Below are 144179 nucleotides of genomic sequence, written 5' to 3' on the forward strand. Positions count from 1 at the left end.
TACTGGAGCCCTTGGCCCCAGCCCTGGCACTGCATTGAACGCCAGCTAGGAAAAAGCGACTTGTCTGTGGCCCCCTCGAATGCGTGGCACATCTTCCTTGATGTCCTATGGGAGATGCTCGCGAACGCTGCACAAGGTTGTGTGCACTCCCTCCCGGGTTCCCCTCAAAGTTCAGCTCACCAGGTGCACGCCTTTTAAAGGCAGTCATGAAGTACACCGTCCTGATGTCACGCTGACATGGGTGGGTGGTATATTTGACGTGGCGGGGGGTTGATTCCAGCGAATGGGACTTATAATTAGATGCAAAAGTATTAAAATGACATTCCTGATGTGTGGGGGCAGGAAACGTGGCCCACCATTGACGGGTGGAGCGGACGATCGCAAACTAATTTCAGGGCGGCGTGAAACCGTGTTTTGGTCTTCTCGCCATTTTGTCCCTGCCCACCTGCCATGACGTCCAACGCCAACGGGGCCAGAAAATTCCAGCCTATAATTCAGGCTTCCTGAAATTTCACACTTTGACAATGTGTTGCTGTGAAACTTAACATTTCCACGTTAAGATTCCTAGACAGTATCCAGTGGCTAACTTCATTGTAAGTCTGTAACATGTTAAAGCCTCTGGATGCTCTGAGCTGTGAGTATTCTCTTGGAGTCCTGTCCAAGAATAATCTGGTGAAAATGTGGACAGAGAACTGAAGACCTCTGCTTTCCCTGAACATATGCAGCTCTGATCAGTCTGGTATTTCAAGAAAACAAGGTCCTGAACCCTAATCCTCAGACACATAACAAAGCACACTTCACAGCTGTGATGCACAGCAACTATCAGCTACGAGACCTGAGTGTGTCCCACGACAATGCCTCCTTTATCACCCTGAGGACAAATAACTAGACAGCAATATTTTCTGCTTGAATGCACCAAGCTTCTCTCACAACTCATGACTGAAAGAAAAACTGGACTGAGAGAGAATGTTTGTTAAGTGATTATTCTAATTTACTAGCTGATGTAAATTTAAATGAACTGACGCCAGTGCAGACATGAACAGAACCACCGTCAGAGGAAAGCAGAAAGCTAAACACACCAATATTGTCTCAGGCAGCCACTTGGAGAGCATGGGGAATGTCAAGGGGGCCATATGCACAAAGCATCACCAGTATGACAAATGCTTCCAATGAGTAAATATTTTGTTATATTGTCAGAACTAAAATGTGTCTTTCTCATGCATTCAAATTGTATGATTTTATTATACAGTAAAAATAGAAACAACATAGCTTATACATCACAGTCTATTGATTTCACACATTCTGCTGCCTTTATACATTTGAATTTCTTAACCGGGAAGTTTGTTGGTTTTTAAGTTTTTTGAATTTATAATTAGCCTTTGTTCAACACAAATAGGCCAACTTCCTTCCAAATCAGGCAAGGGATGGAGAGAGTGTCTGCTACACCCGTCTGATGACATTGTCACAAGGCACGAACCATTATCGAATTCATGCCTCATTACAATATTCATGGCGAGCTGCCAGTTCTACCGCACTTATTATTAGCAGCTAACCCTTGGGGGAGGGTGGGAAATTGAATGGGGCCACCATGATTTAAAGGCAGCCTGAATCTCTTAAAGGCGAGTTGCACTTTTCCCTTGCAAAGAGTGGCTCTGACAATGCATTTGGCCAACCCTCTTAATATCTCCTTATTTGGTTCAGTGCCAACTTCTGTGAAATGTCTAGGGGCTTTTTTTAAAAATGGAAGTTCTTATTGTTGTATAGGATCATTGGGGTAGAACTTCATCTGGATCTATTATCAGATCCAGACTTGACAATGCACAGGCAGGTAAGAGGCCCAGGGCCAGCCTGAAATTGGACCCTGTACATCATTACATTTTAGGCATATGCTGACACCACCTTTTGTATCTCCACAGGCAGCTTGTGCATTTGAGGAGCATGAACGTCAAATTGTTTGCCTCTCCAGAGCAGTTTGATGGTGCAGGGAGTGGGTGGGTAGGAGGGGGACAGTGGGGGTGTGTGGTTAGAGCAGGCAACAATGTTGGTTACTGGACAAGCCTGTTGCTCACCCCTCTCATTGTTGCTTACCTTTAAAGATCCTAAGGCAAGCACCAGGACCTTCAGTTACACACTAAGGTGACTGACTTGGATGCCTAAAATGTGCCTGGCCCAATTTTGGGTCAGACTTTTTTCAGACAGCCTGAAAGTGCAGGTCGAAGGTACCAGAATTTGACTCTTGTTACGCCTATTTTACCATGACCCCTGCGTCCCCCCCCCACCTGCCCCACCCCACCACCCTCAAATCTTGCACCACAAGGTTCAACTTCTACCCCACTGTTCCAACTTGAAATGACATTTGGCTTATGAAGTAGGTGCAGGACTCTTATTAGAATATGTATAAAGTTTTCATTGGTTTCTGGTCTGCATGCTGGGTGTCTAAAAGAAGGTCTAGTTTAAAATGGCATCAGGTGGTCTGCGTGCACAAACTGGGTGGGTGAACTTGGGATTCACTTTTTGGAGGTCTAGCACCTCAAATTATGGCATGAACAAGGCAATTGAAAGTACGTAAACCACTGTAAATGACAATATTTTGCACCAAAATTCAACATAGGTGAAGGTTTCTGATGTCCCAACACAATGGTGCCATGGGGCATGGGCATAGGTTTGAATCATGATTCCTCACACAGTGAATATTTACTCTCAACTGTGCCAATGGAGGGAAGATGTCTATTCGAGGCTTTTTGATGGCAAATTCATCGCTCATCCCCTTTCCCCTTGGCAGGGCACAACAGACAGTCATTTGTATGTGGAGTACAGGGAATTCTGAAAAAAGGAAGGGGACAAAATGCCAAACAGCACTCCCCCCCCCCAAAAAAATGAATGAAATGTATACAGGATTTCGTATTTTTGAAAAATGTACTACCTTCTGATGTTTTGTGCACATATGTAACACATGTATAATGATTAGAACTGAGGAAAAGGAGAGCCACACTATTCATTACTGACAATATAAAGTATACAATTTGTGAAACTATATTAAATTTTAATTCTTCTCTGCTCATATGTGTCAGAAGCCTTGAACTACTCTTGAATTGTGGCTGATGAATTTGAACACTGCTGATCTCAAACTCATTACCTCACTATGTTAGCATGGATTTCCTTCATTCACTTTATGATTTGAATGAGTTGGGCACTTGCACCGACATCAGATAACACAAACGTTCCAAATTTCTACCCACAAAGTCATCACTATAATCAATCAACAGATCAGTGATGCCTGCATCTCTGCCTGCTTTCCCCCCATCCCTCTTCCTTTCTCAGGTCTTACATTCATTGGCTCCGCAATTATTTCTCCTTTGTTTCATTCCATTGTGTGACATTTTCTCCCTCATGGATGTAGACACTGCAATCTAAGATCAATTGTTCCTAAAATGTATTGCAAGTTTTAAAACGTTCAGCACAATCATCCAATCCTTTAATGCCCATTCCCAATTCTTTAGTAATTCCGCCCTCTTTTTTTATATGCCTCTTTAGTGCAGAGGCATATCCAGATTATGGATAAAAGCAGTCCAGACTAGTTCACCCCACAGATTTTATTTGCTTCCTTTGGAGGCTCCTCACCTCCATTTGACACTTCCCATCATGCACTGCTTGAGGTTGTAAAGCAACAGCTAAATCGCCTCAGCACTACAGTGCACTACTGAGCCATTTTCATACACTCGATTTAATTTCATTAGATACAGCAGCAAAAATATAGAGATAAATCGTCTTTGCAGATGTGGTAGGAAACAGGTGACTAGGTAGGAATAGCATAAATGGCCAAGGTTTTAATTCCTTGGGTGAAATTTTGCCACTTACCTGGAAGTCCTGCCTCTGGGGCTGAAAGTGGGAGGCGACCCCTCTCCAGCGGGCAACAGGACACGGGGCTGCACATCTCCAGAAACGGCCAATTGAAAAGCCACCGCCAGAGCTGCTGACCAATTAAGGATGGTGGCCAGCTCCCAAGTGCTGCTGGCCCACCAGCAGCTCAGCAGTGCCAGTGTTAGCGGTGGCTGCAGCTCCCGGGGGTAGGCACCTCAACAGTGAGGTGACTTCAAAGAGAGGTCAGGGAAGTTGGGGGAAGCAGGGCCCAGGCCCTAACGATCATGGGAAGGGGAGAATTCATGGAACACCAGCAGCACTGTTGCAGTGGGGGACATCCCGGGCAAAATACCCTCAGAGTTGTGAAGTGGTCCTTAATTGGCCACTTAAGTGGCTCACTTGACTGTCTAGAAGGCTGCCAAGTCACCAAGTTTCTCTTTGCTGGCAATGTGGCATGGCAATGGGAAACCATCAGGCTCCTCTTTCAATGGGTTTGGCCACAATTTAGCAGGCCCTCCTGCCTCCCAAATCATTATTAGTGGGCTTGGAAAATTCAGTCCCTTGAATTCAAATTGAATTACTTCATTCATCAAGGCTCCTTAGACAGCACTTTCTAAACCCATGACCACTACTGCCTAGAAGGTCAAGGGCAGCAGATAGATAGGAACACCACCACCTGGAAGTTCCCCTCAAAGTCACTCACCATTCTGATTTGGAAATATATCACCGTTCCTTTACTGTCGCTGGGTCAAAATCCTGGAACTCCCTTCCTAACAGCACTGTGGGTGTACCTACACCATAGGAAGCACAGCTGTTCAAGAAGGAAGCTCACCACCACCTTCTCAAAGGCAACTAGGGATGGGCAATAAATGCTGTCACTTAAACTAATTTGCCTTCATTTGAAAAAGGATACAATTCCTTAGAGAGTTATATACTTATGAAACATAGAGCTAGCATTTTAAATGAAGAATAGAGTCTTGGGTTAGGAACAAGGCTGAACTGAAGTGTAGGCAGAATTGCACTTCTGTTAGCTGATTGCTTTGACATCAGTGGACCAGTCAGCTTTGCACCTCTTTCATATTGAGCTGTGAATGGCATTGTGGTAAACACAGAAAAGTTCAAGTTGGTACTTTTATTAATGGGTGAGTGATTAACATTGATAACAAACAAGGTTTCTGTGGGGCATATCATCCTGCTGTCCTACTTCATGGTGAATAGGCAGCTGTTATAGAGCTGCTGGCTTCCCTTTAAGCATTGTTATTTAAAGAAAAGGATATGTTTCAAAACCACAAAGAATCCTTTGAAAAGCTAGCCATTGGAAGCTGGAAAAAACTGGGCTAGTAACAAGGGGATGAGGGCTACAAGAAGGCATTAAATTTAAAGCAAAGTTAAAATTAATTTAGAAATTAACTTCTAAGGATTTTAATTGCACAACCTGCCCAACTACAAGAAATTCTCCACTTCAGCGTGTAAGTTTCTTGCCAGTATTCAAAAGTGCCTGGCAGTGGCCAAGTTGGGACTGTGTTGTGATGTCTGTTGAGGATTTATGAATTTTAGCCCCTCCACCTGCACCAGCACACCAGCACTTGGAGGATAAAATTCCCTCCTGTTAAGACCACATGAGGAGTAAAAATGACTTCCCTGTTCTACCGCTCCAGGTCTAACCATAACAGCGCTTTTTATGAATTTAGAAAGGATGTGCTTTGCCAATACTGCAGGAGTCCCACTATGTACACTTTCAGATTATAAAGAATTAGTCAGGCAGATTTTCTTAGATTGAGCAAAGAGCAAGATAAGATTATTGAAACTACTTCCCGATTAAAAAAGAACGAGGTAAATCGCAACCACCATTCATACATCACACAGATTCCCTGGGTCCACACACACTAGTACAAATGGTAGAATAAGAGGATAGACTTGAAGATTTTTTTACAGTTCATGAAGAAGATAAAACAAAGCAGAATACGGTTACCTGTCCTTTGGTTGGTGTCAATGTAGTGATTCCACGTTGTGGGCTGTTTTGTTCAGTTGTCTTCCTGGGTGTATTTGTATGGAGCAGATTTCCACATTTTATTTCCAAAAGATATCGGTTTGCAGTAGATTTCTCTTCTCAAGGTGGTTACTTTGCAAACTCAGGCCCAATACTTTCAAGAGAGAGAGAACTTCTTTTCAGCCTTTCAGTATGGCATTCTGATCTCTGATCTCTCTGGCTTGGTAAACAATATTTGAAGTCCGGCCGCCTATATATTCCAGAGGAATTCAATTAATTCATATCTGCTGTAGTCATTGTTTTTTAGGACGAGTAATTTTGGTATCTCGTCTCAGAAATAATGAAAAGTTTCAGGACAATGTAAAAGGCAACAGGAGATGGGCTCTTTCATACCCCCCAGGGAGTTTGAGTGTCTGTTCCTTTTTATCCCACTTGGTGGAATGCAAGTTTGCATATTGTAGCTGGCTGGCAGTCCTCCATTTTTTCAAAGGATTACAATTTATTGTTTCTTAAAATCCAGCCCGAAAAAGAAGAATTAGAAATTATATTTTTTTAAAAACACACTCACCTGTATAGACTTTCTGCAGCTGTTAAGGAAGGTCATACATTGCCAACCTAGAAAACTAACAAACTCTGAACAACAACTTGATAAAAGCGGATGCAGATCAAAACCTGCCTGCTCAAGAGCTGCTTTGATAGATAAAGCCAAACAGTTATACAGACATTTTACCTTAAGCGGCGGGTGTGCACAATATTCCATCAACTATATTGAAGGAATAAAAAACATAAGTGCATGAAAAACTGAAAAGGAAATCCTAAAGTTGAAGACACAATATTGATGCACTTGTCGGAGGATCCATCAAACCATCCAGGAGAAAAATTAATTGTTTAAATTAACATGATATGTTTTAGCTAATTCTAAACATTTGTATATTTCACAAAAATAGATCTTTAATATTGAAAAGAAAAACAATAAAATGACACTTGAGTTTTCAACAGAAGAATCAGATCATCACTTATGCAAAAGCATTTTAACACAATCAACCAATTAGCATTGTAATTCTAGGTTTAGCACCAAAGGTGTGGTCGTGGGCAGCCCAAGCATTTCAGTCATCAATACATACCTGGTGTTGCACTGACCTTACCATCTTCTTCCTCATCTTCCTCTTTCTCATTTGAATTGTCCACAGACTCTCTGTGCTTTGTGCCTTGTTCCTCCTGCAGGTCTAAATCTTGTGCAACCTTGTTCAGAGCGCAGCGCACCATAACCATTTTGTAGACCCTGGCTCACCAGTACTAGTGGGCACTTTCTTATCTGTCTAGGCACCCGAAATAATCTTCATGATGTTGATGGCTTGAATGATCACACATCTGGCATGTGGCTATGTGGCATTCATTATAGCGCTGTTGCTTCAATGGTCTGATTTCTGATGGGTACCATCAGTCAAATTTCAATTGGATATGCCTTGTTTCCTACCAGCAGCCACTTAAATCTGAAGGCCCAAAGAGGTCAGGGACTTGGACTGCAGCAGGATAAAGGCATCATGACTACTGACATCTTGTGTGTATCTGCATAATACCTTTCTGTGCTTGCACACCAGCTGGACATTGATGAAGCAAGTGTCCTTGCAGTTCACAAATACTCCTGGTTGATTTAGGGCTGCGTGGATTGCCATGTGTGTGCAGTCGGTGATGCCATGCACCTGTGGGAAGCCAGCTAGTGCTGCAAACCTTAGTACCTGCTCATTCTAACTGGCACCATCCCTGGCAGAGTTCATATAATTGCTGGTTGTGGCAAAAAAAACAATTACTTGTCTATCTGGGCCACCAACTGGGAGATCCTGGATATATCTCTGGCAAATCCATGGTAGGATGTGCAGGCTAAAATGTTGAAGGCAATGATCACTTTGACAGCTGCTAATAACATGTGGACACCAGTAAGGAATAGGTCTTATTCTAGGAAGCCTCAGATATCTGCCGCCCACTGACATAACAATGAGGCTAAGCACTGCTCTTCTGACAGGTCCAAAAGCTCAGCCTCTGCCTGTAGACCCTATTTTGTGGGTAATGCCATCTGTGAGCTGAAACTTTGTGCTGCTTTCCAGCTGTGTGTCACTCATCAACAGGCTGCTACTGGTGTTGGTCATATTGCTCCTCCTCCAATATTCAATCTAAGACAGCCAATGTACCACCCATCCTGATGTGATTCAGAAAAACTCCAACGCATGGAAAGTAAACTCTCAGTAAAAGAAGTGTAAACAACCCCTTTCCCACAGGTAGGTAAGAAAGCAGCTATGAATACTGAGCACTTATTGTTGTATTCAATGAATCTGCTTCAGCCCCTCAATTGCCGCTGCATTCTTGCCTTGCTTTCAATGCCGAGTTTCAGGAAACCAGGAAACCTGTAGATGGGAGGTTAAATTTAGAATGGTGTTGAAATTTTGTTCCAACTATGTGATTGCCAAATTCTAACTGGCAATCCACCTCTCCCAAGGGGGCTGCACAGAAGCAGTCTAACGGATTACTGCAAGCTGGCGGGTTGGAGCTTGCTTCCCAACATACTTGTATTTTTGCTGGATTTAGCTCCCGCACTTGCACCCAAATTGAAGTGTTTCTTCAGGTTAAAATTCTCACCTCTGCATCCTGTCCAACTCCCATCAGTGTTTCTCCATCTTGCCTAGTTTGTAGTGGCACTCATCACTCCAGCCTGGTTACTTCCACACGAATATCCAGAAAGCCAGCTTTTTACAAATTATGAATGTTAGCCATTATAAAAATAAATAGGTGGATATATAAGAGGATGTGTTTTATTTGTAATAATTTCTAATCAGCCAAAAGCCGTTCTGAGTTTATTTCTTCTCTCTTCTTTGGAAAGCAGTGCCTTGTGTTGGGTTATGGCTCCATTCCCACCAGCAGGATTGTTGTACCCACCAAAGTAACCATTCTTACTTTGGTATGCCTAGGCAGTGAGCCTTTGCACATTATTCAACTAAGTACAGGGCCAGCACAGTTCACCTCAGTCACATCCTCACATGAACTCTCTACAATAGGAGTCACTGGACAGTGATCAGGCACAGGAACAACTCTGTTCTCTGTTCCCCACTCAGAAATACAAGGTCAATTGTAGCGCCCTTGCTGTTGACTTTTATGGTATAATCTAACTCAGCCCAGGCCACACATTGAGTCTGGAGCTCCCCTCAAGGCTGAAGCTGGTCAGGAAAGGATCAAGATGTGAAGATTCCCTGAAATGTTCTTTGCAAGGTGAGGAGCAGCAGGGGGAGTCCTCTTGGCCCCACCTGTAAAATGTAGGCCTTAGTTTAGACCCAGCCTCAGGGCGCTGCTGGGTGGGCAGTGAATTAATCTGCCAAAAAGCTGCTGGAACTTAAAATCCACCCCTTGTTTTGTTACAACAATGGTAGAACATGCATTTTTTTCTTATTATTATCATCTCTTCTATCAGACCTGGTCCATAAGATGAAGGCAGCTGAAATAAACACTGACAGTTTATCACAATGAAAGTTCAAACCACAAAAACCACTTTAAGAAGTGACTTTTTGACTGATTCCTCAGAGTAGAAACAACTGTTTTGCAATAAATTTTGCTGCATAGTTCAAGTAGACTTGAATACTTTCAAAAACATCACAGTCGATACAAATTAATACCACATGAAAAAAACATTGGAATATTATTCTTCATATGCCGTACTTCTCCTGTTCCTTCTTTTCTCAGCAATCAGTGGCGCTTTCTTGTGGCAAAAATGCACACTGTGACCATGAAAAACAGATTTGATGAAGGTTTTTTTTTTACGTAAGATGCTTCAATTTTACTTGAACCATTTTATCAGCGCAGTCTAATTCAAAATATAATGTGATGTCAATCTGTTACATAGAATCAAGTGTGGAGAGGAGTTTAATGAAACCCTTTCATTTGTAACTTGAATGATTGTAACTTGCCTCAAACTTTAAGTTGAACCATTAATTCACATGTGTACCTTTACAAAGTACAAACTGATTAACTACAGAACACTCCAGGCATAGGCATGCAAAGAATTCCTTATTATAGGATCCACACAAAAGAACAAAACTTGATTAATTTTAAGCAGCTGTTCAGAACCAGCGAAAATAAAGTGGGCCTTGTCTTAAATGTTGTGTCTCACTGTGGTAATTTTATATATGTCTGCTGTATTACACATGTGTACTTGCAACTCAAACCCAACTGGCCTCTCATTGATACCACAGAGACCTTTTAAGAATAATATAAATGTAACATAATTAAACTAAATCTGAATTGGATCTACATGCAGCCTGTTTAGAAAACATTGCCCATATGGTGTCATGTTGCTTGTGAGGAAAATTCTGTACTCATATTGATGTAATATTTGTTGTAACATGAACTTTCATAGTACACTTTTCTGACCATCAACCTGGGTTGTAGTTAAATTTGAAATTACACTGACCTTGCAGACATTTATGGCAGATGACAATGGCCTTTTAAGTGTTGGAATTATACTGACCAGAAAAAAATACAGTTTTTTTGTTGCAATCAGGATAGATTAATAGGTTTATAAATATTATACTGGCAAGCAGTTGTAGAGCATGCCAGAGTCATCCCAGCTAGTATTTTCCTGATCACACCTTACCCAACCCCAACAGTGCATGGGATTCAAATCTGCCATTCCGCCCCAACCCGGTTTTCCAGGTATTCATTTGCTCTGCCTGGTTGGCTGCCAGCATCAAGCAACAACCTGTCAATGGCCCAAGTAAATCAATGCACTGTGGCAGTGGAATTGCCACTGCAGCACCTGAAGAGTTAGCAGGTATTGTTAGGTGTCAGTTGTGGCTCAGCAGCACTCTCGGCTTTACATTAAAAGGTTATGTGTTCAAGTTCCACTCCAGACACTTGAGCACAATATCTAGCTTATACTTCAGTGCAATACGAAGAGCAGGTTGCAATGTCAGGGGTGCTGTCTTTCTGATGGATATCAAAGCCAAGCTCTTTTTACTCAGGCATGCAGAGAGTAAGATTCTCCCTGGTGTCCTGACCAATATTTATCCCTCAACTAACATCACTAAAACAGATTATCTTATCATTAAAATATTGATTACACATCAGAAGTATGTCATGGCTATTAAACCCTTTGGGACATCCTCTGGGTACAGGATCTCAAAGACTGGACTAGAACTTAGGTCAGCAATTAGAGGAAGATAAAGAGTCTATTAAGCTCTATTCCTCATTTTACCACATGTGGAATCATTCATGCCACTACCTTGGGTCTACCAATAAGAGCGGGGAGAGGAAATTCAGTTTGGGACGGTGAGCCAGTTGTTCAATTTTCAGTTCAATTTTCTGCTGTCATCCTGCTCAAATTTTGGGAGACTACCCTCTCGTAATAAAAAAAACTTTATGAATGTCATCTCTTGTCAAGCCGAATTATAAGAAATATAATTATAAAGAAAACAGAAAATGTATTCAATTTACTATAGGTTGAATTTATGATGTCCTAATTTGGATTTCAAGATTTGATCTTATAATATCTGATATTAGAGTTAATTGGAATGCCTTTGTAAGTAGAAATATTCTGATCTTGCAAAGTTTCCAAGTTTTATCTTAAACGGGTTTCATTGTAAATTTGAAGATAGTTCCTTGATTAACAACAATTTACAATGAGAAAGTGCCTTTAACTGGAAGAAAATGTCCTAAGATGCTTCACCGAGATGTAAGAACAAAAAATAGGAAATGGACACCAAAGAAAATAAAGAGATGTTTGGAAAAGTAACCAAAAGTTTGGTCAGACATGGGTTTTCACGAGGTCTTTAAGGAGGAAGGAGAAGTGAAAAGGTTGTTGGAGAGAATTCCAGAACATGGGGTTCTAAGCAGCTGAAGCTAGGGTTACCAATAATGAGCAAATGTATGAGATGCTGGAATTAGAAGAATGGAAAGTTCAGGGAAGAAAGTTGTAGCAGTGGAGGTGGTCACAGAGCTAAAGAAGGTTGAGGCCATGGAGGAACGTGAGCGTAAGAATGTGAGGCAGTGAGGGTTGGCAGCCTGTCTACACCAGTGAGAGGAAGGCTGAACAGGGAGTGATGTCCAATTTGATGCATTTTTTAGAGTTGAAATTTACAGAGGGCGGAGGATGGGAGTGGAGCCAGGAGTGCAATGGAAGAGTTGTGTTTGAAGGCAACAAAGACATGGGTGAAGGTTTTAGCAGCAAATAGGCTGAAGTAGGGCTTCAGGTGGGCAATGTGACAGACAAAGAATTAGGAGGTCTTTGATGATGGAGCACATATGAGGCTGAATAGGGCACCAAGGTTTCAAACATCTTTCATAGCGGAGACAGTGGCTGGGGAGGGGAATGGAGTGAGTTGGTAGTGAGACCATAAGACCATAAGACATAGGAGCAGAAATTAGGCCATTTGGCCCATCGAGTCTGCTCCGCCATTCAATCATGGCTGATAAGTTTCTCAACCCCATTCTCCCGCCTTCTCTCCGTAACCTTTGATCCCCTCACCAATCAAGAACCTATCTATCTCGGTCTTAAATACAATCAATGACCTGGCTTCCACAGCCTTCTGTGGCAATGAATTCCATAGATTCACCACTCTCTGGCTAAAGAAGTTTCTCCTCATCTCTGTTCTAAAAGGTCTTCCCTTTACTCTGAGGCTGTGCCCTCGGGTCCTAGTCTCTCCTACTAATGGAAACATCTTCCCCACGTCCACTCTATCCAGGCATTTCAGTATTCTGTAAATTTCAATCAGATCCCCCCTCATTCTTCTAAACTCAATCGAGTATAGACCCAGAGTCCTCAAACGTTCCTCATATGTTAAGCCTTTCATTCCTGGGATCGTTCTCGTGAACCTCCTCTGGACCCTCTCCAGGGCCAGCACATCCTTCCTGAGATATGGGGCCCAAAATTGCTCACAATATTCTAAATGTGGTCTGACCAGAGCCTTATAAAGCCTCAGCAGCACATTCCTGCTTTTATATTCTAGTCCTCTCGAAATAAATGCCAACATTGCATTTGCCATCCTAACTACCGACTCAACCTGCAAGTTAACCTTAACAGAATCCTGGACTAGGACTCACAAGTCCCTTTGCACTCCAGATTTCTGAATTCTCTCCCCATTTACAAAATAGTCTATGCCTCTATTCTTCCTACCAAAGTGCATGACCTCACACTTCCCCACGTTGTATTCCATCTGCCACTTCTTTGCCCATTCTCCTAACCTGTCCAAATCCTTCTGCAGCCTCCCCGCCTCCTCAATACTACCTGTCCCTCCATCTATCTTTGTATCGTCTGCAAACTTAGCCAGAATGCCCTCAGTTCCTTCATCTAGATCGTTAATGTATAAAGTGAAAAGTTGTGGTCCCAACACTGACCCCTGCAGAACTCCACTAGTCACCAGCCGCCATCCTGAGAAGGACCCCCTTATCCCCACTCTCTGCCTCCTGCCAGACAGCCAATCTTCTATCCATGCTAGTACCTTGCCTCTAACACCATGGGCTCTTATCTTACTGAGCAGCCTCCTGTGTGGCACCTTGTCAAAGGCCTTCTGGAAGTCCAAGTAGATAACATCCATTGGCTCTCCTTTGTCTAACCTACTCGTTATCTCCTCAAAGAATTCTAACAGATTTGTCAGGCATGACCTCCCCTTGATGAAACCATGCTGACTTTGCCCTGAGGGTATGGAGCTTATGAAAGGAGCCAATGGTTTTAGTTTCCTCAATGTTTAACTGTACAAAAATTATGGCTCATCTAAAACTGGATGTCGACATCAAAGAAGCATTAGAGGGGTCACACGAGATGCTCAAGCATGTACAGTGACCTGTTGGCAAGATACTGAAGGACGATTGGCATCCATAGGACTAAAATGGTTAAGCTGAATGTCATTAGCATGACCTTGGAAGCTGACTCGTATGGTGCAAGGTCCCAAATGTAATTCAGGAAGCGGGGGACGTGGGGATGGGTGGGGAGGTATCTTTGAAGGATTCCCAAAGCAACAGTGCAGTAGTGGGAAGAAAAGTTACTGTTGCTATCGATCTGTCTATAACATAAGTAAGAATGGAATCATGGTGGTATGGTATTCCCGCCAACCTAAACAATGGAGGAGACCTGTTGAGGGAGATTGACATGGTCAACCATTTCAAAGTTTACTGAGAGGTCATTGAGAGGGATGATGAGGGACAACACATTATAGCCAAAGTTGCAGAGAATATTGTTCATCACTATTATGGTCATCTTGGTGTTGAGGGAAAGGCAGAAACCTAATTGGAGAGATTCTGCCAGGGAGTTGCAGAGACATGAACACAGATATGGAAGGCAACAACATATTTAAGTACCTTGAAGTGGGAAGGGAGAGTGGGTGTGGACAACCCGTTAGCGAGGACAGAAGGGTTGAGGGTAAGTTTTGAGAAGGGACCTTGGGTGGATTGATGAAAGGGATAGAGACAGTACTTGAGCAGAAGGAATTATTTACAAGGTCAATAAGTATGTGGCTCAGGAAGGGAGGATGGATGGTCAGCAGTTTACTGCAAATTTGGTTGAGGGAGTAGGATGTGGATCTCGTGGAAAGCTCATAAATTCAGCATGGGTAGAGGGGACGAAGGAGTTGGAGAAGAAACTATAAAGAAATATGGTTTCAGGGATAGACGAAAATAGGGAGATTTGGAAGGAAAATTGATTTGGTGGTCAAAGGAAGTAGCAGAGATAGCTGCTCAATCTTTGTAACAAGAAGCCTGTGGCCAGGAATTTATGGCCCAGCCGCGGCGTGTCTACCTCTGGCGGATGCAGTGAGCCATTTAAATCACCATGCAGATCTGTGGGACCGCAATATCCCATCGGGCAGGAGGGGCCGTAAAATCCTGGCCTATGAGACCCTTATATTTGTTGTTGGAAGCGAGGGTAAATAGCGTCATGGAGAGGGGTTTAAAACAACAGTTGGTAGTATGGTAAAAGCCATGGGTTATCTATGCTTACGTTGCTCTTAATTGGTGGGCACTTGAGAAGAGGAGAGTGAGACCCATATGAAATTGATGTGGCCCAGCCAGATCTGGTGACAGGTATATAAGCCAATTGTTTGGCAAGCATGTTAACATTGTATGTTTTCAAGAAGGAGTTAGATATAGCTCTTGGGGCGAAAGGGATCGAAGGCTATGGGGAGAAAGCGGGAGCAGGCTATTGAGTTAGATGATCAGCCATGATCATAATGAATGGTGGAGCAGGCTCAAAGGGCTGAATGGCCTACTCCTGCACCTAGTTTCTATGTTTCTATGTACCGTTATATCTGAGGAAGCAAAAATGGTAGCCCTAATGGGAAATCATCAAGAATAGGAGTCAGTGATAGTTTTTCCAGAGAGAAGGGCATATAAGGTGGCGCTCAGAGCAGGGTTGCACAATTCAATAGCTGAGAGGCATCGTGATGACTGGAGGTCCAAAGACTATGCAGCTGGATGTTTGGAGGTGCAGTCCCAAGTGACTTGGGGCAAGGTTTTTCCAGTGGTAGGCACAAAAGGTGTTGTAAGAGTTTCTGGAATATGATTGGTGAGAGATTCAAAGTAGTGGTCAGAGATGGTCTTATCTGTGATTGAGACTATGGGCGTATAGTAAGGTCGAGCGGTTGCTGCGGAAATGGGTGAGAATGTTTTTTTGGAGGGAGATGATTAAGGTGGATAGGAAGTCAGTGAATTCGGAGGAGCAAGGGAAAGAAAAGAGAGATTGAGTTTAAAATCACTGAGAGCAAAGAGTCACTGCAGAGGCTGAGGGTGAAAAAATGCTAGACACCTCAGTGAGAAACTCAAGGTGGTTCATGGGGAGGTAGTAAATAATGGGGAGTTTAAAGGACCGGCAAGAGGAGTGGGTCAGGCTGAAATGATTTACCCAGTTTTACACATCTCCTGAGGTTTTCTTCCATTGAATTTGGGAGACATGTGAAGTGAGCTGCTGATTCAATGCGGGAAATTTTAATGGAGCCCACAAGAGTGGGAAAAATAGTGTGAAGGGTGACTTAATTAGGTGGGATGTGAAATTCCGATTTCCCAATGGCAGGCTGAGATGTAATGATAATGTAGGGACGTGTGAAGTTATTCGCCTTGATCAAAAAAATAGAAGCGCTGAATATTTTTTAAAAGGTGAGGAACTTGAAAGTGTTGATGTTCAAAAAGGCTTGGGTGTGCTCATGCAAAAAGTTAACATACAGGTGCAGCAAGCGAGTAGGAAGGTAAGTGGCATGTTGGCCTATATTGCAAGCGGATTGGAGTACAGGAATAAAGAAGTCTTGCTAGAGTTATACGGGGTTTTGGTGAGACCACATCTGGAGTACTGTGTGCAGTTTTGGTCTCCACATTTAGGAAAGGATATATTTGCATTAGAGGCAGTACAATGAATGTTTACTAAATTGGCCTCTGGAATGAGGGCTTATAGGCTGAGCAAATTGGGTCTTTTTTTCTCTGGCATTTAGAAGAATGAGGGGCGATCTCATTGAAACCTACAAGATTCTGAAGGGGCTTGATATGGTAGATGCTGAGAGATTGTTTTTATTTGTCAGGGAATCTAAAACACAGTGGCAAAGTCTCAGATAAAGGGCTGATCATTTAGGACTAAGATGAGGGGAAATTTCTTCACTCCTAGGGCTGTGAATCTTTGGAATTCTCTACTGCAGAGGGTTGTGGATGCTCCATCATTGAATACAGTTAAGGCTGGGATATTTTGTCTCTGAGGGAATCAAGGGATATGGGGAATGGGGAAAGTGGAGTTGAAGCCCAAGATCAGCAATGATGGTATTGACTGGTGGAGCAGGCTCAATGGGCCATATGGTCTACTCCTGCTCTTATTTCTTGTGTTCCTGTGGTGATAAAGCCAGCAGTCTGTCAAGCATTATACCAGCCTATGGCAGGTTTGTGCTTGCAATATATTTGCATCCCATGAATACTCATTGGCGTGAAAGAGTTTTTAATAAAGACCTACTCTTGGGATAAAGTTATTGGTGCATGAGAACCTCATAGCACCTGGTTCATGTTCGCTTAAAGGTGGTGTGCAACAGTCGGCTTTATGCAGTTGTGTGTCAGGTTAGTGGTTTTCCTTGTTTAACTTTATGGCACAAGGCAGGGGAGAGGGAGAATGGAAGCATGTATGGAAGCTCAGGACTGGCAAGGGTGAGTCAGTGATGAGGAGGGTTTTGGAGTGGGGAGGAGTAGGGAGGGGCATGGAGGAGTGAAAGAGGGATTCAAGGAGGACAGAAGATGGGGTTGGGGAAATGGAGGAGTGAAGTGGGAAGGGCCTGATGTCCTGGGTGTGGTGCGGGAACGGTGGGGACAGTCAGTCAAGGTAAGAAAATAAGAGGTCTAAAGGGCAGTGTCAGTACTGTCCAAATGTGGGTCCATCTCAGGGTGTTGGCTGGCAGAGACCTTAGAGGGCTTTGAGTTCACCGACAACATTTCAATTATCCTTTCTGGGAGTGACCTTGGACAATGCCCTTTACAATGCAGAGAAGGGAGCAACAGCTGAGCCTGCAGGTTCAGCCATGCCCCACACAGTGGCAAATGCAACACTGGACACCAACGTGAATATTCAATAAAGAGTGAACAAAAAAACACAACATTATTTCTTCCACAATAAAAGAAATGTCCCTAACTCCCCTGTAACCATTGATGCGTGCCAATAATGAGGCGTGCCAGTACACTGAGCTCTCTTGCTAAGTTAGTCTCAACAAATAATGGTGATGCGCACATGAATAAACTGAAGCCAATGCAATGTTATATATTTACAACTGCAATTTAAATTTGAAAAATATCCATGCCACCTTTGTGCTCTCAAGTCTTATGTTAATGGCAATGTAGTTGGGCAGTAAAGTTGTGGCTGTGATGTAGAGCCTTCCTGTTTGACCAGGAGGCTCTTTTATAGCCCACCCATACCTGATGTTCCACCAATGAAAAGCTTCCCCTGCCGCTGAATTGCACATGTTTTCCATGCACGCTGCCAGCACATAGAACCTTAATTGTAATCGCATGGGAAGTGGAAAAAGAGAGAGAAAATGGCACACAGCTCTGGTTACAATGTTGGAACGGCAAGCTGTTGACAAAATGCAGCTGCCATCATCCATTTTACACAAGGGCACAAAGTGAAATCACACAGTTAATCGATGAGATGTGAATTCATTTGTAACAAGCATCCTCCATCATTTACACTTAATACTTAATAATAATCCTTTCCAAGATTTGTCACCTTGCTGTGGTGGGGAAGCTTGTGTGTCCCATGAACATGATAGCGATGCTGTCCGGAGCTCAAATTCCTGGTAAGATCTCCCATGGCAGTAAGGTCGAGGGGAAGGTTTCAGACAAAGAACGGTCCTTAACGGCAGAGCAGGCGAAGGAGGGCTGCGACCCCAATAGCTGCAAAGGAGGAAGAAGGCTGCAACGGGGAAGTGGCCTCGGTCATCACGGTCCGTCAAGCCACTGAACCCGGCCACCAACCGCCAAGACCATCTGGAACCCAGCTGCGCACCAGAGTCTCCACGCTAAACTACACTACGTGCAGACCTCCATCAGGTGAGGTGTAAGGACACGCTCAAGGTCGTCCTAAAGCACGGAGGCATTAACACCACTGATTGGGAGGAAAATGCTGCTGGTCGCTCAGCATGGCACCACCTGGTCCATCAGGGCGCAAGCCACTTCGAGGCTCAGCGACTCGACAGCGAGACGGAACAGCGGCGCCAGAGGAAGGAGAAGGAAGCCAACCCCAGACTGCAATTTCAACTCCCCTGTGCAACAACATGCTCCCACTGCAGAAGAACATGTGGACCCAGAATTGAGTTCCTCAGTCACCTGAAGTCTCACCAAGCCTGACGGACGCCATCCTCGATTCCGGGGACTGCTGACGACGACATAATGATATTTTGATACCAGAACAAAAGATTGACTTTCCAATTATTGGAAGGCTACCATCAGTAGTTTCAAAACGTCCTTGTTAACCCATGAAGTTTGTTCCACTTTCATACCTGCAGCTGCTGGATGTAACTGCTCAGGAAGTAAGTTTCAGGATTCCAGTAGCCTTGATTTACCAGTGTTATGAATGAAAATTGCATATTTTATTCTGGCTTTTAGGCACACTATGATGAAAAAAATATTTAGCTAAATCTTTGTTTCTGTGCAATTTTATCTTCAGACGCCTGGCCTGTTATGAGCGGGCAGGAGAGCAGAGCAGCTCTACATTCTGTAAGCACAGGACCTGGCATGAGTTCAGGTCCCGAATGTAAATGAGGCTAATGATGCATACTCCATTGAACTTAGCTACTCAAATTTATATAATCATTACTTTCCTATAAAAAGCCTGCTACTACACACTCTAATTGTTCATTTGGATCTCTGTGAATTGTAACTTCCTTGTTTCTTCCACCTTTAGCATTGGAATGCTTGGAATTTATATTATATTTGAATTTTCAATGTTCTGGAGCCTTCCTCCAGGAGTCATTTTTTCACTTAATGCATCGCTCCAAATCTAATATCACTTGCATCATTTACGCAGTTATTTTGTCTGCAAAGCTAGCTGGGGATGCAATTTCCTAGCCAGCCTCTGAAATTCGCGCCAGCTACTTCTGGTAAGTAGGCAGATTGCTGGAAGAAAACAAGGAAATGTGTGACATGGTGGAGTATCTGTCAGTTGGTCACAGGTAGATACATACAATTGCACTCCTGAGTGAGAAAGTCATTGAATTATGCATTGCATCTATATAATGCCTGCCAGTTGAGGTGTTATTTGGGTAAAATAAGGCTCACTCAACTCTGTCTAAACTATACATCTCAAGCTTCAGCTCATCGGCAGTATTCATCAGCATATGTGACAAAAATCCATTCTTCCTATCTACAACTACTTCTCTAACACCATATGGGAGCTTCATTTCTGCAGTCTGCAGATGATCTCAGATTATTTTTCCCTGCTTCTCTATTATTGAAATATTTAGTTTTGCTATCCAGGGTGCCATGAATGTTTGCAGCCTCTAAGGGCTGAATTTCCACAAAGCCGAGGAGGACATTAAAAATGTTTGGGCTCTTAAACAAGGATGCATAATGAGGTTTGGTTGAGAGCCCAGACATCCATTACTCTGTTGAAACAGCTGCATCCAAGGGAAAACATAGCTGAACTGACAGTGTTTTCTCTTAGATCTATTTCTCAATTCCTCAATGTTTATTTACATAAGGTAAGGAGGTGGCAAGTGCTTGCAGTTTCTGTTGTTGATGCTGCAAAAGTCTGGTCGATTGACACTTTTATAGGGCTATAGTAAAAGCAAGTTTTTTTGAAAGAAAGTTATGAATTAATTACTGTTTTTTAAAGGTTTTTCACACATGCAATTGTGGCTATAGGGTTTATTGGTTCTGTACAGAGTGTATACTGGATGAATAGGCATGGAGTACAATAGGTTGGCATGGAGGGTATGAGGGGCAATTGAGGGTGGGTGAAAGGGCATAGGTGGCATGAAGGGTATGAGGGGCAATGGGAGTGGGTGGAAGGGCATAGATTGGCATAGAGAGTATGAGGAGCCAAGGGGTGGGTGGAGGGGCATAAGTTGGCATGGAGGGGGCATTGGGAGTATGTAGGGGGTGAGAGGGTGTGGAGGGTGAGAGATACATGGCTGTTTTCCATTTTATTGCTTTGATTACAACTGGGTTAAAGTCCCAGAGCACCAAGGCAGGCCTTTTAACCAGCCTGCCTCCACACCCAGCGGTGGCTGCACCTGAACTCATACCGGGAGCAACAGGCCTGACTCCAGTTAGCAACACCCCTCACCCGCACCCCAGGAGGAAAATCACATCTTTGCCAGGCCCTTCCTACCAAGGCTGGTGGAACAAGCCAGGAAAGTTCCCAACTCCTGCCCCCACCTCCTTCTAGCCTTCTAGGACGAAAATCCAGTCTTACACATTTTAAGAACCTCCACCCTTTTAAATGCATTCAGAAGGTCAAAGGATTGCAATGACCTTTCCATTCGGCTTTCCCATATTCTGAATTATCATGCATGAGGAGGAAGAAGAGGACAAGCAATACTTCTCCCCCCGGGAGTCGATGGTGAAGTGGTGTCATAACAGCAGCTATCAGAGGAATTGTGTGTGCAAGAATTGGGCTTCACCAGTAAAACAATTAGCTGCCTGCATGAACAGCTATAGGAAAACCCAAAGCTGGTGTCTACTTACTGCGAGGCCTAATGAGCCAAAATAAAAGTCACTGTGCTCTCAGTTTTCACAGCTCCAGTTCCTTCTACCCATCCACTGGAGATCTCTGCAATATCAGCCAGGGAGCTGTAAGAACCTGCACGAAAAAGTGTGAAACAATCAAAAAGTAGCCAGTATAATGGGTGCTGTGTACATGCTGGACGTGCACCTGGTAGCTGGCACTGGACTGGCGACATTCAGGATAATCAAGTCCACTCATGGTCTAAACTAGTTGTCCTTAATGGGACTACTGGAGGCCTTCATCAAAAATGTTAGGCATCTGGTTGACACAGCAGATATCCCGACTATTACCAACCCAGAAGATACATATTCAAAGTCAAGATATCTTTAACTGGCAGTGCTGCATAGTTGTTCATTTTTGCCTGCAGGCCACCCCAAAGGAAGTGGCAAACTCTGTTACAGCCTTTTTATGCAAATCTCCACTGTCATTGCCAGATTGCTGTGCGTTGTATGGTAGACCACTTTGTGATGTAGCTGTGGGACCTGATGACCTTGTTTGCCATCCGTCATCACAAATACCTTCACATGCAATTCCTGTCCTCCTCTGCTCACCTAGTACAAGTGAAGTACTGAGGCTGCAAAATTGGGCTCCTTAGTGCCGCTGGTGTCAGTGTTATTGGAACCCGGAGGTGCTGAAAATGGTGGCTAATCAATTTCTGACATGCTTTATTCAGCGCACATGCATCTACGGCAATAGCACAAGTGTGCTTACAACAGAAGCATGCAGATTGGGAAGATCTATACATCGCTCAGTATCTAACATTGATTTGACACACAAGCAACCATTTTGTCCTCTTTGCATCCTCATTTAGACATTCTCTTCTGCTGCTATAGAGTGAGTGGAAGAACTCTGTTCAGTGTTGGTGGGAGGAGTTCTTGCATGTTGTTAGAGTCAGAAGCGAGTGATGCTGGACTTTTCCAAATAGTTCACGTGATTGCATGTGTTTCACAACAGCATATATAAGGCGTGCACTTGGCCAACTGCAGTTTGAGGGGAACTCGGAGGTAAGTACACTGTAATGTTGCGGAGCGCTCGCGAAGGACGCCTTTTGGATTTCAAGGTGAGGTGCATTGTGGGTGGGGGCAAAAATTGCCCTGCAGTTGAGGCAACTTCGGGGCGGGGGGTGAGGGTGCTGGCAAAGGCTGCCCTGTGGCTGAGGTGACTTTGGGGGTTATCTTTACAGTGCAGAAGGGGGCCATTTGGCCCATCGAGTCTGCACTGACTCTCTGAAAGAGCATTCCATCTAGTCCAACTCTCTTGCCTTATCCCCATAACATTGCACGTTGTCTCTTTTCAGGTAGCAATCCAATTCCCTTTGGAATATCTCAATCAAACCTGCCTCCACCATGCTTTCATGAAGTTCGTTCCAGACTCCAACCACCCTCTGGGTGAAAAGATTTTTCCTCACATCACATTTAGTCCTATTGCTAATTATTTTGAATCTGTGCCCTTTAGTTCTTGATGTTCTCTTGAGTGGCAACAGTTTCTCATTATTTATCCTGTCTATACCCCTCAGGATCTTGAATATTTCTATCAAGTCTCCCCTCAGCCTTCTTTTCTCCAAGGAAAACAGTCCCAATCTCTCCAATCTATCCTCATATCTACAGTTCTTCATCCCGGGAATCATTCTTGTGAATCTCCTCTGTACTCTCTCCAATGCCTTCACATCCTTCCTCAAATATGGCGCCAAAGCTGGGCATAGTTCTCCAGAAGAGGCCTAACTAGTGTCTTATACAACATGACCTCCTTACTCTTGCACTCATTGACCCTATTAATAAAGCCTATGCTTTATTCTTCCAATTTGAAGTCTAAATTCGGTGGCGGGCACAGAAATGGGAGTGAGTCCTGCTGGAGGGGCGGTCGGGTGACCATGCTGTTCAATTAATTAAACATGCACCCTCGAGGAGCTTGCTAATTCTCATGGCGGGGGAAAGCAGGACGTTGACAACACTGCCGTTACCTCATGGGGTTGAAGGTCCGGGAGCCATATTTAAAGGGTGTATGGACAGCCTGCGCTATCCCTTCCACCTTTGCACAGCCACTGCCCCACCCTTCTTCGGTAACCCTTTCTCTCTTCCTTGGTCAGCCTCCACACAACTTGTACTGGCACCAACTGGCCTCAATCTTAGGCTGGCATTTACAGACACTCCCCAAAGATGACAATGCAGCGCCAACTCAATGTTAATCATGGAAGGAATCTACCTCACCCGGTGCACGCCACTTAATTGCAGGAAAACTGAACATTCCAATTTCTGACTGGTGGGAAGCTTAATTTGGAGGGGGGAACTTCATTCTGGCGGTGTGGCCTTTTCATGAGCAGGCATGACATGTTCATGCATGGAAAAGGACTTCCCGACGTTGTTCACCAGGAAACCCAGCCTGCCTTTACCCTATGTTTAAAGTTCTGAGAACAGAATTCAAAAGTTCACCCCAAGGTGGGAAACTGATTTTTCGCCTCACACCAAATGAAGTTCCCCCACCTGCCAGGTTTCCTGCTGTTGGCAGGACCGGAAGATTCTGCCCCGAATCACATCTTGGAATCCTGCATTTAACACAAATCCAAAGCTCCCCTCTATTCCTTTCTACCAAATTTTTCCTACCAATTGCATAATAATAATTTAGTTGCCGATATAAGGTATCTCATCAACATTAGCCTAATTATAAATTGAACAAGAATTGGAAATAACTTTTATATAGACTATTTTTCTGCTTTCCAGCTATGTAATTCCTGAAATACTTCTGATTCAACAGCATGAGCATTGGTGATGTGGGAAAAATTACATTGTTAATGTTGTGACTTTGTGCTTTCAATGAAGTGTCTTACTCACAGGACATGATCAATGGAAATTTGAGGATGTGCTATGCCAACCATTAATTTATATTTTATTTATTCTCTGAATGTTGGCAACACTAGCATTGAACATCGTCACTGAACAGGCCCATTCCTGACCTTCTGATGGGCAAAGGGCATGGATGAAAGAGCGGAAGATGGCTGGGCTGAAGCTGATTTATGTGGACACTTGCAGTGATGATTAACCAATGCTGACCACAGCTATCATCCTTTGTGACAGGAAACACTTCAGTCACGAAAGGCTCTTTAACTCCTTATTCCCACCCTGTTATTTGTAGATTAATTGTATTTAGTTGTATCCAGGTGGTGGGCATTAAAAGGGAATTCAATTATGCCCCTATAAATAGACGTAGGCCTGGCAAGTCGGCAGGCTCAGAAGCAGACGTGAAATGCGCTTCCACCCGCGATTGGCCCCTGAATGCAATTTACGGCCAATAACGGCCAACCAGCGTGAAACGCGCAATGAGAAAGCCTCAGCTCTGCCGAGGGAGGCAGGAAGAGGGTGGGCGTCAACAAAACTGAGGGTGTGGGTGGGGTCTTCTAGCGGGCTCCCTGATAGCAGAAAGCTGCTGTGGAGCTGCCTCATGGAGCTGCAGACCTGTACAGATTAAATGTCAAGAAAAACTGCACCAAACTGTGTCTATGCAACACATTCAAGCACCTGACAGCAGAACTGAGGAAACATCAGTCCCCAGATATAATTTTTTACTATATTTCACCCCGGACATTTCATCCCACCCTTGGATGAGGTTTCATTAAAAATGGGCGTGAAATCATATGGCCAAAGTAAAATCATGGACAATAGGGTTTTTAATGGCCTTATTTGGCCCTTTAATTGATGGCTGGTGCAGCTCCGACTCACGCACACTCTCGCCTACCTCAATATTACTCACGTGTGCAATGATGTTGGGACACATGCCCGATGTCATTTCGCACAATTTCAAATGCTTTCGGGTCGGGCACATCCCTGCCCAATAAACGTAAGATTCTAGCCATTAAATGAAATTGTGATTTTTGGGTTAGAAGTGATGCATATAATGTGCATCAGTCTAAATAAATGCTAGTATAAAAGTACATAAGCATTGACTCCAGTTATATCCTTTACCAACCAGCTTTCCGGGGTATAACATGGCAGATCATGTCTGTTTAAAGGTGAAAGGAAGGTTGGAAACTAAGAGAAGAAAATACAGAGAGAAACGTAAAATCAGAGTGGCCATTGTGAAAAATGGAAGAAAGCAAGTGTAAATTATCAGGGTATGATTATCCTTCAATGTTCTTGGAGTCTGAACCATGGCCAGGATTTTACGGCCTCTCTCGCCCAGCCAAACTGAATGGAGATTTAAATTGCTTGCTGCATCCGCCAGTGGGGGAGACATGCCGTGGCGGACTGTAAAATCCTGGCCCACATGTCCAGTAGAAGAATGAAGTGGATATGTGGATACAGGTTAGGTCCATACCAAAGAGAAAACAAGGTATGATCATGGTATTGTTGCGTCCTACAAGAAGCAAAATCAGAAGTATAGTATCTTGCGAGTTGAATGCCCGTCATTTGGATAGCGATGAAGGTTTGGACATTTCGTTAGAGTTCTTGGATGAAATCTACAAGAAAGATGGTCTGTTAAATGGCTTATATGAGGCATGTTCAGAATTTGATAGATTTCAGAAAACAGATGGCCATTCCATGGAAGAATATAACACAGACTTCAACAGATGCACAAAAGTTTGAGAAAATTCAATTTGGGGATCCCTGGATCAGCACTAGCATGTAAATTGCTCGACAGTGCTAAGGTCTCTCATTTGGATAGGCTGCTGGTACTAAGTGGTGTTCAGTTCTCGGAGAAGGAGATCTTGTTTGATCAGATGTCTGCTGCCTTGAAAAAATCCTTGGGGAATAGTCATTTCCTTCAGCCTTCATGGAACAAATGGGACATTCGGCGGTGACACAAAGAATATAGCAGACTCAATGATTGCCAGATTTCAGAATGATCCACATACTCAATGCAGGCATCAATTCAACGGAAAGGTTAAAGACAGGCACAATGAAGATGAAAGCACCTTTAGCAGATCTATCTATTAAAGCAGAAAACAAAATTGGACAGCAATAATAGGCAAACAAATCCCAGGAATACCTGAGGAACAATTAATAGGTACGGCAGGTATGACCTAAAATATCATTATGCAATGAACTGCCTAAAAAGAGAGAAATGGTCCACAAAATGACACATGACAAAAATAATTCTGAGGCAGCAGACAAAGGTAACAATGAAGCCGAACAAATTATCTTGGTCACAAAGAGTTTTAATTCTGTGATGAATGTGTTAGTTGTTGACTCCTTTGATGGTGCAGTGCTAGATCGTATTTACACTTTAACAGTAGCTGGAACATATTGGCTAATATGTTATCTTGATTCACTAAGTGATGAAGATCAATGCAAGGTTAGGAAATATAAAGTACTGTTTATTTTAGGTATGATGATGACAACACATTAACACCACTAAAGAGAGTTGTAATTCCATGTAAAATAGCTGAAGTAAGCAATTTTATAAATACTGATGTAGTTTCTAGTGAGATACCTATGCTCTTCAGCAAATCATTTCAAAGGTTAAAAATTCTGCTAAAGAATGCAGATGTGGTTGACGAAGAGTATTAAAGGCGAATAGAAAAGATTAGTGAGAATTGTGAAATCTGTAATAACTATCAGTGGACTTCTCTACATCCAATTGTAAGCCTTCTATTGACACGTAACTTTAATGAGGTAGCAATGGATCGAAAAGCATGGGACAAAGAAAGAAATATTGTAATTTTACATTTTGTAGACCTGGCGATTGGATTTAGTCTTTCCATGATAATAATAAGGGCAAAAGGCTAATATAGACAACATTATGGAGAAATAGATGGGGAACGGACTTCGAAACCAATAGAGCTTCTGACCAATAATAGAGAGGAATCTGCCAATCACGAGTTCAGGGACAATGTGAAAACATGAACATAATGGCCATGAATGCCACAACTGTGAACTTTGTGAAAGGAATCATGCAGTGATCGATGAAATGCTGCATAAAATTTTAGCTGATCAACCAGACTGCATGTTGATCATCACCCTGGCATAGGTGGTTCATGCAAACAATTCACACCAGATGGTTGGAGAATATAGTCTCTATCAATTAGTCATGGGCAAAATCCTAAATTGCCTTCTGTGCTGTGCAATAGTCCTCCTGCTCTAGAAGTTATGACAATTAGTTTAATTTTTTCTTTTGAATGATTAATATGCAGGATGATGGTCCTTCATCAGGGCTGAAGTCTCAGAGAAATTTCAAAGAACACAGGCATTGTATAAGAACATTTGAGGCAGAATTTATTACAGGAGATTGGTGTATGATAAAAGAGAGGGTCACAGAGAATAAAAAAGCCCTGGTAAGGTAATAGGCCATGATGGTAAGACTTTACTTATCAAACGTGGCAATCAAACTATTAGGCCAGAATTTTGAGGTTGGCGTGCGGGGGCGGGCCGGATGCACCGACGTGTAAAATGATGCACGGTGACGTCGGGTGTGGGTCCCGATGTCACCGTGCGTCGTTTAGTTCTTTTGTTCGGCGGGCGCGCGACAGAGGCAGCTGAGCACCCGCTTAGCTGTCAAAGGCCTGTTAAGGCCATTAAAAAACCAATTACAGTAATTATCAACACTGCCTGTCCAACTTTAAGGCTGCTGGGTAGGCGAAAAGCCCAGGCAACCTTCGCGTTTTTCAGGAAATTTCATCCGCGGGCAGGATGAGGTTCCTTAAGGTTTCATTAAATAAATAAATATTTTTTGCACAATTCATAAACATGTCCCAGCTCGTGTGACACTGTCAAATGAGTGGACATGTGTAAATAATTTTTATGTTTCCTTATTAAAAAATCTTAATATGTACTTAATCTCCCTGAGGCATGGAGCTGCCTCAGGGAGATTTCTGCGCTCTTTCGCATGCATGAATGCAGGCTCCGACTCTCCCTTTTTCCCCCACCTGCACAGATAGCGCTGAGTGCTACCGGCTGTGCGTCACGCTGGGCAGGCCTTAATTGGCCCGCACACGTAAAATGGCAGCGCGGAGCCGATGGAGGGAGGCGATTGGCTCCGTGCCCGCTTGCGTCCGTTCCCGACCGGCCCGCCTGTTATTCAGAAAATCCTCCCCTTAAGGTTCATTCCTCATGATCAATCAAAGTGAATTACAAAATCTCAAAATATGAGAAGTCGATAGAAGTAAACAAGGCATTTTGCAGCTCAAATGCTCATTTGTTTTGAGATGATAAGGCCTGGAGAAACAGAATATGGTAGATCAAGGGCTGGATGGGAATAATGTGAGTTATCTCTTGCGCTTTTATGCTAGTCTGTGCTATGGTTGTGGTTGAAGGTGTTCACAGATCAATCTCTTCCTGGTTGTCCATCACTATTCTTGATTGGATGTGTTGAGGCTGTAAACCTCTTCTGTGATCCATTGCTGGAACATTTAGCTCTGATTATAGGCTGCTGTTTTAGTGTTTAGCATGCAGGTAGCCTCATGTGGTAGCTTCACTAGGTTTGTACCTTATTCCAAGTCATGCTGCTCCTGGCATACCTTTCTAACATCCCTATTGAACCTGAGTTGATAGTAATTAAGGAGTGAGGATGTGTTAGGACATGAGTTTTCAGATTGTGGCCTCTGATTTTGCTGCTGCAAGTGACCCACAGCAGCTTACGGATACCTAGCTTTTTGGCTGCAAGATCTGTCCTGAGTTTGTCCCACTTTTCAAGGTGTTAGTGTCACACCAGATACTTCACAGCCTTTTGTTTACAAGATCTGTGTGGTGGTTACTTCTAGGATGTTATCAAGGACAAATGGGTCTGCTTGGAAGAGTCATTTGGGCTTGAAACGCTAAATATATTTCTCTCTCCACAGATGCTACCAGACCTGCTGAGTTTTTCCAGCATTTTCTGTTTTTATTCCTGTTTCATATTAGTTTGTTTATCAGCTGATGCAGGCCCAGTCTGGCAGCTATGTCTGGCAGGATACAAACAGCTCAGCTAATGGTGGTATCTATCAAGTCAATTGGATGGTGGACTTTGAAGTCTCCCACTCAGAGTACATTTTGTGCTTAGCATCATAAATGATCAGAAAACCATGCATGTCTTGTACCCAAAGTCACAATGCTCAAGAAGCTAAACACTGCTGTCAGGTGAAGCTTCCTATTGGAAGCATGAAGTCAGAAAATTATCTCAACAGAAACAACAAGAAAATCAAATTAATATTAGTTTGACTGTCCTTTCATGTTACTTTTCTCATGTGTCATTTTCTCCGGTGATCCACCAGTCCTGATTGCTGGATTTTCCAGCAGACATCAGGACCTTGATGTCGGGTCCAAATCGGAATCTCGAGCCCATTAATGTTGTCAGCGCCTGCCGGTGCAACCTCCTAATTGGCACTCTGTATTTGGTTGGCTCCTCCGGGAGAGATGGGCGTGGGACTATTCCCGGACGGTGCTGTGTGCCATCCACATAGCCCCATTAACAGGGCATGAAGCTTCTGACTCCAATGGGACCTTGGCCTGCCACCGAGAGATACCTCAATTGAGTTGGTGATCTCCGTACATGATGGAGGCCGCTTTGACATCAGTAAAATACCAGTGCTGGTGCAAGTGGTCCCTCAGTGGGTTCTTATTTGGGCTAATTGACTGCTCACTTCTGTGGAACAGGTAGCCATACAGGTTCTCAGTACACCCTTGGAAAAGCCCCTGGAAGCAGGAAGAGACATGGGTGGGCAAAGTTTGCGTGTATCACCTCCCTAGGCAGCCTGAGGCAGTGTGGTCTGGTTAGAAGGCCCGCCTCTGTTCTTGGGGACATCAACCCAGCTTTCCAGAATGATCTTTTGCCTCCTAACCTTCATTCCTCATTCACTCACCTTCCACCCATCCCCATGGCCCCGTTATGCACACTCATATCCCTCATTTCCTCCATGTCCCCTCCAAATCTCCTCATATCCCCATGCCACCTACATAGTCCCCATGTGTGCAGTTTTGGCCTTCTTATTTAAGGAAGGATGTAAATGTATTGGAGGCGGTTCAGAGGAGGTTTACCAGATTGATACCTGGAATGAGCGGGTTGTCTTATGAGGAAAGATTGGACAGACTGGGCTTGTTTCCATTGGAGTTTAGAAGGGTGAGAGGTGACTTGATTGAAGTATATAAGATCCTGAACAGTCTTGACAAGGTGGGCATGGAAAGGATGTTTCCTCTTATGGGTGAGTCCAGAACTATGGGGCACTGTTTTAAAATTCGGGGTCACCCTTTGTTACGCCTGGACCCCAGGTGAGGCCCTCTCCCAGTTTGTTATGATCCTGGATGAGGAGGGATGAACTTCTTTATTTAACCTGCTTAGTTGGTTGCAACGAGGTTAATTTAAAAAAGGATCCCTTCCCTTGTGGATACATTTTCCCAGTCCAAATGTATTTATGTTTGAAAAGGACCCAATGTAACCAGGCTGTCTTGAGTCAAAAAAAGAGCAAATTTATTAGTTATTAAAACATAAGAAAAATAATAAAACACAACACCCATACAGACAGATTAGAAATGAGAAGTGAGTCCAGAAATAAAAGTTTAAAAGATATACGAATCGGTCTTTGGCTGGTCCTTGAGGAGTAGATGGTGAAACGTTCCAGCCGTTAAGTTGAATGATTCCGGTAGAGCTGACTTTGGCAGTTGAGTAGTTGCTTTGACGATTCTTGGTTCTGCAGGCTAGCTGAAAGGAGTTGGCCCATTTCCTTTTCAACTGTGGCTTTGCTGACTTGTGACTTGCTTCCAGCAATCAGAGAGACGCTTTTTATCTGTAAGCACAAGGATGCCTAGTTGATGTTCTTCAGCTGTGACATTAACATCCCGCACAAGCATACCAGGCCTGGAACACCAAAATTAGCACACAGAGACCAGGGTTACAGTTGGTTTTTAACCCCTTTTCTTGTGTATTCCTGGAAGGGAAAAAACAAACATGTCTTTCACCCAGAAACTGCTTTCTTTCAACTCAGTTCATGTCCACAACCTGGAATATAACTCAACAGAAGATGGTTTCTTTTGAGATGGTAATCAGTTTTTTGCATTGCATCTCTTCCTTTGAAGTGTCTCTTTCTGATGGAGGTCTTGACACCTTTTTAAGCGTGACATTCCATTCTCTCTGAACTAGTTGGTCAAGTGTAATCCACATAGGAATTTTCCAGCAAGTAGTTACTTTATACACTTAGCCAGCTTTTGCTTGTATGTTCTTTGAAAAAAAAACACAGGCCTTACTTGAACAATTCAATATGTCCATAAATAATTCGGGGCTATGATCCAAGGTCATGACACCTTTTAGGACAGAGATGAAGAGAATTTTTTTCTCTCAGAGTGCTGTGCAACTTTGGAACTCTCTGGCTCAGAAGGCAGTGGAAGTGGGGTCACTGAATATTTTTAAGGCAGAGGTAGATAGATGCTTGGTAGGCAAGGGAATCAAAGGTCATTGGGGGTAGATGGGAATGTGGAATTCAAAAACCAAACAGATCAGCAACAATCTTAATCAATGGCGGAGCAGCTCAAGAAACTGAATGACCTACTTTTGCTCCTATTTCATATGTTTATATGTATGCTCCACAGCCAATCACCCAATATCTATTATGGACTGACCTCAGAAGCCATGTAATAGCAATGGGAAGCCTTTGAAATGGAATGAAAAAAAAACCAAAACTTAACAATCTAATAAAACTGTCCATCAAACATATAGGCATTCGTACTGAATGGAAAGGAAAAAAAATCTCCAGTTCCATTGAAAAGAAAGTTAAATCCCCTTAAGTGGTCATTAAGTAGTGAAAACAAACATATATTGAGAACATCAAAGACAGATAATCCTATTGTAACCTCTTAAAACTGGCAATCAAACCATATCCACAGTCCCCTGAGAAACAATGTAAACAAACACGCTGCTGAGCTCAGTGCTTCACTAACTTCTGAAATTCATCCAAGCATTCATAACTCACTTGGCTGTCAAAACAAACCATTACAGTTCCAGACAATGGACCCTATTGTAACTGAAAAAGCAGGCAGTTTTTGTTCTATTTCAAAGCAGATGACCTTTCACTTAAAGGGATGGATCAGGTGGCTTTTTTTCTAAGTTTAAACAGCAGGCCAATTTTTTTTCTAAGCTGAAGCAATCTGGACATCTAAAACACTGTTCAGATCATAATAGATGAGTTCCCATGTTTTGCTTTCTTCAGTTTCGAATGCATAATAGCACTTTTTCCAATTGGAAAAGTACTCAAATGCACTTCAACACTTATACAATGCTGGTCAATGTAATAGTCAACTTACCTTTGCAGGACAGAGCCCAATGATCAATCACTGTAGTAAAAACACATCTAACTTAGAAGACAGCATCTAAAATTGACAGTTGAGGTTGTCGAAACATTTAATACTTACCTGTCAGAATGTTCCTGACTCCTCAGCAGGCTTCACCCAAGGTTCTCAAACTCTCTTACCTGGTAGGTTTTCCAAAGGCTTAGAAAACCGCCCAACCCAGTGAAAATGCTGTGGAACATGGGGCAGAATGTTTCGCTGAGTGGGCAGGCGTGTGCCTGACCCACTCGAGCATGATGACATTGGGTGAGCATCCCGACGTCATCATGCACTTACGTGATTGTTCAGTGGCGGATGCGAGCAGGAGTCAGGGCCTTGCCTGCCTTTAATTAAAAGGCCAGTTAAAGCCATTAAAAAGGCAATTAATGCTGATTTTATGTTGCCCGTACGATTTTGCACTCGTCGCATGGACAAAACGGGCAGGTGACCAGCTGACAATTTGCAAAACCGCATCCACGGGCGGGATAAAAAGGGTCAGCAGCATTGCCAGTGTGAGCAGTGAGGAGTTTGGCAGATAGTTTGCTGCTGGTGACTTATTGGTATAAGGCAGCTTCTTCCCTGTTCGGGGTTTCATTCTTAGCATTTCCAGGCTTCATTCCAGGACTCATTGGTGTCTGCAAGGCCCCTGGTGGATTCAGACCGTGTGGACCCTTCCAGGTATCAGACAGCCTTCTGTCACCCTCGGAATGGGGATTGTGGTCTCCGCTGGAGTCACCTCCCCTGAGGGGGAAGAGAGGGGCAGAAGGGAGACAAGGCCAGGTGTCCCACTGCAGCTTCCAGGGGAGTGACTGTTGGGAGGAGAGGTGCAGGCACAAGGGGCACAGGGCCAGCAGGTAGCCCAAGGTGGAAGGGGCTGCAGAAGACACCACTATCTCGCTGCCAGGGTTTACAGGCGGCGATGTAGCTACCTCAATATGTATGAGGTGCAAAGCCGAAGAAGGCTCTGCCTCTCAAGGGAGACCGTGACCTCCATTAGTCAGATGATTGGGCCTGAGATCAGCTCCGACTGTGTGGGTGGATACCCAATGCCAGCGGCTCTGAAGGTCACAGTGGCCCTCAATATCTATGCCTCCGGCTCTTTCCAGGGGTCAGTGGGGGATCTGTGTGGAGTCTCCCAATCAGCTGTCCATAGTTGCATCAAGCTGGTGACAGAAGCTCTATTCAGGCAGGTATTGACTTTCATTCTTTTCCATATGGATGAGGCCAGTCAGGCTGAGTGAACTAGAGGCTTTGCCGCGATTGCTGGGTTCCCCTGCATCCAGGGTGCAATCGACTGCACACATCAAGGTGCCAGCAGGTCAGCCGGGTGCCTTCATCAACAGGAAGGGATTTCACTCCATGAACGTGCAGATAGTGTGTGATCACAGGATGCTGATTCTACAAGTCTGTGCAAGGTACCCAGGCAGCTCCCATAACGCTTACACCCTGAGACACTCCCAGGTGTCAAGGCTCTTTAGTGCTCCAGCTGACTGGATGGATGGCTGCTGGGTGACAAGGGCTATCCGTTGAAGAGGTGGCTTGTGATGCCTCTCTGCCATCCAAGAACAGAGGCAGAGAAACATTATAACAGGCACCATGCCTCCACAAGGGTGGTTGTAGAGAGAACCATAGGTCCGATGCCTGGACCATTCAGGGGGAGCACTACAATACCCCCCAGAGCCGGTGTCACTGATTGTGGTCACATGCTGCGCTCTCCCCAATCTGGCACTGACAAGGGGGAACCCACTGGAGGAAGAGGATCTTGACGCAGCTCCACAGGCCACAGAGGATGAACCCAGTAGAGAATCCAAAGAGGAGCACGGTGAGGAGAATGCTGAGGGTTTGGAGGCAGACCTCTGTAACCTCCAGGGAAGCAGGGACACCAGGAATGCCTTGATCCAATGCTCCTTCAGCTAGGCAGCCAAATAAGCACTACCACCTGATGCCAGGGCTGCCGCCCCCATCCCGGATGCCTGTAATGACCCTTTCCTTTGACCCCAAAGTCCATTCAGTGCCTGTGCAATAAAGTTTAGAGCCACCCATGTCCAGCATTACATACTGGCGTACCCTGTACCACATTAAATAAAAAAGGTGAAGCACACCCAGGCCATTAAGACAAAAGAAAATTTATCTCAGTTTGACAGTCCAAATAAATTAACAGAACCTTCTCTGGCCTTCAACCTCAGACCAGTAAACATAAACCAAACATTGTTCAACAGAGGATCACCCATGACCAGTCCCTCTTGTGCTCATGGTGTCTTAAACTTACGCTTGCGAGCGCTAGGTTTTGGTGCTCCCCCTCTCGCTGGCAGCATTATTGGAGACAGCCTGCTGACTCTGCTGTCCTTTTGGACTTGATGACCTTGGTGGTCGTCCTCTGGCCAGTGGAACCTGCGCTGGCCCCGCCTGGGAGGGAGCGGCCAGTGACACGGCTGGCATCTCCCCAGTCACCACAACCTCACCATAGTCACTGGCAGAGGGGTGGAGGAGCTGCTGCCGTCACCCAGAGCGTCTTGAGAGGAACCTGCAGAGATGACAGGCAGCTTATGCGCCAATGTCAGATCGCCCTGGACCTCCCTGCTCGCCATTGATGGATGGGGACTCATCGCCTCCGCCTGCTCCTCAAGCGAGTGCGAAGTGCCATCACTGCTGTGTACCGACTATCTAGCTGCCGATCTATCGTCCACCGAGGCGCTGGTATCTGTGCTGGTGCCTGGTTCAGAGAGTGGGTATTACGCAGGTGCACCTGGAGCCTGGCGGATCTGGCATCAGGGGTGGGTCTCGGGGTCCCGCGATTGGGTGCGTGGTGGAAAATCTAAGGGAGAACAACGATATGTTATTAGTTTAAGTCATCACACTGTCACTGTGCATGCCAGGCACCCTGTGAGACCATGGAGATCTGCATCATGGTGCCATCATCTTTCAATGATCGATGGGGAATCCAGTTTTGAGGTTCCCATCAATCATGAGACTACACAAGAATATTTGCACCATCCGAAACTCTCACCTCTGTGCACTGCCCTCTTACCTTCGTCTGACACCCCAGCCTCTCCGCAGCCGGTTTACCGAGGCGTGTGCTGGTTCTCCATCTCCAAGGCGTCCTGCTCATACGTCGTGAAGATTAGGAAGTTTTGGGGGCCTCTGCCGGTCAGTGAACTTTCAATTTTGTTATGGGCCATCTTCTCCTGAAAGGACAGAGGAGCATGGATTAGTCCACTCTCTACCTGCAGCACCTTTGCAGCCTGGCCAACCCGGCCTGACGAGCATCTTGCAGGGCACATCCGAGTTAAGGCCCTCAAGCCGCAAGGCACTCAGTGCAAGCAGCCATGGCTCATCCCCTTGGCCAGCTCCGGCGTTATTGACAGTTGGCACGCAGACTCTAACACCCCTGAGCTCCATTGGGGGGATGGCCAGAACTTAACACCTCAACACCCTGATCCATGCCAACATGGTACTCACCCTTCCTGAGCGCAGCAGGTCATTAAACCTCTTGTGGCACTGGACTCAGGTGCGCCACACAACATCATGGCTGCTAACCAGCGCTGCCACCTCATTCCAAGCTCTTTTTGTAAGGCGCGGTGGCCTCCTCCTTCCATCCCTGGGTGAACCCTCTGGCAGTCACCTCCTCCAGGATGATCGCAAGGCACTGATCATAAAACCAGGGGGGCCGAGGGCCAATCCGACCTGCCCTCCTGTCTGGCGTCTGCAGCCGCACTGGAAGCCATAATTTCCTGTTGACAACACCAAAGATGTCTCCTTTGCTGGCAGCCTTCCAGGGGCTGCCTGGGCTGTTTTCAAACTGGTTGCCGGGTTGCTATTGGATCCAGTGGCCAACAGGCGCCCCCCCCGTCTGCTTGGCCCTTCCCGACCAGTGAGCAGCCGCGTTTCACGCTGGGCGGGCTTTAATTGGCCTGCCAGTGTGAAATCGCGGTCAGGGGCCACTCCCGGGTCCGCCAACCGCGCCCACCCGCCGAACCCAAAATTCTGCCCATGAATACAAATTCCCCCTAGGCCTGTCAACGGCAACCCTGGCATCACAGTTCGTGCGTGAAAGGTTACAATTCAAACCTCTTCCCGCCTATTTTACGTGGGTCTCATTTTGAGGGAGAAATTCAAATTTATGGTTTTGTGGCCTCAATTTTGCTGATTCGCTCACCCACTCCTGACTTCTTTGGGACATGGAAATTCAGCCTTAAGTGGCATAAACAGTAAAAAAGTATTAATTTTAACAATTTGGCTGATTGAATTTTGAAAGGCAGCACTGATGACAAATTTTTTGGATGCAAAATTAGACTATGAACACTTAATTGATTCTTATGAAATTTTCTGCCATTTCTACTTAGAAAATGACTCATTTAAAATTAACACAAATACGGGTATTTCCCCTCTCCTTTTAAATTAGTTTTTAAAATGCTATTATTTTATTGTTCACTTAATCTTTCATTGTTCAACAAAAATCAATATTGCAAAGCTGTGATTTTTATTCATGATTGAAAGGGCCTCTTATTGTGAATGTAAAACATTTTCATAAACAAGTTAGTTTTGATGCAAAAAAGTTTATGGGGTGGGGTGGGGTGGTACCTTACCTCACCTTCCCTATTGTGAATGTTAAGGCACACAGTTAAAAATATCTATGTGAAGATTTCCTATCCTATGCCGTTTGATTCCTACCTGCTTTCTCAGATAGTCAACGAATCCTCCTGAATCAAACTGGAGCCATTTTTATACATGGAAATCAGGATCCTGTCATGCCATCAGGATCATGCTAGCATTTTAACAGCCTACTAATTGTGTGCCCATCATGGATGCCATGTTCAGTAAAAGAGACTGGAAAGAAGTGACCAGATACTGTCGGAAAGGAAAACGACCTGGGAGTTAAAATGCCCAGGCCTCAAACTGATGACATTGGGCAGGTTTGATACTTGCTTTGTGCACACCTCGCACTACCCACTCGACCTCTGTCCTTTGCTTATTTAAAACCTGTTCCCAGTTAAAACTTTCCCTTTTTAACTCTTTCACAGTGCACCTTAAATTAGTTTTTAACAATCACACACTTGTTATCTACTGAGGTAGGGTGTGCACTATACACTAAATAAGTGAACTACTCTGATCAAACTGCAGGCTTCTGGCAGACAACAACCCCTTCTTGCCTAGGAACATTGCTGGCTTCAATCTGCTGAGGATGCTTGAAGGCTAGAGCCTCTCAGTTATGTTGGCAAGATCCAGTGAAGTTTGAAATAAAAGTGAATTACAAATGTTGGACGACTTACTGCACAGGTTAACTCATGTTCCACTCGGCATAAATTTGTAAGAAAAAAAAAATGTCAGTCAGTTTAAATCTACATTGGGGAGCCATAAATTGTTTAATCTCTAGAATAAAAGGTCTGACAGGATGGCGGCTATTTGTTTGAATGAAATCAGAATTAATAAACAATTTAAACAAAACCTTCTCTGTTTCCATGGTGTAAATGCTGTGAATGTGAGACTTGAGTTTAAAGTAACATGCTCCCCCATCCAAAGCACTTGATCTATTTTGAATAATTTCCAAGATGAATATGGATCACTTTGCACGAAATGCCAGCTATGAGGTCATAGCAACAGTGGCACCTCACAATGCACCACATGCAAAAGCAACATATTCATTTACCTCCAGGATGTACAGGGCACACACACAGATGGCACACAGTAGGGTTGAGAACAAACCCAGGCCAGAAATGCTATTTAACATAAATGAAGTTGTTTTGGAGAGATAGCCAAGAATAAAAAAAAAAAATGTTCAACTGAGATTCATTTTCATATGAAAAGGTGGAATTGGTCAATGTTGAATCTAACCAAAAGCCCAACTATCCAAACGGGACACCGCAGAATGTGCTGAAAATTAAACAAATTTCCTGTGTAATAAAAATAAATGTGGGTGAAGTACTGCTGTACTTCCAGTAAATGTCATTAGTGGATTTAATACACAATGGCCCAGATTTTGTGGGAGTGCAGCATCTCGTGGCATGCTCTGTTCGTTAGATATTTTTCCTCAAAAATGCTTTGACCCTCAAGATGCTGGAAGTGTGAGTTTAAAATGGTGCAACAAGGTTAACCATGGTGAATGATGAGACCAACAGTTTATCTCCTTAACCAATAAGATGTGGGAATTGAGAAAGAGGCAGTGGAACAATGGAGAAGGAAATAGGTTGAATTAGAAGAAATTAGCTGCTGAAAGAGAAATAGAGGGAAAGAAAAATTGGACTAAAGAGAGAGGGAAAAAGAGACAAAAAGAAACTTGAAGAGAAAAATGAAAACATCAAGAATTAAAAATTAAAAAGCTCTAAGCACGTTTTACCAGAATTTGTAGTAATAAGGCACCACTGTTTTAATTGTCAACTTTCTAGGCCAGAGAGGGTGAATGGCCGTGTAGGAAGATAAATCTCTTCAATTGTACCAATTGTGAGCAGGAAGCCACAGTGAGTTTCCCATCAGATCAACCCAATGAGGAAGAAGGTTGGAATCAGAAGAGGATGGAAAGTTAAGTGTGGGGCTGCTCCTCCAGGCTGCGCAAGAGAAACTTAAGCCTCCCCTGCTATGGGCTAGTGCCCCCATTCTTAATCAAGTGACCCCTGCGGGATGACTCTGGCAGCCGATCCTGCTGCACAACTAGGCTCCAGGCCATAGGATTTTCCATTGCTTCCTGGTGACTTGTTGTCGGGAATGACTGGGAAGTCAGCCAGTGGGTTTCCGGAGCAGCAGGTGAGTTCCACATCACATCATCTCATGAGCTGAAGACAGGATGCCTGAAGTTAAAATAGGGCCAAATGTCTCCCAGGCTGCTCATGTGGATCTCTTTGTGGCTAGTTTCATAAAGCATGGGTGGGGTGCTAGGATCATCTGTTTACCAGTTTGCCTTCGTGGCTGCAGGTGGTGCCTGGGATAGGGATAGTCAAGAAAAAAGAGAGAAATTAATTTCAAAACTGGGAGTTTCCTTGTAAAAAGAAAAATAAATAACCCATACATAAAAATGACTGTTTTGTGCAGATTCATAAATAGTTTAGTGGATCACTTTGTTAACTGAATTTGAATTTGATAATTTTGGTCCAGTTCAAATGAGACAATCAGATGCTTTATGTGAAGAGTGGCAGCTCACTTGTTTACCTTCATATGATCATAAGTTCATAAGATAATAAGAATTAGGAGCAGGAGTAGGCCATTTGGCTGCTCGAGTCTGCTCTGCCATTCAATAAGACCATGGCTGATCTGATTGTGGCCTTAACTCCACTTTCTTGTCTGCCCCATAACCCTTGAATCCCTTGTAGCTCAAAAATCTGTCCAACTCAGCTTGAATATATTCAAACTCAGCCTCCACTGCTTGCTGGGGAAGAGAATTCCAAAGACTAAGGACCCTCTGAGAAAATAAATTCCTCATCACCTCAGTTTTAAATGGGAGACCCCTTATTTTTAAATTGTGGCCTTTGGTTCTAGATTCACGCCCAAGGGATAACATCCTCTCAGAGTCTACCTTATCATGCCCCCTCAGAATCTTATATATTTCAATAAGATCTCATCTCATTCTTCTAAACTCCAATGAGTATAGGTCTGACCTGCTCAATCTTTCCTCAAATGATAATGCTTTCATCCCAGGGATCAACCTAGTGAATCGTCTCTGAACTGTTTTCAATGCAAGTATATCCCTTTTTAAGTACACAGTATTCCATGTGCTTCTCACCAATGCCCTGTAGCTAGACTTCCCTACTTGTATACTCCATTCCCCTTGCAATAAAGGCCAATATTCCTTTTGGTTCCTTAATTACTTGCTGTATCTGCACGCTCACATTTTGTGATTCATATACAAGGCACCCAGTTCCATCTGTACCACAGCATTCTGCAGTCTCTCTCCATTTAAATAATATGCTGCCTGACTATTCTTCCTGCCAAAGTGGACAACTTCACAGTTTCCACATTATTCTCCATCTACCAAATTTTTGTCCACTCACTTAATCTTTCTATATACCTTTGCAGACTCGTTGTTTTCTGTTCACAACCTGCTTTCCTAACTATCTTCGTTGCATCTGCAAATTTTGCTACAATACAGTCAGACCCTTCATCCAAGTTATTAAGATAGATTGTAAACAGTTGAGGCCCGAGCACTGATCTGTGGCACTCCACTAATTACAGTTTGCCAAGCTGAAAATGACCCAGTTATCCTGACTCTGTTTCCTGTTAGTTAGCCAATCCTCCATCTAAGTGAATATATCACCCCAAAGCATGAACTCTTAGCGTGTGTAGTATCCTTTTGTCATGAAACTAACATAGTTTTTCATTATATTATTGCGGTTTATTGTAAGTAGATTTATGGGAGTGTGTAGATGGTTCCGTCTGTGTGATTTGATTAAATTAGAGTCAGACTGCAAGCTTGAAATTATCAGAAGTTAGGGGTAAAAGGTATTTGAAACGCTAATGAGTAAACATGAATGAGGTCTTAGCATGGAGGATGTGAAGGAAATTTGCATTTTTAGATAAGTGAAGGAGTTGTTTGGGTTTCAAAGGGATGATAGGATGTTTACAACTAGCCAGATAAGCAAGGCCAAGAAGTATGTTTATTTTTCCCAATATTGGCAACATGAAAGATTTTTATATTATGGAAAAAATACATTTCCAAAGACATATAGAACAAAGGAATTTACAGATTAAAGGGAGAGAAACATATATAAAGAAGGAAGGAAGGTGATTTGTGGGGCTATATAAGAACTAAAAGGAATGTGTAAAACAGCCTCTGAGAAGCCTCTAGCAATGTTTGCAGAAGTCTGCTGTGTCCAGTAACCAAAGGTGGAGGAAAGCCTTTCAGATTCCACTGTCATGTGGGTGCTGTGGTAAACTTGCTGGCTTGCTAATTAAATTTACAATCTACTTTGGACTCTTGCCTTAATGAGGGTGTATAGTTGGGAGTCAGGTTAATTAGGGATTTTGGGATTTGTTACAGTATTAAGTAACTGTAATCTTATGTATATGTTTAAAAACTTTTATTTTGTTAATAAGTGTATTAATTTAGTTTTTAAAATCTCTAAAGGTGTTTCTGGACTCATTACTTCTTAATTCAGTACACAAATCTTCTTGTAATAAATACAAATTGCAAAATCATTGTGATAGCATGACCAAGTTACCCTTGTGGATTTGGTCTGCCTGGTACATATCATCTGCCACATCATAACATATTAATGTAGCACTTTATCTAATGCCTTTTGGAAATCCAAATACACTACATCTACTGCTTCCCCTTTATCCACCCTGCTTGTTACATCCTCAAAGGTGAATTGCTGAATCCCCCACTATCAACACCCTGGGGATTACCATTCGCCAGAAACTGAACTAGACTAGCTATATAAATATTGCAGCCACAAGAGCAGGTCAGAGGCTAGGAATCATGTGGCGAGTAACTCACCTCCTGACTCCCCAAAGCCTGTCCACTATCTGCAAAGCACAAGTCAGGAGTGAGATGGAATACTCTCCATTTGCCTGGATGAGTGCATCTTCAACAACACTCAGTAAGCTTTACACCATCCAGGACAAAGCAACCCGCTTGATTGCCACCCCTTCCACGAGCATTCACTTCCTCTGCCACCAATGCACAGCGGCACCAATGTGTACCATCTACAAGATGCACTGCAGTAGCTCACCAAGTCTCTTTTGACAGCACCTTCCAAACCCACGACCACTAAGGACAAGGCAACAGACACATGAGAAAACCACCACCTGCAATTTCCTCTCCAAACCATCCTGACTTGGAAATATATCAACATTCCTTCACTGTGGATGGGTCAAAATCCTGGAACTCCCTCCCTAACAGCACTGTGGGTGTACCTACACCACGTGGACTGCAATTAGGGATGGGCAATAAATGTTGGCCTAGCCAGGAATGCCCACATCCCATAAACGAATAAAAAAAAAAGCTCTAATAGATTTCCCAAAGTTGATTTCCCTTTCACAAATCCATGTTGACTCTGCCTGATTACATTATGATTTCCTAAATGTCCTGCTGCTACCTCCTTAATAATGATTCCAGCATTTTCCCAATGACATACGTTAGGCTAACGGGATTATAGTTTTCTACTTCCTGTCTCCCTCCGTTCTTGAATAATGGTATTACATTTGTGGTTTCCCAACCTGCTGCGACCCTTCCAGGATCTAGAAAATTTTGGAAGGCAACAACCAATGCATCCACTTGCCAGCCACTTTCTTTAAACACTAGGGGCAGAAGTTTTCCCTTGGCAGCCGGGCGCGCACCCAGTCCAAATGAGAGTAAAATAGTGCGAGATGACATTGGGCAAGGGTCCCGACAACATTGCACACTCACATGATATGTCGCTTGGCGGGCGTGTGCGAGAGGCAGCTGTGCGCCTGCCGACAATTAAAATGCTTATTGAGGCCCTTAATCAATTAATTAAATCGAATTTTTTGCTGCCCGTCCAACCCCTTCAGCTGGTGAGTGGGCGAATAGGCCAAGCTGGCATTTGCATTTTTTGCGAAGCCTCATCCGCGGGAAAGATGAGGTTTTGATCAGTGATTAAAAAACAACTTTTAAAACTAATTTTTAACATGTCCCTGCTCATGCGACAGTCATGTGAACAGACATGTTTTTCCCTATTTTTGAATTCTTTATTTTTAATGTTAAAAACCTTCAGCTCCCTGAGGCAGCTCTTTGTGCCTCAGGGAGCTTTCACTGCGCGCACTCCCGCACATGCGCACACTTCAGCGCTCATGCTCCCCCCGGCAGCGCTGAGGCTCCCAGCGTGCATTTCATGCTGGCTTGCCGTTAATTGGTCAGCGAGCGTGAAATCGCAGTCGGGGCCTGAGCACTGGTGGTTGTCGGCTTCTCAGCCGCCCCCAGGCCCACCCAGCGAGGTAAAAATCCTGCCCCTGGGATTCAGGCCATTAGGTCCACGAGACTTGTTAGCATTTAGTCCAATTAGTTTTCCCCAGGACTTTTTCTCTGGTGACCATGATTGTTTTAATTCCTCCCTCCCTTTGCCTCTTGATTTTTTATTATGAACAAAGATAAAAATTTCTTTGTTCAAAATTTGTGCCGTCTCCTCTTTTCCCATTATTAATTCCCTGTCTCACCCTCTAAGGGACTGAGGAAAGCATAAGGCCTGCTTTCATTGGACTGCATAGCAAATGTTGGGCCTAGATGCTTAGAGTTGAATTCTGCCAGGTATAACACTTCCAGTCTTTTTTCAGGTAGCAGCCTTCCAATCACAGCCAGGAAATCTCCAAAAATCCACAGGAAACACAAAGGGCGGGATTTTCTGGCCCCGCCCACCATCGGAATCGTCTGGTCCCACCGAAAGTCAAGAGACTTACGGCTGGGCTGCTGCACCCCCATGGTGGGCCCTGCAACGACGGGGCTGGGAAATCCCCGGCAAAACGTTTCTGACTCTATTCCCATACAGAAAAGCTTCCTCAGCTGTCCGGCTTAACACGGTTTCTCAGTGGCAGCAAACTTACTATTGGTCTGGGAGAGAGGAATGTTAATCTGGAAGCTGATGCCACGCCCAGCTCTTCAATTTGCCAACTGAGCAAGGAATCTATGAGAAAATGATGGGCCCAACCAGTATGGCTAACCTCAGGGTGAGCGATGTTACAAAACACTCCACTCCATGAACGTGCAGATAGTGTGTGACCATAGGATGCAGATTCTGCAAGTCTGTGCAAGGTACCCAGGCAGCTCCCACGACGCCTACATCCTCAGACACTCCCAGGTGCCAGGGCTCTTCAGTGCTCCAGCCCGGCTGGGTGGATGGCTGCTGGGTGACAAGGGCTAGCCCCTCAGAATGTGGCTCATGTAGCCTCTCCGTCATCCAAGAACAGAGGCTGAGCAGCGGTACAATAGGAGCCACACCTCCATTAGGGCTGCGGAGGAGAGAACCATTGGTCTTCTCAAGATGCGCTTCTGATGCCTGGACCATACGGGGGCGCGCTCCAGTACCCCCCAGATCGTGTGTCACTGATAGTGGTTGCATGCTGCACTCTCCACAATCTAGCACAGGAAAGGGGGGATGCTGTGGAGGAAGAAGATGTCGATGCAGATGCTCTGGCTGCACGCAATGAGTCCAGCAGTGAGTCCGAGGATGAGCACGCTCAGGAGAATGCTGAGGGGATAGACGCTGACCTGGGTAACCTTCAGGGAGGCAGGGACACCCGGGAGGCTTTAGTCAAATGAACCTTCAGCTAGCACACCACAGTTGGACCTCCAACACACGCCAGGGCCGCAGACTCCATACTCGATATCTGAGAGCAACATCTGCCTGGTTAGGAACATTAACTATGTGCCTTGTCAATAAAGCTCAATGACAAACAAGTCACTCATAACATCATGGGTTCCCGTATACCTGCTGAAGTAAGGAATCACCCTGAGCCATGTTCACAACTAAAGCATTTAATAAATTCACAAAACAAAACAGAAAAGAAACTTCATTCACAGGTGTTGAGCTGCACACTGAATTACAATCAACCAATACCAGGGCAACAGAAAACCACCAGTGAGAAGCCCGTGTTGTGCCTAAGGTGCCTTACGCTTACGTTTTTGGGTGCTACGTCTAGGTGCTGCCCCCTTGCTGGCACCAGCATTGGAGGCGACCTGCTGACTCTGCTGTCCTGTTGGCCTTGATGACCTTGGCGGTTGTCCTGAGGCCCGTGGAGCCTGTGATGGCCCCGTCTGGGAGGGGGTGGCCAGTTCCACAGCTGGCATCTCCCCAGTCGCCGCAGACCCATTGGATCCCACAGTCACTGGCAGAGGGACGGAGGAGCTGCTGCCCTCATTCGGAGCACCCTAAGAGGAGACCATAGAGACAGCAGGTAGATCGTGCATCAACGTGAGGTCATTTCAGACCTCCCTGCTCACCACTGATGGATGGGCACCTAGCTGGGATACTGGGTGTCCAAACCTTCTCCCAAACTGACACTGACCAGCTGAGGTCAATGGCGCTCTGAGGGCTTGCAGGTCTGAGCGCAACCCCAGGAAGCCCCGATTGTTCTCCTGGAGGATCCTCTCCATGAGAGTCGCCACTCTCTCCATGGAGGAAGCATTGTGCTCGGCCATGAGGGTCAATGCATTGCTCGTGCTCCACATGGACTCCTCCATCACGGTGACCATGCCACACATTCCCTCATGTATCTCTGCCAGATCCTCCCGCACACCCTGTTGGACTTCCAGCATCTGCTGACTCAAGGATGACTCCAGAGGCCCATCATCAGCCAATGACTGAGCATGTTCCTGACCCCCTGCAGTCCTCCAACTGCCGGCGCTTTGGACACTCTCTGTCTCTGTCTGCACCTCAAGAAAGAGTGAAGTGCCCTCATTAACGTGCCCCAGGACACAAGTCAACGATCTAATCCCCCCCGAGGTGCTAGTATCTGCGCTGGTGCCTGCCTGGCAGAGATGGTGTGATGCTGGTGCTTGTAAGTCGTCAGGGCCCTCAGGTGTTGGTGGTGAGCCCTCTGCCTCCTCATTCCAGGGGGCCCAACCTAACTGTTGTGCTAAGTGACCCATGCCATCACAGTACTCATCATTCCCGATCGCAGCAGGTCTTTGAAGCACTTGCAGTACTGAAGCCAGGTGCATCGCACCACATTGTGCGCGCTGACCCATTCTGCCACCTCCTCTCAGGCAAGTTTCATCATGTGGCGGGGCCTCCTTCTCCCGACCCTCGCTGTGCTGCCACTTCCTCGATGAGGACAGCAAGGCACTCATCTGAGAAGCAAGGGGCACAGTGTCCCGCCGACCTACCCTCCTGCCTGGCTTGCTCACCAGCAGCGCTCTCCGGAGCCCTCCTGCTGGTCATCGTTGCCAGCCATTGGAGGAGGTGGCAGCATGATTAGAGATCCTCATGCCAAGGACGGGAGGAGGAGGCCCCCCCACATGACGGAATGTGCCTGGGAGGAGGTGGAAGAAAGGGTCAGCGTGCACGATGTGGTGCGGCGCACCTGCGCGCTCTTTAAACAGGCCGCCGGGTCGCCATTGGACCTGGTGGTCATTGCAATCCCACTGCTGTCCGCCCCCTCTCGCTGTTCTCTGAAGCCGCGAATTGCGCTGGGTGGGCCTTAATTGGCCCTCCTGTGTAAAGTGGCAGCGCAGAGCTGATTGCGGGCGGCAATCGGCTCCAGGCCCACCACCACCCGCTCCCGACCAGCCCGCTCGACAGGCCAATAATTTTCAGAAAACTATCTTGAAAATAAAACACACAATACAACAAGAAAGGAATAATATGCATACACCATACATCATTATCTTAGAACTTGATGGCCTAGCTTGTGAGGACATTCAATATTCATGTTGCAATCATTAATCCTTCCATGTGAATATTATGATGCATTATTGCCTAAGAACAACTGCTTAAGTTCTAAATGATTGCAAACACTTAGAATTATGTCAAACCACTAACATGATCTTATTGTTCAGACAATACTTACAAAGTACTCAAGCTCTGCTGCTACAATTTATGGCACAATTTATCACCTGAACTTTTTGATCAAATTGTAACCTTGCAATTGCTCCCAAGAAGCCATTACTTTCTTCAGATGATTTCCAAGTTTTCCCTGGTCATCTGTGAGATTGCTACAAGGAGTCTCAACCCACAGGCTTGACTTTTCATCAGTTTCAACCTGCAATTGTTGATGGCTCAAAGCAACCACTCAGGGGAAGTGATCAAGGTAGCTATGTAAGGTGCATGAGTAAAAATCCTTATCCTTCTGTTTGTGTAGCAGGGCATTTAAAAAAATAAGTTCAGAGTCAAATTCAGATTTCAGTTTCTAATGTAAACTTCAGATTGATCTTCGAGTTCAGATTTGAATTTAGAGTAATGCATAAGGTTCAAATTCAGTTGCAAAATCAATCTTTAGATTTAGGCTTCACTTTCCTCTTTAGATCTGAGATGCTGGATCCACTTTCTAAGTCTGAGCAAATTCTGAGTCTAAATTAACAGGAACATTTCAGCACAAAAGTTGGATGGCAAATTGTATGAATATCATTGATGAGGACATCTAGCCTATCATCTCTACCCTGAGAATGGGTTACTGCCTCGCTATTAGTGTTCAAATTTGCTACAGGTCATTATGTATAATAGAATAGAATTCATATTAGAAGCCTTTGCAACATACACAAATTACATTGTAGCTATTAGGTTATTGCAACATTATTTGGACTAGTGAGGTGGGCAGAATCTTGTGGAGATGACAGGGGGTCTCAGCCGCCGGGTGGAGAGCCGGTAAGACCCCCTATGTTGCCTCATTTCAGGAAGGCCCGCTGCATTTTCTGCCAATCAGGAAATTAATGGGCCAGCGGTGAGCCTTCCCCCAGGATCAAGGACCCCAGGGACAGAAGGTCCGCCTTCCAAGGGCTGCCAGCCAATCAGAGGCCAGCAGCTCTTCCATGCTGAGCATCACCACCGAGAAGGCAATGACAGCTGCTGGTATGACACTCACCTGAAGCTTTGGTTTATGGGAGGAAGGTCATGGGGGAGGGAGGTGAGGGGGGTCGGCAGCAAGGGCAAGGGTGTAGCTTTCAGTAGCTCCCACCTTCCCAATGCTGTGTCCCTAAATCAGGTACTGAGTACCTTTGAACAAGGGTTTGCTTGTTGTGCTCCCTGGGTGGCGAGCACCCTAACCCGCCAGTGGGTTAACACCAGAGGTGGTGGGATGAGGCCCTTAAGTGGACTTTAATTGTCCACTTAGGGGTCTCAGTTGGCGTTAGGAAAGCCATCCTTGGGTCTCCCTGCCATGGAGTTAATCAGGGTGGAGGCAGGAAGATGGTGGGGTCTCCACTCACCACCTGCCCACCTGATTAAATGCCTCGCCCCACACTCCCATCACCAAACATGCCACAGGGGAGGGCACAAGATTCCACTCATTATCTACTCTTGACAATGTAAAGCCAGTTTTTGCAATGAATGAGTAGAATTATCCAATAATTTGAATTGAGCATTGTAAATAGCACAGCAATGTGTGAATTTAGTGCTAAAAATTGAATTATTGGATCATTTGCATTAGGCAAATTTGAATTAAGAATATAATGGATCAAGATCTGATTTTTGGAGCTAAATATTTTACACTTTATAAATGGAGCATGTCTTAATTATATCCCTTAACTAGGTGTAACATTGGTGACATGGAACATTGGGAGCCAAGGTTAGTGCTTTTGGTAAAAATAGGATGTTACAACTGAGAGTTTTATAATGTGAGTGAACTGATTTGTAATCTAACAACTGTGGATTTTGGTGTTATAATAAAATCTCTTTGAAGATGCATGTGCGATGTTGAGGTTAAATCTGCTTTACAAAATTCTGCACTCAACAGTTAGTGAAAATGAGGGAAACCTGAGAGCTGGATTGAGGTATACCTGTCTCCTCAAGACATACTTTATCATCATCTTCTGGTTCAATTACACATCCTGTCAGATGACTCTGGAATGCTATTCACCCACTGGTTAACACTCTGAAAATGGCTAGCAATAGTCCTGTCACCAAATACGGAGATGTTACAGAGTTGATTTTTCCAGGAAACATTTCTTTGTGGAAACATGGAACTTTATTTACAGGACAGCAGCAGCAGCTACATGTGCGCATCAAACCCCATAGCTAAAGAAGAGTTCTCCCCTAGAGGTTCCCCGCGCTGCTAACTCATTGGTTTAAACAGATCACGTGATCTTCCTACACAGGATTATTCTTTAAGCTACAGCCCTACATTTACCAGAACTATAATTACTATATTCCTCCCACTTTAACATTTTCGTACATTTCGTACTTACAAGGATATTTATCTCATGACGTTACAATATTTACACAGGTCATGAAATTACAAGTTCAGTCTTTCAGGTGGTTTCCTGACCCATGTGAAATGTTGTAGCTCCACGACTTCTGATTCTTTGACAGGAACCACATTCTCTGGAGCCGCATTAACATCAGGTACTTCATTAGGCACAGGCAGTTCAGTGCCTTCCACTCCGACAGAGACATCGGGCATGTCTACCCTTGGTTGAGCAACTTCAACAGGAACCACAGGTTCAGCAATGGTTACAGATGGAACATCATTTTGTTGGGGAATCTTCTTTCTTCTTAAATGATCTACATGCTTACGGGTGATTCGGCCTTCCAATTTCACGTGGTATGACAATGGTCCGGCCACAGGTAACCACTTTGGTCCTCCACCGAAATTCCTTACATATACTGCTTCTCCAACAGTAAATCATCACTTATGATTATGCAAATATTGAGTCGCTTTTTGGTTTCCTTGACTTTTCTCCACCTTCCCCTCCAAATTGGGAAGTATCAGGCTTAATCTTGCTCGAAGACAGCGTCTCATTAGTAACTCTGCATCCTCTTCCTATGTGTCTTCTTCTTCTTTCTACCACAGAGTTTAGTCTCGGTCTTCTTTTTGACTTCATTGTCGACCAGACTTCTCTCAGGTAAAATCTCAAATTGTCTTCGTTCAGTAGTTGAGCTACCCATGATTCCATTATCTACTTGCATCTTGGAAAGTTCTACAACTTTTGCTTTCAAATCATCTTTAGCTTCATTCAGCTGATTCTTCAGTTCTTCTGTCTCCTTCTTGTATCTGTTGGCTTCTTCTTGGAACCTTGAACATTGCTACGTCTTCTCTGCTAACTGGTTCTTCAGTTTGTTCAGAGTGACGTTAATTTCTTCCTGTTTCCCTTCGTAACTTTCCAGTGGAACAAATGTTGACTTGAGGGATCCTTGTAGTGTGTGAAGTTCTTCCTTTTTCCTTTTCTTTGTGAAGGTCACTCGCTTCATCTTGAATTCTGTCATTCAGCTGAGTCTTCTTGAGTTTCATCAACTGTTCTTCCATGTCATTGTGTAAGACAGTCTTCATTTCCTCAGGTTGCTGAATGGCTACACACTCATTTTTCATTCAGTTGCGGTCCTTGGACTCTCCAGGCTCTTTCTGAAGTACATCGCTTTGCTCCTTTTCCAACTCATGGACTCTTCCTGCTTCGTTTTGAAATCTCACTGGCCAATCAAGGTTCATTTCCCTCAACCAATTTCAAGCAAGGAGGCCTGGTCCTCTGCCTTCTAATACCAACACTGGTAGATGTGCTGTTTGATGTCTGTAAGCCAGTTAGCCTGGTGATAACTTTTTACCTGGATTTCTTCACCTGTGTACGTTTTCAACTTGGCAGATGTTTGTTCCAAATTTTATTGTTGAACACCTTTATTTAAATATCTGAAAGTGTGTTCTCCTATTACAGTGGTAGAAGCACCCGTGTCTATTTCCATTTTTAAGGGTTTACCATTCACTTGCACTATGACAATAATTGGCTCCGTCTTCCCAACTTTCATGTTGAATAATGAATAAATGTCAGAATTGGTTGTTTCTGGCTCTTCCACACTATATACTTCATTGGACTTTGTTTGTTGCCTGGAAGCCTGTTTAAATCTCGCTTTGCAATGTTTCAATATATGCCCACTTTTGTGACAAAAATAACACTCAACCTTTTTAAATCACCAGTTGTTAGGAGTCTGATTGTTTCCATTTGATAAAAATTAGTTTTTGAATTTGCTGCTAAGCTGTTTCCACTACATTTTTGGTTTCCCACTTCACGGTGGAGTCCTGGCTTTTAGTGCCACTTTCGGCTGACCGTTCCCACCCAACTAGGAGAACGGCGTCATTTTGCGCATCTTGAATCGCTTGTGAATCTCTTACAGTGCTTTCCATCGCAAGCGCCATTTCTAACACTTTCTTAAAATCAAGATCCACTTCAGCCAGCAATCTTTGCTGAATAGCATCCTCCTGCATACCACATACCAAACGATCCCTGAGCATGTCATTCAGGGTTTCACTGAAATCACAATATTCTGTTAGTTGTTTTAATTTCACCATGTAGGTAGCAATGGTCTCTCCTGGGGCTCTATTCGGTGAATTGAACCTGAAGCTCTGCAATGTGACTGAGGACTTGGGTTGAAAATGTCGCTTAATGAAGTCTACTAATTCACTGAAGGTCTTTGAATCTGGGGCACTGGGGGCCATCAAGCTTCAAATTAAACTGTGGGTCTTGCTCCCACAAATACTCAGAAGAATCACTCTCCTCTTTTCCTCCTCTGTGATTTCATTGGCTTGAAAGTAGAATGCAAGATGATCTATAGATGAGACCAGTCGTCTGTGGCTGGTTCAAAGGGATCGATTCTGCCAAACTGAGGTATCTTGGATAACTACATCTCCCTTTCCTTTTTAATTATCTTAGATGCTCACAATTGCTGTGCGAGGGACAGTACCAGATCTGATTTATCCCCGTCGGCAGTTTGTTATGGAATTGATTTTTCCAGGCAACTTTTCATGGTAGAAACAATGAACTTTATTTACAAGACAGCAACAGCAACTACATACATGCATCAAACTCTATAACTAAAGAAGTACTCTCCCCTGGAGGTTCCCCACACTGCTAACTCATTGGTTTACACAGATCATGTGATCTTGCAACACAGGATTATTCTTAAAGCTGCTGTCCTACGTTTATCAGACCTATAATTACTGCAGGAGAAAAGTTCTGAAACATAAACAAAATGTAAAAAAGTGATAGCCAAGCATTTTTCCACATGTGTGTTTGGAAATGAACAGAGAAAAATGCATATCTTCCCTTTCTAATTGAAAATAATCACCATAGAGATCACTGTGCTTCTCCAATTCTGGCCTGATTTTCATTGTACCACCATTAGAGGCCTTGTCATCAACGGTCTTGGCCCTAAGCTCTGGAATTTCTAAACCTGTTTGCCTTACAACACTTATCTCCTGTAAGATGCTCCTTCAAACTTACCTCTGTAATCAAGCTTTTGATAATATCTCCTAATCTGGCTTGGTGTCAAATTTAGACTAATAATGCTCCTGTGTAGCACCTGAACGCAATTTACTATATTAAAGATGCTAAATAAATGCCAGTTATTGGTGACATTGATGATGCTGAACACTTCACCTTGACATACCAGTTTAGATTAAAAATCGTAATTCCAGTGCACTCTTTTCACCTAGCAGATATTTATGTGGGGGAAGGGAACTTGAGGAAGTTTCATACAATGTTCACCTTTATTCCATGTCTTTTTACTTCTGCTGCCTTTTTTTGTTACAACTTTGTCTCTTTGACCCTGAATCTATGCGATAGAAATATTAACATTCAAATGCTTAATGTGTAGTATGAAATTTCTTTGTCTTTATTTTAAATAGGTTAATGCCTCTGCTAAAATAACAGATAAAAGAATTTCATATGAAAGAATTAGGAGCAGTTTAAGTTAATATTTCTACAGCATAATTTCAAGGCCATTCTCTTCTCTTATTATTCTGTTCCATTTTCTTCCCTTTTTTCTCTAAGCATATCTGGCGGACCAATTAACTGATCTGGCAATCAAGAAAATTGGTTTTGAATCAAGTGTCTCCATCTGAAGTTCGAGGACATTGAAGACATGCTTGGATTGAACACATTTTCAATGGAATATACACCTCAGCTAAGTTAAATTCTCAACACAAAGGATCCAAATTTGTAAAACATGAAAGTGTGAAAACAAAATTCATGGAGTTTTTGAGTCTATAAAAAATGTAGAATTTGCATTTCCTAGATTTTTTTCCTTTCTCATTGACTAAATGTCCACTTTATAATGTACGCCAACAAATAAACTGATATGCGTGTGTTGAAGGATAGCACTTTGTAAGCTGTGTGACAAACACACACAAAACGTATACATTTCAAACATGCATATCTTGATACAAAAATGTTTACTTGCGTGTCCAAATATTCATAGAATCAGACAAACTTACAATATTGGAGACAATTTGGTATAAATATAGTTAAATAAAGTCATACACTAATACACAGAAATGTGTATTTATTTATATATATATAAATGTGTGTGAGATATAGATATAGATATATATAGATATCCCTTTCTATGCAGACATGTACATTAGAGGTTAAATTAGTCAACATCACTAGTGTGAAACAGCACATCAACAGCCGGTTTTACACTATGCATTGGAAGTTAACGGTATAAAATATTGGGCACAGTGTAAAACAAGCTGATGAATTGCTATGAATTTACTCTGGGAGTCTTGCGCAAATGAAAGGTATATCTGGAAATCAGGTTCATGATCCCACAATTTTCCTTCCATTAATGAATAGCTAAGTTATGGGAACCGTGCGCCTGGATTCCTGATGTGCTGCCAGTAGTAAGTCTCTTTACTGGGAGCATAGCTTTGAGTAATGACCACTTTTGTGCCACTCCCCAACAATGTGCATGAACTCACATCTCAAAAGCGCCTTTTGAGCTCACAAAAATGTTAGGCTTTTACAAACGGTTGTTCTCTCCAGTGATCATTCATTTATTCTTGGAATGTAGAAATAAAAAGAAGTCAATGTTCACTCAAATTTAAATTATTGACTTGTAGGCCCCAATTTTAAATAGAGGGGTGGAAAGGATGCATGAGAGGCTTACTTAACCAATCCTGGGTCAGGGACGCACTGCCAATCTTCAAAGCGGGGTCTCATTAACATAAAAGTTACTGAAATTCCACAAGAACCATGACCTAGCTGGCGTTAGGGGTCTCGCTTGCCAGCTGGAGAGCCGGCAAGAGACCCGCACTGCCTCTTTTCAGGAAGGCCTTGTGACCCACACACCAATCAGACACGGGTGGGGCCAGCAGCAAGCGTTCCCTTTGAATCAAGACCCTGGGGGCAGGAATCCCCCCTACTGAGATCTACCAGCCAATCAAAGGCTAGCAGTTCTTGTGCTCAGCAAAACCACTGAGGAATCCATGGCTGCTGCCAGAAGGACAGGCTGGAATCCCAGGATCGCAGAGTGACCCAAGCCAAGTAATGTGGTGGGGGTCCATGGGGTAGGGGTCATGTGGAAAGGTGTGTAGGGAAGCAGCAGCAAGGGCAGGGAAGTGGCTCTCAGTGGACCACCCTTTCCCAATGTCCAGTCCCTCAATCAGGTACTGAATGCCTTTGACCAATGGACAAGGGCAGCAGATAGATGGGAACACCACCACCTGGAAGTTCCCCTCCAAGTCACTCACCATTCTGACTTGGAAATATATCACTGTTCCTTCACTGTCGCTGAGTCAAAATCCTGGAACTCCCTTCCCAACAGTACTGTGGATGTACCTGCACCACATGGACTGCAGCGGTTCAAGAAGACAGCTCACCACCACCTTCTCAAGGGCAACTAGGGATGGGCAATAAATGCTGGCCCAGCCTGCCAAGCCCACATCCCGTGAATGAATAATAAAAAAAAAACTCCAGCCCTCCAGGAGGTGACGAGCTGGCTACAGTTTCACCTGTTGTGCACACCGCATGGCGACAGGCCTGCCTGCAGCTGGGTTAACACCAGCAGTGGTGGGATGAGGTCCTTAAGTGGTCATTAATTGACAACGTAAGGACCTCAATTGGCGGCAAGGCAGGAAGGTTGATCATGGGCCTTCCCACCCAGAACTTAATTTTGACAGGAGCAGGAAGCCTCCTGGGCTCAGGTATGCCACCATCCTGCCTAATTACATACCCTTCCAATCTCAAAGCTCGCCACCAGAGAGAGCAGAAGATTCTACCCCTAATTTCAGAAGGCTACAAAAGGGAACCCATCAAAACCGCTCCCTATAGTCATTGGCAGCAGAGGCTGGTGGGCACTGGGGAAGGGGTTGCAGCAGGGAGGGAGATTCCACAATGATTGGTAGAAAGGCCAGGGCTGAGGAAGCTCAAGGACTCTTTGCTGGGCTTGGGGAGCACATTTCTGTTCTCCCTCAACTTCTTCTGAGAAAAGTAACTTTCAAATATTTGCCTTGGTGTCCTTTGACCAGTCGGTGCCTCCTGCTGTTGTGTTGCTGCAGGGCTGCAGATAGTGGAGAAACTCTTCTGATTAGAAGTTAAGATGTCATCAGAGGATCAATGATGAGTTTTGAATGTTACACCGGGCCTTGCCTGCCTACAGCTAGACACTGTCAATGCCATGGTGGGTTGAAGTTGCAGGCAGATTTTTGACATTTTAAACCCTCCCATGCACCATCCTCATTGGGTGAGATGGTGTGGGGAGGTTGGTGGGGGATGATGTTGGGTGTTAAAATCCTGCTGTAAGGTCCAAATGAGAAATTGTATTCTCAAGGAATGCAAGCATGAAATTTGGATTTAACTAAAATTTACTACAGATATTCTGCCCAGTGAATTAGATTACAATTGCCCCCAAAGAAGGAGTAGTGAATAAAAGAGAAATAGAACTCATTCAAGCCTTGCCGTAAATCAAATAGTACACACGGATTATGCTCTTGACAATGATTGATACAAAGATATTGATATGAGACATATAAGTGCATTATGTAAGCTCATTAATTCATGTCCATACATGTTGGGTGAGTAGCTGATCATTCTTGGCAATTTGGATCTCAGTTATAGTGCTGGCACTAACATCATTCTGTCTAGGCTTTTAAGGATCATGTTATAAAAGTCCAGTAGTACGTTCTTCCCCACACTCCTATTTCTCCTTGTCTCTGCTCTATCCATTCAAGGTAACAATTATTACTCATGCTCCTTACAAGTTACCAACAAGCAAAATAATAATTGCAACAATTAAAGGAGAAAACAGAAAGACATAGCTTGGAGATAGATAAATACTAGTAGAAGGAAGAAGGAAGGAGTGAGAATAACTTGCTCTGATAAAATAACTCACGTAGCTACTGGCCAGGATTTTCCAGTTGTCCGACGGGCTCAGCAGGCAGACCCAGGAGCGTTCGGGAAGCCAATTGCTGCCCGCGATCGGGCTCCAACTGCGATTCCACGCTGACTGGCCAATTAACGGCTAGCCAGCATCAAATGCATGCTACAGCGCTCAGGGCTGCTGGGGTGGGGGTGGCAGGAGTGCGAGCGCTGAAGTTTGCGCATGCGCGCGGGCTCGTGCAGTAAAAGCTCCTGAGGCACAGAGCTGCCTCAGGGAGCTGAAGATTTTTAATGTTACAAATCAAGAATTTCAAAATAATGAAAATATGTCCCCTCATGTGGCTCAGTCACATGAGCAGGGAAAGGTAAAATATGAGTGCAAAAAGTTTTTTTTAAAATCACTGGATGAAACCTCAACCCATCTGTGGATGAGGTTTCACCAAAAATGCAAAGGCTGCTTGGCCTTTTCGCCCGCCTGCCAACTGAATTGATGGATGGGCAGTGAAAAATTCAGGTCAATTAGTTCCTTAAGGGCCTTAATAGGCCACTTAATTGCCGGCAGGTGGGCTGCTGACTCCCGTGTGCACCCGCCCACTGAAATATTGCACAAGAGCATGATGACGTCAGTACGCTCATCTGACGTCATTACGTTTCAATTTGCGTTTGTTCGGGTCAGGCACGTGCCCGCCCAATAAGCGCAGTATTTTGCCCTATGATTTTTTTTGCTGAGAAGACATTTACCTTGACAAGCAAAAACAGCTATTATCCCTACTTAGAATTACATTTCAATTTGGACATGTGCCATATCCTGGCCAAGATGGACAGTGTAGTTCCCTGTGTCTGGATCATCCCTGTATTATAACTGAAGCCGAATAACTCCAAGAGCATGGATCTCATTTCTGCTGTGAACATATTACATGCAAGACCATGTGCCAAAATATTAGTGATCTTTTCACTTGCATGAAAACAGCAGTCTCCACACAATGCGCCACCAGGTACATTCTGGTGCTTATTCCCTTAACAATATAAGATGAGGAGATCAAATATATGGGACGATGACATTCCACAAGGTCAAGAGGCTTTAGAGCAGCAGTCATTGTAATGATGCAGAGCAACCTGAACTGCTAACAATAGCGGTAGTACTCTCTGATGGTGACTGTTGCTAATTTCAATGCAGGGTGTTCAATGCCACGATTTAAACAGCTTACCTTTACACTTTTTAAAAAACTATTCAGAGATAGCGAGGTTGAAAAGATGCTGACGGACATACTCTGCTGCCATGTCGGGTAGGACCCTGCTGTGTAGGCTTTTTGTTTATGACAGAAATGTTTGGCTTGAGGCCCCTTTAGCTTCACTTGTGAGTCAGACCTGGGTAATGCCCACCAGTTAATGTTGAGTTCTGTGAAGTAAAATAACAATATCAATATTTGACTTCTGATGGTACCTTATGCTGACCCTCCATTCTCTATTTATGTTACTGCCAGATACAAGTACACAGTGTGGAAGAAATGAAAGCTCAAATTTAAAGACTTATGTATTCGCTTTAATAACATTATTGCTCAAATGGCGGAATGATTTTTTTTCAACACTGGGTAATCTGTACATTCACTCTCTCACGTTTTTTAATTGTGCGCTCACTGTGGTCTGTCTTACTTTTATCTTTCAGAATCATTTTTAAAGCATTTACAAGGTCATGTAGCAAAGTCAGTTTCAGTCACTTGAGAGTCTCATCACCAAGAGGGACTCCAGAGTCTTCCACATTAAATGATGCTATAGGCATTTAATAGTGGTGTCTTTTTATAGGGTGAGTGTGACTCTAAACCAAGATTGCCTGTGTAACTGCACCTTTTAGGGACTGAAAAATCAATGTTAAACCAGTACTGCCCTTAAATTTCTTTATAAACTCTAAGAGAGAAAACCACAGCTGCACTTAGGACACTTTAGGTCAATAAGAAATCAATAGCAATGGCTGAGTGTTTGAAAAGAAAGCTTCTCGAGTGGTGCGTGCTTTCAGATACCACAGCGTTCCCTATTGTTTGCTATGTAGGAGGCTCTCCAGTCTATTTTCTAAACTGGATAAAACTTTCTTTGTTGTGGCCCAATGTCTGGGGCCAACGCTTATGTTCTGGGAGCACACCAGAAGCAAAATGAGTTCAGGCTGGAGATCCTAAATTTAGGAAGGGGGAACAGAGCCTTAGCTAAGGAAATAGTTCTCATTTTCTTTACCAGGAATGCAGAAAGGCACAGTCGTCTCATCCCTAGTCAAGTGTGACATTTCATTTGAATTTGACAGCACTGCTGACCTTGTCATTAACTGACAGTGATCATCACGCTCCAACATTTGTAATTCATTTTATTTACAAAGCAATGGTTATGTGGGAAAGGCCACAGTGCTAATTTTAGTTCAATGCTTAATATACAGCGAGTTAGAAAATGACTGCACCAAGATCAGTGTTTAATTAAATTTAATACATCTGAAGTAGCAAATTTGTGTGACATTTTTGAAGATAATTGATGTGAAAAGCTTTGGTGCTTCACTTATTTGTTGCCACTTTATTGACCCTTGTTACATGTGCATTTTTATAACTATTGGTAATGTTGGCTCAATTGCCTTTTATGCAAAATATTAATGTTAATGGTCAGCAGTTCACGTCAGTGTTTTATAGGTGGGGTACATGAGCAGTTGAATGGTTAGGGTATACAGTATCTAGGTTATATTGTAGAATAGCATCAGTAGTGACAAGCGACACTGCCAGTTAGCAAGAAGAAGTCATGCTGCTTTGCCGACAGAATTCAGCTTGTGTAATCAGCAAGACGCCGATATCACTTGTTAACTGGCTATAGCTCCTTCTTAATTTTTATTGCTGGCTCTAGGCATCTGTCTGAGTGCCTTCATTCCAGTACACGCTCCACTAATTCTCCCTTGGCACACATGCAAAGTACTTGGAAGTATTTCTGAGAAATAAGCATTGGGCAGTTTGGGGGATCCCCTGCTCAGATGGGGCAATGCTGAGCAGTTGTGCCGATTCTGTAATTGCTCTGTGTGTTATCTGTGGTAACAGCTGATCAGCTCAGTTCAGTGCAGAACCAATGGCAGCATTCAACTGTAAATGACTGAAAGTTACAAAAAAGAAATAAAAGTCAGGCCAGATAAATCAATCCCACAAACTAAATCAAAGGTAAGAAATTGGTAAGTAAATGAGCAAACTGACAATTAGATCTAAAATAAAATTCCAACGAATTTAAACACAATGGGGATCAATACATCATGTGATGGCAGACACACCCACAGTTTTTGACAGTTCAAAGCAAGGGAATGAGGATAATTTCAACTTGTCTCAGTACTTGTGAATGTTTGCCTCTGTATGGTGATTACTGAGCACTGTAAAACATGTAAAATAACCCTCAACTTCTCTCTCCCCCCCCTGCCCCCCCACCTTAAACCACCTTATATTTCTCCTTTCTCCTAACTATGCTTCAGTTCTGCCGAAGGGCCGTGAAGGCTCGAAACGTTAACTGATTTCTTCTCCACCGATGCTGCCAGACCTGATGAGTTTTTCCAGGTAATTCTGTTTTTGTTTAAAATAACACCAGTCTGAAGGTGATGGGAATACATTCTGCAGACAAACAGGGAATGCAGTACTGCTTGCTGAGAACTACAATACAGAGTGCAGCATTTGGAGCAGGTAATATTAGTCCAAGTCCTGTATTCTTGCCCTGGGCAGTGTTAGCGACTAGATTCCAGAGCACAGCAGAGAAACAAATACAATTAGTCCCAAGGCTGCATTATTAAGTAGCAGACAGAAACATGAGCTAAAATAGTATTGCTAACTTCTGGCTAGGGCCAAACTCCCGAGCATGGGTTACTTAAGTGCCTCTCTCAGGAATGCTGCAAGATGCAATATCACAGTGATTGGACATGGGTCTGTACCCACAATTTCACACGTGGGGGAAGAATTGCTTTGGTTGCTATGCTTAGTGAAATCATAAACGGTTTATTTTTCAATAAATTTGTACTGTTGCTCCACACAACAACCAGAGCATCTCTTTTCCCATGGAGAGATTCTGGTTTTAGTTCTGTGGCAGCAACTGATTGAGTTGAGGCTGGGTGGCCCTTACATTTCTAATACAGATTCCTAAATAGGCCGCTATACCAACAGTACGTCCTGGCATTGTTTCACCAGAGGACAACCAACCATACCCCATAACCAAGTTAGCCACAAACAGAGGAGCAATAATAACGAGGGTGGGGGGTGAAGAGGAGGCTAATTGGTAGTGACCTCTGACCTAAAGCATAGACACAATGGGCCGAATGTCTTCCTTTTGGGTCCTAAAGTTTCTATGTTTCTAAAGGGTACTCTTGAGTACTAAAGAAAGAAGCAATCCACAGGTTATTAAGAACTGAAAATAAACCTGAAGGAATGTAATCCTATCAAATGTAGCAAATACACTAGAGAAACAGACTGGCAGTTTTGCTGATGGTGGATCATTATCATTGCCAACAGTCCAGGATTGACCCAAAGTCTCCAGGAATTAAAGATTAATCTCCAGGACACTGCTGGCGGGGTGGGGTGGGGTGGGGGGTGGGGGGGGGGGGTGCGCGGTGAAATAAAATAGTTTATTTTTCATTCTCTTTGATCACTTCTGTTTATTCTGTTTATTAGTTATGAAAATATTGGGAAATGATAAAAAAAGGCTGTGTCACAGTCAAAGAAGCATCAATTGGTAATGAAAGAGTCATTTTGCTTTGCAATTGGATGGGAGGGCAGTGCGCCATGAGGATTGACATGTTGGACGGCCAACGGTAGGAGCATGGAGGTGGGAGCCAGGTACAGGAAGTCATGTGGTTAAATCTTCAGGAGTACATTCAACCAGAGTTGGCCACTCTAAGGTATGTTTGTACCTCACAGCATAAACACATATTCAAAGCTTACTGATACAGAAATACAGCGTCTGGATTCCTTTAATATTAAGGAGCATTCCGATGATATTCATCAGGGGTTAAAGGGGCCAGTAACACTTCAAGAGAAAAGAAAAATTGAGTGTGGTACAAAACAGGCTGCTGACCATTGACTCATTTCACCCAATAAGAATCTAATTAACTTCTACTCTGAAGGTGCATTAGCACTATCACTATAATTCTGTGTGAAGTGCTTATAGCATAAATACAGACTGAAATTAGAATTTTAACCCGACCTAACAAAGTGGAGTGATACTCCATGGATGATGTTGGTTTCATTGCACTTTGTTTGTCAGCTCTGACCTTAATACCCAACTTCCACACAAAACTAGTGCCAGTGCAAAACTGAAACTGCACTGTGCCAATGTTAAACTAGGACTGTGAATACATCCTGATGTTACATATTTGACAACAGTACAAAGTGTTCATAAAAGCAGAGTATTAAAAATTGTCACTGATTGTTCTATTGAAGCCATCAGGCAAGGTATGTTTCCTTAAAAAGAGGTTTATCTTCAATTTTCTCCTCTTCATATGTGGGCAGTTAATTGCCTGGTATTATAGTCCTGACTGAGATGAACCATAGGCATAACAACTGAGTGCTGTGGTGAGCTTGTCAGTCACTGACAGTGCTATCCCTATGTTGCAAATTGGCTGTCCTTGCTGCAGATGATAAAGATCTACCTTACTGACCTGGAACAAGATGAGGCTGTTATATTGGGTCATTGGCTGGTAAGTGTGCCAAGGCCTGATATGTCTGGCATGCTTTCTTCATCTGGCACCATCTCAATAATGATATACTATGGCTGATGTTAACCCCCTGCAGTTGACAAAATTGGCGCATGCAGAAGGCTAAGATAAAGACAGTGTCCAGGCTTGGCACTGCATTCATGCCACTTGGCATTTTAACTCCCAGATCTTTGTGGGCACAAGACTCCCCCACTGCAAGCTAATCAAGGGTTTCATTCAAATGTAGAAATCAGGATTCGATGATGTAGACCCCTGTTGTAGCTTTCTTCTGGGTTTGCCTGTGACTACCTACTGGCACCACCTCATTGATGTCAGACTCAGGCAGGAGTCAGGCCTAACTTATTTGAATGAGGCCTGGGAAATAAAATGACCTCACATCCCATGGAGAAACAATTCATTGGAATGTTCACCAGAAGAGAGTTAGAATTAGAACAGGTAACACGGGGACACAACTATGCTGGAAGGCTCCTTCACAGTAAAAATAATCATTGGCAACAGCATTACTTTTTTAAAAATGAGCTTGTGAAGTACTAATGAGAAACAGTTCAATAAAATAGAGGCTGCAGGACTGCACCTGAACAGACTTATTACACCTACCATGCACTATTTAGCTTCAGATAGTGTGATGAACCTGATGAATCATTGTATAACTCTAGACACTTTGCAGGTAATACTAACCTCAAGAGTAGTGGGTTTGGATCAAGCAAGAAGTTAAAATTTGAAAAATTTCAAACACAATCCCAACCCATCCATTTCCAGTTTTAATAGAGGCAGGATGGGGTGGATGAGTGACTCTCAGGAGGCAGGTCAGTAGGTAAAGATTTTAAGGAGCTTGCATGCTTCCATTTTTACAGTTTTATTTTAACTTTTAACCCATTTTAACTATGTTTCCTGGGGCTTAGGAAGCCTGACAAATAAAAGATGGTGAGAAGGGCTGAATCAGATAAATAAAGTAATTGGATTTGCAGCACTGCTTGTGGGCTAAGAAACAACTGAGGGCATTGGACACAGCAAAGGCTACAGATCCTGAAGACTTGTACTCCAGATGAGCTGTGCTCCAACCCAAGCTGTTTCTGTACTGTTACAACACTTATATCCACCCGACAATGTTGAAAATTGCCCAGATATGGCCTAGCCAGAAAAAGCAGAACAAATCCAATCTGACCAATTATAGGCCCACCAGCCTGCTCTCAACCATCAGTAAGGTGATGGAAGGTGTCTGCAGTGTTATCAAACGACACTTACTCACCTATGACCTGCTCAGTGACGCTCAGTTTGGTTCCACTCCAGACCTCAATACAGCCTTGGTCCAAACATGTGAAGAAGACCTGTGCTACAGACGTGAGGTACAAGCGACTGCTCTTGACATCAAGACGGCTTTTAACCGAGTGTGGCATCAAGGAGCCTTAATAAAAACTAATGTCAGTGCAAATCAGGGTGAAAAATCTCCACTGGTTGAAAACATAGCTAGCAAAAAGGATGGTGGTTGTGGTTGTTGGAGGGCAAACATCTCAGTCCCAGAATATCATTGCAGGGGTTCCTCAGGGTAGTGTCCCAGGCCCAGCTATCTGCAGCTAGTTCACCAATGATCTTCCCTCCAACGTAAGGTCAGAAGTGTGGAAGTTTACTGATGACTTCACAATGTTCAGAGCTTTTTGCAACTCCTTGGATACTGAAGCAGTCCTTGCTTGCATTCTGCAAGACCTGGAAAGCATTCATGCCGGCCACGCAAGTCCCAGGCAATGAATATCTCTCCTTGATGTTCAACTGCATTATCATCAATGGAACCCCAACCATCAACATCCTGGGAGTTACCATTGACCAGTAACCTAACTGAACCAGCCATATAAATACTGTGGTGTCAGAGCAGCACAGAGGCTGGGAATTCTTCAGCCTTGACAGCAACTGTCACACCCAAGAATGAATGAAAAAAAAAAAGGAGTAGGAATGCTTCCCTTGGCCCAACAAGCTTACCTGCTTTCAGTTGCATGATCGCTGACAAGGCCTGAAATATCTCTCTGTGCTCCCCCCCAGCCCCCTACTCCACCGCACCTTCTTGCCCTCCAGCCTAATCAATCTCTCTCCTCAAACATCTGCCACCCCTTGGCCATGATCTCGCCCTCCCCACTTACAATCTCTCCTTTCCTGCCGATATTCCCCTCAGCTGTGGCCTTGTGCTGCTGGATTTCCTGTCCAACAGGCAGCCAGTCTGTCAGTCAGGCTGGTTGTTGGACATGAAATCCTTGGGAACATTTTAAAAGGCATACTTCTGGACTGCCCATCCTGAACTCCTCCCCCACCAGCTTCCACCAAGATTCCCTGTAAATATCAGTGCCTTACACATAGACCAGATCAAAGGACAAGCCTCATCCAAAGTTAGAACTCTAAAGTGAGGAACCAGCCCCAATTGTATGGACCGCCACCCTGATCCAAAAATATGCAGCATGTTTTACAATTCTGATCACTTCAATATAAAATATATTCTTATTCATTTTTTAACAGGTAAATAGGTCAATAAATGAATAAATCATTGAATTGATTGTCTTTGCTCAGAATAATATGAACTTTGATCCAGATTTAACATTTCCAACAAGACAATTCATTAAAGAAATGTTGAAGTGCACGTTGTAAAACTGTTCAAGTTCAGCAGCTTGATACTTTCAAATATTCACAGCTTTCATTTATTCCAGCAGTCAGACTGAGTCTCAATTGTGACCAAATATGAAACTGAGATTGAAAAAGATGTCCCTGCACTACACAGACGTTTTGCCAGCAGAAGCAGTATCGACCCTCACGTGAGTTAATCCCCTTCCCACTTCAAACCTTGGTAAACGTGAAACTTATTAGTTGATTTGGAGACTGTTACTAATGAAGAAATGTTCCATGCTTCCAGTTTTAATGAAGCCTGAAGGGACTCATAACTACAATGACCCTGTCTGTATATCACTTTGCCAGTAATTGAGACTAATAAGAGCCATAATATATTGCCTATATGGATGATATTTGGTAGTACATTGCTAAGCTGACATATAAATTAATCCAATAATCAAAATTATCAATCGTTGACTTCAAGAATGTAAGAGCTTTTTAAAATGTTACCACTGAAAAGAGTCATTGTGATGCTTGGTAGATTGGTAAGGGTCCAGTAGTGAAGTGATTATATTACTGGATGGGTAGTCCAAAGGCCTCAATTAATGACCCAGAGACATGGGGGTGAATTTTATGATCGGAAATCGGGCATGCTATTTCACCTGCGCTTACGTAAAATCTGACGTGATGATGTAGGATTGGTCCTGATGTTATCATGCCGGTCTCCGGTAATACAGAAGTACAGGCAGGTACTGAGATCGGCAGCCCGCCTGCCATTTTGAAAAAAAAAACGAATTAACAAGTGATTACGCTTGTTAATAACCCAATAGGCTGCTATTTACATTGCCCATGGCATTTTTTTGGTGACTACACATGAAAAGTTCGGAGGGTTTTATAACAGATATGAGGAGGCATTGCAAAGCCGGATAGAAAGGCTGCAGGTGGGACTGTGTCTGCATTCAGCAGAAGAATCTGCTGGTGAAGGTGGGAGAGTTCCCCAGTGCTTTAAGTTCCTTTAATAATTGTTTTCAGCCTGCAATAGGAGATATTGTCAGGGAAGGGGGTCTACAGGCAGGGTAAAACTGAAATTTCTAGACTCCAGTAATGGACTTGGAGATCACTGTCTCCCATGGACATAGCCCATTGTGGAGGAGGCTCCTACTCCAGTGAGGAGAAGAGGAGGAGAAAGAGATGGAGGAGGGCAGCTGGCCAGGGGAGAGGTGTGCCCTGTGGTTCAGCAAGATGAGAAACCTGCTGCTGTGCAAGGGCCTGCGGAGGAGAGGCATCAGCAGCAGGCAGACAGATGTGGGCGAATAGGCATTTCCTGCTGATGGAGTCTACAGGGTCAGGAAGGCCTACTTCCAGATGTCAGTGCCTGAGAAGACTACATCTCTCCAGGGAAAGAGTCACATCACTGTGTGACATGCTGCCTTGAGAGATTGCCTCGAATTGTGTTGGTGGGCATGCTATGCCTGTGGCACTGAAGGTTACAGTGGTCTTGAATTTTTTTTATCTCTGGGTCCTTCAAGGCATCATGTGGAGAGCTTTGTGTGATTTTGCAGCCAGAGGCCCATCATTGGATCACAGCTGCAATATTCAGCTGTGTCCACAAACTCATATCATTTAGCGATTACAACACCAGTCAGGCAGACAGAGCCATAGGCTTTGGTAACATTGCAGAATTTCCAAAAGTGCAAGAGGTAATAGACTGCACACATGGTAATTAAAATGCTATCGGGACAGCCTGGGGACTTGTGAACAGCAAAGGCTTCCTTTCGATCAATGTGCAGCTTGTCTGTGACCATAGGCGAAGGATTATGCAGGTGTGTGCATGGTATCAAGGGAGCAGTCATGATTCATACATACTTAGGTAATCTCAGGTGCCAGGAATGTTCTGCACACAGGAATCTCTGGATGACTACCTTCTGGAAGACAATGGATATACTCTCAAGAGAATGGCTCATGACCCAGTCAGAAATCCGCAGACAGAGCCTGAGAACCATTGGTCTGTTCATGAGATTCAGACCAGTCAGGTGGCATACTGCAATAGTTAACTGCTACTGTGCCACTCATGGTCATGGTCTGCTGTGCGTTACACAGCCTGGAGATCTAGAGAGGGGAGGCCCTGGCAGAGGGGATGTAATAGAGTGAGGTGCATCCTCTGACGAGGAGGAGTCTGATCATGAGGAGGGTGAGCCATGCTAGCCAGCTGCGGAGGCTGGTGCACAGGAGGCATTTGATGCCAGAAATATGCACGAGTCTCTAATAATGTAAAGATTTACCCAGTAATTTACAAATTACTCTACTAAACATTCTTTGCCATTCTCACCTCTTCCTCATCTCTCCCTGGCATCCCAGACCTGCCTGTGCATGTTCCAATGATGAGGGAGCAAATGAGGCTGGTCAGAGAGTTGCACATGAGCACTGCCTCCACTGAGAGCATTTGTTCATTCCAAATTCCAACCACCACATCACACACGTGAAACATGAATGAAGCCACAGCAGCAAGTGCAAACAACATTAATTTAATACAAAATTGAAACATTTTCCATAACAATCAGAACTACATGATCACCCTTGTGAACCCATATGTGACCAATGTGATGTTTTTAAAAATATTTTACAGGTGCTATAACACGGTGCTCCTCCCTCACCGCCAACTGTACTGGAGACAGATTGCTGACCCTTATGCCCCTTTGCCTGGGATGACTTTGGCGGACATCCTTTGATCTCCTGAGGCCGTGACAGCCCCAGGACAGTGTGAATCTCCTGTGTGAATCTGTCGCCATGGCACTCTGAAGTATTATATCATTGGCAGAGGGGTGGAGAAGAGGCTGTTGCCATCATAGGTGCCCTGAGAAGTGCCCCTCTGATGTCACCAGCAGCTGCTCATCCACCGCCGTGAGCTCCATTTGGCCGTTTCTGCTTTCCTGAGAGGAATCAGGACCTGGATGTGCCTTGAGGTGCCTTGTTTCCCTCTCGTCCCGGTTCTAGGCACTGGAGCTCAGAGACAAGGTGATGGAATGCAGGCCAGGCCGCATACCTGGTATCCCATCAATGAGCTGCTGGGTTGGGGTCTCCATGACAGCCGCTAGTTTCTCAATGGAGGAAGCTTTGCATTCTGAAGAGCAGGTTATCCAGCATTCATGGCCTGGATGGACTTGTCCACTGTCTGTGCCACTGCACGCAGCCCCTTTGGCAGCTCTGCCACACCGCCACGTACCCTGCATTGTACATCCAGCATCTGCCACCTGACGGATGACTCCAGAGGCTCATCATCAGCCTGGGGCTCAGCATTTAGGTCACCTCCAGCACTGCCCTGCCCGCCAGAGGCCTGCACCACCTCAGGCCAGGATTTTCCGGCCCCATGTGGGCAGGACCCACTGCAGGGGATGTGGCGGCCCAGCCAAAATTCCAGAAGATCCTGGCGGCAGATGGGGCTAGAAAATCCCGGCCTCAGTCTCCAACAGCTGGTCTTGTGATTGAAATGTGCTCACACCGGTGTGTGGTTTCCCTCTTAGCCAAGTTGTGCATACCCACCAAGGTGCATGTATTTGTGCTGGTGCTAGGTGCCACACATGGATGTGACGGTGCACCCTCTGAGACTCCCTCCCCCTCCTCAGAGATTATTAATAGTCCCTCAGATCTGGTGGCTGCAGTTGCCAAAGTTTCACCTGTGGGGGGAGCCAGAAAGGATTATGAAGGTTACCACCATCATTTGAGCTGACTTCAGAGATGCTCGCTTTCTACAGACACTCTTGCCATTGGGAAATGGTAACCAAGGTTTAAACCTCAGCCCATTCAAAATTGGGACACACATTCTTCCTCAAATGCTGCAAACCTCCAAAGTCATACCCATCATTGCTCCCACTCTTCAGCACTATCTTTACAGGAAAGAGCTATGTGCCCTTGGAAGATCACCACCGCATGGCTGTCCTCCAAACTTGCCACAACCAATGGTGTGACTCCATTGGTTTGATGCCAACTCCAGCGCCTCTTCCTCCAACGGAGTGAATATTGTAGGGTTAGGTGCTCCTCTTCCCATTCTTGGCCTTTCATATGCATTATGTGCCCTCTTCCCCTACAGAGGAAATGCAGTATTGTAATGAATATTCTGTGCAAACATCATGCTTTCATTTATGGACCTAACATGTCTGTTGTCGGCGGAGAACACTTTACAATGATCCTTGCTAACTAACAGGTATTGTACTTTAGAAGACACAACCCCCACCCTGAGAAACCTCATTGCCATGCAAAGTGGCATGCCTGCTTCATGCCACCCTGTGCACATGACCAAGACACTAGGCAATCCCACACTTGACAAGCATCACACCCCCACAGCCTACTGTAGAGGTCCATCTCTGAAATAGTTACACACTCACCCTTGTCGAATATATAAGAGGACATTGTGCTTTTGAAGGCATTGTAGCCAGGTCCTTTGAACAACCCGTGGCTGCACTGTGGCCTCCATCCAGGCTTCTTTGGTTTGGGGGGAAGGTATCCTGTTCCCATCAGCTGGCATGAGGACCTCCTGCTGATCACTCACAGCCTGGAGGAAGACCCACAGGAGACCATCATCGAACCATGGGTCCATCCTTGGTCTGGGCCCCTTCATCAGCCCTTCCTCCATTATTCCTGGCAGATACAAAGCTAAAGAAGGCTCTGGTTGATTTTTCTCTGTGGAGAGACAACAGAATTGAGTTAGAGTTGGGACAACAGAGATAACACTAGTTATTCAGATGAGGAATGGGACAGGTGTGCTCAGGTATTTCTTTCCTCCCTGGAAAGGATCCTGAATGAGAGAGTGCTGGCACACCAAAATGGAAAAGTGCTCTTACTTCTTGCTTCGCCAATACTTCAGGTACCCGAACAGTCTTCTATCTATGCAATTCTGCTTCTACAAGGGGATTTCTACTGCAGCTGCCACCAAACCATGCTAGGGTGCCTTTAAATGGGTGGTTGTAACTGACTCCTGGGTCATGAGCTCATCCTTCTCCTGCCAACTGTCCCTCCCTAGAGGCCTGATTGGGCACACTGCCCACCCTGCCCTCACCTGCATGGCCAGCTTTCCGCTGGGCAGCTGTTAATTGGCCATACCTCATTTTATTTGGTATGTATAAGGGGCAGGGACGGAAGTGAGTGAACCGTACACTTTAAGGTCAGCCTCCCACACCTCGCCCCAAAGTGTAACATTCACCCCATGAGTTCAAATTTCATCATGACAAGCAGGGAATTTAAATACAATTAATTAAATAAATCACGGAATAAAAGGCTAGTATCAGGAATGATGATTGTGAAACAACCAGATTGTTGTGAAGCCCATCATCTGGTTCATGAATGTCCCTTAGGGAAGGAAATCTGCTGCCCTTTTCCAGTCTGGCCTACAGGTCACTTCATATCCACAGCAATGTGGTTAAGTCTTAACTGCCATTTGAAATGGCTAGTTATATTCAAGAAGGCAACTCACCACCAGCTTCTTAATGGTAATTAGGGGTGGTCAATAAATACTGATCTTCCTGGTGATGCCCACATTCTGCGAATGAATAAATAAAAAAAAGAAAATTTCCTGCATGAATAACCATTCCATCTCTCCTACTTTTGGAATATAATGTCATTTTTGCACAATGCTTTCAGCTTCACAGACATGTCATTTCTAGTCACCACTGGCCTTTTGACCTGTTCAAGTGAGGTAGGTTACAGGGTGACTTCACTGATTTTAATAGAATCTGGTTCCTTGGACTGATCTGCAGATTGATGAGGAGGCACTCAGCCCTCGGCAAAATCATTGCTGATCAATGATGAACCTCACCAGTGATGTGCACAAAAATTACTCTCTAATGTTAAGGTTTTCATCAATTCAATTGTATTTTGCTCTCTGCTATAACCAGTAAAAAGAATCACAACTATATAACATCATATGATAGCTTATATCATATATGTCATACATGAGAAAGAATATTGAGAATGATTTTACCTAATAGAAAATGAGCTCAGAAGCTTGATTTATCTTTTAAAATAATGGTTTATGAAGCAAGAAATCCAGCTTCTAAACCCTATAGGAGAGATTTCTACACCCCTGTCGCCTTGTATGTGCCTAAAACCCGGGGTGGGGGCGGGACTAAAATTAAGTTCCTGTGCTGATCAGCAAGGTTCCACATGTCCCCAGGTTCTCGACAGATCTCTACCTTGGTAGTTGAAGGTCCAGCTGGAATCAGCTGGGAGCCTCTGTCGGGAAGATATAACAATGTGATTGGAATTTATTATAAAATAGTGGTATCGGTGTCTATACGTGTCCGTGTGTGTGTGACTTAACTGGTTTGAAGGCAGCTGGTTTGAAGGCTTTGATGTGAACATGGTAAACATGGGGGAAGTTTAGGATGTAAGGTGTAAAAGGATATTTGCATTTTTAAATAAACCAAACTAGATTGTTTTCAAAGGAGGAGTGAAATATGTCACCTAGCCAGATGAAGTTTAGAAACATTGGGCAGAATTTTCTGTTTGTCGATCGGGTGGGCCTGACTGACTCGGCAGCGGGCGGGTGGCCGATTGCAGCCGCCATTTTCCGCAGGCGGGCCAATTAAGGCCCACCCAGTGGGTTAGCGACTCCCATGGAGAACAGGAAAATAGTCGCGGGGGCGGGAGGCTTCAGATTGCCGGTTCCAATGGGGAGCCGGCAGCCTGTATAAAGTGTGGCCAGGCAGCCTGCTTGAGGCAGTGCACCATGGCCACTCGTGGAGAGAGGGAGGGAGGTCCGAGTGGACAGCAGCATGAGCAGGAGGAGGGGGGCAGGCTGCAGGAGAGGCCAGCGGGGGGCCACTGTACCCCCCGATTTTCAGATGCATGTCTTGCTGTCCTCCTCCAAGAGATGTCTATCCGTCGGCACGTTCTGTATCCGGAGGATGGGAGGAGGAGGGCCCCCCATGTCACCAGCCAGGCATGGGAGGAGGTTGGTGATGCTGTCAGTGCCCATGATGATGTGCGGTGCACTGGCACCCAGTGCAGAAAAAGATTCAATGATTTGCTGCGCTCTGGATAAGTGAGTACCATGTCGCTCTTGGCCATTTGACCCAGAAGGCAGCCTTAGCCTTTGAGCCCCCCCACCATGTCTTGCTGTCGTTACTGCATTGGGCATTTGGCGCATGCTGGGTGGCCAAACGGGTACTGACCATGCTTACATCAGCCTTAGTGGTTGAGGAGAAGATGGGTTCTCCCCGCAGCATATGTTGGTGTTTGTGGCATTTGAGTAGTCTGGGGGCAACCTGCAGGGAAGGCCGCTAGACACATACTCAGAACTCCAACACATGTCTTATTGATGGTGATGAGATGGTGCAAGGGGAGCCTCAAGGTGTTTTGGCCAAGCGGCATCTGATGGCATTGGCGCCGCACCTAGCTGTGCCTCCTTGCCATGGGCGCTAAGACCCATGTGCTATTCAAAGTGATGGACGCCGAATGTGTCCAAGGTGGCCGTTGGGGGAGGGGGTTTGGAGCAGCCGTACTATCTTCTGGGGACTGATCACCAGTGGTGTGGACAGGAGCCCCTGGAGGCCTCAGATGGGCCACCGTGGTTGGGGTGCGGCGTGTGCGTACAGAGTACATGAGTGATCAACCCCAATAAATCCTCTTCTCTGTTCTGCAGGCAAAAAGTAACCACAGTGCCCGGGTGCGCCAGAGGACTGGTGGAGGGCACGCCCTCCTCCAGTGACTCACCCCATTCGAAGAGCAGGCCATGGAACTTGGCAGGAGGCAGGAGGCCAGGGCGGCAGGTGGCGGCGAGGCTGGGGTCCAGCGGCCAGGTATTTGAGGTCCACAGTCCCATCCACTCTGTCTGCCCAAAATCCAAACCATTGATGGTTGCTGCAATCGTTAATGCTGCAACACTGCTCATTCACAGACTGAGACACTCTGACGTGTGGGTCATACACAAAGGTCCCTCATCCCCTTGAGGATTTGCATCTCCACCACCTTCCAAAGTCGCCTTATCCCTTTTGTGACCGCTATCACCATGGCATAACATGCCATTGGATCGCTGCTGCACAGCCAAAGGCTTATTGCATCTGAGGGGGTTTGGGACCTTCAGCACCCTTTCAGCTAGTGCGCCCCACATTACTCTGTCCAAAAGGTCCTCATCACCTCAGCTGTGAACCTCATGGCACTCAACTTAGATAAATGCCACCACATTACTCATCCCTGCGCCAAGGTGAAATGTTGCCTTCTGCCCACCCGGTCTATGCCCCTCCTAACGGTATGAAGGTCAATAATGTGACCTCTCAATCTCCTGTGCTCCATGGCAAATGTTGCAAGTGTTTGCGACGTTTCCTCAGCCCCGCAACTATCCAGGCCAGCATGCACCCTGGTCAGGTACCTCTGCACTCTCCACGCTCCAATGGCACATAACATGCCATGTGGCATTCCTGAGGCCATCTGACCAGCCTGTCTGCATGTGCGTTTAGTGGTTGGGGCTCCTCTTGATTCTTTCCACCCCACCAATGTTCGTCTCCTTAGGGTCTTGAAGGGCGAGCGACTTATGAGGCTGGGGGGGAAAGTGATGAATGGTTGAACTGAATGTACGCTAACTGATGCAGTGTCCTTGTTGTTAATTTCAGCATCACCACCAGAGCGACCCACACCTCGACACCGCAGCCCCCCCTCCACACCTGAGGGCCAACATGTGCAACTTGCGGCACATCATTTCAGCCAGCCAGGCACCAGCGCAGAAACACACACCTCGGTGGGGACTTTACCATCGGCTAGTGTCCTGGGTCACAGTGGAGAGGGCACTTCAGGAGATGGTAGGGGCAGAGAGTGCCGATGGCGCCAGCAGCCGGAGGGCTGCAGGGGATGAGGCACATGCTGATTCTGGCACTGATGACGTGCCTCTGGAGTTGTCCCCAATGCAGCAGCTGCAGGACAGGCGGCAGGAAGTGCGTTTGCATTTGGCAGGGTTGCATGAGGGAATGTTTCAGTTGCTCTCTGCGATGGAGGAGTCCAGGCAGAGCGCATGTGAAGGTTTGGCCCTCAGGGCAGAGCTTCAGGCTTCCTCCAATGAGAGATTGGCGACTCTTATAGAGAGGGGCTTCAATCGAATGGAACATTTTATGATTGGGATACGCTCTGACCTGCAAGCCCTCACAGCGATACTGGCCACGCGTGGTCATTCCCAATGTGGGAGATGTTACGGGCACCAAGCGATGGCGCTCGGTGCCGATGCATCTGAGGTGAGCAGGGAGGTCGATAGGGACCTTACTTCGGCGCAGCAGCTTCCTGTGGTCGCTGCGAGCTCCTCTCAGGGCGCTCCGGATGAGGGCAGCAGCTCCTCCGCCCCTCTGCCAGTCAACTTTCTTCCATTGAGGCTGCGACAACTGGGGAGGTGCCAATTCTGGAACTGGCCACTCCCTCCCAGGCGGTGCCATCACAGGCTCCATGGGCCAGAGAACGTCCGCCAAGGTCATCGAGGCCAATAGGACAGCAGAGTCAGCAGGCTGTCTCTCAAGCCGCTCCAAGCGATGGGGCGGCACCTAGATGTAACACCCGCAAACGTAAGTATAAGGCACGTTAGGCACTCAACGGGTATGTCACTGGTGATTTTGTGTTGCCCTTAGAATAGGGAGCCAAATTTTTCTTATTGCAATGGAGTGCTGTTTGCTTTTCTTTTGGACAGAATAAAGTCCACCTTTCTTACTATGGCTGAGGGTCTTTTGTTTGTGGTGCAGTTTTCTTTTTCACAGACATATCATGAGTGTTTGAATGGACAATAATGTTTCTGTACTAAGCCCTTAGTTGCAGCTGAACAGGTGGAAGATGTGGCACCTAAGTGCCATGTGTGGAAGCACCAGGCAATGCTGGTCCTGCTGATCCATGTGTGTGGAGCTAGCTGAAGGTTCTTTGGATTAAATTGTCCCGGGTGTCCCTGCCTCCTTGGTGTAGTAGTGGGTCGGCGTGCTGCCCCTCATCATCGCCCTGTGCTTCCTCATCCTCTGAGGCACTGCTGGATTCATCATATGCAGCCTCATCCACTGCCTCAAGGACTTCATCATCAACTGCATCTCCCCTTTCCAGCGCAAGATTGTGGAGAACGCAGCATGCAGCCAATATCACAGAGACGCGATCCAGGGGGTACTGGAGTGCACCCCCTGAGCGGTCCACGCAATGGAAGTGCATCTTGAGAAGACCGATGGCTCTCTCCACCACAGCCCTTGTGGTGCCCTGGCTCCTATTGTACCGCTGCTCAGCTTCTGTTCTTGGATGGGGGAGAGGCGTCATGAGCCACCTTCTGAGGGGATGGCCCTTGTCACCCAGCAGCCAACCATCCAGCCGAGCCAGAGCAGTGAAAAGCCCCGGCACCTGGGAGTGTCTGAGGATGTAGGCATCATGGGAGCTGCCTGGGTACCTTGCACAGACTTGCAGAATCAGCATCCTGTGATCACACACTATCTGCACGTTCATGGAGTGGAAGCCCTTCCTGTTGACAAAGGCAACGAGCTGCAGCCCCGAGAAAGATTATTGTCTGCAGCTGGTTTCAAAGTACACAAAAAGCTCACCTGCTGGCACCTTGATGGCCACATGTGTACAGTCTATCGCACCCTGGACACGGGGGAAGCCAGCAATGGCTGTAAAGCCTCTGGCTCGCTGTGCCTGACTTGCCTGGTCGCAGCGGAAGTGGATGAAGGTCGATACCCATCTGAACAGAGCATCTGTAACCTGCTTGACACAATTGTGGACAGCTGATTGGGAGACCCTCAAAGATCACCCACCGAGCCCTGGAAGGAGCCAGAGGCATAGAAGTGGAGGGCAGCTGTGAGCTTCAGAGCTGCTGGCATGGGGTGTCCACCCACACAGTTAGGGGAGATCTCAGGGCCAATCATCTGACAGATATAGTTGACTGTCTCCATTGACAGTCGGAGCTTCCTTCGGCACTGCACCTCAGTCATACTGAGGTAGCTGCTTCGCCGCCTGTATACCCTGGCAGCAGAATAGTGGCGTCTTCTGCAGCCCTTTGCACCTTGGACAACCTCTTGACTCTGCGCCCCTTGTGCCTGCACCTGGCCTCCCAAAGGTGGCTCCGCTGGAGACTGATTGTCCAGCCCTGGCCTCCTCCTCATTCTATCCCTCCCTTCCTCCTCAGGGGAACTGCCTCCAGTGGAGAGTTCAGAACCCATACCCCCAGGCTAAATGGAAGCCTCTGGAAAGCTGCAGGCCCGAGAAAGATTACTGTCTGCAGACTGGTTTCAAAGTACACAAAAAGCTCGTGGAAATTGATGAGAACTGCTAACAATCACACAGGCAACTTTTAAACACTTTCAGCAATTAAAACTTTGTGTAAAACATGGACAACCCCTCTGAGTCCACATATCTCGATATTGCATGAGTTTTCTTAAAAAATCTCCTACCCGCCTGCCCGTTGGGCCCGTGTTCCAACCCAAAGTTCGCACGGGCCCCTCAAAATCCTGGACAATTGGCAAGTTAAGGGCCTTAACGAGGCCTTCAATTAATGGCGGGCGAGCGCCCCGCTGCTGAGCATGCCCACCAACTGAAATATCGCGATGCCACATGCTGACATCAGCACCCTCGCGTGACATTTTAAACGCTGACGTGCGGGCTCCGCCACCCGCACGTCAGCCGGAAAATTCTGGCCAGTGTGTTTATTTTTCCCAAAGATTATCGGTAAAATTAGTACTATGATAAATTTTGATGATCAAGAAGATAAAGACCAAAGACATAGTGAAACAATGGGAATTTGCATTCAAAGGGGAAAATGTGTATAAAGGAGCGAAGTTAAGAAAATTGAATTTGAATTCAACTGGTTCAGGGTGTCATGTTTCTTTGCCTGGGTCTTTTAAAATCTACGTGTCTTACTATTGCCTTAATGAAGGTGTAACTGGGGACAGAATTTTCCCCCTGTTGGGGGATTGTGTGGGGGCGGGCGGGAGCGGTCACGAACCCTGATCAGTCCGCGTCGCTATTTTACATGGGCGGGCCAATTAAGACCTGCCCAGTATGATGCCCGCCTGGACGCACTGAGCGCTCCCTGTGCGGGTGGGGGGGGGGGGTTCCCTGAGTCGGGAGCTGTGTTCTTTCGCACATGCGCATGAAAGAGCGCAGCAATCTCCCTGAGGCACAGAGCTGCCTCAGGGAGATTAGTTAAAGTTTTTAAAAGCTAAATACAGAAAAGAAAATATTATAAGACATGTCCCCTCATGTGACAGTGTCACATGAGCTGGGACAGGTCAAGGAGCATTAATGGAAAGCTTTATTTAATTTATAAAAACTTCATGAAACCTCATCCCGCCCGTCGATGAGGTTTCATGAAAAATGGGCTCTTTGCCTGGCCGCCAACCTTAAGGTTGGACGGGCAACTCATTTAACTATTTTAATTAGTTTTTAACAGGCCTTAATAGGCCTTTGGCAGTTTGGCAGGCATGCAGCCAATTGGGCTGCGCACCCGCCGAACTGAAAATCTAAATGACGTCCGGACGCTCGCCTGATGCATCAATTTATGTGACGGTGAGCGGGCCCCACCCCCACTTGCCGACCAGAAAATTCTTCCCTGGGAGTCAGATTAAGTAGCAGATTTAGAAGTTATCATAGTATTAATTTGTAGATCTATCTATGTATTTAAAACCATTTCTCTTATTAATAAATGTTTAATCTTGTTTTGTAAAAACCTATAAGACTTGGTGGTCTTATTACAACTGAATTCAAGGCACACATCTCAAAATTTATACAAATTGCCAAACAAATTGTGGCAGTTGTTTCAAGTTTCCCTTTGGGATTTGAACAACTCAGCATTTACCATCAGCTGTTCCACAACAGCCTCATACATGGGCTATACATTAATTTTAGTCAGGCACCACCCACCTGCACTCCCCCTGCCCCCAAGCTCTTTTTGTCTCTGCCCACCAGTTCCTGTTCCTACCCACCAAACATGGATGGTAGAAGTTGAGCATACATTAAAGAATTCCTTAGCTGCAGTCAAGAAAAACTTGAAGTAAGTATTTAAGCAGCCATTTACTGTGGTCATTTTCACTTCTGAGCCTTAAAGGCTTCCCATATTTAATCAACTAATATAACCTGAAAATTGCAGTGAGCAATCTAATAGATGCATTTAACTCTGATCAAATTCCTCTCCCTTCCATTTTAACAGAGGCAGTAACCCTTGAAAAATGCAAGTCTTAATGCTTCTCTTAAAATAGCAAAGATAGAAATTTGATTCAAATACGTTAACCATTGAGATTTCTTGTCAGCATTCACTTGTTCAAGGAGGGAGAGAATAAACTGTAGACTAGTGTAAGATTATCTTGGAGTAATTTACCAACAATTGGTTTACTGATTAATTTGCTAATATATTGTTGTGAGGATAGGACATTTATCCTCGACAATGTAGTAATTTGAGTAATTCTAAAATGTAAACTGTATGGAAACAATGATTAGATTTGTTGAGTCAGATTACCAGGATTTTGAGGCATAAAAGAAGGATTGTAAATGGTCACACTCAGAATCTAAATTAATGAAAGATTAGACTCTAGATAGAAATTAACTCTTAAAAACCCCCCTCTCACCAAACTCCATTAAAGTTCTTCAGTTGGAATTTGGTGAGAGAGACTTTTAAGGGTTAACTTCTATCTAAAGTCTAATCTTTCTTTAATTCAGCAACTAACTAAAAGTTGCTTTTTGGGTTGGGAGAAGGTGGGTTTTAGTCCAGCTTTAAAACTAGGGTCATACAGGCTCTTCTTACAGCTATAGCTCGTAAATTAGTTAACTGGCTTAAACAGGTTTTCAGAAGTTGGATTCAGACAGCAGAAAAGCAAGCCATCTACAATGCTGATTTTGTCTGCACTGGAGTGCTGCCTTGGGCTACATTAGAGTGTTTCAATTGGAGTTTGGTAAGAGGGAGTTTGCTGATATGGGAAGGAGGTGATCCTTTCATTTTCTATGTTTCCTCAGTAAGAAAAGCGGCGGCCTTTGTAAGTAGGACCTAGTAAGTATTTCTTCTTCTGCCCTTAATATTCTCTAAACTAGAGGAAGTTAAAGTAAAGGGAGTAATTTAAGGGAGTCATGGCAGGGCAGCTCGGCTTAGTGGAATGCTCCTCTTGTGTGATGTGGGAAGTCAGGGACACTTCCAGTGTCCAGAGCCACCATGTGCGCAGCAGGTGTCTCCAGCTGCAGCTACTCAAAATCTGTGCTTTGGAGCTGGAGCTGTGCTTGGAGTCACTGTGGGAGCATCCACAAGCATGAGATCTTCATGGATAGCACATTCGGTGAGGTGGTCACACCGCAGATAAAGAGTGCACAGGCAGAAAGGCAATGAGTGAGCACTAGACAGTAAAAGCACACCAAGCAGGTATTGCAGGAATCCCCTGGGTCCATCTCCCTCTCCGACAGTTTTTCCATTTTGAATATCGCTGCAAGAGATGGCTTCTCAGGGGAATGCAGCAAGAGCCAAGTCTGTGGCACCTCGAGTGGCTCAGCTGCACAGAATGGGGGCAAAATGAGTGGGGAGAGCAATAGTGATAGGGGATTTTATTGTAAGGAGAACAGATAGACGTTTCTGCGGCTACAGACGTGACACCAGGATGGTACGTTGCCTCTCTGGTGCCAGGGTCAAGGATGTCACTGAGCAGCTGCAGGACATTCTGAAGGGGGAGGGTGAACAGCCAGAGATTGTGGTCCATATCAGTACCAACGACATAGGTAAAAAGAGGGGTGAGGTCCTGAAAGCAGAATTTAGGGAGCTAGGAAATAAATTAAAAAGCAGGACCTCAAAGATAGTAATCTCAGGATTACTCCCAGTGCCACATGCTAGCGAGATCAGGAATAGGAAAATAAAACAGATGAATGCGTGGCTGGAGAGATGGTGTAGGAGGGAGGGATTTAGATTCCTGAGGCATTGGGACTGATTCTGGGGAAGATGGGACCTGTACAAGCTGGACGGGTTACACCCCAGCAGGACCGGGACCAATATCCTCACAGGGGTATTTGCTAGTACTGTGGGGGAGGTTTAAACTAGAGTGGCAGGGGGTGGACACCTGAGCGGGGAGACACTAGAGAGGGAAACAAAGATAGAAATGAAAGACAGAAAAGTAAAAAGCAAAAGTGGAAGGCAGAGGAAACAGGGGCCAGCAGCAAATAGGACCATTGTACAAAAAAAAATGTGTAAAAATATAAAAAAGACAAGTCTAAAGGCATTGTATCTGAATGCATGGAGCATTCGGAATAAGGTAGATAAATTAACAGCGCAAATAGATGTGAATGGGTATGATATGATACGATTACAGAGACATGGCTGCAGGGTGACCAAGGCTGGGAACTGAATATCCACAGGTACTCGATATTTAGGAAGGGCAGGCAAAAAGGAAAAGAAGGTGGCGTGGAGTTGTTAGCTAAGGATGAAATCAGTGCAATAAGGAGAGAGGATATTGGCTCAGAAAATCTAAATGTAGAGTCAGTCTGGGTAGAGCTAAGAAGCAACAAGGGGTGGAAAATATTAGTGGGAATTGTCTATAGGCCTCCAAACAATAGTGGTAATGTAGGGGACAGTATTAAACAGGAAATTAGAGATGCATGTAATAAGTGTGCTACAATGATCATGGGTGACTTTAATCTACATATAAACTGGGCAAACCAAATTAGCAATAATACTGCAGTGGATGAATTCCTGGAGTGTGTACAAGATGGTTTTTAGACCAGTATGCCGATGGACCGACTAGGAAACAGACTATTCTGGATTTGGCATTGTGCAATGAGAAGGGATTAATTAATAATCTTGTGCAGGGCCCTTGAGGGAACACTGACAATAACATGATAGAATTCTTCAACAGGATGGATAGTGAAGTAGTCGAATCTGAAACTAGGGTCCTAAATCTTAATAAAGGAAATTACAAAGGTATGAGGCATGAGTTGGTTAAGATAGATTGGGAAACTTCATTAAAAGGTGAATAGACAATGTCTAATATTTAAGGAATGAATGTATGCATTCAAACAGTTATACATTCCTTTCTGATGCAAAAACATAACAGGAGAAGTGGTCCAACCATGGCTAACAAAAGAAATTAAGGATAGTATTAGATCCAATGAGGAGCTATATAAAGTTGCTAGAAAAAGTAGCAAACCTGAGGATTGGGAGAAGTTTAGAATTCAGCAAAGAAGGACAAAGAGATTGATTAAGAGGGTAAACATAGAATATGAGAGTAAACTTCCAAGGAACACAAAGGCGGAATGTAAAAGCTTCGATGAATATGTAAAAAAGAAAGAGATTAGTGAAGACAAATGTAGGTTCCTTACAGTCTGAAACAGGAGGATTTATAATAGAGAACAAGGAAATGGCAGAGCAATTAAATGACTACTTTAGTTCTGTCTTCATGGAGGAAGACACAAATAACTTTCTAGAAATACTATGGAACCAAGGGTCTAGTGAGAAGGAGGAATTGAAGGAAATTAGTATTACTAAAATAATAGTGCTGGAGAAATTAATGGGACTGAAAACCAATAAATCCCCAGGGCCCAATAATCTACATCCCAGCATACTAAAGGAGATGGCCATGGAAATAGTGGGTGCGTTGGCTGTTATCTTCCAAAATCCTGTAGATTCTGGAACAGTCCCGGCAGATTGTAGGGTGGCAAATATAACGCTACTATTTATAAAAGGAGAGAGGGAGAAAACAGGGAATTGTAGACCAGTTAGCCTAACCTCTAATGCCGTTGCTATTTTTGAAATACCCTGTTATCACATCCTTTTAAATAGATTCTAGCATTTTCCCTACTACTAAGTCAACATGGATTTATGAAAGGGAAATCATGTTTGACAATTCTATTGGAGTTTTTTGAGGACGTAACTAGCAGAATCGATAAGGGAGAACCAGTGGATGTGGCATATTTGGATTTTCATAAAGTTTTTGATAAAGTCCCACACAAGAGGTTAGTGTATAAAATTAAAGCACATGGGATATATTGGAATGGATTGAGAATTGGTTAGCAGATAGGAAACAGAGAGTAGGAATAAATGGGTCTTTTTTGGATTGGCAGGCGGTGACGAATGGGATACCACAGGAATCAGTGCTTGGGCCCCAGCTATTCACAATATTTATCAATGATTTTGATGAGGGAACCAAATGTAACATTTCCAAGTTTGCTGATGACATAAAACTTGCTGGGATTGTGAGCGATGAGGAAGGTATTAAGGCTTCAAGGTGATTTAGACAGGTTGAGTGAGTAGGAAAATACATGGCAGATGCAGTATAATGTGGATGAGTGTGAAGTAATCCACTTCGGCAGGAAAAACAGAATGACAGTATTATTTAAATGGTGATAGATTGGGAAATGTTGATGTACAAAGGGACCTGGGTGTCCTTGTACACCAATCATTGAAAGAAAGCATGAAGGTGCAGCAAACAGTTAAGAGGGCAAATGGTATGTTGGTCTTGATTGCGAGAGGACTTGAGTATAGGAACAAGGGTGTCTTACTGCAGCTGTGATAATACTCCAATCCTGGAAACACCGTGGATGCCCTAATAGTCGCTCGATTGCAGGTGGGTAATAACGACATAGATCTTCACATAGCCTCTGAGAATGTCTGACTTCTGTCTGGCTGAGAGCAGCTTGCTTGCACTCTGTGATCAGGGTCATATCATAGAGATGAAGCCATGAAACTTTAAAAGCATCTGATCCTTTGTCTGCCTTCAGTACCTGAGCCCTTCAGGAGCACAGCGTCACTGGTCACAGATGCTGAAGAGATGGGGGCAAGCCCCACCTCAAAGGTGCTGAGAGCACACAGAGAGAATGATGGAACTCTATGATGCCTGCCCACAACATTCTGGCAGCAATGACAAGCACTATGAGGTGCAGGCATCAGTAATGCATCCAGGGAGTGTGAGACCAGACCACCACTTTGGTCTGAAGGCTGCACAAAGCACAGGGAAGAGGCCCTGGACTGAAACACCTGCCTTTATCTTGTGCAGAAATTTTTCACATCTGAGTGACACTAACACTGCTCATCAGAACAAGGAGCCATAGGCAGGGAGACGTTCTTGGGAGTTTATTGACAATAGTTAACAGTATGTACAAGTGATTTACACCCGTGGCCAGGCTATGAAACTAATTCTTCTTAAATTTCCTAACCCTGCTGCTATGTCTTGGTGCTGCTTGGACGTCCAAAGCGGAGGTGGAGGTAGCCTGCTGACTGCTAGACCCTGTCTGTGATTACCTTGACGGGTGTCCTCTGGAGGACCGAGACTTGGAGGGCCCCGGCCTGCTTTCGGGGACCTGTTGTGGGGCAGTGGCACCCTCCTCGAGCTTTGGAGCTGGAGCTGCTGGGGTCACAGGAAGAGGAGATTTGGATGGGCTGGACACCCCCGGAGTCACCTGGGTGGATGGCCCCGGGGTGTGCAACTGCTGATCCTTTTCCCTATGGATGCCCAAGGGACCCTGACTGACTCCTTGAGGAGAAGGGATAGCTGGAGTGAGATCGAGCTGCCCCCCCACTCCTCTTGTGTACACTGTTGGAGGCTGATGGATTGAGCCCACGCAACAGTGCAGGATCGACATCCTGGACCAAGGTCTCCATGGTGGCTGCCGTCCTACCAGTGTTGCCCTCAGTGCATTGGCATGCCGGTGCTATCACCTCAGCCTGAAGGTGGATAGACTCTTCCATTGTGCCTTGCAACCTGAGGAGTGCAGCAGACATCCCTTCCTGATGTTCCCGAGCTTGCCTTTGCAGCTCCAGCAACTGTGACATGACCGAGTCCAGAGGCTCCTCATCTGACTTGGAATCAGCAAATTTCTGGCCTCCAGCAGTCCTCTGAGTGCTGGAAACCTGGGAAATCCCTGCCACTGCCTCCCAAGCCGGATTAGTGAGCCTTCTGCCCATCCTGTTGCTAGGGTGGGGATAGAGGACATCACGGCAGCCTCCAAGGCATCCAAAAGGCGTTCGAGGGACGCATCACTGAACCTGGGAGTTGCAGTCTTTTTGCCTTTCAGGGCCATGTTTTCCATGCAGCAGTCATGGGCTGGAAGCACTGAGAGGTGTGCGCACGGCTGGACTTTAAATACGGCGCCTGTTGTGATGAAGAGCCCGCCCGCCAAGGAATCAGCATGTTTCCCAGGAATGCAAAATTAATGCAGCGAGTTTGGGATGATATGAAAATCCGCCATTGTGGCCGGCGAGTAAAAATGCCATTTTACTCGCCACTACTGCAAATAGTGCAAATCTGGAACGATTCTGCCCATAGTGTGGAATCGTAATAGTGTGAAGGGGTAAAGGTTTCTGTAGTGTACCCGGGAGAATTTTCTTGAGAATTTGTTTCTGGCTCAACAAGGAAGGAGGCATGGAATAAAAACAAAAATGTTGGAGATACTCACCAGATCAGGCAGCATCTGTGGAGAGGAACAGAGTTAACATTTCAGGCCAATGAACTTTCATCACATAACAGAAGGAAGATAGAAATGTAAGAGTTTTTAAGCCAGTAGAAGTAAGGAGGGGGCAGGAAGAACATAAGCGAAGGCCTGTGATAGGATGCAGGGCAAGAAAGATAACTAACAAAATATTTCTTTACTATATCTATTGTGACTCTCTGTTTTTGCTTCATGTACATTCCCACGAAAAAGAATGGGTAACTAAAGGCAGAGACCTCCCACCCAGGTACGAGGATGATAGGGAGTAAGGTGACGCAGAAAAAGGGTGCGTATAACAGATAATAGAAGTGAGAGCCAGGCTGAATATAGAACGTTCTGTACGGAAAGGGTTAATGAATTAGCTCAGTTCAGTGCAGAAGTTCAGTGCAGTGCTTGTTATCTGAAAACCGGATAGGTGCAATACTTGCTAATTAAATCGATACTGTTAATTGTAGTGATACTGCTGAATTGAATGAAACAATTTGAATTGCGTAGAATTGTTAATCACAGCAAACTGGTGGAAATCAGTGGAGACTTTTGAAACCAGACAGGTAATTACAGGGAGCCAGGAAGAAATCCTTTTATGACTAGGCCAATGGAAGATAACTTGGGAATACATTAACCAACCAACAGTCAATCATGAACCTAACTAACCGATCCACATCCAGAAGAGGATTGTGCTTGAGCTCTTTCAAACACTGTACTCTGTATGTAAACCCCTGAAAATGTCCCACACAGGAGCACTCAAGAAAGAAAACAGAAGATACTTATCAATGGGAAGAGTCCTGGTGAACCAAGCAAGAAGATCTTGGTCAAAGATCACTCTTAAGTGACCTACAGTCATCTCAGATTGACCACCTGAGGGGCAACTGTATGATTTAATTGAAAGTGTTTTGCTTAAAATTCTTACTAAATGTGTTGGATTTAGTGTGAGATTGTGTCAATCATAATTCTCAGTCTCTGAACTTAAGAAAGAGGTAAAATCACCTACAATCCAGAAAAGGAGTGAAAAAGGAAATCAGAGAGGCAAAGGGAGTATTGGAAGAGACTGATAGCTAACAGAAAAGGGAATCCAAAATTCTTCAATAGCCAAATAAATAGTTAAAGGGTAGTAAGAGAAGGGGTGGGGCTGATTAGAGACCAAAAATGGAATCTATGCCTGAGATACAAAATGAATATTTCACATTTCTCTTTAAGAAAGAATTTGCTGCCAAAATCATAGGAAATAAGGAGGCAGTTGAAACACTGGATAGGCTATAAATTGATAAAGAGGAGGCATCAGAAAGGCTGGCTAAAATTAAATCACTAGGATTGAATGAGATGTATCCAAGGATGCTGAGAGAAGGAAAGGTTGCAGAGTTACGAGTCATAATATTCCAACCCTTCTTAGATATGAGGGTGGTACCAGTGGACTGGAAGATTGCAAATATTACACCCTTGTTCAAAAAACATTGCAAGGATAAAACTAGCGACTACAGGCCAGTCAGTTTAACCTTGGTGGTGTAAAAGTTTTTAGATACAATAATCTGCGACAAAATTAATAGTCACTTGGACAAGCGTAGGTTAATTAAAGAAAACCAGCATAGATTTGTTCAGAGCAAATTGTGTTTAATGATTGAGTTTTTTGATGAGGTATTGGAAAAATGAATTGAGGGTGATTTGGCTGATGTGGTGCACTTGAAATTCCAAAATACATTTGATAATGTGCCACATAAATGAATAATATGGTATATGAATTTCAGTGCCAGTATGATGCTAGGTATGCAGGCTGTACGTCCCAAAGACTGGTGGATCGTATCAAACAGCATGTCCCAGCTGCTATTCACAACAGGCAAGGTATGCCTGTATACCCAAACAGTCCATGCTTGCCAAACTCAAAACACAGTGTCCAAGCTACATATATTAATACACATGCCCTGTTCTTTGCAGACAGAAAGAACATGTACACACATTGTGCCTGTTTCAGCTAAACAAATTAAGTGACAGCCATTTGCTGAGTCATTTGTCAGAGCAATGCCTTGACCAATCAGGGTCAAGCTGCCTAGTTTAAATTTCAAACAATGCTCAACAGTTAACTGTCAATCACCATCAACTGGTGCACTTAAAAAAATTGTTCATGGGACGCGGGCTTCGCTGGCTGGGCCAGCATTTATTACCCATCCCTAATTGCCCTTGAGAAGGTGGTGGTGAGCTGCCTTCTTGATCCATTGCAGTCCATGTGGTGTAGGTACACCCACAGTGCTGTTAGGAAGGGAATTCCAGGATTTTGACCCAGCAACAGTAAAGGAACGGCAGTATATTTCCAAGTCAGTCTCCATGGCAATGCCTCTACCAATCAGAGTCCACTTGCCAACCAATCTGCACTCTCACGCAATATAAATTGTTGTTTTCCCTTTATATTGGTATTCTTGTGAAGTGTCTTGATGAGTGCAAGACAAAAAGCTTCAACGTGTCTCTTTTTTCTGCAATAAAATAAAGGGTACAATTCTAAAGGGAGTGCAGGAACAGAGAAACCTGGGAGTATATGTACACGTATTGTTGAAGCTTGCAGAGCAGTTTGAGCAAGTGGTTAAAAAGGCATAAAGGAACCCTGGACTTTTTAAATGGAAGCATAGAGTACAAAAACAAATCAGTTATGGTGAACCTACATAAAATACTGTGGTTCAGCTGCAGCTGGGGTATTGTGTCCATTTCTGGACACAACACTTTAAGAAGGATGTGTAAGCTCTCCGTTAGAAATCCGGCTGGGGAGACAAACCATCTGGTGCTCCCTTGTTTCATTGATTTTAATGGGGCCACACAGTGATAGGTGTAAGATTCCACAAGGATGAGGGTTGAGCTTTATCCTGTAATTACTGTTGGAAGTTTCCAGAACTGTAGCCAACTTGCAAAACATGTGACCAGTAGCAGCCATGTTTTTGGTCCAGCAATAAATAAGCAGAGAGTAGGGTTTGATTTAAACAGTTCATGATCTCTTTCATGTCTTATGACATGACAACTGGCTGAGTTGCTCTTCCAGTGGGCCAGCGCAAAACCAAATGAGCTCCTTGTATTATTCTATGATTCTGTTATGACAGCTGCAGGATTCCAGACATGGGCCTGCATGATGGTCACACATCAGCTGGATGTTGTGCAAGTGGGTTCCTTTTCAGTTCCTGTATGGGGCTAAATTAACATATGGTGCTCATAGCATGAAGCCTACGATTCTAATAAAGCTTCCTGCTCGACCTAACTGCTTAACTGTGTCAAGAAAGAATGTAATGTTGTAATCTCTCTTTCAATAGAGAGCCAAAATGACCTCCCTTACACAACATGTGGAAGGCCAACAGCGAGATGTTGCAAATATCTCGAGGGCCAGGCTGGGAGGAGCTAAATGCATAAAGGTTTATGGCCATTGTCACCTTCATAACCACTGGCAATGCAATTCTTGTCCTGCTCTGAGATTCCAGTTGTAGTTGGAACAGATGGCAGATTTCAGTGAAGATGCCCTTACTGAAATGCAAACATTTCACACATTGTTCCTTGTTGAGGCTCAGGTAGGGAATTGCTCCTGAGCAAATATCCCTCCTGCTAAGAGCTCATCTCCCCACCTCCTCCTCCTGCCTCAGCATCTTATCCTGCTCTGCATAGCCTCTGTTCACTTTCCCTAATTATACTGTATTCCATGGAGAATGTCTATTAGTGTTTGGGAGCAACTGGTTTAAGGAGCTTTGAAATCAGCAAAACCTCAGCCTTCATCAGCCGACACACTTAGACTTTTGCAACTTTAAATAACTATACAAAGCACCAAACATTTGTAGATCATAGCAATAGATGGAAGTAATCAAACAGTAACTAATCTCTAAGTAGCTTGATGATTTCTTTAAACGTTGGGCTGGGGGCGAGGGGGAGGTGGCCCTTACAGCTGCTGAACATGTACTCAGTTGTGTGAGGGTATGAAGATGTTGAGTTGCAAAATGGCACTTCTGGCATCAAAATAGCATTGTACACTGATTTTCATTGAAACCTGCATGTTTCCAAATGGCTGAGCATGTGCTAATGCCCTGACCATTATGGCATGTGAAGCAAGTCTCTTCACAGTGTGAGCACGTGTCGTGGATGCTAATTTGGAGCTCTAAGGGCATTTGTAATACCCAGAAAGCAGGTACCAATGTGCCCAATATCTCATCAACATCTGCATCCATGGTGCAGGGAAAATAGATTGTAGTTTAAGTATCACATATATTGTTGCTTGTTGCTCCATCTACCCAATTTATAATTAGAATTGTTGTGATGGAGTGGTTAAAGTGAACTGTCTTTGTGCATTCAATTTTGGTACTTTTTTTTGTGATTCTAGGAAATACAATTATAGATTTAATCCTGGTATCCCGCACTTATCATAAACTTGCACTGAATCCTGTTACATAGAGAAAGAACTGCTTTATCCCTCAATAAAATAGCACATAAAATTATATTTACTAATTTATGGTAACATATTAAATTTCTGCACAAAACTCTATTTTTTACTGACAAAGGCAGTGAAGAAAACACAAAATATTAATGTGTCTTGACATTCAGAAGTTTACTACCTATGCTTTCTTTTTAATCCTTTAATTTTCTCTCCTCTCCTAAATGCTGGATTACAATTCCACAGGCTTTAGTAGCCTTCCGCTGCCTCCAGGAATCAGCTATGTTTCAAGTGTCAAGCCAATTAGTTAGTGCTGGCATCGAATTCTACAATGGAGGGAGAAGGGACATCACAGTTAATCCCAATCCTGTCCTCATTTCAGTATCTACACGTGTGCACTTTGCAGCAGCTACCAGTGTGTGAGCCTTGGCGGACTTTTCCCTTCTGAAGCCAAGGGACACTAAGCCCACTTGTAATGTCTCCATTGCTGCTTTAGTTTAAAATAAGGTAAGTAAACACACATCTGGATTCATTTACTTTGTATGGGCAGTATATTTGTTGAGTTAGAAATTGGGTGAAGCTGTTGCATTATTTCTAAGCGACGTTTACAAAAAATTAAATAAATAAAATTTTAAAGTACAGATTTTATGGTCTGTCAGGAATAACAACGTGGCTAAAGGTACTTTAGTGGGAAAAGTGAATAAATCACCAAAAATTGTATTTTATAGCAAATCCTGAAGTTTAATCCTTGTTAACTCTATCGTTGTAATGGATATATTTGACTAGAACCAGGAAACACTATGTTAGCTGTAGAAACACGCTGAGGCTTCTTAGTCAAACAAAATGAACTTTATTTATACGAGAGCTTCTGTGGCTGCTTGTATCCAGCCGGCCCCTCCTACAGCCATTTTTCCGAGGAAACCCTTCCCTAGAATTTATTCCCCTGCGCTAGCCACGCGTTGGTTCGACAAATCATGTGACCCCTACTCGGTTTAACTGATCTTAAAGTGACAGTCATCATAGTAGCAATTTTCAAAAATCTTTAATCCATGATATTATCTGTTTTACTGCAACAGTAACCAATATGTTTGGACAACTGGGCAGGAATAATACAGGAGCAGTACAGGAGAGAAGTAAGCAATGATTTGGGGGAATATAACTGAGCTTGCTGGACCGAGCATGATGGTGTGGAGGTTCGAGAGAATCATCCAGGAGTACGTTCATCAGATTCCTGGTATCGGAGAAACTGTCCCCAATTAAGTTAGAGATGGGAAGTGCCTGATGCGGGAATCCTGCCACGGGCAGCAGGATGTCAATTACACTCATTAATGAGCCACTTGACACCAATTATCCCTGAGTCCACCAGAATTTAGGGATGGCTCAGGGGTTAAATGGGACCCGCATGGTTTTCCCGTGCTTCCCGAAGGCCGCTAGACATAATGGGGGAGGAAGTCCCTCATTGACATGTATTGAGTGCCCGATCTAGGGACCCAGCATTGGGAAAGGCAGCGTGGCTGGGGCGCTGACATCCAACACCTGTCCTTGCCTCTGACTCCCTGCACCCCCCTCTGGTGACACCCTCTCCGCGACCCCCATGCTGCCCACACTCACCTGTGTCCAGGGATTCAGATATGATCGTTGGTGAAGGCCTCTGAGCATTACTGGCCTGCTGGCAATGAATTACCGCCAGCCTCTGATTGGCTGGCAGTTCTCAACGGGCAGCATTTCTGCCCCCAGAGTCCTAAATCCAGCAGTAGGCCTGATGCTGAGCTGTTAAGTGCCTGACAGGCACTTAATAGCATCAGGCCTCCCATAAAGAAACAGCGTGAGGTACTCACCAGTTCTCCAATGAGTGAGATATCCCCTGTTGCAGGGACAAAACCTTGCCCATGGTTTTGTAGTCATACTGAGGAGGACTAAGTGTTATCCATAAGGCCTGTAGTACCTTAAACTGGCATGAACTGAATGAAGGGTGGCCATTAAACTATATAGCTTTGGGGATGAATTTTGCTCTCAGTTGTGAGCAAATGGTGCCAGCCATTATACATTTACACTTTCCCATAGACTTTATGTGGCACGTCAAATTGGAACCTATTGTGTTTTGAAAGTCATTTTGGTACAGCACCCTCTACAGGGGAAATGAGACCTGGTGAATGGGGCAAGCAGCTGGATATCACCTTATATGGTCAGATTGAAGAATTGTTAATGAGCAGTGCAGAGTCTGAACCATAAAGTGTCAACCCGAATATTGAATTTAATGTCAAATCAAGTACAGAAATCAAAATAGAAAGAAAGAATGAAATATGGGATTAAGAGAGTGCGGTAAAAAGAGACAGAAAGAAAAGTTTGATTTATATTTTTTCATATGTTTTGAATCTCCAACAATAATGAAAATAGTCATTTGATAGTACAGAACTTGAGTATTACTGAAGAAAGAGTTATGTCTAAGTTTTTTGTCTTGCACTCATCAGGACACTTCACAAGAATACCAATTTAAGGGGAAAATACCAATTTATACTGTATATGAAGAGAGTGCTGATTGGTTGGCAAGTGGCATTGCCATGGAGCATGCACCAGTGATGGTGACTGACAGTTAACTGCCAATCATTGTTTGAAATTTAAACCAGGCAGCTAGACCCTGACAGGTCAAAGCATTGCCCTGAGGAATGAGTCAGCGAATGGTTGTCACTTATTTTGTTTAGCTGAAACTGGGCGCAATGTGTGTACATGTTCTTTCTGTCTGCAAAGAACAGGGCCTTGTGTATTAATATATGTAGCTTCTAGTGCACGCAAATGCACCAGACTGTGAGCCTGACTGACAATCTTAAATTGGTTATCAGCATAATTCTTAGCACACTGAGGTTTATTTAGCAAATGTTGTCCAATCGTGGAATCACAGCTAATGTGTGATTAGCTTTTAAGGCCATCAGTATGGAAAGGAAGCCCTTTTGCAGATTGGTTGTGGCTGAGGCTCTGGTTTTACCTGGCCCCCAAGTGGGGCATTAATAGGACTAATTGGCTGCCCATCAATTAGCAAGTTGCTTTTTTTCTCATGGCAAACTGCCCCTGGGAAACTGACCTGGTGGCAGGACTGTGTCAGGGAGCCACCTAAACAGGCAACATGCACCTGCCTCAATGAGGCTGGTAAGATTCTACCTGTTGTTTAGCAGTAATTAAGACATAACACACCATTCAGAACTTACAATAGAATGGACAAACGCTAACTTTTAGTGAATGCAATGAATAAATATATAAGTACAGCAACTTCATGCCTGTTCAATGTATTTCCATGCTGAGTCTTCAGTGAGATACCAGTAGATTACATTATTTGGAGGAACAAGGCAATTCAGACAACAACCTCTTGCTTAGAAGTGTGCAAGTGTAGCCCACAGAAGTTGCTGTCCACACTTGTGCACTTTAATAATGCTAAGTGCTGTTAGCCTCACTGTTATTTGTACAAACAATCTCATTCTATCTTTTTAATCTGATAAAATAAGTCCTCCTGTCTGAGTGAATATTTTGAATTTAACAAGAGGGTTTGTCACCACCAAGTTAAACTGTTGTGTGGTACATAGGAATGTCAAAACATGTAGAGTTAATATACATCATTACAGTCCATCTAGCTGGTCCTGAAGTTTGAGAGATACCATAATCAAATATATTCCATACCCTTCAATTACTTTTTCTGCTAAATATCTGTCCAATTTCCACTTCGCCAACAATATCCACTTGCATTGCCTCTCCAGGCAGTCTGTTCTAACTATCCATAAGCCATTGTATAAATTCTAAATTATCTGTTTATCTTCTCTTTTCTGAGTTTGAGCCTTTTTCCCTGGGTACAGTTGTGATAGTGTCAGTCATATTATTAGAATCTTGAATACCCGAATAGAATTGCCCCAGTGAATTATTTGCTCCTATGTGAACATCCCTAACTTCTTTAGCTTCTCCATATAGTGCCTAATTTAAGGTATCAATTTAGTTGCCTTCACTGTAACCTCTCTAATTTAGGCTGTGCCCTTTTTCATATTACAGAAATTAATGTCTGATCCCACTAGAGATTGGAAGAGTAAGAGCTGTCCTGCATAATATGCAAGAACTGCCACAATCAAATATGACGATTTAAGTATTTGTGTTTTGATGCTTTTTAATAGGTTTTCATTAAAACGCTGAGTACCTATGTTTTCCGTTTGTCATTCATATACACTACAGAAACAAATTAAAAACAGTTCTACTAAAGCAAATCTATGTAACTTATTTTAGCGATTTTTATTAATCCATAGACTACTTGCTGGCCCAGGGAAAATCTTAGCTCCATGGGCTAGCAAATTTTGTAGCTATTAGTGACACTGCAACAGAGATAATCACCAATGAAGCCACTCCGATGTGACTCAAATGTGAGTAGGTCAGTCACAGGAAATGCTGCTGGCAAATATATATTTTCATTGATGGTCCCAAGAGGAAACAAATTTGTGGCATGCTGCGGGTTAAAAGACATATCATTCTCACTTCAAACTGTATGGGCTGTGAGTTGCTCTTGTGTTCATGAGCTAGCATTTGCTGGTTAACAGTTCAATGAAAATTTAACATCCTACATAACAGGAAATCTCACCATAGAAAATAATCTCTTTATTTTCTTGTGTACACTCTTCAGATGATTACAATTTCTACATTATCAATGCTCATAAAAAGCTGATGGAGAAATTGACCATGAATATGGAATAGCTTTTGTTACTAAACAAATGCTATGGAACCCACTGCAACTGACTGCTCATGAACTTCTGTGGCAAAGCATTCATGTTAATCCAATCATTGTTAATCCAACGGTCAATGGCAATGCTGTTGGAACATTCACTATCTAACATTGCACAAGAAGGTGACTGAAGAATAACACTGCAGAATACATCGAGAGGAAGGTGCAACATTTTTAGAGCATTTTCTGAAATGTTTAATTGCTGCATTTCCTTTGTAACCTATCAAATATGAGAATGCATTCATTTCCTAACATCTGTAACAATGGAGCACAGAAACATTATTATACATGAAGTTGGAAAATCAAATGAGGTCAAATCAGAATTAATATTACTTTTAGAATATGTAGTTTTTACAGCTAAGCTTGATATAAAATGTATCATATATTAGAATAATTATTTCATTTGTCCTTCTCATCCTTCATGATAACTTTTGCTGAGTTCAGTCTTCTATAGTAGGTACAGACCTGGATAGGTTTTATAACAAAAAGCATTATTTCAGGGCTAGGGTGAAGTTTTAACTCTGTGACTTGATAAAAATTGAACTCTGAATTGAAGCTGGATGTTAATACTAATTTATCACAGTGAAACAAGTAGGGTCTAATTTTTGTTCATGAGCGATGCTGGGTAAAGCATATGCAGTGGCTGCCTGGAGCTGTCAGCATGAGTCAGTTTATGATCACCCCTCATTATCGTGCAGTTGGGGTGAGCTTCTAGTGAAAAATGCTCCCAGCCTCCAATTCCAGCACCTGAGGGAGCTGTAGACATGTGCTGACCACATGATCTTATTGAATGGTGGTGCAGGCTCAAGGGGCCAAATGGCCTACTCCTGTTCCTATTTCTTATGTTCTTATGATCATTAGATAATGCAAAGGAATAGCTGTTGGAGGTAGGCCCCTCTGGTACAGTAGCTTCATTGTGACAAGTCACCTCAGTTCTAAGAAAAATCTTCTCAACAATCTACATCCCAATCCTGTATTGCTCTCAGGATGCACTTCATAGAATTATTAGATTACAGGCTAGAGCATGGAAGGTGGCTGGCACAATGAATAGACATGGTGGTAACAAATATGTACAATTCGAATGTAAAAAATTGTTGGAACATGCTGATGAATATCATTCTGAAATATTAAACAAATGGCAACAGACATCAACATTTATTTCCTTGGATGCTTGTGACTTGTTGAATTTACATGACCACATGCAAGAGGGACTCTTCGGGGAGGCAAGGTTCAACTCAACAATCTCTTGTGTGCATGGAGGGGAGAGAATGACAGTCAAGTGGGATATTTTATTGGTTTCTAAGCTTCTATGTGGTAAAAACACTCAGTTATAATTTGCTGCCTCCTTTCTCTGGCTGCAGACATGGTTTTGTTGCTCCCATTCACCTTTCTACTGTGCACGTATGAGTCAAGCCCCACTCTAGAGATACAAGCATAGAATCTAGGTTGATACTTCAGTGCCACACAGAGGAGGTGCTGCATCATCAAAGGTGGCGTCTTTCAGTCAGGACCGAGGCACTCCAGGTGGAAGGAAAAGATCCCATGGCGCTATTTGAAGAAGAGAAGGAGAGTTTTCCTGGTGTTCTGTCCAATATTTATGCCTTAACCAATATCAATAAAAAAACAGATTATCTAGTTGCACATCTCATTTCCCTTTCTGGGACCTTGCTGTGTTTAATTTGGCTGTTATGATTCCCTGCCTTACTGCAGTGACTGCACTTCAAAGTACTTCATTGACTGTGAAGTGCATTGGGACACTGAGATCATGAATATAATTTAGAAGCTACATAAATACCAGTTCTTTCTTTTTTATGACAATGTTATGCAGAATGCAACAAACAACAGTGACTCTGGATCTCTTGTTGGAATGTACTACAAGGTTCCACCAGATTTATCTAGGCAACTCAAGTAGGACTTCAAAGTGTCTATAACTTGATCTTCTAAGATTCATGTAGACTTATGTGCTTCATTATAATTGTTTTCCTCTCTACCTGTAGGTGTCTTAATATAGTCAGGAATTATGGCCGCAGAGGAGATCCCTATTCGCCAGTTAGTTGTTCCTGTTAGAGTAATCATGTGATATTTCAATAGACTGGCCCATTAAACTTAAAAGGTAATTAGCCTGGATATTACGAAGTGCATTATGTAGGCGGGGTGTTGGGTGGGGCCGGGGGGGGGTGCAGCGTGGAGGTGGGTGGGTGGATGGGAATTCCGTAAGTCCAGGTTTCTATGCATGCTCTGGAGCTTTAATTCTTTTCACCCTGACAGGTTCCCTGTCCAGAAGTCAGCCTGATTGACAGACTTGGTTTCCAGTTGGGCACTGAGAATGTCTGAGAAAGCCGGCAGGTCCGATCCATGACTGAGAGTAGGGTCTGATCCCAGTTTGTGGGTTGGCAGGTCTGATCCCTGACCGCAGGATAGGTGTTCAACCACAAGGTAATGGAGGATGAGTAGCCAAACCATGAACCTGAAAGGGTACCCAATCCCAGGGAGGTCCAATCTCTCGCCCAGTGGGGGGGTCCAATTCCTGACTCTGGGGACCTTTGTATTTTGGGGACGGTCCTAATGGAGGGCTGGGTTTATATACTCCTGAACTCCACAACAAGTTCTATAAAGGCTCTTGCCTTCTCCCTGAAGTTGGTGGTGAGTCATCTCCTTGAATACAGCTGAAGGGCTTGTTAGGCCTTCTCAGAGGGCAGTTAGGAGTCAATGCTGTGGGCCTGGAGTCAAATATAGGCAAGTCCAGCTAACAACAGCAAATTTCCTTTCCTAAAGAACATTAGTAAACCAAATGGGTTTCACAACAATCTAGTAGCTTCATGGTCATCATTACTGATACTAGCTTTTATTCCAGCTTTTAATTAATTAAGTTTCAATTTCCATCTGCTTCAATGGGATTTGAACTTGTCTCCAGATCATTAATCCGGGTCTCTGTATTAATTGTCCAGTAACATAACCACTATGCTACTGTACCCCTTGGAGGCAAAATTTTAAAATGATGGTTTCATCCGGCATGGAACAGAAAACCCAAATCTTGCATATATTTTAAAACGTTATCCTTATTACTATCTCTTATTTTTAAACTGAACTTTTCTGCTGAACAATTAAGATGGTTGACCCTCTGTTTGGAAATTATCCCCCAACAGTCTCCAGGACAAAAGCATTCTCTCCTCAGTTTCAGGAGTGTCACATCTTGATATGCCTAAGGAGCTTCGAACAGACAACCTGGGACTGTTCAGACCAATTTCAAAGGGAACTACAGGAATTCTATTTGCTTTTGATAAACCCAGCCTTGCTAGCGACCTGTTGAGACAATGGCCAAGATTTTCCATGCCAGCCAACATTGGGTGTGTTCATTGGCGTGAACGGGCAATATGGCGAGAAGGCCAAAAATCAGTTTCATGATGTCATTAAACCAGTTTGTGATCATATGCTCCGCCCACTGATGGCGGGTCGTGTTCCCCGCCATCGGACATCGGGAACCTCATCATAATACATCAGCCCGCTGGACTCATCCCCCCCGCCTGATCGTCAGCTCATGTCAGCGGGAAAACACGCCGACGTGTTTTATAACAGCACATATAAGGCGTGCATTTGGCGGGCTGCACTTCGCTTGGGATTCCAAAGTTTGTTTGCCTACCTTGCTTCAGTCAGCACCCACAATCATCAGTGCCAGGCTTCACAGACAGCACCATATCGCTTTTAGGAGGGCTCATGGGTAGGTCTCGCCTTACCAGATCAGCCATATGTGGGTGGCTTTTCAATGGTTGCAGGGCAAGATCTTGCTTGGGGAAGGGAGAGAAGTGGCCTCAGGCAAGGGGAGAAACTGCAGGGTGAGGGCGATACTGGGGAAGGAGGGTATCCCAGGGTGTTTGTGGGGGCACATGTTGATCTGTACAAGTGGCCTCAAGATGGTGATGGCTGAGGGGGCAGTCTCCAGAGGAGATGAGGACAGATGGACATGTGAGGGTATATGTGTGAGAATGGGTGGTGATGTCCCTTGAGCTGGCAGTGAGTGGGATGCCAGTGAATGTGTGATGGGCTTGAGTTTGAGAGTTTAGAGTAATGAGATGGTTGCCATACCCTAGCTGCATGGATGAGATCATTCATCTTCTATCTGCATTGGATGGTCAACCTCTTCAGTGCAACATTGGCAGTGGCGATCGATGCCATCACCTACCAAGCCAGAGTGGTGATGTAGCTGCCCCTCCTGTGGCCAGAGCAGGGGTAGAACACAGCACAGCGAGCCTCCACGGCATCCAAAAAGTGCTCGAGGGCTGCAGCCTTCTTGCCTTTTGAGGCCATGTCTTCTTTGCTGCAGTCCTGGGCTGGAAGCACTAAGTGTAGCTGTACTTTAAATGTGCTGCCTGGCATGATGAAGGGGCGAGGTGACGGCATGGCAGGTGAATTGGAACCCGCCCGCCATTGAAACGGTGTGTATCCTGTGAATGCATAAGAAATGTGATGTGATGGCGTGAAAAGCAGTTTTACCCACCCACTACTACACTTAGTGCAAATCTGGAATGATTCCGCCCAACAGCTTCCCAAACACCAGACCCTCAACATAAATGGCACCCCTTTCAACCCCTAATGGCTGAGGCATTATCAGTCCTGAAAACAAAGCCAAATTTCAGACGCTGGCTAAACATTCTTTGCTGAAGTCACTGTGGAGAAGGAGGATTATATGAACTAAGACCCTGGCATTTGAGCAGCTTAATATTACCTCTATGAGCTGTGCAGCCTGTCTGTTGTTTAACCTCCATTTGGCAGGCCATACAGAAGCAAGCTCTGTCCAGGTTCGGCCACTGGCCCATCTACTGGACTCTACGGGAATATTTTGTATCCTCGACTACAGAACTGACGCCATTTCTGCATGCTTACTTCATCGTATGACATCAACCCACCTGAAAAAGTGAATCTTACAACACTGGTCTCCCTCCAGCCAACCATCGAAGGCCTATGTGAAAGATTTCCGCATTGGACTCTGATTTTGGGACTCTGGAACTCATGTGAACCAATATTCAGTTTTTCTATGGTCCTTGTATTGTAAACCTCCTTTCCTCTATCCTTCCCTTTTCTGTGTGAATGTGGAGTGGAAAGTTGTGAACATTCCTTTTTGCGGGTTTTGAATTCGTAAAAATAAACTAACCTTCTGAGTTAATCCTAACACGAGTTGTAGGATTATTAGCAAAATTGGGTCACACAAAAACTGAGGTGTTGGGGAAGCACAGCACTGCTTATTCTGAGTTAAAAACTAATTCAAAACAGCTTTGTTTATGGACAAGTGGTAAGAGGACAACAGCCCTGTTTGAACTGACCCCTCCTGCACTCAACCCATCCATTAACTCCCCCTTTTGTATCAGAATGAGAAAGTCTGCTATTCAGTTCTCTTAAAATGGTTAGCTAATAGACGTCAGTTTTTTGTGTACATGGCACTCAAATTAGCAAAGCACTGAATACATGTATTTCTTCTTGGAAATTAAAAATAAACACATATTCTGGACAACTAACTATAATAACGTATTAAAACCATCCTTCTCATTCACTCATACCAAAAGAACAACATCACACTCCTTGATTCTATAACAATTGAGCTATACAATATTTTACATATCAATATTTAAAAAGTGCGATTTGCAGTTCATGAGGTTAATCTGTATCAAGTAGCTCCCGTGGCAATGTTCACAAAATGATACAACCAAGCTCCTCTCTGTTCCTGCAACTATATGATAAGAAACTTCAACCACCTCTTGGCTATTCATTTACAATATTAAAATATTTAAAACAATATAATGTGGCAGAACAGCATGAGACATCAGATTTTGGAATATTACTGAATGGAGCTGCAGCATTAAACACTTTAACTTGCAGCTTCTGTGTTTGTTCAGCAATAGGAGTTAATTAGTATTCTGCTTCTTTTGCTAGCGCCTGCTTTAGTTGTGTCGGTATCACAGACTAAAATCTGTATTCCACCAACATTTATATCAGACGCACTAGTTAAACCAGGCATGGCTTGCTGAAATGGTAGTTCTGACAATGAAAACTTTTATATGGAAACAATCTAAAGATGGGGCTTGAAGATTCCAAGCGATGGGGCTGTGATTATTTCCTTTGGCAGCTTGTTTCATTGTGGGATTGTCCTTGGAAAGAAAGATTGTTGATGCACTGTCTTGGAAGTCAATGTGGCTGTAGCTTCCGATGAAGTGGCAATTGACTCGGATTGCCACTGCGCTTGAAAGTACTTACCTGGAAATCCAGATGCTCCTATCCCACCCGACCTTCCAACTCAGAACAGGTGAGATCTGTGTAGTGCAGCACGTTCCCGGGGCCTACCATCGAGGGCAACTCAGCCACATGAAGTAAGCTATGCCCCTTTTGTACAGCATTAGCTGCTGTAAACCGGATAAGTTTAAAGGTCCAGCCAGGTTCAAAAGTCTTTGACATCCTGTGGAGGTGGGTAGTCCTTGTGGGACTGGGGAGTCCTATGGGGGATGTGGGTAGTTAGGAGTGGGAGGAGTCCCTGTGGAGGAGGGGGTGACAAGAGTCCAGCAGGGATGGGGAGTTCCTGTGGGTGACGGGAGCGTCCTGTGGGGGTGGGGAGTTTCATGGCAGGAGTAGTCAGGGGCCGGGGCAGTTCTGTCGAGGTGGGCTGTCTTGTGGGGAGTAGTTGATGAAGTAGTGGGGGGAGCCCCCTCGGGGTTTGGGGATGTGGGGGGAGTCCCATGGGGGAGTTGTTTTGGGACTGTACAATAGTTACCCAGAGGTTAGTAGTGGTTTTAATTCTTCTAACTTTTTTTGGTTAACTATTGATATAACACAGTTGGAACCATCTGAAGTTTGTGATCGTACTTCCCGGGCAATTGAGTGCAATCCTAACCTGTGAACTTCGGCGGGTGGGGTGGGGGGGTTGTGGGGGGTTTGTGGGGGGTGGTGGGAGTTCCCCAGCGCATCTTTGGGGTACCCACCAGTTACACCGGCCTGGAGCTTGGAAGTTACGGCCCATAGCCTTTGTAGGCTGTCTGGATGGCTACCTCAGTTATTTTTTTAGTTTTGCTCTGTTGCCCGGAAGGCCTAGAAAGGGCATTCAGTTGCCGTTTCAATGACATTGGTTACAGATTCGAGAGTCCAAGAATCTGCTTATCAGAGTGGACCATGAGAAGGCTGTGATTATCCATTTCTGAGCAACAGAAGGATGAAGGTCTACCTATGGGGCAAGGTCAGCACTCCAAGAACACTCAATAACAGTCACCCACAGGCCAGTGTCCTGGCACTGACACTTTTTAACATCTACATAATTGACAACCAACCACATCATCATGAAAATTTATTTACACCAACGATATTGTTTTAACAACTCAGGCAAAATCCTTCCAGTGTATAGAAGTCATGCGAAACTCTGATTGTCAAAAATGGCTGACTATTTCTACAAGTGGAGACTGCAACCAATCCTAGCCAAGTCCATCGTGTCTGCATTTCACCTTGAGAATTGCAAGGCACACAACACACTAAATGAAAAGTGCGATTTGACCTGATCCCACCTATCTTGGAGTGACCCTTGACCACTCTCTAACTTAGCTTCACCACCTCTGAAATATTGCTGAAAAGACCAAGGCATGAATGAACATCATCTGTAAGCTTGCTGGCACAAGTTGGGGTGCAAAGATCACTGCCCTTTGTACTTCTGCTGGAGCTCTGATCTTCTTGACTGCTGAGTGCACCTCTACGGGCCTCAAGTCATCACACCAAGCTCATTGGCACACAACTTCACTCAGTAATGAGAAAACTCTCTGGACCTCTGAGATCGCCCCCAGTTCAGTGGTTACCAGCCCTCTCAAATATCACCCCTCCCTCCATTTGATGGAATGCAGAAACACAGTGAAATACCCCGGATCAACAGCAACTTGGACCTCCCCATCCATAGAGACCTTCAAGCCCCACCCCCCAACTCACTTCATTGCTTTAAGAAACACCCTCTGAATACAAATCAAACACCTCTGACTTCATAACACTGATGAAACCTGGAGGAGAGCTTGGGTAGAAAGCACCCTCCCAACTAAACACATTGGGCAGAATTATCCATGCCCACTGGCACTGGGCATGTTCGGCGGCGTGAGCAGACAATATGGCAAGAAGGCTAAAAATTAGTTTCATGATGTCGTGAGCCCCCCTAAAAGTGATGTGGTGCTGCCTGCAAAGCCTGGCACTGATGACCGTGAGTTGACGGCACAAATAGAAATAAATGAACATAACTTGATAGCTAATACAGGGTAACTCAATATTCAGGGACATTTGACATTCCGCAAAAATAGGCAAAAAGGAAAAGGAGGTTGGGTAGCTTTGTTAATAAAGGAATGTATCAATCCAGTGAGTAGTAATATAGGTGAAATAGATCATTATGTGGAATCAGCTTGGGTGGAAATAAGCAATAGCAAGGGGAAGAAGTCATCGGTTGGAGTCATCTATAGGCCCCCGAAGTGTTGTCTCACTGTAGGACAAATATTGAGAGTAACTTATACTTCCCTGTGTGAGCAGGAAGACTGCAAAACTCAAACCAGCTGCTAGGACAGGAGTAAAAGCCTTGGTTAGGACTACAGTAAAGATTATTTTTGGGGCCTGCAGCTTTCAGGCAGCCTTCCCTTAGCCTGGGAATGGGAGTTGTGCTGTCCACTGGAGGCACCTCCTCTGAGGAGGAAGGGAGCGCCAGAAGCGGGAGGAGGCCAGGAGTCCATACTCAGCCTCCAAGGCAGCCACCTTTGGGAGGAGAGGCGCAGGCACAAGGGGCTTTGGACCAAGGGGAAGTGCAAGGTGGAAGGGGCCGCAGAAGATGCCAATATCCTGCTGTCAGGGTTTGCAGATGGCGAAGCAACTGCCTCAATATGTCTGAGGTGCAGTGCCAAAGGAGGCTCCGTCTCTCAAGGGAGACAGTCGCATCCATCTATCAGATGATAGGCCCTGAGATCTCAGCTAACTGTGTGGGTGGGCAGTCCAGACCAGTGGCTCTAAAGGTCACAGCTGCCCTCAACTTCTATGCCTCTGGCTCCTTCCAGGGGTTGGAGATCGGTGATCTCTGCAGAGTCTCCCAATCAGCTGTCCACACTTGTGTCAAGCAGGTGACAGACGCTATATTCAGGCATGCATAGACTTTCATCCACTACCGCTGGGACAATGCCAGCCAGACAGAGCGAGCCAGAGGCTTCGCGGCCATTGCTGGCTTCCCCCGTGTCCATGGTGCAATAGACTGCACACATGTGGCCATCAAGGCGCCAGCAGGTGAGTCCGATGCCTTCGTCAACAGGAAGGGCTTCCACTCCATGAATGTGCAGATAGTGTGTGATCACAGGATGCTGATTCTACAAGTCTGTGCAAGGTACCCAGGCAGCTCCCACGATGCCTACATCCTCAGACACTCCCAGGTGCCGATGCTCTTCAGCGCTCCAGCCCGGCTGGATGGATGGCTGCTGGGTGACAAGGGCTATCCCGTCAGAAGGTGGCTCATGATGCCTCTCCGCCACAAGCCAGGGCTGACCCCCACCCACTGCCCCCATTGGCCAAATGCTGCCTCCTTCACATGTGGCACCACAAAGTGTCACTTTGACAAGCAAGGAGGCACAAACACGTGGAGCGCAAACACCAGCAGATGGATTGGTGCCCCGCCAACTGGATGCTCCCCTCCCAGCATGTTAGCACCCTGCCTTCCCGAGTGCAGGAGATTTTTGAACCTTTTGCAGCACTGGACTCATATGCGCCGCACCTCATCATGGGAGCTAACACTCTCAGCCACCTCCTGGCACATTTGGTCAGGTGGGAAGGCATCCGCCTCCTGTCCCTCGGAAGAAGGACCCCCCATTGTGCTGCCACCTCCTCCAGGAGGGCAGATAGGCACTTGTTGGAAAAACGAAGGGCACACTGGCTCCCCGCCCTACCCACCGGACTGGCCTGCCCCGCTGCCCTGCCATCCGGCCTGGCTTGCCCCGACGGCCTACCCTTCGGCCTGGCCTGACCCGATGGTCTAGATGGCCTACCCTCTAGACTTGCGTCACCAACATTGCCCCCCTGCTGAGCCCTTCTCCCAACTATTGTAAGCAGCTTTTCCAAGGTTGCCAGGTCTTCATTTATACAGGCCGCCGGGTCGTCATTAGACCCAGTGGTCTGAGTGGGCCCGCCGCCTCCCACCCACTCCTTCTAAGCACGGGAGTTGTGAACTACGCTGGGTGGGCATTAATTGGCCTGCCTGCGTAAAATAGCGGCACAGACCCGTTCGCAGGTGGCGATCAGGTCTGCGCCCACCCACGCTCGCTCTCACATGGCCCGCCCGACATGGGGAAAATTCTCCCCATTATTTACTGTTGAAATAACAATGAGACTAATTGTGGTCACTCTTATTTATTCACAAATTCTCAAACAAATGCAGGCAAGAGAAGATACATGGTTAAATGTAGAAATACCAAAATTGTGTTCCATGATGTGTCACTCTGCCATTCACTTCTTTAAAAAAAAATGGATTTCGGACTTAGAGAATGAAATGAATACATTAAATAACGTAAAGTTCCCTTACTTGTTTGTAGATACAAACTAAATCCGCCACAGAAAGTTAAGTCTTGTGCATTCCAGTCTAAGCATATTTTTAACGATCTGCTACAAACATTAATTACTGCCAATCAACTTCTCTGACACTGAAAATGAACTATTACAAGTGTGGAGTTTCATTCCTTTAAGTTTTAATTGTTGTTGGAGATATTTAAAATGTCAAATTTTACTTTGTTGAACTTTGCCTTTCTGTCTCTTTTTGCTTTCTCTTTTCTAATTTTATCTTTCATCCCCTCTCTTTCTATACCTGATCAATCTGATTGATAAGAAAATATACAGTTGCTTGCCCTGTTCACTCAAGTCTCAGACAGTTGATTTCCCTCACTGCAATGTTATCAGTTCGCACTTCCAACAACTTGCCACACAAAAGAGTTTACTCCCTGAATATGCAAGGGCACGTCAAACTAACAGCAGGCACTGTTAGATGCCCTTGCCATGGCAAATTATCATACTAGAAGGACAAGGGCAGCAGATGCATGGGAACACCACCACTTGCAAATTCACCTCCAAGGCACACACCATCCTCACTTGGAACCATACCACTTTTAGTACGCTCTTGGTGGATTAAAATCCTGGAACTCTCTTTCTAACAGCACTGTGGGTGTACCTACATCAGATGGTTCACAGCAGTTCAAGAAGGCAGCTCACCACGACTTTCTCAAGGGCATTTAAGGGTGGAAAACAAATGCTGGCCTTGCCAGAAAGGCCCACATCCAACGAAAGAATATATAGAAACAATTGTACTTGTGGTAAAGGAAATCACAAACTTAATTTAGAAAACAATGTATTTTTAAAATTTATCTGAATCCTGCACCTATTACCAATAATAAGAAGTTATCACTGATGCTGCGCAGGGTTGTTGGGCTTCACTGACATCTTTCTTGCTTTGGCTCCAATTCTTTCCTTGAAAACAATGGCAGGATTGCTCTTAGTTCAAATAAAATCAGTTGAGGACTTCTAATAGTGCAACAAAATGCTGCACTCTAAGCTGTTGGCTTTCTTTACAATAACTCCCAGACTTCTGCCAAAACGGAAAATACTGAGCTGACCACAAGTTTGTGAATGAATAAACCTTTTTGCTTAAATACAACAACAGTTGACCATTTATAAGACTGCCAACTTCCACAAAAAGAAATATTTTTGTCTACAAAGACTGGGCACAGTGATGCAAAATGTACCCAAATGTGGGCTGACTCTTCTGAGGTGTGGCAATCATTGATTGCCGCTCCGCTTCTATAGTTTTTACACAGCATCGGAGCTTCATATTTCTGGCCTAGACTTCCAAACTGGGCCTCTTTAGAAATGTAGAACATATCTCTTCTTGGAGTGCTTCTTCATTGGGTAAGATTGTTGGGGGAAGCCAAGCTATGCTCCCTTTTTACTGCACTAGCTGCCGTATTTTGGTAAGTCTTTATTTACTAACACAGTGAAAATCTTTGGGGCATTTAAATAGCTATTCACTGTGTTAGTGAATGATTGTGACTGAGTTAAGTGGGCAGGGTGCCAGCTGGGTAGAATGGCATGGTGGTAGGTAGCAGGGTGGTGGGAGGCAGTGTGGCAGTTGGCAGAGGGGCGTGTGGCAGGGTAGTTGGTGGCAGGGTGATAGGGTGGCAGATTAATGGGCTGGTAGGTGGCAGGGTGGGTAGCATGTTGAGGTCTGGTCAGGTTGGATTGGGGGAGGTAGTTGGAGGTCAGGGGGGCGGAGCCAGAAGGTTGAGGGGTGGAGTCGGAGTGCCAGGTGGGACTCATAGGTTCGTAGTGTTCCGGGTGGTGGTGGGGTTGGGGGGAGTGGGCGGGTGGCGGGAGGGTGAGTTGGAGGGTGGATGGGGGTGTCAGAGGGTCAGGGATAGGGGGCCAGGAGGCAGTCGGAGGGTTGGAGAGTTCACGGGTTAGGGGTTGGAGAGATAAGGGGGAGTCAGAGGGTCAGGGGGTCATGCGAGTCAGGAGGGGGTCAGAGCATCGGGACAGAGTCGGTCGGAGTCAGGGGTGGGGGGTTAGTTGAATAGTCACCCAGGAGTTAGATATGGTTTTTTCCTGTCTAACATTTCCTGGGTAACTAACCTGGTAAGTGAGTCGCAACCCTTTGAGACCCCCAACTCTAACTCAGTGTTGGAGACTTTCTCAGAGGGTTCTGGATGCAAAGGATTTGCCCATCAGAAGCTTTTCTTTTTAATTCATGCTCCTGGCACAGAACTTCGCATACCTGAAGTTCATATTCAGGTATGCAAAGTCCTGAATTCAGGGACCGAGGTCATCTGTGGACACTATATAAGCTTCGTATGATCCATAATCCTCACGGTCCCACTGGTCTCCATGTCCAAATTCCCAATATGCACTCCTGTCATATGAAGCTCTGTGAATTAGTAAAATATTTTGTTTTTCCTTATAAGTTATTCAGGGGCTATATATCAAGTATAAGTCAGATGGGCTATTCCTGTGGAGTTCTTGGGTTGGGACTTCCGAGGGTTCATACAGTGCACCTTCCGGGGTACTTCTGGGGTTACAACCATCCAGAGAGCAGAAGATCTGGGCTCATATCTTTCATTGTAATGAAAATGCTGCATACTTCGCTGGCTCTTTTTTTCCCCAAACAAAAACTAGTTTTGTTAGGTGTCTTTTCATTGAAGACAATGCTCAATAAATGATGATAGGTCTAAAGATGAATTATACCTACAGAAAAAACAATCTTTTTTTCAAAACCATAATCACAGGATTAATCATTTTAAAGAGTTATGACAGTAAAAACATAAAAACTGCTATCATCAGATATCAGCACTTTGACCTCACTAGGCTGTAGAAATGGTGTAGGGAACCATGCGGTTAATATAAGATGGATGAAGGTGGGGCAGTGATTAAGTCCAAAAACATTGAGTATTGCTGAAAAAAGACATGTTGCCGAAGATTTTGTTTTGCACTCATCAGGACAATTCGCAAGAATACCAAATATAAAGGGAACAACAATTTACACTACATGAGAAGAAAGTACTGATTGGTTGGCATGTACATTCTGATTGGCAGAGGTGTTGCTATGGAGAATGCACCAGTTAACTGATGCCTGACAGTGAACTGCTAAACTTTTCTTGTCTTTTTCAGCAAGACTCAAGTTCTGCACAACCAAACGACTATCCAAAAACATTATTCTCATACTACATTGAGATTTATTAAATTAAAACTGTATTCATCGATAAATATCAGGAAAGACTTTCATTACAACTTTTCCAAAAAAATCTGTCAGTTCTTGTGCGCTGGATACTTCAGTCATTAAGAAATATAATGCTAAAGTTGGTCTTTTAACATGCTTTACCCTTCAAGTTCTTTAAATTATTAAGGCAGAGAAATAAGGTTGTTTTTTAAAAGACTTTCAGCCTGAATAATGCTGACTTGATCATTGCTTCTATGAAGTACATTGGGATGTTTTACTATATCAAAGGCACTATATAAATGCAAGCTGTTGTTGATTGAGATACTTCTTACAGCAGCCCCTCAATAGCTAGTGCTATGTACAAATATGTATACATGCAGGCAATTGGTCAGTCTGTATTACTGGACAGCGCTATTCTAAGTGATTCTGTGATGTGGCACTTCCAACAGGTATTAGCACTTGCAGGAAGTACATCACAATAAATCAGAAGCATTCTACCCTGTGATTTTTCAACCATAAATTTTGATGGATGGAAAATCATGGGCAGTGTACCTGTAATTTCCCAAGATTCATCCCACATTGTGAACACCAGATTGTGGATTCACCGGTGGCTGTTACCTACTTCAGCAGTGAAGTTTAACTCAATATAAATGTTCTCTTTTGGGGGTAGTTTTTCTTCTTAATTGATGCTCCAGGCACAGAACTTTGCATACCTGAAGTACATATCTTGAATTCAGGGACCAAAGTCACGTGTGGCCACTATATCATTCTCTTGTGATCCATAATCCTAGAGGTCCCAATGGTCTCCATGACCAAGTTTCCAATATACATTTGTGCCATGTGAAGCTTTGTAAATTAGTACAATAGTTTTTTTTTTTCAAAATTAAACATTTATTTTTCAAAAAATTAGCATGACTATCTTAAAAATATTCTAATATGAGTTATTAATCTTCCTTAAACATCTTATATAACCTCAGCAAAAATAAATCAACTACAAATTTCAAATAACAAATATGAAATGGTAAGATCCTTTGGGTGAGGTGCTCTTTTAACATTCCTTCCAAATGTTGTCACAACTTCCTGTGATCTTCATTTTCCTTATAAGTTATTCAGGGGTTATATACCAAGTATAAGCCAGACATCCATAAAGTTATCTAGAACTAAAACTAACCTCCTCATTTATTTGATTGGAGGGAAAATGTTATTGCCGCTAAGATGGAAGCCATCTAGAATTTCTAAATTTATGATTATACTGACACAAGAGAAAGTAGAAAGAAGTACAAGAGTACACTTCAGTTATAAACAGATAACTTTATGGTAGAGAAATAGTGACCAAATATGCAGAAAGTGGCAAACAAAACAAGGGACCTGAAATTATTTAATTTACGATCATGAAGAAGAATATAATTGTACTTACAAATCTTTCACAGGAGAAGATGATTAATACTTCTGAGAAATCTTTAGGCCTTACATCCCCTATGCTTAGAGTTGTTCTTGGATCTGAGGGATAAGGAAAAAATATTAATGGGAAAACCATAACTTTTATCACAATGCATTTTACTGTCCTGATGAGTCACTTCTGTGCATGAGGCTTCAGCCTTGAAGATTCATCATCCTAGGGAGATCTGGTATAAGTCAGTGAATCATCTTGGGTAGAATGTTAGTGTGAGTGAAGGGAGCATGTGCTGGAAGTATGCAGAGTAAGCTTATCGTGACGTCAATCACTCAGCAGCCTGTCTGCATCTCAGCTGCAGTCGTTGGGGTTACATCGCATCAGAATTACCATAACCATATATGTAAGAACACGTTGGTGCATGATGGTTGCACAGGTGTTCAAATGTTATATTCCAGTCCATGCTCGTGTGTGATTAAATAGTCTTGTCCACTTTATTCATGTGTGATGGACAGTCTTGTTATTGGGACCTGGTGAACAGAGCGATTGTTTGCAGAATGAGTTGCAAGTATGTACGGGTGAAAGGGGAGTATCAACATTCCCATGATTTGGGCAGTAAGGATGGAATCACTTGTCAGAGCACACTGGTGAATTGCTGTCGGGTGGAGATGCAGAGGTCCCATGAGTGTAAGGCCCAGTGCTTTTGGCTTCTCAAAGGCATCAGGCATGCTGAAACCTGTTGAAAAAGAGACTCATGGGCCTTCCTCACGTGTCTCTCCATGGCTCTGGAATCTGTGCTGGAACAACAACACAAGGCTTGCCTGCCCTAATCTGTCCTCTCCATCCTCTGCATCTGATGAGGAGTGTGGCTTCTCTATGTCCATCTTTGGCAAGGCCTCCCTCTTACGCTGGGCGTGGTTGTGTGGTATGCAGCAGATGGTTGCAATGATCGAGACTCTTTGAGGTGAATATTGTAATGTTCTGCCAGAGCAGTCCAGGCAGTGGAACCTCATTTTCAGGATTCTGATGGTCTGCTCCGTATTGGCCCCTGTGAAACCTTGGGATGCATTGTAGGGTTCCTTGTCTTCCTAGGCTGGAGTTCGAGGGTTTCTAACTGGTGTAATCAGCCAGGTGTTTAATGGATATCTCCTGTCACCCAGGATCCATCCCGGCAGGTTTGCAGAGGCCTCAAAGAGTGGTGGCACCTGAGAGTTTTGAACAGTGTATGAATTATGAGAGCTCCCCTGGGAACCGAGCACATACCTGGATGATCTGTTTCCAGTGGTCACAGACCAATTACACATGAATGGAGTGGAACTCTTTCCTGTTTCTAAAGGTTGGAGGCTGTTTCTAGGGAGCTGTGATCACCACAGTGTGCAGTGGATAACCCCTGAGCCTGTGGGAAGTCTGCGATGGCACTGAAGCCCACAGATCTATCAGTCTGACTCGCTGGGTCTCTTCTGGAGTACACAAGCTCTCCAACCCTCTTAGAGAGGACATTTGCCAGCTCTTTGATGCAGCAACGTGCAGTCACTTATGTCACACACATCCCCGTGGAATCCCGAAAGGAGCTGCTGGAGTGGAAGTTTAATGCTGCAGTGACTTTTAATACCACTGGCATTGGGTTCCCTCCCAGTCCAATGAAGGAGAGCACACAGATCTGTGACTGCCTCCCTAGACATCCTCCACCATCGTTGTCTTTCTGACATCTGCAGTTACTTGAGGCAGGAGCGATAGACTCTGGGACATGCAATTGCTCTGTGTTGGACTGGGCTCTGTTTGCCTCTCTCCTGACCTCCCTCAGTGTCTGGTCTGGCCATAGCTGCTGTCTCTTGTTGCCATTTGACTGCATCCAGTTCTGTCCTTCCTCTACAGCATTCCCCTTCCATCCAAGGCTCCAGGAACACTGGCTGGGTGAGACACATTTTGCCTGCTGAAGTTCAATAGAGGGCAGAACCTGAGAAAAGGGTGTGCCCTGCACTATAAACCTGGCCTTCACTAAACACCTTGCATCTGTGGCTGAATGGCACTAACCCCGGTCTTGGCAGAGCTCACCCTAGTCTTGGCAAAGCTTACCCTGGTTTTGATTTCAGAGTCACCATCAACTCCACTCAGTCGCACCTGACCTTCCCTCTGTCTCCCTTGCCTTCCCCTCCATTACTTTCAATCTTTTCCCTGTGACCCTCGACCTTCCCTGTGATGCTTCTCAGCGTCCTCTCCACTCTTCCAAAATAATCTCTGAGTGGTGACATGGAGCTCTAACTCGCTCACTTTCCACTTCAAGGGCTGACTTGTCTGCTCACCACGGGCTTTGACTGGTCATGAAAGTGAAAGATTGCAGGCTTCCCCATGGTGCCGGGTGCCAATGATTGCACGGACATTGCTCTGTATGCACCACACTGTAAGATGTATCCAATCAGAAGAGATTTTGCTCCCTCAATGTCCAGCTGGCATGTACTTAGCAGATCGCGCAGCTATCCTGGCAGCAGTCATGATGAGGCTGAATTTTACAGCACCCAGCCAGCGCATTTGCCAGTGGGGCTGGAGAGGGTCATGTAAAATAGAATGTGTGGTCAGCCCACTGCCTTCCTGCCCACCCCTGAGCTGTCTCCCATAAAACGGCAGGTGAGAAGGCATCAGCCAGCCCGCCTGCCCTTAGGCCTTTTGAAGCCCTTATCTGGCCAATTAATAGCCAGTTAAGGATCTGTTTTTATCTCTGTCACAATAATACGTGCGCCTGGGGAAGGTGGAACAAAGGAGGCCACCCATTACTTCACGAACTTGGGCTAAAAGGCTAGAAGGTTGGGGGCTAACTCCTTTGGGCTCTGTGCCCATCTGAGGCAACCCACCCCCCCCCCCCCCACCCCCAAGATGGTATACCTCCTTTGTGCCTCCACCCTTGGCCTCCAGAACCCAAACCCCACCCCCTTCCTCACCTTTCTAAGGGACCCCGATCCCTCCCTGACCAAAAACCCCAGACTTGCCTTTTCATCCTGTATTCATGTTCCTTCTCCTTCTTGTAGTTGTTGGCACCACTGCTGCTGTTGGGACTACTCAGCTGCAGGCCAATTCCTTTTCCGGAAGGGTGGAAGTCCCACACTGAGCTTGTTAAGGTTGCCCCAGAGTATTATCACTGTGGGGCAGTCTTTTTTAAATCTACTTGGGGTGGGGGGCATATGCAGTAATGCTCTGGAGGCATATGCCACCACCCCTGCCCATAAAATTTACCCTGATGTCATTATTTTACATCAATCCCCTGTACCAGGTGCATTTCAGTCACCACAGCAAGCTGGAGGGTGGAAACTGGTGACAAGGGTTATCCCTTGATGGCATGGCTCATGACTCCATTGCACAATGCATATACATGTGGGTAACATGCATATAACAAAAGTCAAGATGCCATCCAATATGTAATCATGCAGACCACTGGGGAGGTTAAACAATGCTTCTGCTGCCTGAGCCACTCTGGGGGAGCCTCGCAGTACTTGACAGAGTGCGTGTCAACATTTGGCGTGGTCTACTGCATGCTGCACAACCTCACCATCATGAGGGCCCAGCCCTTGCCAGCAGTTATGTAAACAAACTAAGAAAGATGAAGAGTAGAAGGAGGAAGAGGTAGAGGAGGAGGAGGAAGCATTCAATACATCCCATTTCTACCTTACAATCAGTGATTGATTCATCTGACTGCAGTGCCATTTAACGCAACCTCAGTTCTCCATTCACCACACCTTACATTCTGTTACTGACCATCACATTGTCCTCTTCGCTACTTCTAAACTAAAAATCACCATAAAACAAGCATTGAGAAACAAATTTATAAATCAAACCATGCATATAGCATACAAAAGTCATCTAATCACCCTTGTTTATTCCTTTAGTGCCTTGCCTGGCCTAGTGCTCCTATGCAGCCCTGCCCTAGAGGGCGCAGCATGGCTGGTGGTAGGTTGCTAACTTTCAGTGGTGGACATTGCACAAGGTCTTGTTGAGCGCCTCGAGCTGCGTTGCCCCTCTAAGCCCCAGCTTCAGAACCCCTCAGCATGGATGACATCAGTCTGTGCTGGCTGACAGGCATCAGCGAGGACACTGGCAGAGTGGCAGCCGTAGAATGGCAAGCACTTTCCTTTTGAGAGAGCAGGTTTGTACTCCATGTCACTCCCATGGGTTAGGCCTTCAGCAATCATAGAAATGTTAAGAAGGACAGATTGCTGGACTGCCATGAGACCCTTTGCACACTGATCTCTGTAGCTTTAATGGCAGTAGTTGGAGATTGCACGGCCTCAGTTTGAGCTTCAACTACAACACCACTAGGTGGCTTTTGCTTGTGTTGTAATGGAAGCTGAGACATTAACCATCGGAGACTGCATCAGTGACGGCAGGGCAAGCATTCTTGGAGCTGGCCACCGCCTCCAGGCTGGAGTGGATGGGCTCCAAGCTTCCTGCAAAGCATTGTGCCAAGATGGTGCTGGACTCCTCCACACTCATTGACATTGACTGCAAATTTTCTGACCATGCACCAAAAATATCATTGTGTTTACCCATCAATATTCTTCTTTACGCTACTTCATTGAAGTTCTCATCGGAGTCCTCTGCAGCAGAACTCATGAACAATCTCATCCTGTGGTGTGTTGGTACTTGCACTACCCATGCCCCTTGCTGTGGCTGCAGACCACAAGCTCCCAGATGTCTCAGCACATGCAGATTGTGTCTCTAAACAATCCTCCAAAGTATGTGCAGTGTCAATGTATCTGAACTGATGGCTTCGTGTGTGACGAGTGACAGTGTTTCTTCATCATTACTGTCTTCCTGTTCTTCCACCTCTTTCTCTTCCACCAATGCAGGTTGTAGTTCTTGTGTATCCAAAAGGAGAAAGGCACAAGAGCAGTGTTGTGGTGAGGAGAGGGATGGAGGTGCATGCTAACACCATCTACAGCTTGTAAATCAGAAGAAATTATGGGAATGAGAGGAAAGTGGAATGTGAGAAGAGGATTAAGTATGCCTTCTTCATTAATATTTTCAGCCCTACCACTGGCCATTGCTTCAGACATGGCCACTCCAATGATGGCAACAACCATCTCCTACATCAGGGTGAGGGACTGTTCCCAGCCAGTTAGCTCCTGCTACCTCCAATTAAGTGCCATCTTGTCCTGTAAGAGAGGGGAAAGTGTTGCATGAAGTGCAATGTAAAGTGTTTGGGTGATGTGCTTGTCATGGTTGAATAGCTGCCAGTATGTGCAAGCTGTGAGATGTGGGTGTGATACTTAGAGCAGTGTTAAATGCATTAGAATGAGGGAAGCCATCAGTCGTGATTAAAAGAGGTTGGTTGGTGAGTGATGGGGGGGTGAGTTCTGTTGAATGAAGCTACTAAAAAAATAGGTACGGTATAGCATTTGAAAATACATTCAGTGACCTTGAACATTTATGTCAGGCCATTGAACTTCCTGCGGTGCTAGATTCAGGTCCTCAGGGCTAGACTCCTAGCATTGATCACCACAGCTATCTGCTCCCACTGCCTTCTGAGAGCTTGGAAAGCCTCCTGGAACCCTGTGGATAGACAACATCTCTCCTCCTCTACACCTCATTGATCAAGGCTTCTAGTGCAGCATCAGAAAATCTTGAAGCCTGCTCTCTGTCATGTTCTGCCATTCTAGAGTCTTTCCAATGACTTGCAGGCACCTGCTGAAGCCACGTAATGCACCTTCTCCGTAAGAGGCATGGGCTGGCTTTAAATAGTGCAGGCTTGCTTGAACTCATGCTAGCTTCTCAATTTTGCACCCTTACTTTTTGTGCAGCTATTCAGCAGCATACTTAGCACTGGCTCCACGCTGCAATCATTTAAATGAGCAGGCTGTGTGAAATTTGCTTGCTGCCTGCATCGGAATTAAAGGGCGCGAGTTAATCGCGCATCGTAATCTCCGTGCCTGTTTTTGTGTTTTATCGAATTTCACAACCCATGTGTCTTATCATCCCTTGCCACAGTATACTAGGCCAAGCCATTGCTCCCCATTTTCTCTGCTGACAGCGTTAATGCCAATTTAGGTGAGAAATGTACTCATTATTGGCTCCATGGTCCTTATGCCTTACACTGAATATTGAATTGCAAGCTGGGGCCAGATTGAGAGCTTTGGCTGGGTGCCTAGGAGATGAGAGTTTCCAGGGCTGGAATTATAATTCAATGCAACAAAATCTGCCATATGAATTTCATTGGATGTTGCTCGCATTTGGTTTTCCCCTTTGAAACTCGAAATTGTAAATAAAAAATGAAATGATTTGAACTTTATTATATCTCTTGGTGGAAAGCCAAGCTACTTTCCTTCAGCAGACGTATTAAGCAGTGCATGAACTGGACTGAAGCAGGATGCTCTTTGGGCTGTTTGTGCGAGTGGGACAAGAAACATTCACAAAATATAAAGAATTTACAGCAAGATATATTCAGTTGGCTATCCCTCACCAGCCTTGGTAATTCCCTGAAACCCATCCCAAACAACCATGAGTAATCTCTGTCAGCAGTAGTGATTATTGTTATTTCCAAGAGGTTGTTCAAGAGTTCAACTGAGGGTCACTCACATAATTGAATAAAAACATTGATTGACCGAATGTAAAAAAAAGGATGCAAGGGATAAATGATCACAATTTGCTGTAACTAATTTTATGAACTTTAATCAATCAGTATTTTTTATGAGGATCGCTTGTACACTTAGACCCCTTCACATGTATTGAGGTCATTTTCATTTGCTATTTATTATGCAATTAATACAGGAGCAGAAATCAGTCCTCAGCTGGACAGCAAATTGAATAAGGTGGCCAGAATTGGACGCTTTCTGTTTTTGTTTTGAATTCTTCAATTTACTACATTTCAGACCATTTCTACATCACTTGCCAGTCAAAGTCAATTCATGAAGGATAAGATTTGCCTCCAATTCATGGGCTACCCTGTTTCTTATATTCCATTGCTCTATAGTCAGTGATCATGGCAAACATTTCCTTAGCATTGCTGGAATTGGTCAAAGACAAGTTACTGCCTTGTATTTAGCTTACAAAAGGCACTGTGGGTGAATTTCCTTGCTGTTTCCTGCATATTAGCATGTGTAAACAAGGCTAGACATTTTTGGCAGACAAATTGGGTAGAAGCCATTTCCGCCTGCTTTACACCATTAAATCATGTTCCCGCAGTTTCTTCGCAGTTTTTGCAAACCGGCTCCCTCCACCCCCTCCACCACCCCCCACCCCCTCCACCACCCCCCACCCCCACTGCCTCACCTCCCACTCTCCCTTCACTTGTGATCTTCCCACAAGACTCAAGTGCTGTAATTTCAATATATGCAACTCCTAGTTTCCTGCTTGCACCATTCACAATGAGTGCAGTGTAACTCGGACGGAGATTTATGAGGCACAGCTGCAGCCAGGATCAGCTGGTACAGGCCCAAGTGAGGAGTTTTTGAAGCTGAAGAATCTGGAGAGTTTCAGTACCAGTTGCTAGTATACAGTATCCTAGCATTAGTAGATCATTCTTTTCAGGGGAATGAGTTAGTATTTTCTCATTTCACCTTTTAGAACCTGGCTTGAATCTAAAGCAGTCCAATAGGATGATGGCTTCTTCCTCCTGACAGCTCATCAAGTTCTAACTAAAATACATTTGGGCAACCTCAACCCAGTTCAGCTTGGCACGACTCCACAGAGAAAATCCTCTAATTGAGCACAAATTGGCATGAAAAATCATTATCTTAGTCAGGTTGGCAATGAGGGCAGCTGGTGTGGGAAATGGACAAGTTTATGCTGAAACCACAGGGGGTGCTCTTTTGAGATTAGCGCATTGTTGAGGTGGTGTAAAGGGAATTTTGTTGTTTAACTGGCCTTCCTGTCTCTGATTTGGGAGTGTCTGATGTTGACAATGAATGCGAAGAGTAGTACTTTATGTATTTACGCAAAAAAATTGTTTTTCTTGTTAGTGCATAACATACCTAGTCTGTAATCCATTTTAAGGCTGTGTTATTTAGTTATAACTGGTCTCTGTTAAGAGTTGTTTGGTATATGCTTATCAATTGAAGTAAAGGATTTAAGAAAATAAAACCACTTAATGCTTTTAAAATTTAAATAACAGTCTCTCTCCGAGATTAATAAACACCTCGGCAGTAAAACGAATGATGGAAGCTTTTGAAATGATCCAATATCTAACACTTCAGTATATGTAAACATAACAGGCAGAAATAGGATTTTTTTCAAAGTTTAATTTTTCCTTTTGCTGAACAGAAATATTTACTTTCCACGGGTAAAATGCTACCACATGTTTTCCATGAACAATGTACTTCAGGAAATAATGGCACATTATATATAGTATTTAAATAAAAGAGTTCATTTTTGCCTCACAGCAGGTATCCTGAGCGCGTTTTTTGCCCACAGCAATATCAGTAAAAACAATCACCTGCAAATGGCATTCCTCTTTCAGGCTCTACACAATGCACCTATTATTTATGGCAATTTCCTAGCTACACACTATTTAGAAAACAATGTGGCCATTTTGTGAGCCAGTTACTTTCAATCAGCCCTTCCATGGTGAATGGCATTTTTTTTCTTTCTTTCCTCCCCGCTGCTAAAATTTGAAACCATCTGTATTATGAAAAATGTGATAATAATTTGATAGTGTTTTGAAGTAAATACCATAAAAGTAAGCACTAGGATTTAATGCTGCACAGTGAGTCCATCATGTTTCCACAGCTATGTCAAAAAGGGCAAGGCTGCATCGATTTTAACTCCTCTGTGGTACAGGTCAACTATGCATATGATAACAAAGATATCTTGCAGATAATCTGCTCAAATGTTTGATTGAACAAAAGCAAATGCAGAGACTTTGTAGGGAGAGAGACCTGTACTTCAACACAGTCAGGCAGAAAGACAGTTAATAGTAATTCCTGGGGAACTAGCATTTCTATCTTCAAAAACATCTTGGGAGCAAATATAAGAGAGCTTGGCACTAAACTGTTTAATAGTGATTTCTAGTATATGTACCCTTGACACTGGGATGTGTGTAACATGTCTGTATATGGGAGATGTACTCCATTTATACAGATGATCACAAAACATGCTGGGTAACAAATATTATGCCCACGGGCCCCAACACAGCTTGCCCCATTGTCAAGATATGGATCCTCTGCTTAAGTAAACAAACAATTTACATACATGTACGTTAATGTACGGTACAAATCGTAGCTGATGATGCAATACACAAAATAAGTCTTCTGTCTTATGAAGAAAAAGCTTCCTTTTACATAGCACCTCCAAAACATCCCAACACATTTATGTAAAATTAATTGCATTGTGCAGTTGCTTGCTTTGTAGATGAATACAACAGTTGTTTTCCACATAGTTATAGGCTCCCCAAATAACAGAGATAAATCAACAGTCTTTCTGTCCCTGGCATAATTTGAGGGAGGGAGAACTGCTTGCTCTTATTCAAATAATATTTAGTACCCACATGGGCCACCAGAATAGGCAAATAGATACCTAGTCGAATGTCTTCTCCAAAGAATGAGACCACCAACAATGTACTACATTAAAGTACGTAAATCTGGAGTATGGCTTGATTGAGAGGTTGGAGAGTGAATAACTGAGCCAAGCTGATGCATCTACCACATCTTATCATGTCTCTCAGAAACATCTCACTATGCTTCAGATAAAATGAGTGACCTATAAATGCGAACTATTGCTAAAAGCTAAATAATATAGTGGCCATTTTGTGCACAGCTAGATCTCACAGACGATAATTAGTGGGTACATACTGAACCACACAGAGCCAGCCTGACAGACGTGAATTGTTACCTTTCACCCAGTGCGTACTAGCACTTAAATGAAAACTAGAGATTGGTCAAGACCAAGCAGGACAGACCTGTCTTTGCCTTTGAAAGGTATGTGTTATTTATTAATCCTTCCTATCCATTTCAATTTTTAGTGGGATCCTCCAGATGCTATTCTAAATGTGCATTATCAGGGTTAAAACAATCTACTATTAATCTACATCTTAGGCCATTCCACTTAATTACAGTGTTACTAAAGGGGACAAAATAGAGGATAGTCTGGAATTTCCCCAGTAAGTCAGGCATCACTTTAATAGCATTATTTTGAATGGGGGCACCCAGCCGTGAAACAATCTATACGGTAAATGTTCCAGGCCTCTCAGACATATGGAAGCGTTTAACAGAGCTACATCAAAACAATATGCAAATTGCCTCCTCTCTTTCAGCCTGCTACAGGCTTATCAACTGCCACCAATGTAAAATTTAAGCTGAAAAATTTAAGCTGCACCACACTAAAGGATCCTTCAGGGCGTCTGGTCTCTCATGACATCCATGGAGCACTTTAGCCATCACTCCGAATTAGTGCAAGGCCTAGTAATGTACCTTTAAAAATGTGAGGCCTTTGAAGGCAGCTAGAGGTCAAGTCCATAGCTATATAAACCTTTGAACATTTATTTTCACTTACCACTCTGGCGACTGAATTGGCACGCAAAGGTGGTGTATCATTTCATCATAACCTTACAGCTTTCAAATTATTGAGGTCATCAATTTACTCAATAGCATAAAAAGTTTCCCATAAGGTAAAAATATTATTCATAAAGTGAGGACTGTACTTGAATCTGGCTGTCTATGATACAAAACACTAAGCTGGGGTGTAAACAGCTTTCTGTACCACTCTTAATATATCATTACATATAAGCGTAAGACACCAGAGCACTGTGTTTCTTAGAGCTGAGAATCAGACATCCGTTTTCATACTATATACAGCAGGCATGGTGCTGACATCTAAATATACAATGGAATTCCAGGCATGCAAGAATGGCAAGGAACCAGAAAGTCCTGTTTAATGTCTAAGAAGCAACGCATGAACAGGCTTCCCCAGCCTTGCATATGTGTACTGCATCTCCAAATAATGTGTACATAATCCCAGAAAGACCAGCACTGATGAAATGATACACAACACAAAACAAAGCTATTTTCTTTGGAGATAAAAGCTGTCATAACAGACTAGTATCAACATGTCCTTAACACAGGTCAGTACATCACTTGGCCATGTTACAGCTCTGCCTGTCTGATAGCAGGGAAAAATATCTAGCTAGGTCAGAATGAATGTGCCTGTTTAGTCCAGACATGTCATATGGCTAGACACAACTGACAGAGCCCTTGACCTTTCTGACTGACCCGCTTAATAAAGTGACCATCTCTGGTTACAGACGAAAATACTTTCCGCCCATTCCCAGTTTCCTCTCTTGGGTCTCAGCAGCAGATGTGTGTCTCTATCACTGGAATGTGAAGATAAAGAGGACAGAGCAAAGAACATGCCTTTCTAAAAAGCCTGTCCAGCTTTCAGTGACCAAGGTCATGTTAAATGTATTGCCTGCAATGTATTCTATGCCATTTGAAAGCATTATTAGATCGATGGACCTTCCTTTATTGAAGATAAATAAACCAAAAATTGATAAGATTTCATAACTCTCCTGTAGCATCCTATTAATCCCACAAACTATTGTAAAGGATCTGCATTATTAACTATTTGTGTAGCTGTTCTGACCAGACTCTATATGGGTTTCAGGAGGGTATTTGTATTTCATAACGTAAAAATGTTTTGTTGCGGGTCCCATACTTGTGAATTTGTACAATTTATTTTGTTTACAAATATTACATAAGTGGTACAAAATTTCCATTTTGTGAAGAACTGGGAACTATGGAATTGACATCAGTTAGGGTTATTTGTATAGAATGTGCAGTGCAGCGCCACAGGGGATTACACTGCTGCTGTGGCAGTGTTTTTATCCTTAACTTTTTCAAAATTTAATTTTAAAGATTTGCTTTTCAGCTCCTACCGTTGGTCCTCTTTATCTTCTAAAGTGGTGAGGGATCTGTTTTTAATCCTAGTAAGGCGCAATGATTTTGGTCACAGACTCCTCCGTAGGAACTATCAGAGCTGCTCTCTGTTTGATTAACTGGCAGTTTAACTGAGCCAAATATACATTATATACTCCTTGTCTGAGTTAGCTACCATCTAATGGCTTGCATGACAATACTCAGAGACCAGGCAAAAGTGACAAACAATTCTAGAATTTGAACCAAGAATTTCTACATGTAGTGAACACAAGTTCTAACAAATGAACATGCCCTCACACATTTGGTCCTTGATGGTATGCAGCAGTGAGAGTAAGGCATTACCACACGTAGACGGAAAATACGAAGATGCAGCTTCCTTGAGCTGCTTCCATTTATCTTCTAGTAGTGGGCTTTAACACTGACTTGATAGGGGTCTGGCTATAATTCTCTCATCCAAATATGAAGTGTAGAGACTTTCAGGCTGAAACGGGAAAATAACAAAAATAAATCTGTAAACAAGGAACAAATAAATGAAAAAGTAGGAGGTGGAAAAGAGACATGTAGATTCAACTAAAAATGCACGAGCGTTGTTCAGAAAATAAATATATAGTAATGTAGATGGTTCAATGTTTTACTTCCTCCCCCAATGTTTCTCTTTAACTCATTCAAGCTAAGTTTTAGAAGCTGTGGATGGAATCGTCCCAGATTTGCACAAAGTGCAGTAGCGGGACAGATAAAGGTCGATAATCCACTGGCCGCAATGGTAGGTTTTTGCGCCGTGTCGTCCCTTCCTGCCTCATTAATCATTCACTCACGGGGAGCACGCCGTTTCACTGGCTGGCAGCCTCTGATTCGCCCGCCACGCCATCACCTCGCCGACTCTTCACGCCGGACGCTATATTTAAACTGCAGCAGTGCACACCTCTCAGTGCTTTCAACCCATGACTGCTGCACAAAAGATATAGCCCGAAAGGCAAGAAGACTGCAGCCCCCCCCCCAATTCAGTGACATATCCCTGGAACGCTTTTTGGAGGCTGTGGAGGCCCGCTGTGATGTCCTCTACCCCTGCTCTGGCTGCAGGAGGGGCAGCAACATCACCAATCCGACTTGGGAGGCGGTGGCAGTGGTGGTCAGTGCCCACACTGCCCACAAGAGGTCAGCCATCCAGTGCAGAAAGAAAAATGATCTCATCCGTGCCACCAGGGTAAGTCGACCATCTCATCAATCTCAACTCACACACTCAAGCCCATCACACATTCACCGGCATCTCACTCACTGCCAGCTCAAGGGACATCACCACTCACTCTCTCCCACACATCCTCACATCTCCATCTGGCTTCATCTCCTCTGGCCTCCTCACCCTGCTCATGGTTCCAATCAGCGCACACGCATACACCTAGCATCCTTCACATTTGGCTGGGAATGCACCTTACTCACACCCTCTCCATTTGTCTATGCAGGACAAGATTATGCACAATAAAAGGGAGAGGTGCAAGACCGGGGGTGGAGTGCCGGACATCAAGGTCCTCACTCCCTTGGAAGACCACGCGTTAGAGTTGGCCAGAGAGGACGTGGACTGTTCCTGCGGTGACGGCTCTCCTTGAGGGTGCTGCTCCTCCCTTTGCCCAGCCAGTACCTCTGTCTTCTCCTTCGTCTCTCCTCCCTGTAGGCCATGAGGTATACAGTTGGGTCACCAGGCTCCATGATCCTGATATACTCCTCCTGCAGGGTGAAAGAGGCGCATGGGTTAGCATTGGTCCCCGAGGACCTCTCATGGTTATGTATGTGGCTTCGGCTCAGGCTCAAGGCCGCTTAACGCATGCCAGAGAGTGCTGGCCACCACTTGGATGACCAGAGTTTAGTGCGCTGCATGGCTGCCCGAAACCCCACCCACCTCTGCCCCACTCCACCTGACCGATTGGCAGCAGCTTTGCCCATTGGACTGCATGCTGTGTTCTCAGCTCAGGCACAGGCATTCTCCTAACCCGCACTGCAAGGCTGGGCTGTTAGCTTGAACCATTGGGGAGATTGGTCCAACTGGGATGATGACATTGCAAGGGGCTGTGAGCGCCTCCACCACTGACTGCCCCATGGCCAGCTTTAGCAAGGAGATTGTACAACTTACTCAGTCGGCCAATTGCTCTGCAGCCCCCGAAAACACCCATTAATTTTCAGTCTGCACCAAAGGGTGAAATGTTCAGGAGCACTTGGTGGCACTTTCATGCCTCTGTGTTGCTTGAGTGGGCAGATAAGCTAGAGGCCTGACTTCAAGCATGACAATGTAGCTGCACCTGAACTGTCTCAGCTGTGGAAGAATGGTCAATTTATACAAGGTTTCCCTAATGTATGACCGCTTCCCACCCACCGCCTGCATGTGCTTGTGCACTACCATCAGAACGTGCTGTCTCGACCCCCCCCACTCCTCTGCCTCACCTCAGCTGCAGTGCAGTCCTCGCCCTGGCACCGGACGGTCAGCCTGCTGGGAAAAAATGACTTGCCAGTGTCCTTGCCTGAATGTGTGACGCCTCTTTCTTGAAGTCAAACGGGTGATCCTTGTGAGCACTGCGCATGTTAGTGTGCACTCACCTCCAAGTTCCCCCCGAAGTTCAGCTTGCCTGGTGCATGCCTTATAAATACTGTTGTGAATTACGTCATTCTAAAGTCATGCTGATGTGGGAGGTAAATTCGACATTGGAGGGGGGGATGATTCCGGCGAGCAGACAAGATGATGAGACGCTAATGCATTGAAATTACATTCCAGACGTTGGATAGCAGTAAAGGCAGCCCACCATTGACAGGGGGAGCGGACGATGGCTAACTGGTTTCAATACGACGTAAAACTGATCTTTTGCCTTCCCGCCATATTGTCTCCCTTCGCCCACCCCTCGCATTTGAAGCCTATTAGAGATGAACTAACCAAGCTCAGGTGCAGGGCTACAAACTAGTAGGTTTCTGCATCTTAGGCCAGAATTTGCTGACCCCGTTGGCGTCAGGCATCATGGCGGGCTGGGGGGGTGGGTGGTAGGAAAGCTGGGGCGAGGTGGAACAATATGGCCAGAAGGCCAAAAATCGGTTTCTCGCCATCGTGAAACCAGTTTGCCATTGTCCGCTCTGCCCGTCAATGGTAGGCAGTATTTCCCACCACCATATGTTGGAAACCTAATTTCAATATTTTAGCATCTCATTATAAGCCCTGCTCACTGGAATCATCCACCCACGCTGGATCTTTTGGGCATTACGCCAACGTGTTCTACAACTGAACATAAGCAACGTGCACCTGACAAGCTGCTCTTCACTGGGGATTTCGAGGTTTGTTTGCCTATCTTGCATCAGGCAGCACTTACGGCCATCAGCGCCAGGCTTCACAGGCAGCACCACATCACTTTTAGGGAGGGCTCACGGACAGGTCACTACCTACCAGCCTCAAAGATTCCTGAGTGGATGACTCAGGGGTGCCCAGCTCCCTTTGGGTGCCCGAGGGCCCTGGCCTCGCTCCTTGAGGGGTAGAAGCACCTGGGGGAACATTGAGGTGCCCTGTTTCCCTCTCACATTGCCACTGCAGGAACTGACCCACGGGTCCTGCGATGGAGTACAGATTGGCATGTGTCTCCACATCCTGCTGGGCCAGGGTGTCCATGGCATCCGCCATCCTTCCCATGGAGACCTCCGTAAACGCACATGTACGCACCACTTCATCAGAGAGCTAACAGGCGCACTTCTCCGACTCATGTGCCACTCTATGAGGGCTTCCAACAGCTCTGCGTGACGTTCCCCCACCTTCTGCTGAATCTCCATAATGAGTTGAAAGGCCGAATTCAGAGACTTGTCATCTGACTCGGGCCTCACAGATGCTTCTTCCCCAGCAGTCCTCCAAGTGCCGGGGAACTCAGCTGAACCTCCCTCCTCCTGCTGCAGACACATGTCCATGTTGTGACCACCAGATTGTGAACCTGAGCCTGCTCTAGATCTAGGCCCCATCAAGGAGTGTGTCTCTGCGCTGGTGCAGGGTGTGGGTAAGCGCTGTGACGGGTTTTCCAGGCTGCTTATTTCCAGCTTTTCAATGGAGGAGGAGTCCTTTTGGCTGGAGGTGAGGATATGGATGGAGCTGAGGGACTGGCTGGCTGGGAGTGTTGGTCACTTGGCAGAGCTCCCTGTGAACCAAAATAGAGAGAATTAGTGCATGGCAGCAGGATTAAAAACAGGAGAGAGAACACTCACAGTTGAATTGAGAGAGTGATGGTGTGGTGCAGGATCCTCACGAGGGAGTTCACCACCGACCTCACCATCGCCGCAGGCAGGGTCCACATCCTCACCGGTCAGCATGATGGCACGCTCCTCAAAGTGAGGGAGGGGCCTAATGTGGGCCCTCCACCCCCAGCCTTGGACCTCTCCCTGCTGTTGTGTGCCAGATTCTCCTGCATGAAAACAGATGGAGAGAGTGTGAGCAGGACACATGGCACTGTGTGGAATATTTGTGTGATGAGCAGAGCCAAGAACGGGATGAGGTCGTGAGCTCCAGAGGATATGAGCCTGATGGAGATGTGAGGGTGTGTGTGAGAGTTAGAGTGGTCCCTCGACGTGTGAGATCCCTGTGGATGTGTGATGGGTTTGTGAGTGTGTGAGTTGAGAGTGATGAGGTGGTTGACTTACCCTGGCGGAATGGAGGAGACCATTCATTCTCTTCCTGCACTGGATGGCTGACCTCCTCTGTGCTCCAGGGGTGCTGACTGCCACTGCCACCACCTCCCAGGCTGGATTGGTGACTCTGGTGGACCTCCTGCAGCCACAGCAAGGAGAGAGAACATCACAGCTGGCTTCCACTGGGCCCAGCAGGTGCCCCAGAGAGGCTCCGCTAAATATGGGGCCTACCGTCTTCTTTGCTTTGGGGCCAACTGTCTCCTGGAGCAGTCCTGACCGGTAGACATGAAGTAGGCTGTGCTCTGGTGTGCTTTAAATATGGCGCCTGAAGCGAGGAAGCACTGAGGTCATGGTGCGGTGGGCAAATCTGAGGCCACCCACCAATGATCCAGAGTGTTTCCCGTGAAGGCATTCTTAATGGGGCAGTATGTGCCAGGAATGCAGCAATGCAGTGCGAAAACCTGCCATTGTGACCAGCGGGTAAAACGGCTTTTTCCCCTTCACTACTGCACTTCTGTGCAAACCTGGGATGATTCCGCTCAATGCCAGAGCAATAAACTAATCATTTAAAAAATGAGAAATTAATAAAAATCACCATTAAAAGGTGCCAAGCAGCATAGCTCACTAATAAAACCAATTTTGTCTTTTCATTTGAGAAGCAGAGCTAGAATGAGACAGACTAGGCGCCAAGTCCTGGGGCAGAATCGCCTCAGCTTTCCACAAAGTGCGGCAGCAGGTGTCAAAAAATTTGTTTTACCCACCGGCCGCAATGGCGGGTTTTCGCACTGTATCATCCCATTCCCGCCTCAATAATAATGCATTCTGTGGAAACATGCCAGATCGCTGGCGGGTTGGCCTCTGATTCGCCTGCCCTGCCATCACCTCAGGCCTCCAGTAATCCAAAACTGCACGCCCCACACAGAGCTAGCACTCTCTAAGGGACCAGAAACTGCTGTAAAGTCATGGATGCCAAAGGGAGGAAACATGCTGCCCCCAAATTTAATGACGCCTCCCTCGGGCGCCTACTAGATGCAGTGGAGCCGCCGTGAAGTCCTCCAACCCCGGCCCTGGGCGAAGGCCAGAAAGATAGGTCACCAATCCAGCATGAGAGGTGGTCAGCGCCGATGTCCTACAAAAGAGGACAGCCATCCAGTGCCGAAAGAGGAAGAATGATCTCCCCTGTTCCATCAGGGTAAGTTATTCTCATCATTCTCAACTCAGGCACTCACAAACCCATCATACATCCACAAGGATCTCACTCACAGCCAGTTCATGGGACACTACCATTCACTCTCTCACACACATCCTCATTGGCCCCTGTGGATTGTGTCCTTATCCCATCCATGGCACCACTCGCCACCCACATATGCCATGTATCCTTCTCACCTGGCCTGAGAAGCATCCTGCTACACTTTCTCCATCTGTCTTCATGCAGGACGAGCTGGCACACAAGAGGGGTTGGGTCGCAGACTGGTGGAGGAATGACTGACATGAAGGTCCTCACATACCTTTCAGAATTGAGTCATCCAACTGGCCGGCGATAATCTGGACCGGTCCTGTGCTGACGGTGAGGTCGGCAGCGCTCAACCAAGTGAGGATCCAGCAGTGCAGCATCCATCAGACAACCATGCTGTGAGTGAACTCCCCTGTTCCGCAGTCCCCTGCCATGCACTGATTATCTCTCCTTGCTATCACAGGCACATCTGGGGAACAGCCGAGGGGGTGCATGAACCAGGTCCTCGACACAAGCCCCGAAGCCACCTCAGAAGATTAATCTAATGACACCCTAATTGAAGATCCATCACAGCGCTCACCCACACCCTCCACCAGCGCAGAGATACACACCTTGGTGAGATCTAGTTCTAATGTAGCCCCGGAATCACAATCTAGTGAGCACATTGCCTTGTCTGATCCACAGAAGATGGAGGCGGGGACTACTCACATTTCCGGCACTCGGAGGACTGTTGGAGGCCAGAAATCTGCTGAGTCCGAGTCAGATGGTGAGCCTCTGGACTCCATCATGTCACAGTTGCTGGAGCTGCAAAGGCAAGCTCGGGAACATCAGGAAGGGATGTCAGCTGCACTCCTCAGATTGCAAAGAAGATGGAGGAGTCCGTCCGTCTTCAGGCTGAGGTAAGAGCGCCAGCATGCCAACGCACCGAGGTCAGCACTGGTAGGAGGGCGGCCGCCATAGAGACATTGGTCCAGGACATTAGTCCTGCACTGCTGCACAGGCTGAACTCCATTGCTGACGCTATAGTTGCCCTCCAACAGTGTCAATGCAAGAAGAGTGCAATGCAGCTCGATCTCACTCCAGCTTCCTCTTCTCCTCAAGGAGTCAGCCAGGGGCCCTCGGGCATCCATAGGGAAGAGGGTCAGCAGGTGCATACCCCGGGCCAATCCACCCAGGGTGACTTCGGAGTGACCAGACCATCCAAATCCCCTCCTCCCCTGACCCCAGCAGTTCTAGCTCCACAGACTGAGGAGGGTGCTAATGCCAAACAGCTGGATCCCAAAAGCAAGCCAGGGCCCTCAAGGTTTTGGCCCTCCAGATGATGCCTGCCAAGGTTATCACAGGCAGGGAGTAGAAGTCAGCAGGCTGCCTCCACCTCCGCTGTGGATGTTGGGGGAGCACCAAGATGTAGCGGCAGAGTTAGGGAGGTTAAGGAGATGTAACTCTTTCAGAGTTAAAACAATAAACTAAATTAACACAATAAGGGATAAATCAAGCACAGCCCCTAAGTCAGGTCAGCTGTAAAATCAAGGAAAAACTTTAAAGGAACCTTATAAACATTAAACCAAAATGTGATTAAAGGGGTCAACAAAACACCCCAGTCCCCGCGGTGCCCACCGGGCACGGAAGGCTCGATGGTGCTGGCAGACACTGCGTACTCCCTTTCCAGGGACACCCGGCTGCGAACGTAGCCGCGGAAGAGGGACAAACAATCGGGCGGGACTCCCCCCTCGATCGCCCACTGCCTGGACCTGTTGATGGCCAACTTGGCCAGGCCCAGGAGCAGGTTCACGAGGAGGTCCTCCTCTTTCCCGACCCCCTTCCGCACCGGGTGTCCATAGATCAGGAGCGTGGGACTGAAGTGCAAACAAGTTAAGGAGATGTAACTCTTTTGAGTTATCAACAGATTTCATGTAACTCTTTCGAGTACATTCACAGTTCTTGTTTTCCGGGAGTGGGACATGAACCCACAACCTTCTGACTCAAAGGCGAAGGTGCTATGAACTGAGCCACAGCTGACACCTCAAGTTAAGGAGATGTAACTCTTTCGAGTTATCAACAGTCACAGATTGTAACTCTTTCAAGTACATTCACAGTTCTTGGTTTCCGGGAGTGGGACATGAACCCGCAACCTTCTGACCCAAAGGCGAGGGTGCTATGAACTGAGCCACAGCTGACACCTCAAGTTAAGGAGATGTAACTCTTTCGAGTTATCAACAGTCACAGATTGTAACTCTTTCGAGTACATTCACAGTTCTTGGTTTCCGGGAGTGGGGCATGAACCCACAGCCTTCTGACTCAAAGGCGAGGGTGCTATGAACTGAGCCACAGCTGACACCTCAAGTTAAGGAGATGTAACTCTTTTGAGTTATCAACAGTCACAGATTGTAACTCTTTCGTGTACATTCACAGTTCTTGGTTTCCGGGAGTGGGACATGAACCCACAGCCTTCTGACTCAAAGGCGAGGGTTCTATGAACTGAGCCACAGCTGACACCTCAAGTTAAGGAGATGTAACTCTTTTGAGTTATCAACAGTCACAGATTGTAACTCTTTCGAGTACATTCACAGTTCTTGGTTTCCGGGAGTGGGACATGAACCCACAACCTTCTGACTCAAAGGCGAGGGTGCTATGAACTGAGCCACAGCTGACACCTCAAGTTAAGGAGATGTAACTCTTTTGAGTTATCAACAGTCACAGATTGTAACTCTTTCGAGTACATTCACAGTTCTTGGTTTCCGGGAGTGGGATATGTACCCACAACCTTCTGACTCAAAGGCGAGGGTGCTATGAACTCAGCCACAGCTGACACCTCAAGTTAAGGAGATGTAGTTGCACAGCCTGGGCACAGGTGTTAATCACTTGTACATAATGTTAACTATGGCTCCTTGTTATGATGAGCAGTCTTCATGTCACTCAGATGTGAACCCTTGGTTCCTGCATAAGATAAAGGCAGGTGTCCAGGGCCTCTTCCCTGTACAGTGTGATGGTCTGCAAAGTGATGGTCCGGATTCACACTCCTTGGACACACTAGTGATGTCTGTGCCTCGTCATTGCTGCCAGAATGTGGTGGACAAGCATCACAGAGTTCCATCATTCTCTCTGTATGCTCTCAGCACCTTCGAGGTAGGGCTGGCCCTCCATCTGTGACCTGTAGCGCTGTGCTCCTGAAGGGGTCAGGTGCTGAAGGCTGACAAAGGATCAGGTGCTTTTAAAGTTTCATGGCTGCGTCTCCATGATATGCCGAGCTGCCCTCAGCCAGACATGAGTCAGGCATTCACAGAGGCAATGGGAAGATCTATGCAGTGCCCTCACTGCATGTCATCGTCATCATTCTCCTGGATTCTAGTGATTATTAGGTCTCCACTGCATTTCCATGACATGTGCCTGATCACTGAGGGTATGTGTGCTCCCATCGTCCACTCAAGAGTCAAATGTTCACAGGCGCAAGGTGAGGATGTCAGGACTGTCCTCACTACATCTTGTTATCATCCTCCATGAATCTTGAGGCTATGAGGGGCTCCCGAGCACGCCTGCCTCAACTGGCCAGTGCGATGGCCTCATCTTCAAGCACCTCATCAACATCATCCTCTTCAATTTCCTCAAAGAGGAAACGCGCAGCTCCTCCATCTCCTCCTCAGTGAGGTCCTGCCCCCATTGCAGCGCTAGGTTGTGGAGTGCGCAGTAAGTGAAGATGATGCACGACCTCCTTTGGGCACTGTAATGTGGTGCTCCATCGGACCTGAAAAGGCACCAGAACCAAATTTTCAAAATGTCTATCGTTTGCTCTACCGAAGTCCAGGTCGTGGCATGAGCCTTGTTATTCGATTGCCCTGCTGCAGCCTGAGACCTCCGCACGAGTGTCATCAGCCACGTTGTTGGATCCCGTACCCTGGTTTGTTGGGACTTAAGGATCTGGGTTGCACTCTTGTTTCAAGATGACTTGGCTGGTACACTAGACAGAGAAGATCAGCAGATTGCTCTTAGAAGAAACACATTCTGTTTATTTACAAAAGGAACTCAGCAGCTACACTTGTGTGCTTACAGCTCAAAACTCTGTCTTTACATTTCAGATTCTAACTCAAGACTACTGACTACAGAGGCAGCCCATGCTACTCTGCTTTTGGATACCAAGATCATGTGACCTTCCATTGCACATGTATGTCAAAGGTGTATTACACATCAGATTACTACAGCCCTCCTCCTTTACTCAGAAATACATTTAACAATTTTTCTCAAAATATCAATTTTTTCACACGGATAAATAATTTACAAAGTCAGTCTCTCTGGGAGTTTACTTATGCATGTTGAATGTCTCAGCTCTACAGATTCTGATGTTTTATCTGGAACTTCCTTCACTGGAGTCGCCTGAGCATCAGGCTTTTCGGTAGGTACTTGCAAATCTGTCTCCTGGACTCTTTCAGGTACAGCCAACCCTTCAGACACATCTGTACTCAGCTGAGTTCTTTCAACAGGAAGTGTTGACTCAGTCACGAACACTGGTGGAATCATTTCTGGGTATTTTGTTTCTCCTCTTCTTACATGATCCACATGTCTCCATATGACTCGATCTTCTACTTTCACATGGTAGGAAAGAGGTCCCGTTACTGCACTTATTGCACCAAACAACCATTTTGGTTCTTCTCTAAAATTCTTCATAAATACCTTCTCTCCTACATTAAACGTCCTGTCATGACTGTGACAGTCATGCCCAGTTTTCTGATTTCCCTGACTTCTTTCCACCTTCCCCCTCAAGTTTGGCATAATTAGGCTCAATCTCGATTGGAGATGGCGCTTCATCAACAATTCTGCATGTGTGACACCTGTTGTTCTATGAGGGGTGGTTCTATAATAGAAAAGGAAACACGCTAGTTTAGTCGCTGTAGAATCTCCAGACAATTTCTTCATATCAGACCTGAACGTCTGAACCTCTGTCTTGGCCAGTCCATTGGAAGAAGGTGGTACGGTGAAGCTTTTACATGAGTAATTCCGTTAAGGCTGATAAATCGGTGAAACTCAGCACTCACAAATACCGTTCCATTGTCTAATACAACCATTTCAGGTAGTCTGTTGATTGTGAAACTTTGACATAGCTTGTCAATTGTAGCAGAAGATGTTGGTGACTTCACTTCATATATGCCCATCCATTTCAAATAAGCATTGACGATAAGTAGAAACATTGTTCCCATAAAAAGTCCCACATAGTCAATGTGTAATCGTACCCATGGCCTTCCTGACCACTCCCAAGGGTGTAATGAAGCTGTTGAACATAACTTTTGTACATGCTGACACTGCATACAACTTCTCACTAAGTTTTCTATTTCTCCATCCATCCCAGGTCACCATAGATAGCTGTGTGCTATGGCCTTTATTCTGGAAATTCCAGGGTGTGCACTGTGAAGTTCAGATAACAATGACTTTCATACTTTTGGAGGAGCAATCACCCAAGCTCCTCACAATAAGATACTTTCCCAGCTGGTTATTTTATATCTTCTCTGAAAATACAGTCTCATTTCGTCAAATTCCTGTTCTTGTGACCAACCATGAAGAACTTGTTCTTATACTTTGGATAAGACTGGGTGTCGACTTGTCCAATCTCTAATCTGTCCAACACATATCGGTGATGAATCCAGGAGGCTCAATAATAAAACAAATTCTTGAGGAATTGGAACACCCTCATCGTTTACTTGCATGGGCAAATGACTGAGTGCATCAGCGTTTTGCAATTTGAGTTCCGGGTCTATGAATGAAGGTATACTCATACGCTGCCAAGATCAATGACCATCTTTGTATTCTTGTTGAGGCAATTGGTGGTTTGGCCTTGTCTTCGCTGAACAAGCCCAGCAATGGCTTATGGTCCAATGTGATAGTAAAATGACGACCGTGAACATACTGGTGAAATTTCTGAACACCGAAGATGATTGACAGGCCTGCTTTTTCTATCTGTGAGTACCTCTTTTCTACTGTATTGAGTGTTCTCGATACTGATCCATCGTCCATTCGATGGGAGAGCACTGGTCCCACTCCAAAGGGAGATGTGTCACATGTCAACACCAACTCTTTCTTCCGCTCAAAGTGTACTAGAAGTGCAGATGATTGCAACAACTGTTTCACTTTTGTGAAAGCTTCATCCTGCGGTGTTTGTCAACACCATTGTTGGTTCTTCTTGAGCAAGTAATACAGTTCTGTCGACAAATTAGGCAAGAAATGTCCATAGTAATTGATCATCCCCAAGAATGATTTCAGTTCGGATGTATTCTTTGGCGCTGGTGTTTCTCTAATGGCTTTCACTTTTTCCTCAATAGGGTGTAGGCCTTGTGAATCTACCTCGTGACCTAGGCGAGTTACCTCTTTTGCTTGGAAGGTGCACTTTTCTTTTTTCAAACGCACTCCAGCCTGCGAAAAATGTTTTAAAACTTCTTCCAAGTTTACCAAATGTTCCTTTTCAGTGAGTCCAGTCATGAGAACGTCATCCAAATAAACTACAACATGGGACAGTCCCTGTAGTAAACTTTCCATGGTTCTTTGGAATACGGTGCAAGCTGAAGATACGACAAATGGTAAACGGGTATATTGGTGCAATCCTTTGTGCGTATTAACGGTGACAAACTTCCAGGAGGCTTTCTCTAATTCCAATTGTTCATAAGCGTGACTCATATCAAGCTTCGTGTAGGCAGTTCCACCTGCCAGTTTAGTAGTACAAGTCTTTGATTTTTGGTGTAGGGTGTCTGTCCAACTTAGCTACTTTAATGGCTGTTAATTTGTAGTCCCTATAAATTCGAATGCTTTGGTCAGGTTTGAGAACAGGTACAATTGGTGCTGCCCATTCTGAAAACTGCACTGCTTGTATCACTCCCAGTTTTTCTAATCTGTCCAGTTCGGCATCTACCTTTTCCCACATTGCAAAAGGTACTGGTCTTTCCTTTATGAATCTGGGTGTTGCCTCTGGACCCACATAAATTTTTGCTTGTAGCCCCTCAATCTTACCAAGCTCATCCCTGAAGACTGAACCATATTTTTTGCAGTAGCTCTGATAGCCCATAGTTCTCAGTTGGGAGGTTTCAGTTCTTTCCAGTTTAATTTCTTTTAGCCAGTTTCGTCTGAGGAGTCTAGGTCCCTCCACTGTTACCACCTTCAGGGTAATTTCACTGTTTGACCTCAGTAGTGCACTGTGACTTTACATATGCCGTTGGCTTATGTGTCTTCTCCCGTGAAAGTTTTCAATTTGGCATCAGTTTCTTCCAAATTTAGTTTACGTTCCCCATGATTCAGGTATTTAAAATTATGCTCACCTATCACTGTAGTAGGTGGTTCATTATCCACTTCCATTCTGATAGGCTTCTAATTCACTCTCATGGTTACATAGATAGGCTCTGTTCTTCCTATCTTTAAATTTTATAACGAATAAATATCTGAATCTATTACTTTGGGTTTTTCAATGCTGTAGATCTCCTTGGGTTTCTGCTCTTGTTTGAAAATCTGGTTGATTCTATCTTTACAATGTCTCATGAGGTGTCTGTTTCGATGACACAAAAATACATTCTTTTTTTCAAACTGTGATTCATTACAAGGTTGTCTGCTTCCACCTCTATTACCATGATGCCATGTTTTTGCTGCTAAGTTATCTCTTTTAATTTGTCTGCTGGCGGTGGCTGCTTCCCGCTTCTGAATAAAGCTTTGCATTTTCGCACTCATTTTGGCTGAGGCTCCCCACCCAAGGTGGAGGACGGCGCCATTATGCGCTCCCTGTATGGCTTTCGAGTCCTGGACTGCGCCTTCCATTGCCAGAGTGCTTTCCAATGTCTTCTGAAAATTCAAATTTGTTTCAGTCAGTAATATCTTCCGAATTGCATCTTCATTTATACCAAACAATCTGTAAGCATATCATTGATAGATGTACCAAACTCGCAATATTCAGCTAACTGCTTAAGACTTGCCACATAACAAGCAACATTCCCCCCCCCAGCTCTATTCCTTGAATTAAATTTGAACTGTTACATCGTCACCGAGGGCTTTGGCTGGTAGTGATTCTTTATGAGGCTCACTAAGTCATCAAAACTTTTCGAATCTGGGACACTGGGCACCAACAAATTTTGAATCAATCCATATGTCTTACTCCCCCGCAATGTCGTTTGCCTGGAAGAAGAATGCGAGGCATTCAACATAATGAGGCCAATCATCCAAAGCTAATCGAAAGGTTCTACCCTTCCAAATTGCACCATGCTCTGAGGGGATTGGTTCGACGATCAGGATGGAAATTGTCCTTTACTTACAATTACCGTGCGAAGTACAGCCCAATTTCGGCTCTCTTAATTTCCTTCGTTCTTTCTTGATTTTTCTCATCCGTTAGTGTCTTTTTCTTGCTTTTTACTCTCATCGCCAGTTTGTTGGATCCTGTACCCTGGTTTGTTGGGACTTAAGGATCCGGGTTGCGCTCTTGTTTCAAGATGACCGCGTTGGTACAACAGACAGAGAAGATCAGTAGTTCGTTCTTAGAAGAAACACATTCAGTTTATTTACAAAAGGAACTCAGCAGCTACACATGTGTGCTTACAACTCAAAACTCTGTCTTCCATTACAATATTCGTCTTAAAGTTATATTACACATCAGCTTACTAGACATGTCCTCTGTGGGTACCCATTGTCCCCGATGAGCCAACCCTGCGGCGTCTCTGGACCCTGGAAGATGTCAGAGATCTGAGACCTGCTTAGGATGTAGGAATCGTGGACACTCCCTGGGAATCCTGTGCAGACCTGTAGAATGTGTTTGTGGTGTTCGCACAGCAGCTGAACATTGTGCCGTGGTTGCAGTTGATGGTACCCTGCACCTGTGGAAAACCTGAGATCTGCGCAAATCCAAGCGTTCTTGCTTCCTGGCTTTCCTGATCCTGGACGAAATGCACAAAGTTCTGTGTCTTCACAAAGATGGTGTCTGTGACCTCCTTGTGTGTGGAGGTTTGTGAGATCGCGCACAGGTCACCTGTGGAGCCCTGGAAGGAGCCACTGGAATAAAAATTGAGCACCACAGTCACTTTCACGACCACTGGTAGTGGATGCCCTCCATTTCCCTGTGACACCAAATCCTGCAGCAGGTGGCATATGTAACCGACCAGTTTTTTAGACATGCGCAATCTTCAGCGACACTGGTTCTCAGTCATCTGCAGGAATGACAGGGGGCACCTATAGACCCTGTGTCTAGCGAGGTGCCTACAAGCGATGGCTCACTGTGGATCTTCAGCTGCGTGTGCAGCAGGCCCTGCCACATCTTCATCTTGAGGAAGGTACTCTTGCCTTTGCCAAGCCAGGCACCTCCACTGCTCTGTTCTTCTTCTCTGGTCTCTGTAAGCCATGAGACATACTGTTAAATCACCAGGCTCCATGAGCCTGATGTTCCCCTCTTGCAGGATCAAAGAGAGAGACCGTGGGTCAGCATAATGTCTTAAAAACCTCTCTTGGTTAAGTCTGAAGGCCCCTTCAAGCATGCCGTAGAGTACTGGCCACTATTTGGATGGCCAGTGTGTAGTGTGCTCATTGGTTGCTTGAAAGCCCACCCACCTCCACCACACTCTACTTGACCAATTGGCGGCAGCTTTGCCCACTGGACTGCATGCTGTGCTCTCAGCTCAGGTGCAGGCATTCTCCTAACCCGCATTGCAAGGCTGCTCTGTTAGTTTGAACCATGAGGGATACTGGTCCAAACCTCAATAAGGACATTGCTAGGGGCTGTGAGCGCCTCCACCAGTGACTGCGCCATCACCACCTCTTGCAAGGGGATTTTACAAATAGCTCAGATGGCTAATTACTCTGCTGCACTCTGAAATTCACATTAATTTGCAGCCTGAGCCTGAGGGGTCAAAAGTTCTGGAGCATTTAGTGGCACATTCATGTTTTTGCATTGCTTGAGGGGGAAAAGAAGTTTCAGAAGCCCGACTCCAAGCATGTCAATGGAGCTGCAGCTGAACGGTCTCAGCTGTGGAAGAGTGCTCACTTTTGACAAGCTTTTCCAAGTGTGTGGCTGCTTCCCTCACCCCCTCTCTCCGCCACCCACCACCCGAGTGTAGGCGGTGTTGTAGTGGCATTGTCACTGGACTAGTAATCAAAAAATCCAGGGTAATGCTCTGGGGACCTGGGTTCAAATCCCACCATGGCAGATGATGAAATTTAAATTCAATAACAATCTGGAATTCAAAGCCTGATGATGACCATGACCATTGTTGATTGTTGTAAAAACCCACCTGGTTCACTAATGCCCTTTAGGGAAGGAAATCTGCTGTCATTACCTGGTCTGGCTTATATGTGACTCCAGACCCACAACAATGTGGTTGACTCTTAACTGTCCTCTGAAATAGCCCAGCAAGCCACTCAATTGTGTCAAACCGCTAAAAAGTTTAAAAGGAATGGAACCAGATGGACCACCCGGCATCGAACTTGGCACTGGAAATGACATCGGCAAACTCAGCCCTGTCGACCCTGCAAAGTCCTCCTTACTAACATCTAGGGGCCAGTGCCAAAATTGGGAGAGCTGTCTCGCAGACTAGTCCAGCAACAGCCTGACATAATCATTCTCACAGGATCATATCTTACTGATAATGTCTCCGACTCCACCATCGCCATTCCTGAGTATGTCCTGTCTCTCCGGCAAGACAGGCCTAGCAGAGGTGATGGCACAGTGGTATGCAGTTGGGAGGAAATTGCCCTGGGAGTCCTCAGCATCGATTCCAGACCACAGGAAACCTCATGGCATCAGGTCAAACATGGGCAAGGAGTCCTCCTGCTGCTTAGCACGGACTGCACACCCCTTAGCTGAAGAATCCATACTCCTCTATGTTGAACACCACTTGGAAGAAGCACTGAGGGTGGCAAGGGCACAGAATGTACGCTGGGTGAGGGGCATCAATGTCCATAACTAAGAATGGCTCGGTAGCACCACCACAGACCCAGCTGGACGAATCCTAAATGACATAGCTGCTTGACCTGGTCTTTGGCAGGTGGTGAACCAACAAGAGGGAAAAACATACTTGACCTCATCCTCACCAAACCTGCCTGCTGCAGATGCATCTGCCCATGACAGTATTGGTGGGAGTGACCAAGGCACAGTCCATTTGGAGACAAAGTCCTGTCTTCACATTGAGGATATTGTGTGGCACTACCTCCATGCTAAATGAGATTGATTTCTAACAGATCTAGCAACTCAAGACTGGGCATCAATGGGGCGCTGTGGGCCATCAGCAGCAGCAGAATTATACTCAACCACAACCTGTAACCTCATGGCCCAGCATATCCCCCACTCTACCATTACCACCAAGCCAGGGGTTCAACCCTGGACTAATGAAGAGTGCAGGAGGGTATGCCAGGCATGCCTAAAAATGAGGTGTCAACCTGGTGAATCTATAACACAGGACTACTTGCGTGCCAAACAACATAAGCAGCAAGTGATAGACAGAGCTAAATCATTCCACAACCAACAGATCAGATCTAAGTTCTGCAGTCCTGCTACAGCCAGTTGCGAATGGTGGTGGACAATTACACACACACTGGAGGAGGACGGTCCACAAATATCCCCATCTCAATGATGGGGGGAGCCCAGCACAACAGTGCAAAAGATAAGGCTGAAGCACTTGCAACAATCTTTAGCCAAAAGTGCCGAGTGGATGATCCATCTCAGCCTCCTCCGGAGGTCCCCAGCATCACAGATGCCAGTCTTCAACCAATTCAGTTCACTCCACGTGATATCAAGAAATGGCTGAGGGCACTGGATCCTGCAAAGGCTATGGGCCCTGACAACATTCCAGCAATGGTACTGAAGATTTGTGTTCCAGAACCTGCCACATCCCTAGCCAAGCTGTTCCAGTGCAGCGACACCACTGGCATCTACCCAGCAATATGGAAAATTGCCCACTTTTGTCTTGTACGCAAAAAGCAGCACAAATCCAACCCATCCATTACTGCCCCATCAGTCTGCTCCCCATGATAAGTAAAGTGATGTAAGAGGTCATCAACAGTGCTATCAAGCAGTACTTGCTTAGCAATAACCTGCTCACTGACGCTCAGTTTGGGTTCCGCCAGGGCCACTCAGCTTCTCACCTCATTACAGCCTTGGTTCAAACATGGATGAATGCGCTGAACTCCTGAGGTGAGAGTGACTGCCCTTGACATCAAGGCAGCATTTGACCGAGTGTGGCACCAAGGAGCCCTAGCAAAACTGGAGTCAATGGGAATCAGGGGAATCCACTGGTTGGAGTCATACCTAGCACAAAGGAAGATGGTTGTGGTTGTTGGAGGTCAGTCATCTCAGCTCCAGGACATCACTGCAGGAGTTCCTCAGGGTAGTGTCCTAGGCCCAACCATCTTCAGCTGCTTCATCAATGACCTTCCTTCCATCATAAGGGCAGAAGTGGGGATTTTCGCTGATGATTTCACAATGTTCAGCACCATTCATGACTCCTCAGATATTGAAGCAGTCCATGTCCAAATGCAGCAAGACCTGGACAATATCTAGGTTTGGGCTGACAAGTGGCAAGTAACATTCATGCCACACAAGTGTCAGGCAATGACCATCCCCAACAAGAGAGAATCTAACCTTCACCCCTTGACTTTCAATGGCATTACCATCACTGAATCCCCCACTATCAACATCCTGGGGGTTTGCATTGACCAGAAACTGAACTGGACTAGCCATATAAATACTGTGGCTACAAGATCAAGTCAGAGGCTAGGAACCGTGCGACGAGTAACTCACCTCCTGACTCCCCAAAGCCTGTCCATAATCTACAAGGCACAAGTCAGGAGTGTGATGGAGTACTCCCCACTTGCCTGGATGAGGGCAGCTCCCTCAACACTCAAGAAGCTTAGCACTACCCAGGACAAAGCAACCCGCTTGATGGCTCCCCATCCACAAACATTCACCTCCTCCACTACAAACGCACAGTAGCAGCAGTGTGTGCCATCTACAAGATGCACTGCAAGAACCCCCAAGGCTCCCAAACCCAAAACTGCTACTACCTAGAAGGGCAAGAGCAACAGATAGATGGGAACATCACCACCTGAAAGTTCCCCACCAAGCCACTCACCATCCTGACTTGGAAATATATTGCCATTCCTTCACTGCCGCTGGGTCAAAACCCTGGAATTCCCTTCCTAACAGCACTGTGGGTGTACCTACACCACATGGTCTGCAGCAGTTCAAGAAGGCAGCTCACCACCACTTCCTCAATGGCAATTAGGGATGGGCAATAAATGTTGGCATAGCCAGCGAAGCCCACATCCCACAAATGAATAATTTTTAAAATGCGCTTGTGTACTTCCCTCAGTCTGTGCTGCCTTTCCCCCCACCCACACTTACCGCCCACCCCTGCCTGATCTGCATTGGAGCTCTGGCCCCCTCACCCTCACCCTCACTGAAATCCGCAGGAAATGCAGCCAGCCATTGATGGGTGGAGCAGATGATTGCAAACTGGTTCACAATGGTGTGAAACCAATTTTTGGCCTTCTCGCCATATTGTCCACCCCACACCTGCCATGATGCCTGACGCCAATGCGGCTGGAAAATTCTGGCCCTGGCCACCAGAGAAAGGAGAGGGGCACACAGCTGGGATAAGGAGTTGGGTTCAACCAACACCGACCTTACGCTCCCCTCCAGTGAGACATTCTCTGAGCTGGCCTTGAAGGAATTCATACAAATTCTGATGGTTGGAAGTGGGTTGCTTTTCAGGCTGGCTTTTCCTCCTCTCCTGGTCTGGTGTGTGGATAGGCTTTTGAGGAGAGAGGAGGAGAAGAAGGGGGAAGGTGTGTGTGTGCATACATATGTGTGTATCGTGTGCATTTCCAGTCTAAGGGTTCTCTCTCCCTCTCTCTCACACTCACTCACTTTCACATGCAATCACTCATTGTCACACTGACTCACTCACTTTCATACACCCTCATTCACTATCACACTCCCTCATTCACTCTCACCCTCACTCATTCACTCTCTCACTCACTCCCTTTGGGCCCGGAGGTCCTTTACCAATTTGAAGCATGCTGTAATATAAATATTCAAATGTGTATCTGTTGTAGAGTTGTGCTATTAATAATAGAGTTGATCCGCAGACATTTCTTGGGTGGAAACATTGAGTTTATTTACAATATACTCAGCAGCAACAACACATGTGCTTTGAACTCCAACTCTATCTCTACACTGTCTGCTAAGGTAGCCCGCGCTACTCTCCTATTGGCTACTACAGATCATATGATTTTGCCTAACAAGTATTATTCTTAAAGGCACATTGCACACTAAATAAAACCATATTTACTACAGTACTGCTGGCTCAGTGCTGCCATACTTCATGTAACTAAATGCACTGAGTCACCTTTAATACCCATTATTTCCTTAAGAGTGTCTTACCAGTTCCAGTCAGGATAGTTCCTTGTCTACTTTATTGAGCAGGCCAGTTGCGTAAATGCATTTAAACAGATGAGCTTTAAAGTGGATGCCACATGTGTTTTTTTCTTACATATTGGCAGGCAGGTGATCACGGATAGGGTTCAAAGGCATCACTATTACTCTTGTGGTACAGAAACCAGGTGATTTTATTGATTAATTAATGGAGATAAATATCGCTTAGGAGGAGTTCAGGACAGCTCTGAAGATGGCAAGACATATTGTTCCCTGCCTTGTATATCACTCCAGCTGCCTTGGGCCTTGCTGTTGCTGCAGTCGATCCATTTGGCCTCCCTGGCCTGCTCGCCATGTTGACTCCTGAAGTCCTTTAGTGGGCCGGCACCTATGCCGGAGGGTGAGCGAACAGCCAAGGGCGGGCTACATCACCCACAATGTACCCTGGCTGTCAAAACAAATGGGTGCATGGCCTTGGGCTCTCGTTCCAGGACATTCGGATCTTGAGAGCTGGAACTTTGTCCCAGAGCTGAGCGCCCACCGCACATTTGTGTGCGAGCACATTGAGTCGTGGGCCGGCCACATGAGAAATGGGTGGTGATGCTGGTAAAGGCGAAGGCAGAAGCTGCGAGTTTAGCCCAGGTCTGCCGAAGGCATGGGCCCCAGTGTTTTGCACCTTATGCACCCCTCTTTCCTGGGCCTTGCCCTCAACTCCGCCCTCTGGAGCTAGATGTTTGGGCTCCCAGTAATCGATTGGTAGAAGGAAAAGTGTGTGACTGGACAAAATAAACAGGCAGTCTCCCCCCCATGAGAAATAACCTAAGTTATCAAATCTATTGATTCGCACTATAAACAATCTTTGAGGCTCTTACATCGATGCCTGATTTTTTTGCATTGAATGGTCAAAATGGCAATCTTCTTTCTCTTTAAAATTAAGGTTTTCATTTCAGATAACAACATTACTTTGTAGGATTTTCATCAAGACACTTCTGTTCACAAGAAATTAATTATCTTTCATTCATTCAAAGGAAAGCTGGATAAAACTGGTATAGAAAATAAACCACTGTTTAACAAAAATAAAATTTCTTTAGGATCAGTCAGTTAGATGAAAATTTAACAGGTTTTTCAGAGTGAATTTCAGGTGAGGCGCCCTTATTGCCCCAAACTAAAGTTAATTATTCATGGCTAGCAGCAATTGGAAACATTTTACCCAAAACAATGAACTCCCACTCAAAAAAGGATATTTCTTATTTTAGTAACTGGAGAGAGAAATTAAAGGTGTTATCACATTATTTGAGATTTTTTTTGACCATTTTTCCTAAAAAAGAACCTGGAAATAAGTTATTTTTAGTGGCATGCTATAAATCAACCACATCAACATTTTTGAGATGTCTTCTTTCATCATCCGAGGATTCCCCCTCACTGTGGTTCAAAGGGTCCTCGATAGTGTCCACCACATTTCCTGCACTTCTGCTCTCACCCCTTCCCAGTTCTGAAGAAAGATCATCGACCTGAAACTGTTTCCCTCTCAACAGATGCTGCCTGATCTGCTGAGTATTTCCAGCACTTTCTGTTCTTATTTCAGATTTTCAGCATCCGCAGTATTATGTTTTTCAATGCTTTAAATCAAATTGGGGCGAGGCAAGCTTTAAGCTCCTTGTACAGTCATGCGTTGCAGCCACTGAGGCAGAGAGGTGCTTAGAGGTGCTGAGTTAGGCACTGACACTGTGTATAAATCTACATGGCTACTTCTGCTCACAGACGACTTCAAACTGAGACAGCAGGAGTCAAATGATTCTCCCCAGAGGGAAACATGGAGTAAATTATTTTCTTCACCGTATGGTTGGCAACTTGGCAGAGAGGATCACCTGTCGTTATATAAACTGCTCAAGTTTTGATTCACAGTGGAACAAAAATCAGACAAGTTCTACAATAGGTGGACATTCTACTTCAAGCCCACTGACATTACAGTCCCTGTAAGGACTCTATTCCTTTCTCCAGGTTTCCCCATTTCTAACACATCTGTTCCAAAACGTCACATTCCACACACCTGTGCTTCAAGATGTCTTCTTTCTTCCGCAACCGAGGATTCCCCTCAGCCGTGATGGACAGAGCCTATGTCGTTCCAGTTCCTGCACTTCTGCTCTCACTCCTTTCCCTCCCTCCCTCCCTCCCAAAGCCATAGTAGCTTGTCCCCACCCTCTACCAGCCTCCATATTCAATACATCATTGCCCGCCATCTCTGCCACCCCAGCATGATGCCACCACCAAATCCATCTTTCACCCTCCCTTTTCAGCATTCCAAAGGGACCCTTCCCTCTGCGACACCTTGGTCAATTCTTTAGTCATCCCAAATGCTCCCTCCCCTTCCCACGGAAAGCACAGGAGATGCAACACCTGTCCCTGTACCTCCTCCCGTCCCACCAACCTGGGCCCCAAACACCTCTTTATATTTTATAGGCAATTTGCTCTGCTAGATTACTGCCTATGTGGTAAAGGCAAAAATTTACCCCCATTGAACCAGACGTGTCACCATTCATTTGAGAATAGGAAGGATATCATCTTTGCATTCACATTCCGAGGAGGCAGTGTTGGCACCCAGTTTTATTGACGGAACCATGCTGAATGGATTATTAGGGAAGTAGCTGCCTTTCCACAATCTGGGATTACAGAAAAAAAGGTTCAAAGGAACTTGTGAAAGTTTGGCAAGCCAGAAAGGTCTGAGGAGTGTGTCTGATCTAGTGAGCAGAAACTCCCTGATCTTAAACCCACAATCAATTAAGACAGGAAAATTTAGTGATCCTGTTGGAAAGGACCGTATGGATCTTAAAAATGACTTTTCTGGTTCTCAAGTTAACTATAACTGTAAATCCAAATGTTCACTTGCTATGTGTAAAAAAACTAACTTTTTCATATCAAGCCTCATCACACATAAGTGTTTTTAGTTCATCCATGAAATTTAGCATTCTTGCATTTGTCCTGTTAAGTGCAAGATGTGAAGCTTTGGCAACATGTCCCTCTTTTCAGCAATATTCAAGTTCTGCACTACCAAGGAGTTCAGCACCAACTTGGCACAGAGCTTTGTGCGGGGCTTAAAGCCCTTCCTTTCCAGCATGGAATTGGTGGCCAAATCCACTCCCACACTTGCAGACATGATACAGCATTTGATGGCTGATGTTACAGCTTCCATTGCAGCACAACCAGAGATCACCCAATGTCTGAGTGCTGCAGTGGAAGCTCAGAATGCCGCCATCACAGGCCAGGTCTGCAAGTCTAACAATCCATCCTCATGCATTTCTAGGATTGCTGAGGTACCGACCCTGTGGCAGTGGCAGTGTCACTGTGGCGCACAAACCTGCCAACTCCTCCCAGGATGGCAACTTTCATCCTCTGACGACTGCAACTCTGCAGTGCCCATGCTGTTGCCTGTCAGCCAACACTGCTGCCACCCAGGCACTCAAAGACGGGCCTCCTAAGGCCAGAGCTGGGCATCATCAAAGTTGTCCTGCAAGGCCAACTGCAGTCTTCCGCACTGAAGGTCAGTGGCTTTCCACCAGTCACTGAGGGACCAATGCATGAGCCAAGAAAAGCACCTGCAAGGCAGGCACTAATGGTGTTTCATTGACTTTTGTATGGAATATTGAATGGTTTGATTTATATATATGGTTTATAATGCTTCTTTTGTGCTCATTTTTACTTTAGCATCGTGACCAAAAACACGCTCTGATGGTCAGTAACGGAGCGAAGATAAGGTGTACGATTATTGGTGAATGGGGAATTGGGGCTGGGTGCATTGGTACCACAGTCAGATAAGTCAACCATGGACAGCTTGGCAAGAAAGTGGATGTTTATTTGTCTCCTACTATTCTCCTCCTCTTCCTTCTCTAGTTCTGCCTCCTACTCACCGGTTTGACATATACCTGGCTTCAAGGGCTGAACCCTCATGATGACAAGGTTATGTAACTGTAGACCAAGGTAAATTGTGATACACGCTCTATTGCAGGGCTTCTCCAGAGTTGGCAGAAGCGTTGCTTACGCACCCAATGGGTCTGCTTGTTGACATTTTTTTTGTGGTAACATGGCTTTCATTATATGCAAGCTGGCCACAAGTGCATGGATTGTACTTTGGACTAATGAGCCAGGTAGTCAGCACAATAACACTTGTCACCCAGT

General features: G+C 44.9%; 1 long non-coding RNA gene across 1 annotated transcript; it reads right to left on the minus strand.

Annotated features, from left to right (window-relative positions):
• Nucleotides 1–30418: 30418 nt before the first annotated feature.
• LOC144690132 (uncharacterized) lies at nt 30419–108015 on the minus strand. Its single transcript, XR_013578761.1, has 3 exons — nt 107933–108015; nt 57179–57369; nt 30419–30756 (listed from the first exon to the last, which is right to left on the minus strand). It is a non-coding gene; the product is annotated as an uncharacterized LOC144690132 (long non-coding RNA).
• Nucleotides 108016–144179: the final 36164 nt, after the last annotated feature.

Source organism: Cetorhinus maximus, chromosome 14, assembly GCF_964194155.1.
Source record: "Cetorhinus maximus chromosome 14, sCetMax3.hap1.1, whole genome shotgun sequence".
Taxonomy (NCBI): Eukaryota; Metazoa; Chordata; class Chondrichthyes; order Lamniformes; family Cetorhinidae; genus Cetorhinus; species Cetorhinus maximus.